Source organism: Lingula anatina, chromosome 6 (genome assembly GCF_051362555.1).
Source record: "Lingula anatina isolate TDL-2025a chromosome 6, LinAna3.0, whole genome shotgun sequence".
NCBI classification, from domain to species: Eukaryota; Metazoa; Brachiopoda; class Lingulata; order Lingulida; family Lingulidae; genus Lingula; species Lingula anatina.
In genome coordinates, this window is record NC_141772.1 from 21864829 (window position 1) to 22008392 (window position 143564).

Below are 143564 nucleotides of genomic sequence, written 5' to 3' on the forward strand. Positions count from 1 at the left end.
GGCGACATGCAGATATCGTAATAATTGTGAGACTGTTTTATGTAAAATTCAATAACTGTTGATTTGTTTAATTGCCGCATTGATAAGTAGTACTACTACTACGTAAGTTTTCGGCCTATATGTAACTAGAAAAGCACTCCGAGAGCGCAGACCTCCGCCAAGGCAGCAAAGTCTCCTCCCAATGCCGTTTCACCTCTACATTTTCATTCTATTATGATTTAGTTTTTTTTTATTTTTTATTATTGATTGATTGATTATTGATTGATTATTGATCCAGATCATCACCAAAAACTAATCATCTGTTCCTTGGCCCACTTCTGAGAGTTCCTGAAAATTTCATCAAAATCGGTCTATAACTTTGAGTTATGTTGATGACAAACAGACAGAAAGACAAACAAACAAACAAACAAACGGGGGTGAAAACGTAACCTCCTTGGCGGAGATAATTACAAAGCAGCCAAAATAAAGGGGCAAGTCAGGATTATGCAAACACAAAATCTTAATGTGAATAAAACGGTCATTATTATTGCGGAATAATTCACCCACACATCAATTGGCACCGACTATTACAACTGGGACTCTCTACTCATACAAGGCACCGGTTATATTGTGTTAGGTGTACGGAGGAGAGTTGTGCTTTTATGTTTATAGGAACTTAATCATAAGCAAAATTGGTCTACGGAGAGCACAGAATAAAGAAAAAAACGTCCTTTTGACACCCCCCCCCAACTCCGGCCAGTAGTAAGGAAGATGCAACAAACAGAAGTCTTCGCGCTCTCACGCTATGTTCTCCAATCAGGGATTCAAATTAATGAATTCGAGACATAAAAAAAATGCTGATTTCCTTTTAAAAAGTTGAACTAAAAATCTGTAATTCAGTATTCGTTTCCTTATCCGATTTTTGTATGCACTGTCCTTATTATCAATTGTAATAAAACCCTTAGAGGAAATTCGTCTATATGCTAGTAAAATCATTTGGAGTGAAAAATAAATCAAAACTTTAAATATTATGTAATATTATTTTACCCACTGTCATCATTTTTCACATATTGGGATTTTCATTATGTGAATTTTAACTCTTATAATCCTGAAACTGTGATATTATGGACCATGTTACCTGTTGTGAATGACTAAAATTGAGTGTTGATTGACAGTGCTGTTATAAGTATTATTTATTATTGCATCAAAATTGACAAAATGGACTATTTTCTGCATTTTTATTTTCTGCTTTTTGTCTGTACATTTGACAGGTTTGGTGCCTTGTTACATGTTGTGGTACAAACTGTTTGGACCAATCAAAATTAATCCAGTTAACTGACCATGTGGAATGAGGGTGAGGGGGGGGGGTAGGTGATCCACTTAATTACTTTAAGGCAGGATGGTCAGTCTCTCAAAATGGCGCAAAAACACAAAAGTGTACCACACAATGTGAAAAAGGTCTGTGTTCCCTCTTTTAGATTCACACTCATGAGTCACAAGACACGATATGAAAGACAGAGTGTGCAAAAACACCGGGCACTTGCATTGCGCATGTAACGTCAGTAAATAACAAAAGCTCGATGTCTTCTCGGTTGAACTACAAGTAAGAACTTTAGTTTTGCGGTTTTCTTCTGCGGTTTGATTTGAAATGACGATTTAAATGTATATTTTGTAGTTGAATGTCCTCTTATTTTTATCTAATTTTAATAAAAAAACTATATTTTGTCTTTAGTCAGTTTACTTTTAAACTTTATTTTTACTCGTCTCGTGAAAGCAACTAGACATACATTCGTGTTTTTGGTACGTACTGAAGTAGTAGTACACTGTGGTAGTATATGTGCTTCTCACAATAGTCACGGTGCTACGAATGTCCGTCTAATTAAACATTTTGACGAAGTACAATGTATATATATATATATATATATATATATATATATATATATATATATATATATATATATATATATATATATACGTGATTAGAATAAAAAAAGGTTAGAGGCAGGTTAATTGTTTATTTTCTCTCTTTAAAAAAACGCATTCATTTTAGACTCGCGTCTTGGAACTAACGTCAACCAGATTTCCGATGAGGTCGTTGCTATTTTTAGCAACGAATCACCTGAGGGAAATATATTGCGTTGTTTCCACATCACACATATTGTGCTTGGCTCATCTACGGCAATTTAATAAATTTCAAAGCTTGCGTTAGGACACACAATAGCTTAAAGTTCCGAGTATCCTAAATATTTTGACTTGAAAGTAAACGTTTTAACTTCGGATAGGACATGTAGTAAGGACCTTATGTCAAAATGAAAAAGCAAAGCGGAAAGTCTACATTATGAATAGCAATTCCGTAAATGACATTTTAAAATCGTATTTTCAGCCTATCAGGAGCCTACGATGTATGTCCACGAAAACGGTCTCAGGATTAGATCCTATTAGCCTAGTTATGACATGCACCAGGTATTCATGCATTGGAAAATTATCCATTTCCAAATTTAGTGCACATGAAGTAGCCTCTATTTTCTCTTTTGGTTCAAGTAATTTTAAAATTTGGTCTATTTTCATTCGTTTATGTATATGTTATTTATAATTTGATATTTTTATTTTTTATTTGAGTGTGTGTGTGTGTGTGTGTGTGACAGAGGTAAGATGATATCATTATCCATTATCTGGTTGTAATTATGGTTAAACGAAAGGCTAGCTCAGACTCCTAGCTAGTTTCAAAACGGATAAATGGCCTTATTCAATATCGAAAAAACAAAATCATCATATTCACCGCCCCCTTGTCCAGCCTCGGTAGTCAGTTATCTTGACACAGCTTGAATTGATCTTTCTGTTATAGTAGGATTATGGCCAGTATCAGAACAGAAAATTTCGTTGATAATTTTGGGGGGGGGGGGGGGGAGTGGGGGAATGCGGTTTACCCCGGGAAAATTCGATAAAAATGAGCTTTTGACGAGAAAATCCTAGCTTGGAAGGCCTTGAAGGTACAGGCCTTTGAAAATTTTCAGGCATACTTTGCATGTTTACATGTACTGGAAAGTATCTAATCTTTCCCAATTCAGGTGACTGGTCAGTCTTTTAGAACTTTAAATCAATGGAATGAAGCATCGAATCCAAGTGCGGGGACGGGTCAAGGAATGCTTCGTGAGTAGGAATAATAACTTTTTCCCCGCGGAAAAATCATTTGTGTGGATAAAAACCGGATAGAGTACCTTTAATAAAGTTTTATATGAGAGTCGCCTAAACGGAGCCCTCGCACTCAACACGGCAACTAAATTGTATAATTGTAATTCTAATTGGTCCAAAGAAACACAAATCAACCTGTGAAAGAGCCCGTTCAGAATAGAAGATCCGAGGATCTTCTGATCCACGGATCAAATATGGCGGACCCTACATGAAAGATAAAGAGCCAACTTATCAGCTGATGGTCACCCCGCCGCCACACGCGCCTCCCTTGCAGGGGTCCTGCAATTAAACCTTGGGGCCTTGATTTAATCCGGTTAATGGCGCGTGTGGAGGTGGAGAGACCATCAGCGGATAAGTCGGCTCTTCTTTCACGTAGAGTCCCCCATACTTTATCCGTGGATCAATAGATCCTCGGATCTTCTTTTCTGAATGGGCTTAAAGGGGGTTAAGAACCGTATCAACTTCATTACAAGTCAAGAACAGTTAACGCGTTTTAATGCCGATGCGTGTAACGCACGACGTGAAAGGGTGGAATTAGCATTTGCAATTGATCAAAGAGATGACGCTGGGTTATCATTTTTGGTCAGTGCTCCATCATTGAAAGAGATGGTTCTCCACTCTAAATATTGTTGTCATTTTTAAATCAGTAGTTATGAAATGAATCATTGTTTAGGTTTATTATATAGCACTGCCGTGATTTTTTAGTAACGTTATGTAATTTATTTTTATTACAACATCATTTAATTTCATGTTAACAATTTTATGTTAACACTGTAGCCCAAAAGATTGGGACAAGTAATGATGTTTTCCTTTTTTTAGTCATTGTTGGGGCAATTGCCGTCAAAATCGATGGCATTGTTTATTGCGTTCCATGCATTGTTCTTCTGACATGCGTTGGGGCAACTGTAAGTTTGAACATTTTTTCAGGTTTCTCGCTCCAACGGCTTTGATCGGACAAAAACGTCAACGCCTCTAGATACAGCAACTCCATTCCGCGCGTCTAGCGCCATTCCCTAGAGCATTATTTGTGTGATACATTTTTATCTGATAAGAAGAATTCAATGCAACTCCACATACAGCCTGTTAGTTTGTAACGTTCATATTACAAGGGATAGTATGTTGATAAAAATGTTTGCTCCAAAGAAGTACATAACAGTTTCTTTGTATCAATGAATCTCTGAAAAGTAGAAATAAGGAGACACAGGTGACCCCAATTGACGCACCAGCATTTAGAATCTGAAGCATAGGCGGCACAATGGTGGAAGAAGGTTTTTTTTATTTGCTTCAAAATTGTCACAAATGCGGTGATGGTCCTCAGACTCTTTGGCATTCCCAAAACCCGGCGTTCCGGGTATCCAAATAAAATAGGCCCATCATCTGTTAGCTTGCAGACCAAATGTATTTAACATATTCACCTATTTAAATGTTAGGTATATTCATATGATACCAGTAGGTGCGTAAAGAAAGCGGTTAGCATAACCAGCCACTGGAAACGTCTTAGCGAGACAGAAGACGCGTGACCTATAGTCTCTTTGCCAGACGGAGGCGTGTTCATTATGGGTTCAGCAAAGCTGCGGCTCTTCACAACGCTGGCTTCAAAGATTACTCCGCTGTAGTTAAGTGGAGGGAATATTTGATGAAGATAGGCATCCATTTCATCCAGAAACTTTTCGAACAACCTCCGGGCGTCACTGACACGTTCGACGCTCGTCCGCAGCCGAATTGGTAGCACAGAGGTGATGTAGTTTCTTCGGTATGATGGGAGGACGCAGTCAAATTGTCGGCTGTCCTTCGCCTTCACCCATGCCCCATAAGGCAAAAATCTCGTCAAGTCTGTCACTGCAAAACGCTGCCAAATGAAGGAACATACTTTATCAAACTCGCATGGCTCTTTTATCCGCTGTTTTGTCTCGAATTTGACATGGAACAGGAAGAGAAGGTTATACAAAAGATGAAAAGGAGGTGAGCAGAATCTTTGTCCCGCTGAACAGCCTTCATCCGGTCTACAAGTGTCCTACAAAAAAGCATAAATGAAATATGGTTTAAGATATTGTGCAGTTGTAGCCGTCCCATCGTGTGTCTAAGCTGAGTTTGAACAGCGCTAGCTGTTCTCTGTTTTAAGTCTTATACGGAAAAGTAACTGTTCGGTGCTTATTGTGGAATGCACAAAGATATAATTCAGGAATAAACAAAAACAAAAAAGACAAAATGAGCGCCATCTTGAGACTTTCATAGAAAGGTGAAAATTTTGACGACTTTTCCCTCGGCCACTCCATCCCAAGGTAAATGTGTCATACTAGTATTGTAGTTACACCTTGTAAGCTTAAGGCAGCTGTAATACAAGCGTTAAAGCTTTCTTGAAATGTTTCTTGAAAACAAGTTATTTGCACTTACATCATTTTCGGCTCCCTTGCAACGCATCTCCCTGTGAGGATCTAAAACTGCAAAAAATCCTGGCGGGTCGAATACTTTGAATTGAAATACAGGTACATCTAAGAAAAATAAATGAGAAAAAATTTGTGTAATTCTTTACCAGTACAAAGACTTCTTTAAGCCTTCAATTAAACGTGGCAGTGAAATGTTCACATTAACCGAGCAAAATATCTTGGTATCTACTGTGAGGTAGCGGGAACTGTTTAACAACGCGTAATGAACAAGAAATAATTGCAAAATTATTAACGTTTTCAGTTTCACCCCAAAAACTGTTTTGTCTAATATCGATGCAGCAGTATTTAAAAAGTGATGGATTTTAAACATGATGATTTTAAAACGAGTAAAGACACTAAAAGAACGCGGGAATGAACGGTCCAATTGCTACAATTAAACTACATGTATTAAACTGCACTGGTAGAACTCTTATATAATACCATTTTTGCATTTTTATATGTAAAACTAAAGTACTTTTTACCTTCATCGTTACAGTCTACAATTCTTACAGGAGAATCTGGCAGCAGACGACAAATCCAACAGAAAATGTTTCGTGCGAAACCGTAGCCATAGCGGCTTATAACGGTGGTCACTGAAACGGGCCCAGACTCACAACGGTTTTTAGGTTCGGCCTCTGTGTTTAATGGACAAAGCCCATCATCCGCGTTTATTAGGTGCTCGTGGCTTCCTCCAGAACCTAAACACGGTCGTCCCGGGTAATGGTCCGGCATATCAAAAAATATTAGGCAATCCTCCGTTGTCCAAATCAGATCCAAAATTTCATCAACTGTTGTGATGTTTTGAAAATGTTCGACGCCTGTCCATAGGCATGAAGTTTTGGGTGTCCATGCTTTGAGTGGCCATACCTTGTGACAGGTGGCACAAAAGGTGTTTCTGAACGTGACGTTTGCCTCCATTGACGAGACAGGCAACAATAAATCTATGTCGTTAGTCCAGCCTTTGGACTCGCATTTTCGGCGAACATCTTCATCATCCCAGTCCCTTGGACATGAAGAGACGACCCAAAAATGCCTTAAGGAAATCTCCGGCATAGCTCTAGTTCCCTGTAACCAGCATTCAATGTCTTCTGTTTGTATGTCGATTCCCGTGTATTTGGTTTCCCTGCAGTAGCGGTCGTAAGGCCAACAGCAGTCGCCAAAAACAACGCACAAGTCGTCGCAGAAGCAAGTTACTAGGACAACGTCAGTAGCGGGTACGACGTCAGTTGTGGACGAGAGAACACGACTTGCGCAGAATGGGACGTTGAATTTGACATTAAAAGGAATCAATTCGCTCAGCGCATCTGCCGCTGAAGCATTACTGCCTTCGGTTTTTATTCTCGGTGTATTTGGGAATGGATGGTGAAAGGAGCCAAGAACGTTTTGACGTGCACTTTCATTTCCACCAATTGTTTCGTGGTTGTCACCGCTGGTAAAGTTTCGTAAAAAATCTGGCGTTGAAAATGTGGCCGATGTTGCGTTACTCAAAGATTCGGAATTGCTTCTGTTGGCCAAAACCTCAGCATTGGTCGTAAGAATCCAACGGGAAAATAAGAAGCCACATAAGGCCAGCATTATCGACACTTTCATTTTTAGAAAAAGTGTTTTTTCTTATTGCATCGCTGAAGTATAACGTGAAGTATATCTACTTGAGGCTACAGTCGTATTGCAGGTAAATTATATCTTGATCCCCTGCCGAGTCCGTCTTCTGAAAGCGCCTTAAAAGCAGTAGCTCGGTAAAATGTCACACTGATAGAGGCGGAGCACCCGTCAACAAAAGAAGTTTGCAATCATCATTCTAGTTAAACATTGAGAGGGAGAATGCAACCACATGTTTAATGCTCAATTCGATATTATTTCTGATTGGCAGTTATTGCCAGCAGTTTGCTGCTGCTGCGACAGTTAGGACATTTCATATTTTGGAGTAAAACGACAGTCACATGGATATAGTTTCAGCCAATTGGAATGCGAACAACACCACTTACACCATAATGACAAGTAACTGACAGTTTGAATCCTCGGTTATCTTGTCTTTTGCAGAAAGGGATTTCAATCATTGTTGTGGTATAAGGCAGAGACAATTTGTTTGGTTTGAATTTTTTAACTAAGTATGAAAAAAATGAAATAAAATCATGATTATCTAGATAACTGAATAAAGTTTTAGGTTGGTTTCATAAACAAGTCCGAAATGACAAGTGCACTGACACACTGCCACTTTGGCAAACCCCTCCCGAGCATGGCATAAAACAGGGAGTTTGCTAGCAACACAACATACGTGTTGTTAGCAATATGTTCAGACTCATTATGCAGGGGACACAGTACTATAGCCAGCTATTTTGCATTACTCAAGAATTTAGGTCAACTTTCGTAACTTGAAAATTTGCTTTTTGGTCCGTACTACAACTAGCTGTATAAAAGTTTTGAGACCATTAATTATTACTGTGAATAATGAAATAATCATTATATCTCTAATTCACAAATTATCCAATCATTTTTTTGCAAGCATTTTTAAGTTAAAAAACATTTATCCAAAGATAAATGTTATTGGCTAAAATAGCTGTTATATCAAGGTCATTTTAACTTTTCATACCTCAGGCGTTTTTTCCTTATCAAAGATACTTCTTCAAAAGCTCCAGTTTAATCCTAAAAAGGCAAACATGGGTTTCGAGTCGAGCGCTTCCTATTACATCATGAACATAAATGGATAGCTCGTAGTGCTTAGGATAACCGTTTGTTTACGACGTCACATTTTTCTGCTTCATGTCCTTTGTAATGTAATTCCCTTTGAAAACATATCACGACGAGAATTAGGCGGTTCGACGGATATAAAAGCGGTTACACGAAAACTAAGTTGACTTGGCCCTCCTTCATTTTAGAAAAAAATAATGTGATAAAGAAAAAGCTTCATAGCCTTACAGGGTATGATAGTTTCACCATTTGAAACGATACAAATGATCGACACTATAATACAGTAAATTGTTCAGAAAGTCGTGTTTGAAGGCATTTAAAAATAGTTCGTTTTAACTGGTGAGGTCACAGGTCTATTAACACCACTGTGCAATAAAAGTGTAGTGAAAAACCATCAACAAATATATGGATATATATGTAAAACAGCACTTAATCGATTAATTATGATTTCAGTTCAGAATTTTGAGGAATATTTTAGTCAAGTGTTATTTGAGGAACAAAAAGGCAACGGAATTTCAACAAAGCAACGGAATTTAAAAAAACATCAGAATTCCATTTATGTCTACAGGTCGTTTAAATAACACGTCCGTTGCCAATTTTATGCATTAAAACTAAATTATACGCATCACTGCGATCCCGAAGTCAACGTTTTTGACTGCAGGCGACAAAACCACCAGAATACTTTTATTTAAACTTGTAATGAAGTTTCCCAAATTATTCTGATATCATGTGAGGTTTGTGGGATTTGGTCAAGAGGGGGGGTGAGGGGAGATAGTATTGCATAATAACTGGAAGTCAGTCCAATAATAGTCTTACACGTTTGTTAAGACCATGTTATTTAATTGAATTTACTGATATATCGATCACCTTTACCGAACAATTGGATTTTTGACATTTCCTGTCCTGAATTACAGTTTATGGCAATCACCACGGTTTTGAGGCAATATATTGCTGCCCGGTTATTACGCCAAAAATGTGAATAGCTCCGAGAACTACATGAAATCTCGTTCCGGTCAGAGGATCATACACAGATAAAAATTAAGAGTAAAGCTTGGTTCTTTTTGAAGAAATATAGCTCTCCACTGCATCTCGTTTCTGTTTACAATACATTGCAATGAACCCGTTATATTTTTTCTTCCCGATTCAACTCCCTGGTGAAAGATATAGCCAAGCTTTCCCTGAAAACTAGTACGAAAAAAAAAAAAACAAATCGCTGCCAATGAAAGTAGTTCCCTTTTGATTCACCCTAAAATATTGAATGCCTATTACATGATGATAGACTACAGCGTGCCAGCATGCAAATAATGGGTTAGCTCTATGGAACGTCTCGCATTGCAATTTTACTTCTATGCTATTTCCATGCTTCTTTACCCGTATGTGTAATTTTAATTAGAATGTGAAACTCGATATCTGATCACTTTTGACTTCATTTTTATTTTTGCTATTCGGGCATTTATCGCCGAATGATGAAATACAATATAACATTTATGAAGACAATGGGTGTTACTTCGACCACACGTGCTATATCAGGTTACCCGTCTTTAGTAATATATATCCTCCAAGGCTCTCTCAATAGTTTGGAATCACGACGATATCCTATTTCTACCGCAATTTAAATGTTTGCTGAACAATTTTGCCATGGCCACGTACAATGTAACAAAGCTTCCGTGCTGTGCGTGCCGTTAAATCCAAGCACCTTTTCAGATCAATCGTGAAAACTAGAGGCGCATAAAACACTAACAATGCAACGTAAATTGTTTACGAATGGTTATCTTCTAAATAAATAGGCAGGGTAGGTTTCTTTTTCTTTTTTTTTTTTTCTTTACAGTCCTCTTCGTAGGCAATATGCTGTGCAATAATACTTGAAAGTACAGTCCACGGTTTGAAAATCACCCAAATGCTCATTTTTGCCATCCACAACTTCTTATAAAACCTTACATATACCTTAAAACGGTCCAACCCCCTTTCTCTGAAGCGTATTTGATATTGATACTTCGGAGCTTAGGAAGATGGTCTCTGGTTATAATCACACAGTCATCAAAACTAGAAATCATCCTTTTGTTATAACGCGCACGATTATCCTTATCTATAGTCGGGGCTTAAATGTATTTGCACAAATACAATTGCAGAAATAGTGCCTCTCGATCTGAATTACGTCGGCGACATGCAGATATCGTAATAATTGTGAGACTGTTTTATATAAAATTCAATAACTGTTGATTTGTTTTAATTGCCGCATTGATAAGTAGTACTACTACTACGTAAGTTTTCGGCCTATATGTAACTAGAAAAGCACTCCGAGAGCGCAGACCTCCGCCAAGGCAGCAAAGTCTCCTCCCAATGCCGTTTCACCTCTACATTTTCATTCTATAATGATTTAGTTTTTTATTTTTTATTATTGATTGATTGATTATTGATTGATTATTGATCCGGATCATCACCAAAAACTAATCATCTGTTCCTTGGCCCACTTCTGAGAGTTCCTGAAAATTTCATCAAAATCGGTCCATAACTTTGAGTTATGTTGATGACAAACAGACAGAAAGACAAACAAACAAACAAACAAACAAACGGGGGTGAAAACGTAACCTCCTTGGCGGAGATAATTACAAAGCAGCCAAAATAAAGGGGCAAGTCAGGATTATGCAAACACAAAATGAATAAAACGGTCATTATTATTGCGGAATAATTCACCCACACATCAATTGGCACCGACTATTACAACTGGGACTCTCTACTCATACAAGGCACCGGTTATATTGTGTTAGGTGTACGGAGGAGAGTTGTGCTTTTATGTTTATAGGAACTTAATCATAAGCAAAATTGGTCTACGGAGAGCACAGAATAAAGAAAAAAACGTCCTTTTGACACCCCCCCCCCAACTCTGGCCAGTAGTAAGGAAGATGCAACAAACAGAAGTCTTCGCGCTCTCACGCTATGTTCTCCAATCAGGGATTCAAATTAATGAATTCGAGACATAAAAAAAATGCTGATTTCCTTTTAAAAAGTTGAACTAAAAAACTGTAATTCAGTATTCGTTTCCTTATCTGATTTTTGTATGCACTGTCCTTATTATCAATTGTAATAAAACCCTTAGAGGAAATTCGTCTATATGCTAGTAAAATCATTTGGAGTGAAAAATAAATCAAAACTTTAAATATTATGTAATATTATTTTACGCACTGTCATCATTTTTCACATATTGGGATTTTCATTATGTGAATTTTAACTCTTATAATCCTGAAACTGTAATATTATGGACCATGTTACCTGTTGTGAATGACTAAAATTGAGTGTTGATTGACAGTGCTGTTATAAGTATTATTTATTATTGCATCAAAATTGACAAAATGGACTATTTTCTGCATTTTTATTTTCTGCTTTTTGTCTGTACATTTGACAGGTTTGGTGCCTTGTTACATGTTGTGGTACAAACTGTTTGGACCAATCAAAATTAATCCAGTTAACTGACCATGAGGAATGAGGGGGAGGGGGGGGGGGGGTAGGTGATCCGCTTAATTACTTTAAGGCAGGATGGTCAGTCTCTCAAAATGGCGCAAAAACACAAAAGTGTACCACACAATGTGAAAAAGGTCTATGTTCCCTCTTTTAGATTCACACTCATGAGTCACAAGACACGATATGAAAGACAGAGTGTGCAAAAACACCGGGCACTTGCATTGCGCATGTAACGTCAATAACAAAAGCTCGATGTCTTCTCGGTTGAACTACAAGTAAGAACTTTAGTTTTGCGGTTTTCTTCTGCGGTTTGATTTGAAATGACGATTTAAATGTATATTTTGTAGTTGAATGTCCTCTTATTTTTATCTAATTTTAATAAAAAAAACTATGTTTTGTCTTTAGTCAGTTTACTTTTAAACTTTATTTTTACTCGTCTCGTGAAAGCAACTAGACATACATTCGTGTTTTTGGTACGTACTGAAGTAGTAGTACACTGTGGTAGTATATGTGCTTCTCACAATAGTCACGGTGCTACGAATGTCCGTCTAATTAAACATTTTGACGAAGTACAATATATATATATATATATATATATATATATATATATATATATATATATATATATATATATACGTGATTAGAATAAAAAAAGGTTAGAGGCAGGTTAATTGTTTATTTTCTCTCTTTAAAAAAACGCATTCATTTTAGACTCGCGTCTTGGAACTAACGTCAACCAGATTTCCGATGAGGTCGTTGCTATTTTTAGCAACGAATCACCTGAGGGAAATATATTGCGTTGTTTCCACATCACACATATTGTGCTTGGCTCATCTACGGCAATTTAATAAATTTCAAAACTTGCGTTAGGACACACTATAGCTTAAAGTTCCGAGTATCCTAAATATTTTGACTTGAAAGTAAACGTTTTAACTTCGGATAGGACATTTAGTAAGGACCTTATGTCAAAATGAAAAAGCAAAGCGGAAAGTCTACATTATGAATAGCAATTCCGTCAATGACATTTCAAAATCGTATTTTCAGCCTATCAGGAGCCTACAATGTATGTCCACGAAAACGGTCTCAGATTTAGATCCTATTAGCCTAGTTATGACATGCACCAGGTATTCATGCATTGGAAAATTATCCATTTCCAAATTTAGTGCACATGAAGTAGCCTCTATTTTCTCTTTTGGTTCAAATAATTTTAAAATTTGGTCTATTTTCATTCGTTTATGTATATGTTATTTATAATTTGGTATTTTTATTTTTTATTTGTGTGTGTGTGTGTGTGTGTGTGTGTGTGTGTGTGACAGAGGTAAGATGATATCATTATCCATTATCTGGTTGTAATTAGGGTTGAACGAAAGGGTAGCTCAGACTCCTAGCTACAGTAGTTTCAAAACGGATAAATGGCCTTATTCAATATCGAAAAAACAAAATCATCATATTCACCGCCCCCTTGTCCAGCCTCGGCAGTCAGTTATCTTGACACAGCTTGAATTGATCTTTCTGTTATAGTAGGATTATGGCCAGTATCAGAACAGAAAATTTCGTTGATAATTTGGGGGGGAGTGGGGGGAATGCGGTTTACCCCGGGAAAATTCGATAAAAATGAGCTTTTGACGAGAAAATCCTAGCTTGGAAGGCCTTAAAGGTACACGCCTTAGAAAATTTTCAGGCATACTTTGCATGTTTACATGTACTGGAAAGTATCTTATCTTTCCCAATTCAGGTGACTGGTCAGTCTTTTAGAACTTTAAATCATTTAATAGAAATGGAATGAAGCATCGAATCCAAGTGCGGGGACGGGTCAAGGAATGCTTCGTGAGTAGGAATAATAACTTTTTCCCCGCGGAAAAATCATTTGTGTGGATAAAAACCGGATAGAGTACCTTTAATAAAGTCTTATATGAGAGTCGCCTAAACGGAGCCCTCTCACTCAACACGGCAACTAAATTGTATAATTGTAATTCTAATTGGTCCAAAGAAACACAAATCAACCTGTGAAAGAGCCCGTTCAGAATAGAAGATCCGAGGATCTTCTGATCCACGGATCAAATATGGCGGACCCTACATGAAAGATTAAGAGCCAACTTATCAGCTGATGGTCACCCCGCCGCCACACTATTTGTCCTATCCGAGGATCATCTGATCCACGGATCAAATATGGCGGACCCTACATGAAAGATTAAGAGACAACTTATCAGCTGATGGTCACCCCGCCGCCACAATATTTGTCCTATCCGAGGATCTTCTGATCCACGGATCAAATATGGCGGACCCTACATGAAAGATTAAGAGCCAACTTATCAATAGATCCTCGGATCTTCTTTTCTGAATGGGCTTAAAGGGGGTTAAGAACCGCATCAACTTCATTACAAGTCAAGAACAGTTAACGCGTTTTAATGCTGATGCGTGTAACGTATACGATGTGAAAGGGCGGAATTAGTACTTGCAATTGATCAATGAGACGACGCTTGGTTATCATGTTTGGTCAGTGCTCCATCATCGAAAGAGATAGTTCTCCACTCTAAATATTGTTGTCATTTTTATTTCAGTAGTTATGAAATGAATCATTGTTTATGTTTATTATATAGCACTGCCGTGAATTTTTAGTAACGTTATGTAATTTATTTTTATTACAACATCATTTAATTTCATGGACTTTATGCTAACACTGATACCCATTTTGCCCAAAAGATTGGGATCCTTTCTTTTTTCATCATTGTTGGGGCAATTGCCGTCAAAATCGATGGCATTGTTTATTGCGTTCCACGCACTGTTCTTCTGACATGCGTTGGGGCAACTGTAAGTTTGAACATGTTTTCAGGTGTCTCGATCCAACGGCTTTGGCCGGACAAAAACGTCAACGCCTCTAGATACAGCAACTCCATTCAGCACGTCTAGCGCCATTCCCTAGAGATTTTTTTTGTGTGATACATTTATATCTGACAAGAAGAATTCAATGCAACTCCACATACAGCCTGTTAATTTGTAACGTTCATATATTACAAGGGACAGTACCGGTATGTTGCTTTGATAAAAACGTTTGCTCCAAAGAAGTGCATAACAGTTTCTTGGTATCAATGGATCTCTGAAAAGAGGAAATAAGGAGACAAAGGTGACCCCTATTGAAGCGCCCGCATTTAAAACCTGAAGCATATAGGGCACAATGGTGGAAGAAGGTCGGGCGAAAAGCTTTTTTTTTTATTTGCTTTAAAATGTTCACAAATGCGGTGATGGTCCTCAGACTCTTTAGCATTTCCTCGCTAATCGAAAAACTGTTGTTCGTCAATCCAAATAATGCGGTAATGGTCCTCAGACTCTTTGACATTCCCAAAACCTGGCGTTCGTCAATCCAAATAAAATAGGCCCATCATCTGTTAGATTGCAGACCAAATGTATTTAACATATGCACCTATTTAAATGTTAGGTATATTCATATGATATCGTAGGTGGGTAAAGAAAGCGGTTAGCATAACCAGCCACTGGAAATGTCCTGGCGAGACAGAAGACGCGTGGCCTATAGTCTCTTTGCCAGACGTAGGCGTGTTCATTATGGGTTCAGCAAAGCTGCGGCTCTTCACAACGCTGGTTTCAAAGATTACCCCGCTGTAGTTAAGTCGAGGGAAAATCTGATCAAGATAGGCATCCATTTCAACCAGAAACTTTTCGAACATCCTCCGGGCGTCACTGACACGTTTAACGCTCCTCCGCAGCCGAACTGGTATCACAACGGTGATATAGTTTCTGTTGTATGATGGAGGGACGCAGTCAAATAGTCGGCTTTCCTTCTCCTTCACCCATGCCCCATAAGGCGAAAATCTCGTCAAGTGTATCACTGCAAAACGCCGCCAAATGAAGGAACAAACTTGATCAAACTCAGAGCATGGCTCTTTTATCTGCTGTTTTGTCTCGAATTTGACATGTAACCGGAAGAGAAGGTTATACAAAAGATGAAAAGGAGGTGAGCAGAATCTTTGTCCCGCTAAACAGCCTTCATCCGGTTTACAAGTGTCCTACAAAAAAGCATAAATGATATGGTTTAAGATATTGTGCAGTTGTAGCCGTCCCATCGTCTGTCTAAGCTAAGTTTGAACAGCGCTAGCTGTTCTCTGTTTTAAGTCTTATACGGAAATTTAACTGTTCGGTGCTTATTGTGGAATGCACAAAGATATAATTCAGGAATGAAGAAAAACAAAAACGACAAAATGAGCGTAATCTTGACACTTTCACAGAAAGGTGAAAAATTTGACGACTTTTCCCCCGGCCACTCAAGCCCCAGGTAAATGTGTCATACTAGTATTCTGGTTACACCTTGTAAGCTTAAGGGAGCTGTAAGACAAGCGTTAAAGCTTTCTTGAAATCTTTCTTGAAAACAAGTTATTTGCACTTACATCATTTTCGGCTCCCTTGCAACGCATCTCCCTGTGAGGATCTAAAACTGCAAAAAATCCTGGCGGGTCGAATACTTTGAATTGAAATACAGGTACATCTAAGAAAAATAAATGAGAAAAATTTGTGTAATTCTTTACCAGTACAAAGACTACTTTAAGCCTTCAATTAAACGTGGCAGTGAAATGTTCACATTAACCGAGTAAAATATCTTGATGGTATACTATATCTACTGTGAGGTATCGGGAACTGTTTAACATCGCGTAATGAACAAGAAATAATTGCAAAATTATTAACGTTTTCAGTTTCACCCCAAAAACTGTTTTGTCACATATCGATGCAGCAGTATTTAAAAAGTAATGGATTTTAAACATGATGATTTTAAAACGAGTATGAATACTAAAAGAAAGCGGGAATGAACAATCCAATCGTCTACAATTAAACTACATGTATTAAACTGCACTGATAGAACACTTATATAATACCATTTTTGCATTTTTATATGTAAAACTAAAGTACTTTTACCTTCATCGTTACAGTCTATAATTCTTACTAGAGATTCTGGCTGCAGGCGACAAATCCAACAGAAAATGTTTCGTACGAAACCGTAGCCATAGCGGCTTACAATGGTGGTCACTGAAACGGGCCCAGACTCACAACGGTTTTTAGGTTCGGCCTCTGTGTTTAATGGACAAAGCCCATCATCCGCGAGTATAAGGTCCTCGTGGCTTCCTCCAGAACCTAAACACGGTCGTCCCGAGTAATGGTCCGGCATATCAAAAAATATTAGGCAATCCTCCGTTGTCCAAATCAGATCCAAAATTTCATCAACTGTTGTGATGTTTTGAAAATGTTCGACGCCTGTCCATCTGCATGAAGCTTTGGGTGTCCATGCTTTGAGTGGCCATACCTTGTGACAGGCGGCACAAAAGGTGTTTCTGAACGTGACGTTTGCCTCCACTGACGAGACAGGCAACAATAAATCTATGTCGTTAGTCCAGCCTTTGGACTCGCATTTTCGGCGAACATCTTCATCATCCCAGTCCCTTGGACATGAAGAGACGACCCAAAAATGTCTTAAGGAAATCTCCGGCATAGCTCCAGTTCCCTGTAACCAGCATTCAATGCCTTCTGTTTGTATGTCGATTCCCGTGTATTTGGTTTCCCTGCAGTAACGGTCGTAAGGCCAACAGCAGTCGCCAAAAACACCGCACAAGTCGTCGCAGAAACAAGTTACTAGGATGACATCAGTAGCGAGGACGACGTCAGTTGTGGACGGGAGAACGCGAACACAGAATGGGACGTTGACTGTGACATTAAAAGGAATCAATTCGCTCAGCACATCTGCCGCTGAAGCATTACCACCTTCGGTTTTCATTCTCGGTATATTTGGGAATGGGTGCTGAAAGGAGCCACTTTCATTTCCACCAACTGTTTCGTGGTGTTCCCCGCGGGTAAAATTTCGTAAGAAATCTGGCGTTGAAAATGTGGCCGATGTTGCGTTACTTAAAGATTCGGAATTGCTTCTGTTGGCTAAAACCTCAGCATTGGTCGTAAGGAACCAACGGGAAAATATGAAGCCACATAAGGCCAGCATTATCGACACCCTCATTTTTAGAAATAGTATTTTTTTCTTATTGCAACGCTGAAGTATAACGTGAAGTATATCTACTTGAGGCTACGGTCGTATTGCAAGTAAATTATCTCTTGATTCCCTGCCGAGTTCCTATTCTGAAAGCGCCTCAAAAGTAGTATCTCGGTACATATAAACTGTCACACTGATAGAGGCGGAGCATCCGTCACCAATAGAAGTTTGCAATCATCATTCTAGTTAAACATTGAGAGGGAGAACCTATGAATGCAACCACATGTTTAATGCTCAATTCCATTTCTTATCTGATTGGCAGTTATTGCCAGCAGTTTGGTGCTGCTGCGAGGTTAGGACATTTCATATTTTGGAGTAAAACGACAGTCACATGGATAGTTTCAGCCAATTAGAATGCGAACAAAACCACTTACACCATAATTTGACACTTTGAATCTTCGGTAATCTTGTCTTTTGCAGCAAGGGATTTCAATAATTGTTGTGGTATAAGACAAAGACAATTTGTTTGGGTTGAAATTTTAAACTAAGTATGAAAAAATGAAATAAAAGCAGTACACTGACACAAACTTTGGCAAACCCCTCCCGAGAATGGCACTATAAACAGGGAGTTTGCTAACAACACATTATACGTGTTAGTAGTAAGAGACGAGTTTTTTAAGCTGCAAATCTTTTAATGTTATTTTTAGTTACCCTTGAAGCGTAAATGAGGCGTTGCAAGCGAATTTTAATGACGAATGGACTAGATCCCCTTGGATACCTACGAGGTGATCTTTCAAATATGTGATAAGCAGAGGGAGGGGGTCTTATTTGTTAAGCGGAGTTGTCAACATACTAACAAGTCGCGAGCCAATGGCCTTGTATTCATCTGATTTGTCAACAATTTACCGCCTAATCATAGATTTGCCAAGCAAAAGGTGAGTGGTTACCGGGGTTTGACTGTTTTGTTGAAAATAAAGTAGAGTCATTTTATTTTACCAAAGATGGTGTTGTTGAAATGATGTATTATATAATTATTCTAATATTTGCTATTAAAATGAAGAAAAAACTGCAAAGTTATGTCATTCTGTTGCCTATAATTCCCCAATAAATATTTGCCAAGCAAAGGGTTGGAAGGTTAAGAATCTTTGTTTTGCTGAAAAATTGCAGAGTCATTTTTATTTGCCAACGACTGTAGAGTTGAAACGGTGTATTATATAATTATTTATTATTTTGTTATTAAAATAAAGAAAAAAACTGCAAAGTCATATCATTTTTGTTGCTCATAAATAGCCCATTTCTCGGCAAACTGTTTTATAGCCACACTGTTTGACCTTAGTGCATCTGCACTAAACCTGAGGGGTTTAAATGACCACGCGATGAACAATGGGTCGAGATAGACCAAAGATGGCCGCTGTCTTATCGTTGAGTCACGGATATTGTATAATTTTTCTTTATTCAAAGGCCAAGTTTGAAATGATTTATTATATAATTATTTGAAGAAAAACTTCAAAGTCATCATGTTTTGCTGAAAGAATTACAGAGCCAGTTAATTTTGCCAAAGATGGCCATTGTCTATGGTTGCTATAATTCACTTCAAAAATCAGTCCCCACTGCACCAGTGTCAAGTACTATGCTTGAAACATCCTGTAGGTAATTCACATGATGACAGCTCTGAGTTACGAGGTCTAAGGAATCTATTGCTCACTACTGTCTTTATCTTGTACCCTACTACGACTAGTCCTAGGCTGATCAAAGCTCCTACGGTGCTAGTTAAACCATCTGAAAAAAAATCAAAACGTACGCAAATTAAGCAGTGTCATTTATGGCTCAGCCACAGAATCATGTTTGATTTAATTTATTTTAAAGTCTCTAGGTTCCACATAAATAATTGTACTGATGCATTATATATCTGATTAGTTTGATCTACTCTTGAATTAAGTTTTACTGATCTTCACAACAAACAGTAAAGCACGCACTCGTCTCCACTGCACCATATTATGTACTGGTACTATGCTTAAATCGTCCTCGAAGTCTGCTAATGTAGGGAATTCTAATGATGACAGTTCTAAGTTACCTGGTCTAAGGGATCTATTGCTCATTATTGCTCGTTTTTATCTTGTACGCTACCACAACTAGTCCTAGGCTGATCAAGCTCCTACGGTGAAAGCTAAATCATCTGATTATAGGCCTATTAGTAAAAATCAAAACATTGTACGCAAATTAAAGAATGTCATTTATGGCTCACAAAAGTATCTGTACCGCTTGAATTACATATCTGATTATTGTAAAACACGCACATTGTACGAAAACGCCGAGTCACGAAACTGGAATATTCTTAAGACATAATATCTATTTAACTGTTCTGGAATCTTCTCTCTTTGTCTGTGGGAAAACGCAGAGTCACGTAGAATATTTTGGAATTATGAAAAAATCTCCGTCTTTGCACAGAAATAATCAGACACGTCTGGGTATCATATGTTTGTCAAGCGGATTTGCAAATGTACAGAATAAATTAGTGTCTGGTGTACACGCGTCTTTCAAGTGGATTTGCACATATCAAAAGTATTTAGTGTGGAGGTGAAATGAATACTGTATTTGAACGGACAAAGCAGTCAGCTGGTATACTGCTGTTTAACAATAATGAATGGCGAACGTTGTTTATTGACAAGGAAGTACTGTACCCTAAAAAGCTTTTGATCACTACCGTGACTTTCCTCATTTGCATCATCTTACATAAATCGTTTTACTATGACCGATAAGTTTAATTTAGTTGCAGTAGAATAGAAAATAAAATCATTAACAGCAAGAAGATGCAGAACTCGTTACAGAAAATAAAATAATAATAATAATATTTATTTATAGTCTAAAATTCTTATAAAATATTCAGTAGACTTTACATGGGTAAAATGAACAGAAATGAAAATATAATATTTGTTATGTTGGTAATTGATATTTATATGAATTTATATGAATAAAGAATGCAGAGACCTTTGTAGAATAGACTGGCAAGAAAAACGAAAATATATTGTGGTTTCTACTTCATGTAGCAACTAAAGTGGAAGATGACTGTACGATTATGAAGACACAAGCAGACGACCGTGTATTACCGAACTACTTTAATGACTGATATCCCTACGCAGGATGCTTAGGCATGAGTGATGGGGCTGGTGCTACTGCACTATGCATGTAGATAGTTCCATTTACATCTCCTCCTTTGTGAAAAGCTTTAATCACTGCTAAACTAAAATTATTAATGTAACTTGCATTAAAGTCTCAATTCTAAACTGTTACTTAGTGTTGCTAATAAAGTCTGCACAAAAGTCCTTCAAAAGTCAATCAATAAAGCAATAAATTGCAACATGAACTTATAACGTTAAAGTTATTTGTCTCATTATAGTTTTTCGAGTCTTTTAAATGAATCCATTTGAAACAGGGGTAAATTAAGAAAGTCTGCATTTTCCACTTTTTTTATAGTCTCCATTGTTCACAGTCTCTAATGTTCACATTCTTCTCCTTTACTCCTGAAAGGAACTGAAAATACTAAAAATATGCATATTGAAACAGTCCATGCTAGCCTGCATGTAGATCAAATAAAATGTCACTGCTTGTAATGTAAGCACAGAAAAAAAAACGCTAGCTTACATGCAGTATTTTATGCATAATTATTTCTCACAGAATCTCTTGGGTGTTTTTATTATTCTCCCACTCCTAGTCATTTTCCCAGAATCTGATTTTTCTTGTTTGATGGTCTCTGGATCTGCACATATATTACTTCTGTCAACCTCTGGTTGGAATTTTGTACTTGTTTCCAAACACTGGTTGTTTGGTACTTTGAGAATATGTCTCCTATTTCTGCGAAACTCACTACCGTGATCACACTCTACATGGTATGAATTTGGTGCATATTCTCTTATTACTGTTGCTGGTTTACTGAATCCTGTTTTTTTCCTGAAACATGACCCGATCTCCTGACTAGTGCAGGGAGTGGTCTTGCTGCTTTGTCATGAGAGTTTTTCTGTTGTAGTCATTTTTCTGACAGACGGTATGTGATCAATTCTTGGCCTGGCTATTTTTCTGTAGCAGTGTCTCACTCATAGGAATGTTAGTTTTGGTGCGCCTCAATAACATACGTTGTGCCGGGTACCGAGTACAGGATCCTTAACATTTCTGCTATTGAGCAAGCACAAATACGGGTCACCTACTTCCCGGGCTGTTTTCTCGAGTAATCCTTTCGCTGCCTGCACGGCTCTCTCTGCCAATCCGTTACTGGATGGGAAATGTTGACTACACGTCACTTGACTGAATTTCCAGGAATTGCTGAATTTCTTAAACTTTGTGGAACTGTACTGAGGTCCATTGTCTGAAATAACAATGTCTGGTATGCCGAATCTCGCAATATGAGATTTAAGCTTTCTTATTATTGTCATGCTTGCTGTACTGTTACCTAAAGTGTTAATCTCGTACCAGTTAGTGTAAGAGTCTACAGTTACCATGTAGTTTATGCCTCTCCACTCAAACAAATCTGTGGCTATTATAGACCACGGCCTTGTAGGTACAACATATGACATCAGCGGCCTCTTCTTCATGGAAAGACATATAGCACAGTTCTCCACTACGTTATCTATGTCTTTCAGCATACTTGGCCAATACATGTCTTTAGCCCTTGCTCTTGCTGCTTGACATCCTATGTGTCCTTCATGCACTTTCGATACATATTGCTGCTGTAGAGCCACTGGTACAATTATTTTGCTTCCTTTCAACACTATTCCATTATCGTAAATGATCTCATCACGGAACGGAAGGTATGGCCTCAGGTCTGCATTACAGCCTTTTTCATTCTTCGGCCATCCATTTCTCATCGTGTTGCACAACTTCTGTAGCACAGTATCACTGGCTGTTGCTGCTTTTAGCTCTTCCAGTCTGTAGTCAGTGGCTGGTATGATTGAGAGAACGTCCACATCAGTATCCTCAATCTCACTGCTGGTTTCATTAATGTAGGCTCTGGACAGTGTATCTGCTACGATTAAGTCCTTGTCTTTATTGTACGTCAAGTTAATTCTGTATGGTTGTAACTGTAAAAACATACGCTGCAATCTTGCTGGTGCAGTTGCCAATGGTTTCTTCCATATCGAGATAAGTGGCTGGTGATCAGTCTCGACCGTGATTTCTTTGCCATATATGTAGCCTCTAAACTTTGCGCATGCAAAGACGACTGCTATTAATTCTTTTTCTATCTGCGCAAAACGCTTTCCCGTATCTGTCATCGCTCTGGATGCATATGCCACTGGTTTCCCATTCTGTAGACATGTAGCTCTTATGCCTGCTTGTGAAGCGTCACAGTTCAACGTGACCTCTTTGGATACATCGTAGTATGCTAGGCATGCATCTTCGCTGATCACCTGCTTGATTGCTTCAAATGCTGTATTGTGGGTATTCTCCTAGACAAATGAATTATCCTTACGCAACATATCATTCAGCGGAGCGCACTTCTCACTGAGCTGTGGCATAAACTTTGACAAATATTTGATCATGCCAAGAAAACGTAACAAGTCCGACTTGTCATTGGGTTTAGGCATTTCTTTGATTGCCCTCACTTTCTCAGGATCAGGTTTAAGACCATCCGCTGTGAATGTGTGACCGACGTAGCTGACTCTTCTCATCTTGTACTTGCACTTGGATTTGTTCAGCTTTATGTTGATTTCTTTCAACTTCTGAAGCACTGACTTTAAGTTATCGTCGTGCTCCTCTTCTGTCGCACCGCATACCAAAATGTCATCCATTATTAGCTTGCATGGTAGACCTGTCATGAGATTCTGATACACCTCTGAAGCCGAGCTGATTCCAATTGGAAGTCTGAGGTATCTGTAGTGACCGAATGGTGTCCCAAACGTCGTTAAGTATGAGGATTCTTCCTCCAGGGGTATACAGTAGAATGCTTGCTTCGCATCTAACACAGTGAGGTATTGTGCATCGGGTATGTCTGTAATGACTTCTTCTACTGTTCTCATTGTACCTTGGACGCTTTATTGCCTTGTAAAGATCGCCTGGATCGATGCATATGTCACCTGATGCATATGTCACCTGTGGTTTTCTTCTTTGTTACCACCATCGCTGACATCCAGTCCGTTGGCTTTGTAACTTTAGCTATAATGCCTTGGCTTTCCATTCTCTGCATTTCTTGTCGTACCTCATCTTTGACAGCTACCAGTAGATTTCTCACACGTCTGACTACAGGAGGCACTTGGGGGTCAACTGTTATTATTTACTTCACAGGTAACTTGCCCAAACTGCCATCAAAAATCTCAGGGTACTCTGCGAACATATCTGGTGTTGTGTCTACACTGTATACACTCTGAGCGAACTGTAATATAACTTCAGCTCCATGCTGTCTTTCAGTCCCAACAGCGTTTGAACGTTGGCATCAATCACATTAAATTTAATGTGGTGTGTTCCCCCACTGTAAACACAAGGTAAAATTGCGCTTCCTAGAGGGGTCACAACATATCCCGTGAAGCCAATTAATCTGCTCTTGTCACTGCAGTGTTGGTATTTTCTGATTCTCTGAGCCTATTGAAATTTTCTAAACTCATAACATTGCGCCTGGCTCCAGTGTCGACTTTTACTTCCATGTCAGCATTATGCACCTGTAACTTTACATGTATGTCTTTCATTTGGGTGTGCGAATGCCTCGCTGTGTCAATAATGAATGAATCTTCGACATCATAGTTTGTGTTGACTTCTCTGGTTCTTTGCTGGGTTGTTTGCTTACTTTTCTTTGGTTGACTAGCTCTGCAGACAACTTGAAAATGGTTCGGTTTCCCGCATCTATGGCACGTTTTACAGTATGCTGGACATTTTGCCTTAGCCTGACTAGTTTTACACTTACTGCATTTTGTTGTTTCTAGCTGCTTATGGTGCGTCTTTTGCGGTTTTGACTTTCTAACAATCCTATCTCTTAACATGTCATCTAACTGGTCATAGTCACAAGTCCGCTAGAAAAGTTTGAAACCTCTCACCTTCGTGTTGGATCCTCATGTTGAATTTGTATCTTTCCAGTATAACATTTCTCCTAGGGTTGTATATCTCATTGAATTTAGCTTTCAATACTTCTGGATCTTCATTTCATTTTCATGAAATGTGAAAGACTCATACTTAGCGATAACTTCACTGCCAGCCAAATTTAGGAGAATGTAAGCTTTCTCCTTGTTTTCTCGTTGTAGCATGCATGGATGTAGATGTCATACTCTCGGACGAAAGTTATCCAATTTTGCTCAAGGTTCCCTTCAAATTTATGACAGCGGTACTGGCTTTCAGAGACCTTCTGCCATTTTCCTTTGTCCTTTATTTACTCGGAATTGTCCTACAAAGAAGTTTAAAATCTCGGTTCTGACACCTTGTACGATTGTGAAGACACAAACAGACGACCATGTGTTACCGAACTACTTTAATGACCGATTTCCCTACGCGGGATGCTTAGGCATGAGTGATGGGGCTAGTGCTACTGCACTATGCATGCAGATAGTTCCATTTACAATGACGCCATCGCCACACGCTTGTATACACCACAATGATAAAACTTTGCCTAACACTGAAACGGAAAGGACGGTAAGGGGAGATTGGGTCCCCCTTGGACATGTCATGACTCCTCTTTCTTCAATCGTCCTCGTCAGGGGGACCCAATCTCCCCTTACCATCCCTTTCCGTTTCATACTTTGGGGGTCCCCCTGACGAGGAAGATTGAAGCAAGGGGAGTCATGACATGTCCAGGCATGTCCCCTTTTTTCTCAAAAAATGCAAAAAGCTGGTCAGCAAACAAATACAACCGTCCATTCAGTGCTATTCAAAATGTCACCATTGTGGTGTATAGAAACGTGTGGCGATGGTGTCACCTTCCACTTTAGCTGCTACGTGAAGTAGAAACCACAATACATTTTTGTTCTTCGTGTCAGTCTATTCTACAAAGGTCTCCTCATTCTTTATTCATATAAATTCATATAAATATCAATTACCAACATTACAAATAATATATTTTCATTTCTGTTCATTTTACCCATGTTAAGTCTACTGAACATTTAATATGGATTTTAGACTATAAATAAATATTATTATTATTATTATTATTATTATTATTATTATATTTTCTGTAACGAGTTCTGCATCTACTTGCTGTTAATGATTTTATATTCTATTCTACTGCAACTAAATTAAACTTATCGGTCATAGTAAAATGATTTATGTGAGATGATGCAAATGAGGAAAGTCATGGTAGTGATCAAAGGTTTGTGGGGTACAGTACTTCGTTTGTTAAAAAATAAAATTCGTAAGAAATAATAAATTGTGCAATTCAAATTTGTGTTTTGTAAAAGGCAAAAGACAAAAATTCACTTTTTGTATGAATTCATATTTTAAACTTTATTTTTCTAAACATTTCAGTTTTCATAATTCATAAGATTTACAATTCAAAATTCACTTTTTTTTTGTAAAATGTATACTGATAATCAAAGAACAGGGGACATCACAATTATAGTCGAAGGTCGAGATTCAGTGTTTCTAATAATGAAATAAATGTTGATCAAAACTTCTACACATGGCGTGAGATATGAATCACCTGTCACCCCAATTTTGTTATAATGAAAATGTAGCGTTTTACCGCATTCATAGTCGGGAAAGAAGATGTGTAGGCCTAACAGAGTCATTCAAAGGAGCCACTGAGGGTAGACAGAGCAGGGGACACTGTGGTCGCATATCCTACTCGTTGTATTACGTGTGAGCAGAATAAAATTCCTTTGGCAGAAAAAAATAAATATTGTTGTTGTAAAGTATATTGTGACAAGTAGATGCTGTCCATAAAACCCAACCTATGGTGCAGTTGACAGTGACTGAATTGCACAGTTTTATAAGTATGTTCTTATTAAACATATACATATTGAAATAAATAACCATAAACTGATTTATTGATGCAAATGAACGATCAATTGATTAGTAAAAATAATGCATTGTGTCAGTGTCACTAAGATGTTATGAAATTGTAAAATTCCCGTGTTCTACCTTGTCAATAAACAACTTTCGCCATTCATTATTGTTAAACAGCAGTATACCAGTTGACTGCTTTGTCCGTTCAAATACAGTATTCATTTCACCTCCACACTAAATACTTTTGATATGTGCAAATCCACTTGTCAGACGCGTGTGTACCAGACACCCAGACGTGTCTGATTATTTCTATGCAAGGACGGGAATTTTTTAATAATTCCAAAATATTCTACTTGTTACATAGCGTTTTCCCACAGACAAAGAGAGAGTATTCCAGAACAGTAAAACAGATATTATGTCTTAAGAATATTCCAGCTTCGTGACTCAGCGTTTTCGTACAATGTGCGTGTTTTACGCTAATCAGATAATTATATAATACAAGCGGTACAAATACTTATGTGAGCCATAAATGATATTGTTTAATTTGCGTACAATGTTTTGAAATAATACGATAGTTAAAGATAAAGCTTCATAACCTAATGGTTGTGATAATTTCACCATTTGAAACGATACAAAGGATCGAAACTAATGCAGTTAATTGTTCAGAAAGTCGTGTTTGAAGACATTAAAAAACAATTCGTTTTAACTGATGAGGTGACAGGTCTATTAACACCACTGTGCAATAGAAATGTAGTGAAAAACTATCAACAAATATATGAAAATATATGTAAAACAGCAATCAATCGATTAATAATGATTTCAATTTTGAAGAATGTTTTTTAGTCATTTAATAATAATAGGTTTGAACTAAACAGTATTTGAATGAGGTACTGAATTTCAATCGTGAACGCCAAAGTGTTATTTGATGATCAAAAAGGCAACGGAATTTCAACAAAGCAACGGAATTTAAAAAAAAATCAGAATTGCAATTTTCCCTGCAGGTATTTTAAATAACACGTGTGTTGCCAATTTCATGCGTTAAAACTAAATTATGCGGTATCACTGCGATCCCGAATTCTACGTTTTTGGCTGCAGGCGGCAAAACCAACAGAATACTTAGTTTAAACTTGTAACGAAGTTTCCCAATTCATTCTGATATCCTGTGAGGTTTGTGGGATTTGGTCAAGAGGGGGGGTGAGGGCAGACAGTATTGCATAATAACTGGAGGTCAGTCCAATAATTACTCGTTTGTTAAGACCATGTTATTTCATTAAATTTATTGATTTATAGATCACCTTTACCGAACAATTGGATCTTTGTCATTTTCTGTCTTGAATTGCAGTTTATGGCAATTACCACGGCTTTAAGGCAATATATTGCTGTCCTGTTATTAAGCAGAAAATATGAACAGCTCCGATAACTACATTAAATCTCGTTCTGGTGAAGGGATCATACACAGATAAAAATTCAAAGTAAAGTTTGGTTCTTTTTGAAGAAATACAGCTCTCCACTGCATCTCGTTTCTGTTTACAATACATCGCAATCAGACCGTCATATTTTTTCGTCTCGATTCAGTATGAAAACGGTCTCAACTCCCTGGTGAAAGATACAGCCGAGCTGTCCCTGAAAACTAGTAAGAAAAAAACAAAAACAAAAACAAATCGCTGCCAATCAAAGTACAGACTTGACATTTAATATGGAATATTTCAGTTTCGAGGGTATGCCTAGGTAAAAATGCGTTCTTTTTACTCTGATCTCAAATAAGATATGTGAATGGAGAAGTGTGTAGTCAGGTGTGTCGCTACCAATTAACTGATACCAGGTTTGTTACAATTGTGCTGCTGAATTATGGAATAGGGGCCTATGCTGTGATTTCATTGGGTAGTGCTCTTTTGGGCAGGTCAAAGCTTGGCTTTCGCAAAGCATGGTTCTGTCAAAAAAGTATCCATATATCGGCAACTACTGCATAGAACATTTTGAAATTTTGAATGCAAGTGGTCGTTTTGCAGTGTGTAAAATGAGCTATGCAATGCTTTACAATTTTGTTAATCTGTGTCAGAATGGCGCGAAAAAAGACAGACATTGCCAGACAGATAATTGCGCCAAACGAAACGGTCCGCACAGTTTTATAAAGTAATGCCCAGACTGATGTACCTACACAGAGGACACACCCAATGTATTGAAATCTTACCACCAGTCCGTTCAAAATGAGGGGTAAATTGCCACCAAAACGCATTTTTCAAGGCCCTTAGTGAACACCAAACTGGTTTTAGCAAGTTAGAATGTCAGACGACCTCCGAGGAACCCACTGTAAATAGCAAAACATCGTTGTATGTTTCTCTAATGAATCGGAGACCTTGACCGTTTCTAAGTTGAACACTGAAACCTCGTGGCTTTTTTTATTGAGGTCATATTTCACCCGTACCGCTCAACTAGTCACAACAGAGTTTACAGACATCCAGAAGAGTCCACTATTTGGGGTGAATACAACATTGGTGCCAAAACACCAAAGGTAGTCATCGACAAAAACCTGAACCAAATTAAATAAAGGAATAATCTGGGAACCACTTGACTATCATTTGATAGGGGGCAACTTAGGAACAATTTTAGGTTTCATGGTGAGATTGCCGGTTCACAAAGAGCACTTTCAATAGCAGATTACTTACAGAACCAAGGGAATGAGCAGCTACCTTGGTCATCAAAATCGCCATATTTGAACCACATAGACAATATGTGGGTAAGCGATTACTCGCCAGATCAATGGCCTACATGTCCTACGACAAAACTAGACCAAATTGGACAGATTTTGACCGAAGCCTGGAATGATCTGTAAAAACCTATCCCAAGGAATGCCTTGCCACTTGCGAGCGCTGGTAGCAGCCAGAAGAGGTCAGGCGTAACAGCGACCGTTACTTGTGACTAGACACTGGCATGAGGGTCCTGTGGAGCGTGTAGCTCTTTTTACAGACAATAATTTGGAAAATATGGAGATCCAAAATATCTATTATAATGTCGTATGACATAGAATAGGCATTGTGTTTTTGTTTGCTTCTCTGGCGAATTCCATTAATGAACTGATGTCACAATGACATCAAAGAGATAATTAAAAGTTATTAAAACACGATTTTAATCCTTATTTTCATTTATCAGTCAGCAAAATAGGAAAAAAAACTGATGAAAATTTATTTGGAATTTTTTTTTTCCATATTAAATGTCAAGTCTGTAGTTCCCTTTTGCTTCACCCTAAGATGTTGACTGCTTATTACTTGATGATAGACTAATGCGTGCCAGCATGCAAAAATCGGGGTAGCTCTATGGAACGTCTCGCATTGCAGTTTCTTTCCTATGCTATTTCCAAGCTTCCTTACCCTTTGTGTAATTTTAATTGGAATGTGAAACGGTATATCTGATCACTTTCGACTTCACTTTTATTTTTGCTATTCGGGTATTTATCGCAGAATGATGAAATATAACATAGCATTTATGAAGACAATAGGTGTTACTTCGACCACATATACTATATAAGGTTACCCGTCTTAGTTTCATACCCTTCGAGGCTTTCCAATTAGTTTGGAATCACGACGTTATCCTATTTCTACCGCAATTTAAATGTCTGCTGAACAGTTAGCCATGGCCGCGTAACAAAGCCTCCATGAGATGCGTGCCGTCAAATCCAAGCACCTTTTCAGATAAATGGTGAAAACTAGCGGCACATTTAACACTTACAATGCAACGTAAACGGTATATGAAAGGCACTTGGTAATAAATTGGCAGGATGAGTTTCATTTTTTTACAGTCCTGTTCGTTGGCAATATGTTATGCGATAATACTTAAAGGTACACTCCATGGTTTGAACCCCCCCCCCCCCCCCAAATGTTCATTTTTGCCATCCACAACTTCTTATAAAACCTTACATACAACTTAAAACGGTTTAACACCCTTTCTCTGGAGCGTACTTGATGCTGAATACATCCATCGGAGCTTATGAAGATGGTAGCTGGTTATAATGACTGACCTTTTTAAATTCGATAAGAAAAGCACTCCGAGAGCGCAGACCTCCGCCAAGCCAGCAATTTTTTATTATTATTGATTATTGAACCGGATCACCACCTAAAACTAATCAACTTTTCCTAGGCCCACTTCTGATAGTTCCTGAAAACTTCATGAAAATCGGTCTATAATTTTTTTAGTTATGTTGATGATTGATTTTTGATTATTGATTGATTATTGATCCGGTTCACCACCAAAATTAATAATCTCTTCCTTGGCCCACTTCTAACAGTTCCTGAAAATTTCATCAAAATCGGTCTATAACTTTTTGAGTCATGTTGATGACAGACAGACAAACAAACAAACAGACAAACAGGGGTGAAAACATAACCTCCTTGGCGGAGGTAAAAATGAAAAAAAAAAAAAAAAGGTTATACCAGTATGTAATTAAAATCAAAATTTTGCTATTTCATACAAAAGTCTACTACTTGTCTTATTAAAGAAACCAAACAGCTCGGTCAGTGTGACAGGAATGGAAGCCTGAGATCCCATGTGATTAGTACAGGTTAGTGTTTGGCTGTAGTATTGGGTATGCAACCCAGATTGCCGTCCTGGGCTCCGTATCTCGAAAGGTTCGCTATGTTGCGCACGTACGTTAGTGTCTCGATTCCATAACCGATTCTATTTCGAGATACGGGGCCATGGAATCGAGACACTTGCGCACGTGCGCAACATAGCGAACCTTTCGAGATACGGAGCCCTGACCTTTTCCAACCGCGCCACGGATCACTTTTACCTGAACAGATACTACACGGCATGGGGCGAATGTCACCTGTACAAGATAACGGAACAGATTACGGTTTTTAGCGGACTACACTACCCGTCACACTGATGTCAATGGGGCCATTCTGAATAGAAGATCCTAGGTTCAACTGATCCAGGGATCAAATATGGCGGACCCTACTTGAAAGGAAGACCGTTTAATCCTGTAATGGTCTCTCCGTCTCTCATACGCCTATTATATTATTATATTATTATATTATCTATTATACTAGTGTAGACCTGATAAATCCAAATCTAGAATAGGGCCACTCCCGTTTATCAGAACGCCACACAATCATCAAACTAGAAAATCATCCTTTTGTCATAACGTGCAAGATTATAAATATCTATAGTCGGGCTTAAATGTACCTGCACAAATGCAATTGCAGAAATAGTGCCTCTCGATCTGAATCATGTCGGCGACACGCAGATATTGTAATAATTGTGAGACTGTTTTATACAGAATTCAATAACTGTTGATTTGTTTAATTGCCGCAGTGAAAAGTAGTACTACTACGCAAGTTTTCGGCCTATACGTACATGTAATTATAAAGCTGGGCAAATCAGGATTATGCAAACACAAAATTTTAGCTGGAATAAAAGGGTCACTTTTACTATGGAATAATTAACCCAGACACCAATGGGCACCGACTACCGGTATATCAGCGGGGTCTCTACACTCATACAAGGCACCGGTTATATTGTGTTGGGTGTACGAAGACTTGAACACTTGACAGTTCCAATTTTACAAGCACATTTGCAGGACTTTAAAAATACACCTGATGACATACAATTATTTTTATATTTATTTGTCCTCTTTTTTTTGTTACTTTTCAAAGCAGAAATATTTTTTTTTCTTTTAGAATATTAAAACTGTATCACTATATCACGATTATGATTTCTTAATCATTTTACGAAATTACTTTTAAGGGTCTCTTTCCAATATGTGATATGAATTAAAGCATCTAGGAAATGTTAAAATATGCGGTTATGTTTGAGGAAAATAAATATAAGCAAAATTCGTCTTTGGGGAGCACAGTACATAAACATTGCTTAAAAAAATAAGCCGTACGTTATTTTGAACTCCCCCCCCCCAATCCCGACCAGTAGTAAAGACGATGCCACAATCAGACGTTTCCACGTTCTCCCACTAAGTTCTCCAATCAGAAATTTAAATGAACAAATTCGAGACATGAAAAAATTCTGTCTTCTTAAAAAAGTTGAACTCGAAACCTATAATTCGATCAGTATTCGTTTCCTTATCTGATTTTTGTATTTTCAGGTTTTCAAGGGAAAACAGAGAAAGTTTTAAGACATAATTTGTCCTACTTTAAAATTTGCTACCAGTATATAAGCGTTCATACTGTTACACAAATATCTTCAACTGTATTTTCCTTTTAAATTATCAATTCTAAGAAAACCCGAAGAGGAAATTCATCTATGCTAATAAAACCATTTGGAGTGAAAAAATAAATCAAACAAAGCTGTCCTGAAACCATCATAATGATTTTATTTCTGTTATTTCTATTTCCAGATACAAAAATGAACATCCTCTGAATAATATTTTAAAGGAAATGCAGTTTAACTTCTTTAAAAACTTAATTTTTTTTGGGGAAAAAAGTCCAATCAATTTGGTTCACTTGCCAACTTAATGGGTAATAAGAAACAGTTAATATGAAAATATTTTCAAACACTAAGAACTTCGTCTGAAAGTTTCATAGGCCTGCCTTAGAGCTATAGGTCTATAGCTCTCGTGAAAAACAAGGCCTAGGATTAAACCATAGCCATTTTTAACTTGAGACATACATGTAAAAACACAACGGTGATGACATCAATGGTTATGCCCTTTTTACATGTGATGGTACAGACTGTTTGGACCAATCAAAATTAATCTGGTTAACTGGCCATGTGGAGGGGAGTATTTACTAGATGATCCACTTAATTACGTTAAGGCAGGTGTTGTCAGTCTCTCAAAATGACATAAAAATACAAAAGTGTACCACACAATGTGAAAAGTTCTATGATCCCTTATAATATTCACACCCTTAAGTCACAGGGCACAATATTAAAGACAGAGAGTGAACAAAACACCATCCCAACAGGTTTTAGGTTTATACCCTATATTACATTAATTGTTATATAATATGAAGGAAGGATACATATTTCTGTATTATACTTATAAGAAAAATGTGCATTTGGACTAGCCTAAGGACAGAAAAAAAAACATATTGTCTGTCCTAGGTTTGAAACAGTAAAAGATTGCCTTGAATGTTCACAGAATGTCATGATTATTATAATAATTTTGAAATTTGTCCCAATTAACAGATTTAGCATCAACTGTATAGGAAAAGCTATGGTGGACTGCCTTTGCTTTTTCTAAACCCCTCCCCCCACAAAAATAAAATAAAATAAAATAAAATAAAATAAAATAAAATAAAATAAAATAAAATAAAATAAAATAAAATACCAGGGCTGTCTACAATCAATCAGAGTAGCAGAAAATCAAAAAGGCACACATTTTAAGTCCTAATGCTGCTTCTGCCACAGTGCTCCCAACTAGGGCAATAGGTACTGCTTACTTGGAGAATGCCTCTTCCGTTTAGTGCATGGAACATTAAGTTTCAATTCACCTAGCTACATGTATCAGTACCAGTCATAAAATGGTGGTGATTATGTATACCAAGATATCCCACACCACTAGAGTACCAATTTTAAAATATCTTATATTGTACATGCACAACTGATGCTACAGGGGTAAATACTTGTTTAAAAATTGTGGCCCTGACCAGTGAAGTAAGTGTTCAATACTGTATATCACAGTAATATATAATCACATAAGTATCTGCTTAGATCATTCAATTTATATATCATATAGATATTTACTAATGTACTGGTATACTTATAGACACAACATATTGTCCAGTATGACATGATGCAAATTAGCTGGAACTTACTCAGAAACATTGTTCCTTGCTTTAACAGCAATGTAGAATGGATATTATAACAATACAGGCCTGTTGTCCCACAACTTTGGAAATTTGAGAAATTGAAAAAAAAAAAAAAACATTATAATTAAAAAGTGTTATTACCTATATGACTAAAATTTGGGAATACCCTGCATAACAAATATTTGTCAATAAGACAAGTAAATGCAATTCTTGATTACTGTTGGAAATGCTGTATTATAATAACAAGACAAATGTGGAGGAATGATGACATAGGCACCTGTATATTTATCACTTATAATTCATGTCAACCACAGTGCCTATGAAATTATCCATCTCAACAAAATCAGAAATGACAACATTGACGGTGGTCAGCCCACACCGCTTGGTGCACAGCCACTGATGGAGAGGTCCACACACTCTCTTGGCCACAGCATTTCTCAAATCCCCACACAGATTGGTGACCACTGTGGAGCTATCAGGTGTTAGGATGCCCTGCGTGACGTAAAAAGCACACGGGGAGCGTCCATGCCGGTAGTTCTGCTCTAAGAAGGTGATAAACTTGTTGATATCCATTGTGTCTGGCCATGGAGACGGTATGGTGCATCCTGGCCACAGGTTTAGATGGTTTGTGACTATGTCATGATGATAAAACACCAGCACCTGAAGTCCATTCTCCCACAACATGTCCAGTGTCACGCTGTCCGTGTCCAGAAGTGGACAGAGTTTAGGACCAAAGATGTGCTGTATGAGAGATATACACTGTATGTGGTTCTCCTCATCCATGCTATAAAAGTGATTGAAGTCTAGTAGGACAATTTCTTTAGAGTGGTTGTCCAGAAACTGTGAGATGTCTTGTAGTTCCATCTCCATTTTTCTCCCGTACAGACCATGAACTGCATGAAGTTCTTGTGTGTCTTTTTTTAAAGTGACTCTTATATCAAAATATCTGAAATAAAATTGATACCAAATTAAAAGTTACTGTGGATGAATGTGCACATTTCAATTATGAGTATGGATAATTGTGTACTAATAAATAGCTGGTCATTTTGCTTTTTAAATTCTCTTTTAATCTGCATGGATGAGGGAAAAAGTGTTTAAATAATAGTTCTGATACTTAAGTGCATGAGATAAACTGTTAAGCATTATATATATATATATATATCTTTAAAAATCCACATGGGAAAGAAAAATATTCCAAGATTCAATTAGAGGACAATCCCCCCCCCTTCCAAGGAAAGAAAATATACTCCTTTTGAATTAGCTATTTGAGGCATTTTATACATTTCTCGAATATTTTACCAAATATAAGCAAAGTGACAGATAATGAAAAAAAAATTAAGTATTGGCTGTTAATCATAAGATTTAGGAGAGATGGGGGGGGGGGGGGGGGGGGGGGGGGGGGCAATCCTGAGATTCACATACCAGTACACTAATAACATCCACTAGTATTTTCAAGGTAATTCAGGCAATGCCTTACACATTTCTGGGAGAAATTATAAGTTCATGACGTTTGATTATACAGAATAATTACCATACCTTATCCCAGCCTTGAGCTGTTCCACTGTGTTAAGGCTCTGTGTTTTACTCCACTTGGCTATGATGGCCTTGGCAGTCCCAGGAAATAACTGCACCAGGGTCTTGACAAAAGGTAGGTTATCTGGGCCAATATCTCCTGTAACATCAAGACCCCAGCTAAAAGAATCATGTGTTCCTGAAGAAATAAAGAATAATTTTTTTTTTAATTTTCCAATAATATTAGGGAGCACAGATGAAAGTTGGTGGCACAAGTTGTTCAGCTTCAAGAACAGCCATAAAAACTGTTGCCAAAGTATCAGATTTCAACCTGTTATTACATTGTTTGCTGTATCTCAACTAAGGCATCAGGAACAAGCATACATTGACACATTATTGAGAACAGGTGTAACTTCCTCTGTAGAATTGTTTTGTTGATCAAGGAAAGGTGGGAAGCGAATTTTTTTCTGAAAAAAATCAGCAAAATTTGGCAAATATGCCACATAGCAAAACAAGGACTAAGATTTTTAACCAGCATCTGCATGTACCAGTGTAATTTTTGGGGAAATTTGGGCAAATATTTTTTAGTAATCTTTTGTTACCCCTCCCCCCCTTCTTGTACCCGCTTTAGACAATTTTAAAAGGTCATGTTCTCCTGCAATAACACTGAAAGATACAATGTATCAATTTGTATTTCACCTCATAATGCACGCACTTGTGTCCCAAAATTTTATCACTTTGCCTAATTCACAAACATATCAGTTGCTTGGTAAAATCCTAGAATGAAAATTAAATTGGGTGTTCATGCGTAGCTCCTCTACTTCTTATGTGAGAAATTTCAAGTTTCTGTGATATTATTCAGGGAGTGAAAATCAAGTGGGGCAAGTTATGTTTTACTTTTGAAAGTGGCGCCTGAAAAAAAATTCAGACACGGTGTCACGAAAACTTAGATAACTTTTGACCTAAATGAGGTAGATTAAATTTTTAATGGTTGATTATTCATACTTAAATATGTGACTATTTCTAGAAACTGGCCAAATTACAAGAAAAAAAAATCATGTGACGTGTGAACCCAAATCATATAAAATGATTTTACAAAAATGACTTCAAATTACCATAATTTCTCAATCGTCGTGAATACATTATTTCACAACTTACCGGGGATGGCAATGCTATTTAAGGATGAGGAATGTAAAGACTCTGGCAACCCTCCCATCCAATTTGCCATGTCTTTTCCACTGGGATAAGACATTCTCAAATTTGCAGGTGCAGTCTACTAGCTGGTTGTGAATGAAGGCGGAAGCTGTATTTTTTTGGTCCTCCAAATACAGAAAACTTCCAGGAAGTAGTCATTTTCTGGAAGAGCAAATGGCCAAAAAAATCAACACCTCACTTTGATTTACTTCGTTGAGAAATAGTGTAAGTGCTTTAATTTTACTTAATGTATTTTGTTTATTTATGCTATTTGTTAGGTGTGGAGGGTGTAAACGTTTCAGGAAGCAAATAAATTCAGCATGAATCTGCGCGTTGCTTGGCGATATAGAAATGATTCCAAAAACAGATTCTGTCTCAATACGATTTTGTTATGTTAATTGCATTTATGAACAGCACTTATATGCAACTATACTGTTAGATATCTAAAGTGTGAAAATGACTGCTGAACAGCCTCTAGACAGAACAGAAATGTAGAATTTTAGATACCCTTAGGCTTAATTAAGTAGTGATACATGAACATGTGTTTGATATATTGCCCACACACAGGTAACAGGAGGGTATGACTATGACCCCATTCCCAAAGATTAGATCGATCCAACTAGATCGACCTATCTCCCTGGGGGTTCACGCTAAATAGCTGTCAGCCTAGCAGGCACGAAAGTTAATTACCCCCTTACAGCTTGTAGTAGGTGGGACAGACATTTAAGTCGGATTTTCTGAAAGTAATCTAGTGAGACTCCCCACGGGGATAGATCGATCTAAAATTTATGGGAATGCGCCCTATAATGCGCAATACAGCAACACAGGGCAAAATACTAGAATAAAACTAGTCCAGTCGCGAATGAACACAGGAAACGGCCATATATATATATATATATATATATATATATATATATATATATATATATATTTATATATATATATATATATAACAAGCGTGAGTGTGGAACACAGTCCGGAGCATTTGTACACAATTAAAATTAATAAATAAATAAATAAACAAGAGACATGCAATAACCCCAACTTTGAGTTTCACGGGCATACCCAGAATGTATGCCCGATCGTCAGGAGGTTTATTTGGAAAATGTTAAAATATTTAGAAGCTTACATTTTCATTAATTTAATGGATTAAGCCCAGTTTCTCTTAAATTTCCATTATTGACTCACTGTCTTGTTTTCCAGTAGTGGCAGAAAGACTGCTTTTAAAATAAGTTTCAAGTTGGCTAAAACAAGAAAAAATTCCTTGCTCTACCCCTGTAAAAATTAAGTATTTTCAGAACCCATTAGCAATATTTCTTGATGTATTAACAGCCCATAACACAAAAGTATTCAGACAGGTATTTTAATGTCACTGGTCAGTGCTTTCCCCAGTGGCCTCTTTATAGTGTCATTGTCTTAACTGAAGGCAAAATGTTTCAGATGAAAATGTTAATGTTCTTCTGTTAATGTCTGTGGTAATGTGTAGGGACATTTCATGTCTGCTATAAGGTTATAAATCCTGTTGTCTGTAACCGCAGTGTCTGTGGCAAAAATTGCTCACTTGCAAAAGTCAGAAGAAGATGTAGAAGACAGGAAAAGGTTCAATCTTTGACTTTTAGACCTTCTGTACGTACTTGGCTGATCAGGTAAAAGTCAGACTTTTACATGTGCCCTTGCTTCTAGTTATCAAACAGGCAAAATCAAAGGGCGCATTCAGATTCACATGTTGTACAAGCTGGGTCGGCCCAACTCTACAGAGAATATTTGATAGAATGCAGTCATTGGAATCAGATTAATCAGCAGTCGATAGTGACCCATGTTGAGGTTACTCATTCCAAACTGCCCCCAAGTTCAATAAAATAATTTTATATATTTTCAGAGCTAAAGAAGTGCATCACACATAATGTGATGTCCCAGCCTCTGACAGACATCCAGCATTCTGAGATTTTATCCTGGATCCAACGCAATCCTGATGCAGTGAAATGGAGTCTGCCATATTCCGTGACTTTGACCCCAGCAGAGGGAGCCCACAGAGGCTCACTGGGTATCAAGGTGGTCACCTTTAAGGTAAGAATATTATTGAATTTTTTTTTTTTTTGCATTTACTTGGACATATAAACCCCCCCCTTCCCCTTTTCTTGGCAATTTCAGGATTTTATGAAGGCCCATGTACTTTCATCTCTGAAATTTAGCTTTTTGTGATCATAACATACATAGTGACATTCATTTAATGTGTAGAATTAGACCAGAAGAATTTAAGTCATAATCTAGAAGTTAATTGTTGTTCACACATGAAGCTTGTTTCTTTATTTAGGCCTAATGGGGTCCTGAAACTCTTACAGTTTTAGCAAAGTTGCTCAAAGGGTTAGCTGGGACGACATATAAAAATACCCAAAATGACCACTGATTTTCGTAGAAGAATACATTTCACATTACATAAATAGCATTGATAAAAATCAATGAAATTGCTTAAAGTTATTTTCAGTAGGTTTTTTTTAAATTAAGTTTGATTAAAGCTGATAGCACTGTGTTCCAGGAGCTTTTGGCTATTGTCAGGGGCGGATTTAGGCCGTCTTCTGGGTCTTCTGGAAGACGGTCAGCTTTTTAAGTTTACACTGACGGGTATCTAATATTTTCTTTCGGAAGACGGTCAAAAATTGAAGACGAATTAACAAAGATAATTTGGAAGACTGTCAGAAAATATCTCTGGATCCGCCCCTGATTGTCCATATATTTGGTCACTCTTTTATGAAGGAAACTGGAGAATTTTTTCTTCCTGGATGTCTACTAGTACATAATGGATTACCCTAGGATTTATAAACATGTATTTGGTATCCCAGATGAAATCCTTTTTTTTTTTTCATACTATTGGAATTTTTGTTATTTCACTGTTAGTGTGTAAACACTTTATTCCAGAAGGTTGTTTTTTTTTTGTGTGTGTGTGTGTCATTTTGTAAAAGTGTTATTTATCGCTGCATACACCCAGTTTGACACAGGACTTCCTTGTTTTTTGTAAGCTGCAGTCGCAGTTGTCATGATTTCAATTGATATGCAAACACCTTGATGTGGCCTGATCAATGTGTCATTTTGTATAGATTTAGATCTGTTTTTGATGTCCATGTCATTCTGAAAGGTACTCTGTCCAGGGGCTATCTGCCAAAATGAATTTTCCTTTAAAAATTGTTCCTACTCTCAATCAGGCCATTGCTTGGCCAGTCCCTGCACTTGAATTCAATGATTCATTCCATTTTTTTAAAATAAATTTTATTTAGTTCTGAATGACTTGACAGTCTTTGACAGTCATTAGGATGACATATATATATATATATATATATATATATATATATATATATATATATATATATATATATATATATATATATATATGCATTCTTGACTTTTAACGGAAAAGGTTTCATTTTCACTCCATTATGCAAGAAAATGGTGTATTGTTTTGTATTGCGGCCTTGTGTTATGTATATAGATGTTGCAAGCTGTCATGGCTACCTGAGAAGGCTGAGAAGATAAAAATGACACTAGCAATGCTTCAGATAAAAATTGAAAGGGATTTTATCGTCTTAAAGTTCTGAATTGTGAAACATAAGAATTAAGATTTTCAGGATCTATATATAACTGTGGGGAATTTTTTAATGCATGCAGAATACCTTTAAGTGTTATTTTTTTATTAAAATCTATAAATAGAATCTATGTAATGCACATCTTCCATTGTATAAAAGGAAAGATCATAAATTCAAAAAATTGTATTTGCCAAAAAATATTACTGTATTTATTCCAGCTATTACTGCGCACTAGTATGTGACCCCCTCCTTAAATAAAGATATTTATAGTGGGATTTCCTCCACTGAATCATTATTCAGAAAGTCTTAACAATAATTATGACTCAGAACTATTTAAATGTTGTAGAGACCAATTAAATTCATTGTACAGGGTACATTGTGGTCTAACTCAGGTGGAAGGTTGGAAGCATCTTTTTATTTAAGAAGGACTTATAGCTGGAGTTATTTAAACTTAGAAAATCACCTAGCTTCATGAACTTAAAGGGTAAGTGGTAGATATTATTCAATACTAAAACAGAATATTATTATCATTGGACATCAATGTATTTTAAAGATATATATGTCAGTCAAGCGGTTTAATGATCTCCGTTTGCCAGCGGCTAGTAGTTATAATATTTTTGTAAATTACAAGTACTGTAAAGCCACTAGCTTGTTTTATTCACTGCTTCTACATGTGTGTAGCTTTAGTTTCTGTGATCATTAAAAACTGTTTTGCACATGGCAGATTTTATGGACAGTCTTATGTACGCTTTGAATATCTAAACACTGTAATCACACTCACTGAATTTTAATTATATAATCAGCCACTGTTGAAAATCTTCCTACCAGCCTGTAGAAGAAATGGAATTCATCAGACGTAGCCTATATTGCCATTGGGCTTTTGCCATTGTGTGATATCATCCACTGCTCTTGGACCCCATTCCCATAGAACTAGATTGGTCTAGCAGTATAGACCTTAGGCTCTATTCCCATAGATTTTAGATAGATCTATCCCCGCGGGGAGTCTCACTAGATTACTTTCAGATAATCCGACTTAAATGTCCGTCCCGCCTACTACAAGCTGTAAGGGGGTAATTAACTTTCGTGTCCGCCCGGCTGACAGCTATTTAGCGTGAACCCCCAGGGAGTTAGGTCGATCTAAAGTAGGTCGATCTAATCTATGGAAATGGGGTGTTAGAGTCGTGTATTACTGATTATTGGGTCAGTCGAGTGTAGACCTGGCTTAAAGTTGTCTAAGATTGTCAATCAAGAGCATGGAAATAATTGTTAGGTGGGATCTTAAAAACTGAGCACCTGCCACTTTAGTGCATACATGTCCTAACATTGTCAGTGGTCTTGAAAAATGGGAATTCATGCTTTAGAAATCCTCTAAATGTCGGTTGCAGTTATGAAAAAAAGATGAATCATTGCACAATTGTATTTGGGTCATTTCAACTGAGTTGTTAGGTGCAATCTACAGTACTTCCTGGTTTTTACACTTACATATGATCTTTATAATTGCAGCACATACCATACTATAAAACTTGAAATGGGCATTTCAGGTTGTATACAATTGAAAATTGCAAATGACAACAATTTACAGCCTCTCAAAAACTTTTCTTTTTTCTGCATTTGGTCAACAGCTACATTATTTAAAAACAAGTTGATTGAAAATAAATGTGCATAATTTTACACCTTCAAGCAATGTAACACACCTTCATATAATTTGCCCTGTATTTCTTGGTATTCTCTGCTAAAAGTGCCAAAATAAACAATTTCTTATCTTACCAAGCTGTTTAAAAATCTGCTTCTTCTTGGCACTCACGTGTCAGCTTCCAAGTACCTTCAGCTAAAAATGATCAGCAAGCTTAACTTCCTATACCACTTGATGTCACATTGACTTCAGGCATCCGGTTTTGGGGGAAGATATTCCTCATACTAACTTTCAGTACTCAGATGGCATGTATTCTTGTTAAATAATGCTGTCACCCTTGAAAAATCTGACAATAGCCCTGTGTGTGTACAACTTGTCCTGTCTGATCTGAATGTCATATGGTAAAAGAAGCATATTGTATACATGTAGGTGTGTGTGTGTGTGTGTGTGTGTGTGTGTGTGTGTGTGTGAGGGTGTGTATGTGTGTGTATGTGTGTGTGTGACACTGTGTGTGTGTGTTGGGAGGGGAGGGGGGGATAAGTGGAAATCTGCCAAAAAAAAACAAAAAACAAAAGTGATAGACCAATTATTTAAACACCCTAAAACTGCTCAGTTTTACATTTAAAACCACAAAAGATACTAAAAAACTGGTTTATTTATTTATTTATTTATTTATTTATTTATTTATTTACAATAAAAGTATTATAGTAGTAGGTACTAGTATAACAGAGACATGCCTCTCCATCAACCAACAGAAAGGTCAATAATTACTAACAGCAACACAATGCAAATGGAAAGAATCCATTATAACCAGATCAATGTGAAAGCCTTGATATAGTGATTAAGCTGCTCACACTGCACAGTGCACTGTATATTTGTATTGAGCTTTTTGATAGCCAGCGATGCTGTAATTACCATACAGCATTTAGTCGTAGGAGTGATGGATTGGGGATGGACAGGACAGAATCAGTGCTTGGAAAATTCAAGGTACCTTTTCTTATATTAATTACTGGTGGTTTAGTATTTTTTAGACAAAAATACAGTGGGACAAGTACACTGTATAATGCTTGCATGTATTTTATAGTTCAATGAGGGAAGTATAGATTCAAGGTATGATTTATACTGACAGAGGTGATTCTGAACCAAGTTAGGTCATAACAACTCTACCAGATGGCTGGCTAACTTAAAGATCTCTATGGACAGTTTCACAAAAGAGCTGTAGTCAAAAGTTGGCCTTAGGTTAATGACCAAATAATTTAAGCTTACATGCAGTGAATACAAGGTGTAATCTACATTGAAGTTGGATAGATACAGTAAGTGTTTGTCTACTACCGTAGAGAAGCAACTGTATGTTTCGTAGATTAATTGACCACTACTTGTTTTGGCCAAACAGATCCAGAACTCCCAATATAGGTGCATTATCTCTACTTTTAAGATTTATTCCTCTGTTGATGTGAAATCCAACGTAATTTTCAATCTTGGAGTTTTATTTTATGAAATCTCTCTCATCTCCCTCTCTTCGCTATGTCTCACTTTCTCTCTGTCTTTTCCCTCTCTCTGTTCTCTCTCTCTCTCTCTCACTTTCTCTCTCTCTCTCTCTCTCCCCCCTCCCAAGATGATATACTTCACTTGAGAATCCACCTGTCTAGACATTGTCTTGGAATATCATTAATTGTTAGCAGCTGGGTGGTAAACATTGCACATTATACAGATTAAAAAACAATTCTTACAAGTCATGTTAAAAATATACAAAAACAATGTAGATTTCTCCTAAGGCTAATCAATCACTTGAAGGTTTCAGCCTACAAATCAGTTCCACTGGAATCAATGGGTCATTTGGTGTAAGTATGAACTGGGCTCATTTTATCATGATCTGATTGACTCATCATTCCAACATATGAAAAGGCTATTGGAATATGCTCTGTGAATCATATGAAACTCATGGCCTCTCTGTGTATTTTCTAGAGCACTTTTCGCCCCAAGGAGACTTATACAGTCATTCGAAGGATTGACCCTTGGTGCGACATCAGAGGCACAATTTCGCTGGACGTTGGAGATCGGATTTTGATCGTCAACAAAGAACCAGTAACAAACATGTCTATACAGAGCGTTGTCACGACTATCAAGAATTCTGTCATGTCTGGATTCCGAAGGGTTTCTCTGAGTTTGAGTAAACCCGAAGGTTTCTTACCACTGGACTCAACGGAACCGGAGGATATGAGAGTAAGGCCGTCGAATTCCTACGGCTCATTGGCCTCGGACAAGGTACCCTGTGCTTCAGTTAATATGGACTCTAGAGACTATGGATTTCAGCAGAGGGTCAGTGATTTGGACAGTGATGCTAGTTTGTCACTGTCCAGTTTGTCCTTTGACAAGGGTCAGGTGAATACGCTGACCAGTGCTAGTACGAGTAGTAGTAGCAGCTCTAGTTATTGGAGTCCAGATAGCGCTTCTGGGTATGAGAAACTGAGGTCACAGTCACTTGATCAATTGGACACTGACTCCCCAGAAAAGAGCAAAGATGGTAAAGATCAAAACGGAGATGTGCAAAATGACAACAGGGTCATTAAAGATGGCACCAGTTCCACGTACAATAATGACACTCTCAGACCAGCAAACATACACTTGGCGCCATCTATTTCATCGTCCTTCTCTACCTCGACCTCCAGTCACTCAGCTACATACTTTGGCTACACCGAGAAGTCACGCCAGGACTCCACGTTATCTCTGGATACAAGCAGCGGTGTTGTCAGCCCCAACAGCCTCCAGGGACAAGACAGCTTATACAGCATTGAGACAGTATTCAATTCTGCTGACTCATCCACTTCCTCTGGGAGCGAGGAGAGCACTAAGACGACAGCTAATAAGGTAATGGTGTGTATTGCAACACATTATAATTTTTGACGTGAAAGTGGAATTGAAATCGTTTGCTCATTCATGTTTGTTGCTGTATGTTTTGCATTAACAGCAATCATTTTAAGTAACATCCAGTATTTCTGATCATGACATGCAAAAATCTTTATTTTAGGAGTGATCAATAAAATGCTGGCAGTGGCCTAGTCATCTGCTTATTTGGTTGATAAAATTTTATTTTTAGAAATTAGATATATATTCATACATATGTATCTTATAAAAATAAACATTTTGGCCCCACCTTTCATTATTAGTAGGTTGATTTTTCACAAAAGATATGATGTCGCCCTCCCTTTAGGATACTCCAACCAGGACATGAGAAGAATTAACTGCATTATCACCAAATTGGAGGCATTTCACAAGAAAATGTTTTTATATATTGCATATTTTCCTGTGACTTATCCCTAAAACTGGTTCGTCATGTTTTTCCTGTATAAGCCTCAGAGGTATATGTCTTACAGATTTATTCGGTAATTCAGATATATGTAAAAACTTAAAATTGGGACTCTAAAATAAAAAGCATGTTTGTGAATGTTTATGTTTTGATCACATTGTCTGTAGGTTTCATTGCCATAGCCAGTGCCATCCAAGACATCTATTCAGAAACACCCAAATTGTATTTTTTATTATAATATTATTATTTTATTTTAAATATTTGACTGGCTTTCTGTGGGAAAAATTAAGGCATGTTTCTTTCAAAAATTAACATGATCAGTTTTTCAAAATTATTTTATTTAATTATTTATTTTTCTTTTTTTTTTTTTTGTCTCTTTTTTTTTTTTTTTTTTTGTCAACTTTTGGCGATAAGTGACAAGCGATATTTTTGTTTTACTTCAATTTCAAATTAGTGATTTTTTATGGGGGACGGGGGGTTAGAAAGCAGGTTTTCTTTGGAAAATCAGTATGTCATTGATTGCATTATATTTCACAAAAAAAAAAAAAAAAAAAAAAAAATCATTACCTTTTTTTTTTTTCATATAGTTTGGTGATGTTCACCCCACAAGTGGCAAACTGTAATTATAGTTTTGCTTCAATTCTGCTGATTGGATTTGATTTACTTCTTAAAAAGGCAGATTTCCTGCTAAAACAAAGTTTTTTTTTTCTTTTTTGCCAAGACGTCTATTCCTGGTTGATGTCTATATAATATTTGCCATTACGTTGCATAACAACTGAGTTTCTGTAGTGCTAATTAACTGTGTTAATTGGTCTGTGTATAGTGTCCAGATGTTTGCCCTACCTGCGGCTCTGAGCTGAAACCAACAGAAGAAGACAAAGTGGACCTTGCTTCCCTCACTTTGGAAAATCCTTTGAAAATTGTGTGGGATGATAAGCCAAGGGTAGTGAACCTGAAGAAAACCTCGGGGCCCACCTCAGGCAAGTTGGGGTTCACTTTCAAGACCAAGCTAGTCAAGGTAAGAACAGTATTTTTTTAAGCAAATATATTTGGGTTGAAGGCTTCCACAATTTTGACTTCAATATAATAGGAATGGGATTCTAAGCTTTCAGTTGTTGATTTAAACAATTTACTTTTTTTTTGTAAAATACATTGAGTTTTCTTTTGTGTTTTGAGTAAATGACCCTACAAAGTTATTTCCCAGTTAGGATAAAAAAATGAAACAAAAAAAGGATCTGTAGTAAGATCAATATTCTTGCTCTCTTGATCCTTTTATGGTTTACATGATATATGTATATTATAAGCATCTTTTAACCAAATCTCCATATTGAATTTCACAGGACAAGAATAGCAACAGGACAATAGAAGTCTATGCCCTGGTGGAGACAGTACAAGAAGGTGGGGCCGCCGCGGGACTGCTCCAGCGCGGAGACTGCATACTCTCTGTGAATGGAGAGGCTATCAGCTGCTCCAGCCAAGAGGTAGTTTTTCTGTCTATGTGAGGATATATTTGTTAAGAATATTTTTAATGGTAAATGGAATATAAGTCAGTTGCCATGTTCATACTTGCAGAATATTAATCGGTGGGCTAGCTGTAATACAGTCAGGGTTTTTTTTTTTTTTTTTTTTTGTATAACATTTTCATTGTATGTTTATGAATGTCCTTGTTTTTCAAGCATTTTTCTGCCATTTTCTCTATACATTTGCAGCGCTGCCTTAATTTTGAATTTTTTTAATTATCATTTTTGAAATAATTAATAATTTCTTTATGAACGATCACACCTCATGAATGTGTTAAACTATGATATATATTCAAATGCACTTTTTTTAAAGTCATCAAATTTATATTATATTTTGCAAGGAATAGTAATACATATAAATTATTTCATGATATGTATTTTTAACTTCTAATGAATCAACTAATAGACTAAGTCTATATTTTATGTTTTAGGACATGAGTGGCATCCATCATGTTCAACGCATCAAAAAACTTACAGAATCGGGTGATGACGACAATGTCAAACTGGTAATACAAAGACCAGCAAGGGTCAAGGTCACCAAGAGAGGCCATGGGTCAAAGGAGAGGGGTCAAAGGTCAAAAGAGTCAACCCCTGAGAGGGACAGAGGTTGTACTTACACTGGTCAGTCTTCTAATCATTTAAACTGCAGGGCCAGTTCGCTGACCGCGAGAGGAGTAGGTGGGCCTGGGCAGTTAGAAAGTCCCACTGCTGTAAGTTCGGGAAGTTATGAACTGGAAAGTTTAGAGAGCAGTTTGCACAGTGAAGAAGGAAGGTGTAGTGAATTCTGGACTGATAATATGATGCCACAGTCAAGAAAAGGTTTAATGAATTCCCCTCGTCCCAGAAAGGAAGCAATTCTGACAAAGGGGAGGTTGGTAAAGATTCACAGAAGACAGAGATCAGACCCATTACGATTCTTCACTTCTTGCAGTTTTTACAGCAAAGGCAGACGACAAACAGTCTCAGAGACGAGCAGCATTTATTCAGTCAAACGTAAGGATAGTTCAACAAAAACAAAATTATTTATCAAGAAAGTGATCACCAAGGCGATCAGAGATGACATGGAGATATCTCCACACTTAAGATTAATCGTGTGTGGAAATCCTAGCGATTCCGTGGCCAGAATGGTGCTAGGGGTGAACAGAGATGTGGCACCCAGTGTGAGGCACCAGCTCTACAATCAGTACGATATCGCCATTCCACGGAGCGGGGCACCACTGCGCATGCATTGCATGTCAGAAGACACGACAAAAGAGTTTGACAATCAGTACCTTGCAGCGCACATGGCTGAAAAGTTAGAGCAGCGTCCAGCTATTGCTGACCACCTTGCTATAATTGGACAGAAGCTAACACACTTGAAGTGGGTAGAAAGGGGTATCCCTGTAAAAAATATCGGACAATGTCTTTTGGAGGAGAAGCCAAAGCTTGTGGCTCACGTGAAAGTGATGTCAATGAAACAAGACAGTAGGTTAGCCAGGCTGACTTCCCACATAGTATTCTGTAAGCATGCTCTGTATCTGCTGACATTCTGTGTTGAGAAGTATGTGAAAAATCCAGAGGATGTACTGTGCAGTTTGCAGAATGATCTCGTCAAAATAAGAACATATGCAGGATCAGTGGTGCCTGTATTTCTTGTAGCCACCGTCAGCAAAGATACCAGCATATCCAAGGACTTGCTCCTTAAAATGGGGAGTAACCTTGAACAGCATTTCAGAAGGGCGTTTTACAGTCACCTGGTCTACAACAAGGAAAGCGATCTACCATTGTTCACACTGTGCGACAATACAGAACAGAGCCCCTCCGCCATCTTGTCCGACATATCACAACTGCGAGATAGGATCTTCACCCTGTGTATCGCCCAGCCATTTATGAAAGTGAAATATCCTCTGGGTGCTGTTGTGGTCAGAAATAGCCTGTATTCCGAGGGTGGAGAACTTGTGCGGACTTTAAACCAGTTACAGTCTGCAGTGAAGGACGTGTGGCAGAAATGTACAGAAAAAGATTTCCAAATGGTACTGGAATATCTGCACAACTCAGGAGACATTATTGTGAAAAGTGAGTCATTATCATTATCTATGACCTTAGATCTAGATTTTTTTTTCTTTTTTTTTATTTTTTTGTACTCTCGCATGTACTGGCAGTAATGTACAGTAGAAACAAATGCCAATTTCATCATAATATGTTAACTGCAAGATTATCAATATCATAGCTATTTACAAAAAGTTGGCAATCTATCAGAATGGAAGAGTGCAGAAAATTGTAAAGCTTCTTGCCACGAGTGAATGTTTTGAGTCATCCAGTAGAATAAATTTATGGTAAAACTTACGTTGGCAAGTGACTGATGTTGCAGTCGCAATCTGAGACCGTTCACTATGTAAAGACCAGGATAGACATGAAACTTGCTGTCAAGCACATTTTTGCCATTTGTGCCTGCAGTTATGTATAATAAAATATAATTCTTACATACAAGTTCAGCAACTCAAAAACCCATGATGAACATTAATTTTATTTTCAGACTTCTATCCCACACCTCTTTGCCATAGTCCTATATTGGACATGTTTGTCCTCATCAATCAGCATCAACTCGTCCCCATTATCGACAAGCTGCTGACGATTCCACCCAAGAGCGAGCAGTCTCCCCAGCTGCGTAAAACGTGGCAGCAACTTGATAACACTGGGATTGTTCCAGGGGAATTTCTGCACAAGGCAATTTTCTGCAACTCAGCAGATTTTTCAGAGCATTTGGCATTTCTTGAACTGATGCATTTTATTTTTGGAACCACCGAGCTGTCAACTTCAGGTGCAAAGCAGAAGATGTATTGTATACCCGCACACCTAGCTCAGTTTGCAGAACCCCATCTTCCAGCCAGCCACGAATTCCAGGAAATATACCTGGATTTCAATGGCCATCTACCTCAACCGGTCTTCTTGGTACTTCTCCTGCACTTTAGGGAAGCTTGTTTGAAAGGTCAAGGCTACTGCAAAGGTCAAGTTCAAGGTCTTCCTCAAGGTCAAGGTTGCATCCAGAGCGTGGTGTCTGGGATGTTTATTGGAGGTGGCTTCCAGTACAGCATACATTTTGACAGGCTGTATAGTTTAGCCAGGATATTTGTCAGGTAAATGAATGTGTTAATTGTGTTACTGTTAAAAGGGCAGACGGAATTGATAACTTAATTTACTAAGCCAGTCCCTATTTTTTTTGTTCGTGCATTGGTCTAATGGAATATACATGTATAGAATTCAACTTTTTTATAGATGCTCTAAATACAATACATTTCAGTGAAGAAGAAATGCAGTAATCATGGTTTTGGTGTAATTGAATATAGTGGAATCCATAACACTTGGACTTAAATAGATGATACAGATGATGCCCAAATTATGCATTTCATAAGTGTGTTTGTGTATATATATATATATAAATGTAAATTATATTTTATTATTATTAATTCAAATTAGGCCAACAATGAAGACGGTACAGCTTCCAGACTTCCTTGATTATCTGAGGAAACTTCTGTGTGACTTCACCTCCTTGCACCCTGTGGTGGATCTCAGCTTCCAGTGTGGTCCTCTCTGCCCTGCAGCAGAGTGTAGCATGAAGACCCACAGTGATGCCCCTCATGTTCTGGACATTTTCCACCAGTCAGAAGTTCCTATTTTCTGTGGTGCGGAGCAGGTGGACTGCCATAAAGATGTGAAGATGTGGCTGCGCGGGAGTGAAGTTCTTGGCATGTCTTTGGCTGTAAGTGATAAGTTTTGTTAATTTGAGATTAATTGGAGGAGAGTTTTTAATGACTCAGAGTTTAAAAGCAGGCAATTTCAGCTCTTTTAAAACCATATGAAGTTGATCAGCTGTGCAGTTCTTATGTGGAGTGATTATGGTGTTATACACTGTAGGGCCCTTTGCTGAGAGGGTTAACTCCCATACCAGAAATACAAGTAAATTACTGACAAATAAATATGATATGATAATAAGTTTATTTTAATGTTTATTCCCAATAATATATTTACCTGACGTCAGTATTTCAGCACCCTGAGCTTCAGAGATAACTTGACACTAACCTCTTCACTATAGCCTATCTTCATCGTGTCAAGTTACCTCTGACCACATTCGATTGCCCCCGCAGCCCGCCAATCAAATTTAAAGCCTGCACTCAATGACTCATTGAACGATCTAGCCAATGAACGCTAACGAGTCAAAGCGCGCTTTGTTCAAATCCGGACCAATCAAAGATAAGGCTGAATATCAGGGACTTGCCGTAACCTGTGGGCAGCACGCAAAATACATCATCCCTCAGTAGATAATGATGCAGGGCCTCAAACTGCTCTGGTTTCAATTCCGATATACTCATATTTTGCAAAGAATCAAGAGATAACTTAACACATTATTTTACGTAGTCACTCGTAGGAGCACGACATGCTTTCTTTGTGTACGGTTATGCACTCGGAACTACTCGGATGTCTCCGCACTCGACAATAACTTTGTTGTTAGTATGAGCTTGCGGAATCAGCCGAGGATTACTGATTGACGGTCAACCAATCAGCGTTTTCACCAAACTTTGGTGAAAAATTTTGAAACTTGGATTCGATTGGCTTATATAAACTAGGTCAAACTATTTTCGTCAGAGGTAACTTGACACGATGAAGATAGGCTATTGTGAAGAGGTTAGTGTCAGGTTATCTCTGAAGCTCAGGGTGTATTTCAGTTGCTGTGATTTTAATACACTTCTTTTCTTTTTCTTCTTCTTTTCTTCTTCTTGTTCCTATTATTATTGTATTTATTGTTATTTTTAACAATTAGAATATATATAATTGTATATTCAGAGCCCAGCCAGCCTGGTCAGCACGACCCCCTTTGGAAAGAAGGTGGTCACCCTGGACACCAGGATCCGAGACATGCCTTATGACCTGTGGTCAGTGATATGTAATAGGTTAAGGGTCCCTGTCCTGGGTGATAGAGACTGGAAAGGAGTGGCAGGTAAGTATGGGGGGGGGAGGGGGGGGGCACAGCTACCATATCACAGGGCCCTAGATCTGTATTGCTATAAGGGAGACTTGTTATGAGTCCTTGTAATGGGAATAGTCCAAGATACCACCTTATAGGGCCCTAGATCTGTATTACTATAACTTTGACCTTGTTTGATAATGCTGGATATGGGAACAGTCCAAGATACCACCTTATAGGGCCCTAGATCTGTATTACTATAACTTAGACCTTGTTTGATAATGCTGGGTATGGGAACAGTCCAAGATACCACCTTATAGTGCCCTAGATCTGTATTACTATAACTTTGACCTTGTTTGATAATGCTGGGTAAGGGCACAGTCCAAGGTGCATTCAGAACAGATGATCCGAGGACTAAATATGGCTGACCACACTAAAAAGCAAGCTGTCCTAATTCCCTCCACACACACACCATGAAACGGATTAAATCTCATTTCCGAGTTTTTATTGCATACATTGTACATTAAAGCCTGCTTATCTCATTTATCTATCTATAAAACTGTTCCCTTTTTTATTAGTTTTTATGTAACCTCCTAATGAATAAATTTAAATATCAAATGACAGACATGAAGTTTTCTCCAGTCAGATAATTACAGAGTACATCAATATTCTCTTTTAGGTGAACTTGGCAAAACTCCAATGGAAGTCTCATTGTACGAGCAGCAGCGTGATCCGTGCCGCATGCTCCTCACCGACTGGGGCAATACTACCCATGACACTGTTCAGAATCTTATTGATATCCTTCAGCTGCCACAGATGGAGAGATATGATGTGGTGGAAGACATATTTGGAATTATTAATGGACAGGAAAAAGCAGGCATGAGTGTGAAGAAATGAGGTTTTTAAAAGATTGTTGAAACCAGTCGCTTTTTTTTTCTTTTTTTTTTTTTTGTCAGAATGACCTGACAAAGATCAAGTGATTTGATCAGGATTTTGGCAATTAACTAAAGACAGAAAAATGTTGAAGTTATCTGAAACTGCCAAAATACACCCATTGATATTACAGAATAAACTGATATTAAGACACCTGAAAGCACTTATCATGTCAAGCAATGCAGTATTCTGTACCACACAAGTTTGAGTGGTACTAACATGTAATTCTGCAATGAGAAGGGGGGGTGTACTCTGTTTTTACAAGACCCAATTTATCAATTAAACTGGTGTAGTTGAGTGCCAGGTGATTTTTATAATAATAGTCAGTATATTAAGTTGCCAAAGTCTCAAGCAGAAACAGTCCAGAAATTCATGTCTCTGGATGTGAAAAGGCCCTAATATTTGCAATATTATGTGACTGTGCAAAAAGTGTGCATGTTAATTGCATATTTGTGTACACAGCAGGTCTGTAGCCAGCGACGACCTTTTAATTAGCCAGAAAAGGTGGCCTTTGGGTAAAGTGTTATCTAAGTATATGAAGGTTTCATGGTAAAAGGTCCGCTTTTTCAGAAAAAGAACCCCCTTTTGAAATTGCTGGCTATGGGCCTGATATAGGAAAGATGTTACCCTGTCAGAATTACTGCTGAAAGAGGCATTTATGGAATGAAGGCAGATAGAGCTAATCTGACACTCTTTAGATTAGTGCAGTAACAGTTACATCAGCATTTTTTTTTTTTTTTTTTAGACCTAAATGGATGGATTGGTGCATTTAATATTTAGCATTGAAATATCTCATTGTGTAGCTTAATCTGTTTTGGTGTTAAATTAACCCAGCATGATGTTGGTAGATTGTGAAATGACTGTATGCACTGATTGTTTGGAGAAAATAAGGCTTTAGATGTGACAGTCAAAAGAATAAAAAAGCATTTTGCTATTGGATGAAACTGCCCTTTGATGTTTCAGCTGAAAAAAAAGATGAAATATATGGTGTAAGACTTTTAAGTGAGTTAAATGTTTTGGCTTACAATTTTGATTTGTTTGGAAAAGTCTTTATATGTAATATGTATATAATATATAGTACATACATTTTGGAGCTACGCATTAGTATTCAGTGTTAGCTTAGTACGTACATTGTGTTAAAAATGAATGTTTTGGTTCTTCTTATTGTGATATATGTTATAAATGCATTTAATGTGAGATTTAACTTACATGTAGTATGTGTATGATAAAAGACAGAAAAGTAATGAGATTTTGAAAGCAATCACAAATGGCAAGTCTGCAATAAGAACTGAGGGAGGATAAGTTCACTGTTGTTGTTGTTGTTGCATAAAAATCATGAAAGTTTACCATATCATGATTTCTTTCAGATATTTGCATGATGCTATATGTACATTTTGTATGTATGTTCTAATGATTAATGTAATTGTCTATTAAGTATTCTAGAATTATCCACGATCAAGATTTTGTATGATTTTTTTAAAAACTTGGACTGTTCCCATAATTGTACAAATTTTTTCAGCCATGTTTCAGTCCATCCTGCATTTTTTCTTTCAAAGTCAAATGTTCCTGGATGCTTTCATTTTCATGATTTTGTTTTTGTAGTAAGTCGAATAGAGGTTCTACTTCTCTGAGGCGGCTTTAAGTTTTAGCTGTTACTGTAATTGATTTTCTCATTTAAACTATAATGAGACTGCAATGCCCAATTTTTCTTTATTTTGGTATGTGTATATATATAAACATCCACAGTGCCATATGACTGTCCTTTTGAAAGAAGATAAATTTGTATTTTTGTTGACATATTTTTTGTTGTTCTCCCACCCCTTTCCCACTCAAGTAGGATTTTGTTTTCTGCATATGCCTGACTTTAAAAGCAGGGTTTTCTTTAAGTTTTTAAAAAATGTCTAACGAGGCAAACTTTTTCGGTTTATATCATTTTAAAAAAGTGATTTTTGTCATATTCAGGGTTTGTAGTTATGCTTTTCTTAAATTTTCTTGATTTCACAATAAATTGATTTCAGTTATAATAGTTTTTTATTTTATTATATGAAGCACCTTTGGGTTAATTTAATTGTGAATTTGATATTGAAATATTATTAAAGGTGATACTACTGACAGCAACTGTTGTTTAAAGAAAAAGTGAGTGTGGTTTCACAGTAAGGCATACAAACAACTTCCAATAGAAACTATATGAATTGACTCAAATGAAGTCGGCGTGCCAAGGGATGTACTGAATTTATCACTTGATCAGCCGTAAAAGAGCTTCAAAACTGAACCGTCTTGAAAATTTTGGTTGTAAATTGACCTACTTATCTGACCAACATGTACTTGTCTACCCCAGTTTTTTTTTTTTTCCAGCAAGGAAAGTAAGCAGACAATACCTGTTCAAATATCATTTTGCCTGATAATAAAATAATTAGTGATATCCTGATATTTGGGACAGAAAACAGTACAAAAATGTTTAAGTTTCAGTATAATTGTGATTCAGACATAATTTTCGTCTCACTGAATAGTGTAACCGATTTTAATTGTTTTTAACTACTAAATCACACTTTTGGAACTCGTCAGGGGAAAATAAGATTTATTAATTGTCCTTAAAACCCAAGAACTAAAAGAAATTATATTTACAACTGGAAATTAAAGATCTTGCCATTGGATTGTCTTGTAATATGCACCTCTATTAAAGAAACTTATAGGATTTAAAAATATAAATTTAAACAAATTTTAACAAATTAAAAAAAAATAGTTTTACTCTCCATACCTTATCTATGTAAGTCTAATATAATGAGAGCCATTTAAAATTTTAAAAGAAACAATTTCCACCAAATTCCACTTTCAATTAATGTTTTTCTCCTTATGCTAATCTGGTAATATTTATATTAAAACACATTAACGTACGTTGTTTGAATACAATAATAACAATAATAACCCATAGCACAGAATACGACTTTGGAACATAATCTGACTTCCACAAATAGAACATCTTTGGCATGAAAAGCTATTATAATATGATGTTTGTCCTATATTATTCCCACTGTGGTTAGAATGCAACATTTTATATCCAGCACAATTCATCCAAAGTTCTGTGATCCATTTATTACATATAACCCACATTTAAACATAAATAAATTAAATGATCTGTGAACAACTACGTAACAGTAGCTTTTAGTAGACACATATACTGAAGGACACAGTGTACTATGAAAGAAAATATCTTTTTGTTTACTGGACTGCATCCAGCCATTTTAAGGGAAAGTTGCACAAAAAATCCATCTTAACTGTAAGGTTATACCTATAAAAAAATGTACTTAGCTGTCTTGTTTTGTTGTAATGTAACTTTGGGCCATCAACTCGTACATTTTCAACAGTTTTGGTGCATAAGTTAGCATAAACAATGATTTAAAGCTTTTCTTGACAATGCCTTGAATAAACAAATATTGTTAGAAACACTGTCAACATGGTACAATGCAAACATTCATGCAACAGAACAACTTCCAACAACAAGACTTTGGATATTACATACTAATAAACAACATAATACATAAAAAATAATTAACAAAAACACTGTATGGGTCAAGATGAAATCCCACTTTCAAAAATGCCTTAGGTGTATAAACAGGTTTGAAATAATATCCGGGTTTCACGGACCTGCCTATAATTTATCCAAACTGGATCCTAGCTGCCATGCTGTCTGAGAATAGAACAGGGAACTAATTGATACGCGAATCAAATATGGTGCACCCACTTGAATGCTTGTTGTGTAATCTCTGTGGGGAATCTATTCAGTGTCTAAACAGGAATTTTAAAAGCAAAAGACTTTTTAGTGGGTGATCATATTTGAACCTCAGATCTGTTAGTTCACTGCTCCCAATGTACATGCTAAATGTACATCTTGGCCCAATGAGAACCAACTTCCTGATGTTTTTCATTTTATATTTCCTAAAATGTTAATATAATCTAATCCCTTTATTAATAAGTGAGTCAGGTTCTTATAAGTTACAATTGTACAATGTAGATAATGGTAATTACATGAAATTATTATAAACAGTTATAAGTGAAAGCAATGGCTGTGCACCACCCTCTGATTAAAATGAAATCCAAAACAATCAAAAACCAACTATTAGTAAGCAAACTTTAAGTTATAACTATATGTACATCTCCATGGATAATTAATATGACAGTCATGAAGGTGAAAATATCATATCTGAAGTAAAGCAAATTTCGAAACCATTTCTCTATCAATATAATGTAATGGGAAGTTAAGTTATCATTACAGTTTCAAATTTACTGGTGTCAATAATTTTTTTGTCTGTTAAGTATATCATACCACTAGAAACTTGTCGAGTAGAAAATTGGGCAGTATGAAGTACAAATAAAACCTGAAAATTATGTACAACTGTTTCCTTAAATTGAAAATCATGAAAATTCATAGTAATAAGCATATATTACCCATCAATATTTATACCTCAATTCCATGCATTTCTTCATGCAGAATATTATTCTTGAGCAAAAGTTTAATTAGAGACATATCAAACGCCCTTGATAGCAGTTTCAGTATAATTGGGACATACCTATATATGCAAGTAACCATAAGTCCTTATTCTGGGAACTTTTCATTTACTAATATATTTGCATTCGTCTAATACTCATAACAATCAAACTGATGTCAATTTTTATCTCACACAACACTGCCAATCTCACTGTAACTTTTTGTCCACCCTCAAAATTTTATAATAATTACATCTCACAAAGCAACCACTCCTTAGTAATGAAGTTTTGATTTCAAATGTCTCCTCCAACCTGTCTTTTATATCACACGACATTAAAAAATTATTCACTGTAGACTTCTGTAATGAAAACTTTTTACCCTAAATATCCTTTTTTCTCCTAATCACATTCTTAAGTCCAACACAATATAACTGCTAACACATTTGAATATGCTTCTTTGTTTCAGTTAAAGTTTCCCCCTCTGTTGAAATCTTTTCTGAGACAACTATGGTATTAGTGTAATGAAACTGAGAGTCTGCATGACATTAACAGGTCAAAATCTAGGACGGGACAAATCAATGGGTGACATACCCTGTATCACATAGGAATCTAATACATGACAACTGCTAGAACATTAAAAATGCAATGCAAACATCAACTGATTTTAAATTGCCACAACTGGCACAACCGACACACTGTCACACCTGACCGGTTGTCACAACTAACGCATTCCAAACGCACACCACCCCTACAGCCTTCTGTCTCTAGAATTTAGACTTGATACCCTGTATTTGGACAGGAGCACTGGAATCATAGCACAGGCCAGAATACTGAACCCAAACCAGGGTCGGTACCTTATCCAGCCCAGGGCAATCACTGTGATAGACAGGCTCATGGAAATCGTCATGTTTAAGGTGCACATGCCCAGTCCGACCAGTTCTCGTACAATGGGGATCCAGTCCACTAGAAATGGAAATGAGAAAATAATATCTCACTTATTAATTGGTGCCTGGGATCTATTTCACAAAAGAAATCTGGCCCAAAATTTCATACTTGTCTAAACTTTCAGACTCAAATTCTTTTACCCGAGTGAATCTAGTAATAGTTCAATTAAATTATATACATAATATATTCTTGAATACATAATTTTTTTGCCTGTTTATGACATGAAAGACATCAATGTCTTATTAAGATTATCATAAAAAATATCAATATTTAATATAAACTTTAAGACAAATTCTTTTATCCAAGTTAAATCAGAACAATTAAATTATGTCAATAATGTATTCTTGAATACATTATATTGCCCATTTATAACATGGAAGACATCAATTAACTATTACGATAATAAATATTAATTTATAAAATTTATTAAATCTTGAACTGAAGTGGAACAGATTTTTGATGTCAAAGTATAGACAACCAATATCTGTCCTGCAATTCTTTTGTGAAATCAGCCCCTGGGTGGGAAAACATTTAAGTCATCAGGACACCTTACTGTAAATAGTCTACAATGCAAACTGTGGCCAGTAATTGAATAAATATTTCATTCCAAAATTTTACTTCTTCAGCTCATACATGCACCAGGCAAGGGTCCAGTGTTATTCACAGATAGATTCATAGATTTACACAGTGTCAACTTAATTCACTATTTTAACATTTGACAAAGTGAACAACAAATTACTGATTCTTACCAAAATCACATTTTAAATTTTCTAACTCTTGTTCATTCATTACAGTAACTGTAATTAATATGAATTTTTTAAAACTTAATTATTATTAATGAAACAATAAAAATCATCAGTGGTCACAGAGACAGATGCATATCAGTTCATCTTACCTAATGTGTTTATAATACTGGTGGATAATCCAAATCCCACAAACATGACAAACCATCCTGCCAGCCTCAGTAGCCAGGTGAAGATGTTATTCTGGGCATGTTCTTTTTCAAATATTTCCTAGAAAAAAATTATTAAAATTCACTAAATCTTCATTGACAAGTAATACAGTAACTGTAAAGCTCATTTTGGTAATAATCAATCTAAAAACATAATTTTCCATTATCACAACAATTAAGTAAAGTTAAAATGAGAATTTGAGCAAGTCCCTTACTTTATATTTGCTAAAAATTGTTATCCTATGTTTAAAGTTTTTTAATCTAATTACAATTTTCTTGTGGTCTAATTGACAATGATGTACCTCCCTATCTTCAGTCAGTCTACTGAGAATACAGGTGGAACTTTTCTCAGTCTTGTTAAATAACCTGCACTTGAATAATCCAAATTAAAGTAATCTGCATGGAAGATTACATGACTGAGAACAGTTCTACTTGTTTCTTCAACAGACCGACTGAAGTCGCCAAGAGCTAGGGACATGCAATGTCATCAATTACAATAAGAAGTAAAAGATTTTAAGACTTAATTCAATATGCAAAATACAACAGTTGTACATGTAGATAACTTACCTACAAAGTATTATCTTTAGCCAAGATTATTTATATAATGTTACAATTCGGATAAATAATTTTTCTACCTGTATTACATTTCCAAATCACAAACATAATTAAGATCGAACATACCCCAAAAATTGAATCTCAAACCAAATCAAATGACTGCAATTTTTTACATTCAATTTGGTACTGCAATATAACCTTAAACCAAATCAAATGACTGCAATTTTTTACATTCTGATTCAATTTGGTACTGCAATATAACCTTTATGTGCCGAATTAAATTAAATTGCTATTATTATATATTTGTTACCATGCTGATATCAATATTCACAACACTTGTATAGAATGGGTGGTGGCCTATTTATATTCACCTGTGTGTAAGGATTATGTGATGATATCATTTCTTCACGTAAGGACTCATTAATATAATTATATGCAGCATATGTGTGTTCCCATGCACCCAGGCCCCATACATACATATATATTAAGTCTTACCTCTGCAGTGAGTTCTCCTAGATATAGAATCTCCAACACATCACCAGCCTCTGTCTGATATTTTGTCAATTGGCTGCCCTGTTGCCTAGCAACAATACTAACCTAGAAAATGAGACATCAGATTTTAGTACATCTTTGAGACTTGCGTATGTGATATCCTTAAAAATAAAGGCTTTGTGTAATTAATAAAATCACAATGCACACTAAGTATTATATACCACAATGTTACACCTACCATGTCAGGAGCTCTGGCACTGTCTCCACTGCTTACCCCAGCATACTCAAATGTCACCTTTATGTCACCAATCTGATAAATGGATATATATTTTAAAGTGTATAACAAGAAATGAAAAATCTGTGAAAATTGGCAAATTAGTTCACAAGCAGATTTCTCACTTGATTCATGGAGATTCCTGAACAAATTAAACAATTTGCACAACTGATAATTTTGAAGTGTAAACTAATTTTGATTTTTTATTTATTTATTTATCTATTTATTTATTATTATTTTTAAATTACACTAAGGTCTGAACACAGCTTGTCCAAGTCACAAACTTTTGAAAGGGACTACCAGTGGAAAAAACTGACCTGTGGATTGAAGGGGTCATGGGCATGATAAAATACTCCATCAACAAGCTTTACGCTCCCATCTGGTGGAGGATGTTGTGGTTTTAATTGCTTGTAATTGGTAATTTTACTCTTCAGATCTGAAAGATGAAAATACAGGTTAATTCTCAAGTTAAATGGGAAAGATCTTAATCAGCATTTTTTTTTCTTCAAATTGCTATGAATAAAACTGACATGATTTTTTCTTCCAACAAAAAATGGTGAAAATTAGGTAACATTTGCCCATGCAGTGCATAAGAAACAACATAGATCTTCGGGAGTGTTTCCATAAACCCATCATACTAGCTGGATCAATCTAACTGTAGGAATTCTAACTTACTTGCATTCAGTGTACTGGCACACCTACTCAAGCTGCAAGGGGGGTTATTAACGATATTCATCACTCCCTAGTTACTGAAAGGGGCGTGCAAGACAATTCAGCTGATTACACAAATCGATCTAGTTAGTAACTTAAAGACGGCGAACAAAGTCTTATTGGTTGCAAGCCTTTTAATGTCTGGCTCTGAGTGGTATCTATGCTTTGAAAATAAGTCTCAGTTCTGAATTTTTTTCACAGCTTTGAAAAAGCAAGGAAATGATTATATATATATATATATATATATATATATATATATATATATATATATATATACTTACTTTCTGACAAATAAAAATTCCCGACCTGTGCATCCTCTGCTATAAATACATTTGGTTTTACTGCCATGGAGCTGCAAGTGTTCAAAGTACGAAACATAAGTTTAAAAATACACCTTATTATATTTAAAGCAATATTGACAAGCAATAATTTTCATGATGTTTGTAATCATCATGTATTAAAACTTGTTGAAATTTGATAAAAAAAATCAGACTTAACAAAATAGTATTTTTTTCATTTTTTAGTGCATGATTATTGTGAAATTCACAACATAAAGAGACGATCTTACTTTGGGTTATGGTGTCTTGTTGGGTTATCAAAAGAGCTACTTTGAATGACTTCTGATTTCCACTCTTTAGCTGAATTCAAAGATTGTTCATCAATTAAAAGGAATAAAACCTTTAAGATAACTTAACTGACATCCAGGCAAATACATGATAATCATATCTTTAGTCTAGTATTTAAACACTAGACTACAAGAAGAAAAGGCTTTAAAGTTTTTGTCACATTTCTGGAGATTAAATGTTTCCTAATATTCAATTACAAGTTATTTGTATAAGTAAGGAGTATACCCCTATCCAGTACAGTGATTGTCAGATGAGTTTCAGAAATAAAGAAAACCAAAACTAAAATCAATAATCTCAAACATTAAACTTTTAAAAGTGGGACAAGTAAATTAATTATATAAAGACAGCCAGTCTTACAAATTATTTATTTTTCAAAAACTTACAGTAAGAATAAGTGACTTCTTCTCTGGTCTTATCTCCTTCATTCACTTCCCTGAAATTAAAATAACAAAACATTACAGACACTAATTCATGATATTTTTGTTCATTTGTTCATCCATACCAGGTCCTAGTGCTACTTGTATTGACAAGCTACCATTTCGCTACACAGGAACCTATGACAGGCACGTTTATAGGTTTAACCAATTGCACTTGGCTACAGTCAATGCCGAGTTGGATCAATCTACGTAGCAAGACCAATAGTTTCACTGAGAATAAGACTTTAGACTAAAATGTGTTCATCCAAACTGAAAATAATTTGTTATTAAAATAAAAAACCCAAACAGATATATAATAACTAATAAAATTGAAATTAAAAAGCGTACTAGGCAATATCTGTACGTATTTGACAAACATTGCATGTACAGTAACACCATAGTGAGAAAAGTGATCACATGTTCATTGCGCATGCACATGGATGTGCGTGCATGCAAGAGTGTGCTTACCTCCTGTGTTCATGTTCCACCCACTGATACATCTCTACGTGTCTTTTCAACTTTACTGCACGCACAGATACTCCATATGCAGAATCACTCAAAACCTAGTAGTACATAGGAATATGCATATGTTACAAGCCATGCATATACTGGTAGATTACCTTAATTAGTTTTAACAATGTATTTAATACACAGAGACTGTATACAATACATACCTGTAATTACTGTAACTGTGTGATTAAAATAAAGAGTTAGTGGATAAAAATCAAATTAAATATGATTCATGCCCATATATGCTGAAGTTTAAAATTTTGTATTGATTTAAAATTGAAATAAGACACCTATTTACAGAAAATAATAATAATAATATTTACAATGTGATTTCTGCAGAGGTGGACTTAACATTAAATGGCATAGTTTTCTGTACCCCTCTATTCTGACTGGTCTTAATAACATGTGATTATGCTACATGGGATATATCTCCCTTACACACGCCCCAACTTGCAAATCAAAATCAAGACAGCTAACTGTCAATGTTGTGTGTAGCCAGGACTCGAGGAGCTCTGTATATGTGGCTTTCTGATAGGACAAAAAAAAACAAAAAAAAAAAAACAAAAACAGGCAATTGTTAAAGTCTTCTTAAAAGTCATCAATCTCCCAAAATGGACCCTGGGGAAGATTTTCAAGTTTACATTAATGGGTTTCTATTTTCTTTCTGTTAGAAGACAGTCAAAAATGGAGTATGGATCAACAAACATAAGATAATTTGGAAGATTGTCAGAAAATATATCTCTGGATCCAAAAAGCTGTGCCACTCAATATAAAATGGGCTTTATCCTATGCGCATACCTTTCCTGTCTTAAGAGGCCCAGTTAGGTGCACCAGCTTTCCATTATTCTGATCAAATGCAACATGGATAGTACCCAGCGAAACCACTCGATCCAGTCCTTCCTCCAGAGATCTGGCCGTCGTGACTGCTCGCCCCTGAAAATTTGAATTTAAAAAAACAATTAAATAAAAACTAAATATTAACTTAATAAGAGGATTATATATTGAACATACATGACAGAAAATTGGGTAATAGTTTTTTTTTTTTTTATTATTATGGTGTGGAAACAAATATGCACTGATGTTCATGGGTTTATTTCTATACCTTCTTTACATGCATTTGTGATAATTACTAATTATTTTTATAACAGACTGGTACCACTCTTAGCTAGTATCTATTAACTTTATACATTTACACAGATCCTGTAAGTCCATCAAACATAATTTTATAGATTTTTAGCATTGACTAAATATATTATCTGCTTTTTAATGTAATTGATTTTCATTCAGATCCCTAATCAATTAGGAATTTTAAGCAACATCTGCTTGTAACATCATTATTAGAAGTCAAGTCACGATATATGGATAAAGTGACTTCATTAAAGATTTTCCCTACACCGTAAAGACACAACAAGGATATACTAGTAATTCAGGAGTTTCTATCCATTAGTTCCTCTTAATATGACAATCTTCATATTGATTCCACGATATCTCATTATAACATCATTTTCACTTCTAATAGCTAGCACTAGCTTCAGATTTCAACATGCTAATAGATCAATGCAGTAATATAAACCTGTTTGATTTAGTGACAAATGCATTCCTTATTTTTCGTTTTATTTTATTTAATTGTCAGCAGGCCAAATTCATCTGAGATCGAAATCCAAATGGCAGGTAGGGTCAATAATAAAAGCCATCAGAAAAAAACAATTCTCTGCACGTCTCTCAATGTAAAAAAAAATAAATAAATAAGAGACCTTGCACCATTCAGTATGCTCGCGTACATCTCCCTTACCTCATTCCACCAAAGCAGACAAACTGCAACAATTATCACAGCAATTCCAACTAATATTGCCACTAAACTTCGCCCTATCCTCTCACAGAAGTTAGGGTTGTTTCTATACGAAACCCTGGTGTGGCTGTCTCCGCCTAGATCCATATTGTGCATTCCTGGATGATGTGGGAACTGAAAATTAACAGAAAGTTGAAGATTATAAGACACAAAGACGCTACAATATTTACTGTACTTACATGTAATATGTTAGAATACAAATTATATTGTAATTATATATATACTTGTAGCTAGACCATGCCTGTTGCCAGCATATGAAAAGTTTCTTTCTCTGGAAAAGTGGACATATTACAGCTAAAATTGATCCAACTTGAAAGAAGACATAAAACCGAGATATAATTTTGACCGACAAGGAGAACCTTTTCAGGTTGAAAGCTAGGCAGTGTCATCAAATGAAAAAAAAAGTGTAGGCAGTATCTGTAAGTATTTGACAAACATTGTATGTTACATTGTATCATGTCTTCATAATGCATGAACATGCCCCCCCCCCCCCAACCCTCACTATCTTGAGTCCATTTTTGGCATGTACCTATTTTGGCATGACACATGGAAGTGGTGGAAACCCATATACATGTCATGTCAATATGATTCATGCATAAATAAAGACCCAAATTCCTGTAATATATGCCCTTGCTGACCTTTAAATTAAATTCTTAATTTCTTCCAATAAGTATATAATTTTATATATAATTTTACTGTCGACAGTGGTGGTTATTTTCTATCCTGGAAGTATATGTATAGATATTAGTCCTACAGGTAGTATATATATATATATTATAATGAAGTTAAACTGGTGATGTGTAGTATAAATTTAGATTAAGCTGCACTTACTGATCTCTACTATATGTGCATGTACTACACAAGTACTAGTACTTACAGTGCAGTAACACGTACAAACTGGAATTGCCAGATCGAGGAAAGAATTAAGTTTAAACTTAAGCTTATCCAGAGAAATGTTATATAATGCTGTTTAACAGAAATGTGCCACTTACAAGTACTACAGGGACCCTGACACTTGAAAAAAATTGCACTGCCTTCAGGTACAGTCACTATGCCCATGAACAAAACAGAGGAGGTATTTGTATAGGGTCGTGGGAGGGGGGCTGGGGGTAAGGGGCTGAAGAAACCCAAAATGATGCAGTACAGTATTTTTCGACTATTTTCATAAATATTATTAAGTAATACAAGTACAGGAACTACAGTGTACGTGGTGTGCCAAACAGTCTGTATATCCTATTGAAATACCTGTAGTTTGAAAAACCTACTTTGATGCCACCCCCTCCCCCCCCTCCCAAACACAATCTCCATTGTAGAGGACTACTGTACATGTAGTATACTTAAGTCGTTAAGTATACCCAAGCTTTTAGATACACATACCAATCAAGATGACGCGAGCTACAAGATTTGAAGTTAAAGTATGTACTTCCATTGGCTTGTAAACATGTACATGTATGTCAGCGGCTCACAAAATCCTAAGATTACATTTGATCTTTTCTGAACAATTTACACCCGTGTTAAGAAATAAGTTGAAAATAAATAAGCAAATCATGCTTGTGCTGCACACCAGTAAATAATAAATATGGCAGCAATATTGAAAGTGATCGAATCAGACCAATTTCGTTCACGTACTATACAGTACCTGTTTTTGTACAACTCTTACCGATAGACTGACCGATTTCTCTTCTTAGAGACTATGGCTGATGCGTAGCTTTTAAGTAAGACAGTAAGTACACGTGTGCCTACGCTAATGGGAATACTCACGTCACGTCTATACATGGTTTTAGATGAGGCCAGCCGTAAATCCTGATCTCGTTTGATATCACAAAGTGACCCAATTTCGTGCTGCAATCTGATTGGTTACTGAAAGGGGGGTTTCCCTGCGCGTAGTGTTTCACGAGATGCTCATGAGAGCTGGAGAGGCAGGACAGTTATTGTGCAGTTTTCAAACTTGTCAGGGGCGGATTAAGGCCGTCTTCTGGGTCTTCCGGAAAACGGTCAGATTTTCAAGTTTACATTGACGGGTATCTAATTTTTATCTGTCGAAAGACGGTCAAAATGGAGGATGGATCCACAAAGATAATTTGGAAGACTGTCAGAAAATAGCTAGATGTATCCGCCCCTGCTTGTCGTTCAGTTGCAACACACATGCGCGGGGAAAGGCAGGCTTAACCATAATTAAGTCAATATTGAAATAAACTGCAAATGAAAAAAATACAAAAATACGCGTTCTCTATATGCTTAATTCTGTTCCAATCTTTTTTAAACACTAAGTGATAGATACAATAGGGCCTACGAGTCGCCGAGCTGTACGTGAAATATTACGAGTGTATTGGCGAGCCGCAGGCGAGACAATACACGAGTAATTTTCACGTACAGCTCGGCGACGGGTGTTGTATCTGGCTTAAACCACGGCCTCTGATTGGCTAAGTACTACACTAGTAGTGCAAGAGACCGTGGAACGCACTCGTACATGACGTGCTTGTATGTCGAATACAGCACGGCCGAGTCTTTTGTTCTACGCGCTAGCCGTGGTTTAAATCATCTACGTTAGCTGTGACCTAGTGATAGCCTATAATTGGTTCTCTGAATACTTCTACGTTGACTCTCGTGACTACTAAGTACTTGCACATCCCTTGACAACTTATCTTCTATCACGTGACCTTTTACTATGAATCAGAATCAGAAGTTTATTGACTATCGCCCTACATCCGGGCATGATCAAATACAAATACAAGAAGTAATCCGCAGAGTGATTACCATATACAGTTTGATATACATTATATAATGTCTAGACTAAAGCAGGGAAAGTACATGTACTACTCAATAAAGATCAATATAGGGATAATTAAAAAAAAAAAAAAAAAAAAAAAAAAAAACTGATTCAACTAGAATAGGCTACACTAAACCTTATATTAAACTAACTATTATTTAGGGGGATATGAAAACTGCATCATCAGTTAATCTAGGTTTTATTCAGCATGGATGCAATTTTCATATCCCTAGCTTTAAAACAATCATAAAGAAAATTAGTTGTGCATTTTGCAATATCAAAATCATTACATTGCAGTACAGTAATAAAAAGGTCACTGATGGACTCAGGGGCTGCACTGCCCAGTATATCTTTAACCTGGTTAAGGAATATGGCTCTTAGTGGAGCATAAGAGGGGCATATCATCATAAAATGGAACTCATCTTCAACTGACCCCATGTTGCACACCGTGCATAGCCTTTTCTCTATGGGTATTTTAGGATTCATGTGTCTCCCCTTTTCAATTGCCAAATTGTGGGCACTTATCCTGAATTTGCAAAGGAATGTAGATTTGGGTTTGTGGATTAACTGTGTGTATATTTCTCTTTTAAAATCTTTTTTGAAGGTACTGTAGGTACGTAATTTTTTGCCCTCCGTGTTCAGGGATGCTAGGTGAGATTTAAAGGCCGAACTATAAGAGATTTGGATAAGCGGTTTTATTATGGAAGAGAGTGCGGTCATGGATATTTTAAAAGGGTCCTCCCAAATGTCAGGGCGTCCAATGAGCGCCAGTGTATTTTTAATGCCGGTTGACCAGGTTGAGGTGTTAAGTCTGTTTAAATTTTCATTTTCATGAAGTGCATGAGTAACTAAGGAGGTGGTGTCATGGTGCTTTTTATATTGGAGGCTGTGCCAGTATTTGAGGGCCAGTGTGTGGGCAGTGGTCAGTATTGGGAAGCTGCCCAGTTCTCCGCGGACAGCATGTGAGGGAGATTTTCGGTTAACGCCTAGGATAGTTTTGCAGGCCTTGAGATGTAAGGTTTCAATGGAAAGTTTGTCACAAATTAGGAAGTAGCTGTCTTTACTTGAGTTTTTGACAAAGTATGGTGCCCAAACTTCAGAGCCATAGGTAAGAATGGGAGCTATGAGTGAGTCAAAAAGTTTCATGGAAATGGGCACTGGGCTGGTGAATAATTTATTGCGGATTTTGAAAAATGCTTTCCCCCCTTTTGATTTGAGTATTTCAAGGGATTTGGTGAAACTTCCGGATGGAGTAAAGACAAGTCCTAAATAGCAGTATTCACTACAGATTTCTAGAGGTATATCGCCAAACTTGAAAATTTGTTTCTGGATTTTGTGGCCAGATTTATTGAATATCATGACTTTTGTTTTAGTGATGTTCACTAGTAGCTTCCATTTTTTGCAGTAGGCCTGAAGTTGATTTATTGCGGTTTGTAAACCTGCACTGCTTTCCGACATAATTACTAGATCGTCTGCATATAATAGGCAATTTAATTTTTGATTATTCAGAGACACTGGGTCACATCTGTCGTTAAAAATTGAGGGCAGGTCACTTATGAAGAGATTAAAGAGGAGTGGACTGAGATTACAGCCTTGCTTAACACCAACAGAGGACGAGAGACTATTTGTTATGCTATTTCTGCATTTGACGGCAAAACGCACAGATGAGTACATATTACGAAGGGTTCTTAGAAAGTTCCCATTGATGCCTGCCCTTGTCAGTTTGTAGAACAGGGCGTTTCGCCACACGGTATCGAAAGCAGAGGAAAAGTCAACAAAGCAAACAAAGAGGTTGGATTTAGAGGCCCTTTTAACATATTTGTCTATGAGGGTTTTTAATACTAAAATATGGTCACTGGTGCGGCTTCCTTTTTTAAAACCAATTTGATTTGGGGGTATGATATTGTGTTTTTCTACATATGTTGTGAGTCTGTTGTTCAGGATTAGACAGAATAGTTTACAGATATTGCTAGTGACAGCAATTCCTCTATAGTTATTTGGATCTGTTTTGTCACCCTTTTTGTGTATAACTGTTAGAAAGCTTGTTCTCCAAAGTGTAGGGAATGTTCCATTTGTGAGAATGTGGTTGAAGAGAATACACAGGGGGGCTGCCAGTCTGTGAATACCCTCTTTGATCATTTCATTAGGTATGCCATCTGGGCCAGAGGATTTATTATTCTTAAGTTTTGTAGAAGCCTTTTTTATTTCATTTACAGTAAGTCGGTAGTCAAGTTCATTGAAAGTACCGTTTTTAATACCATTAAAGAATTCATTAATTAGGGATTCAAATTTGGGGTCCTCATGTTGTAGACTTCTATTCATGAGATTATTAAAATGTTCCCACCATAAATGGGGTGGTATAGGGTTACAGTTACTTTTTTTTTCATTCTCACATAGCTGGTCATAGAGGTTCCAAAATGTTTTGGGGTCAGAATTCTCGAGGGTTTCAATTTTGTGGAAAATGTGGTTACGAAAGTCGTTTCTTTTTTTATTTAGTAGTTTTGAGTATTGTTTTTTTTGCCTATTGTATTCTTGTATGAGTTGTTGATTTTGGGGATTTTTTCGAATTTGTCTACTTAGAGATTTGAGTGATTTGGATACTTCCTTGCAGTTGGTGTCAAACCATTTTTTATTCATTTTACGTTTTTTAGCTTTCTTATTATTGTTCTTTTTAGTGAAACCTGCTTTAGAGGCCAGATTAGTAAGGAGTGTATAGAAGTTGTTGGTGAGTTGGTCAATGTCCATGTCCTTATTAAGTGAATATGAAGATATGAATTTATTTATTTCTGTCTGGCTATCTGGAGTTTCTAGTGAGGCTGACCAAATTTGTTTTATGATATTTGACCATTGATAGTTGCTGGGGAGGTCATGTGTTTGGTCTTGTGGCAGACTGTGGTCGGGGTAGTGGCACATACCAGTTTTTAGTGAGCAGGAAATCATGCAGTGGATGGACAGTGGAGTTAGAGAGTGTACCCTGAAATATTCCAGGTTACACAATATAGAACTATTACACAGTAGATAATCAATCACACTTGGGCTTCCCCTATGGCTGAAACAGGTAAAATTACCTTGAGAGTCACCTAGGACTCTTCCATTTGCAATTCTAAGACCACTGCTTTGACATAATTCTAATAGACTCTTACCATGAGCATCAATTTTGTGCTGATCGAGATTTTTTCTAGTTAAAGCTGAGTCTGAGATATAATCTGAGCCCACATTAATGTGCAAGTCACTGTTATCATGCACTATATAGTCCGGTTCAGTGCCAGTTTTCGCATTAAAATCTCCTAGTATAACACAACTACCTAAGGATGACAGTTTAACAATATCAGTTTCAATAAGTGAAAAAATATCCTCTCTAGTAGAGCTAAAGTTTGTACCTACAGGGCTAATATAAACATTACATATATACAGATCTTGTTCTAAACCAAAGAAATGTTTACAGAGTTTGAACCACATAAATTCAGAGCAGGTGATCTTGAGGAAGGTTACTCCTTGTAAAATCTGTTCGCACCAATTTCGAGCACTAGACGGTGGAACGACTGAGACTAGTGGCTTGTGTTGGTAAGTTAGTTGCTTTGGTATTTCCTTTCCTTCTGATTATACTTTCCACTACTCTTATTCATTTTTTTCTTTCAGCCTCAGATTACACAGTCATCTAGTTTATCCTCCGTCTTAGTCAATGGGGCTATCAGTTTTTTTCACCACTGGGTGGCGCGCGTGTTTTAGTTGGGGTACTTTTGCGCATGCGCGTACTTTCTCGTGTGTTTGCAGTTTCATTTTTAATCTGACGCTGTAAATATCGCTCTAAATAATGCCAGGATACTGTCGTGTTCCGGAATGTACATCGTCAACAGCAGGTCATTCTTTTCCGAAAGACACAAAGCTGAGTTACCAGTGGAGAGTTGCCATCAGGAGGGTTGATTCTTCATCAAAAACACTATGGAAACCAAAGGCACATGACAAAGTCTGTTTCCTCCACTTTCGTGAGGAAGATTACACTTCTACGTAAGTTGTAGGCCTACTTGCTGTTGTAGCTTTTAGTATTAATAATGAGTTTGTCAACTTATTCATTAGGTCTTTGTTATCGATGTTTAAATAATTGTGTCGTTTAACGTGCTTAGAATGTTAATTTTTAAGACATTCTTCACCTAACATTATGTAGCGATTTGGGGGAGAAAACACTCTACCGACTAAGCTACCGAGCCCGGGTCAACCCCGACCAGCCACTACAATTATTTCTTCGTTTTTATGTGATAATACATAAGGTTTTTTAAAGGCCACGTTTTCAAATTAGGACAACTTGATTTTTATTGTATTAATAATCGTTATGTGCACTCCTTTTGCAGATGAGAGAAAAAGACTGAAGCCAGGAACGATACCATCCATATTTCCATTTAATAATTCGCAAAGTATCAGATCCGATGAAGTGGAGGTAAATATAACGCATGATATAATAACAGATTTATAAATAAAATGTTTCTTTTTATTTGTATAATTATCTGTCTTAATACTAAAAATACTAGAGACGGACTAAAGGGGACAAGAGGCAGTCAGATCTGCGTCATTTCTGTCATCTACACAGATTTTATGTGTTAATTAACAATGTATTTTTCTTTGTGTAATTTATTAACTTATGTATTTATTTTTTGTTGTATCCTATATAGGATGAGTCTCAAGCAGATGAAGCAGTGGCAGAAAAACATGAAGACTGCACTGGTGAGAGCCAAAAAGAAAGTACAGCTTCCTAGTGTGATATCACTTCACCATCAGACACAAGAGAAAGCATCATGCTGCACCAGAAAAATGCAAAGGCTGTCCAGTATCAAACTGGATTTAGTCATATTGAACATTTCATGTTGTTTTTCAATGGCCTTGGGCCAGCAGCTCACCACTTGAATTTCAAATGTTTCTCACCAGGGCCAATGTTTTTTGATCATTATGAAACTGAGACAAGCCTTTGACGATTATTTAGCTCTCTGTTTCAAGCTATCGGTAACAACGGTGTCAGAAATAATAAGCACATGGATCAACTTTGTTTTTCCAACTCAGTGAAATGAACATTTGGCCAGAACGTGACATTGTTGACGACTATATGTCTGTAAATTTTAAGAAATATGGAGTATTGATTTCATGGGTAAACAACAGTGACTGGCATAATTTGTCCATGTCTTGTCTTTCGGTTGCATTCAAAATATCACCAAACCTAAAAATGATAAAATTAAATTAGTGAGATAGGTTTTTTTACTGTTCTTTTCAATTTGTATTCCAAATGCAAAATGAAATTGTACATTCATAGGATTAAATGTTGACCTTCAAACCATGATATATCATCTCACAACTTGTATTTCTGTATTATAATGCAACTACAGGTATATATAGTAGCTCAAGCTAGGACATGATATTGATACAAGACATTTGAACAAGAAAAAAAAAAGCAAACTTATTTTCGTTTGCACACCTACCTCGATGCTGTTATTCTCCATGATCTTTCTTCATGCCACACTCGACTTTTACTTTGGCCTCTAGTTCTGTTTTCAAGTTCTGACACTTCCTTCTCTGTGACCTACCAACATCAATGCAATTATGAGGGAGTGAAAAAAACAATGATGCTAACAAAACGATGCTAACATTCTTGGCAAACACTGTTTTGATTGTCTACCTCATCTACACTTAGTTATGTCAACTGTCATTGACATAAAACACGCATCAACCCTTGTTTCTCCTTTACAAATTTGTGTTGACACAAGTCATGTGTTAAATGTCGGACCTGGTACACGAAACTCGATTACCGAAACGAACGGTCCTTTATCGACTAGGAGTGCCTACAATAAACATATTTTAAACATAAATACCTTCATTATATTCTCGGAATATGGAAATACGCAATGACAATATCATTATCTTGAAATATAGTAATAAATTAGGCATGTTAGTAGTGCGGAACTAGCCGCCGCTTACACCTGGCTTTTGACAGGGAGCTCACACAGAAACCCATATTTACGGGAAGATTCGAGCGCGAAACCTTCAATATTAATGATACAATTGACACATTTATAAGTAAACACACTAACCTTTCTACCAAATCCTGTTTCTTTCCTCTAGTGGAGGCTCCTCTTTCAACTAGTGTAAGTTTTAACTTCGCCGCCGTTTGCTTCCCATACTCTAAAGCCATTTCTACACGGACGCGAAAACGAGGCTATCTTCAATAACCACTATTACCCCAGCGCCCTCTTTAGGACAAACGGCTCCGCGTATAGCCCCATTATAACCCCCTCTAGGAAATTGGGGTATATACAGTCATAAGATTATGTATGTGTGCATTTATTCCATCTAACGTAAGAAGATTAGATACAATTATAACGTCAGAAAATACAATAGAGGGAGTGTGATAATGATAGGGTCGCTAAACGATTTTGACGGAATATAGTGACTAGCCTTATCCTCTTGTCGCCTGGGTAGGCACGCCCCCTTAGAGTATTTATGTAAACAAAAGGTCTTCCATAGAGAACTATCCTTTTGTTCAACAGCTTCGCGCGTGCAGCGGATTATGTATATAGTGACGCTATACAGTTAAATGCAGTTAAATCTGTGAAAGCTGTTACTTAATTTATTCTGCTGTGTCGGACGTTGTGGGCCAGCCCAATGGTTCATTCACTCATTCTTTTCTGAAGATTGGTGATGCATATTTCGAATGCTTAATTATTTGCCCTCCTTCTTACAAGAGAAAGGAAAAGGGGAGAGAAACGGAGACAGTGTCAAATAAAAAGGGTAAAGAGTAATATAATACATTAATTAAAGGGACTCGCGGTGGAAGAAACGATAGACTGTTTTGCATCAAGGTATGCAATTATAATCCCACATGGCCATCGCATATACGGCCGTAGTTTAAATACATTACTCATAGTTGTATTTAATTACGTTATTTTGCTGACTAGACATACATTTTAAAGATGGTCTTTCAGGAAATCGTTTTGTTTGAAATAACACACACGACAGAGGTAAAATCACATATAAATTTATTTTGAAATAAAATGTTTCGCTAGATCTTGTTAACACTCAGCGAAATGCACCTAGTGATCATATTCAATGTGCCATCATTTAATTGCTTTCTCGGTTTCATTAATTGACGATAATAATTGCAGTAAGCAAGAAGGAGGAAATGCTGAAGACAAAACAATGCCGTGGGTATGTGTGACTTTCTCCCTTAACATTTTCTATGATGCTGTCAAAGAAAAAGGAACCGAGATAGCGATCATTTAAACCGCTGCTGTTTACAGGTAGACTTATTCGTTTACCATTTAAATGCCCCCCTCCCCCAACAGACCCAACTTGAGGAATGCCACTGTAGCTACAGTACACTGTATATCAAACTTTGGTCCAAATTATGAAATGTTTAAGAAACACAAAACGATAATTTGAGGGTATTTTTTCATTCAAGACAAAATTCAATAACTATGATGTGTGACAAAAGAGACTTTACAAAGCTTTACGTGTACTTAGATATATTCCAGTAACATATGGAGATAGGCTAGCGACGTAATTGTAACCTCAACAGGCAGTGGACTTCTTTGCGTTAAAAACAAATTCATTTCGAAATCAAAAGAGCATTTTTTTGGGGGGGCGCGTGGGTGGGGGGGGGGTAAATAGTAACTCATTCCGTAATCCTTCCTGCGCATTTATTTAATCGTATCAAAACGTTTGATACACAATGTTCACTAGTGTCATAATTTTGGCGATGTATTAAAACCATAATTGTACAAAGTAGGTTAGCATAAGTCAGGCAACAACCAGTGTGAAGAACAACTCCCTTTTTAAGTGAGGCAAGACAACCTATTCAAACTGATTATAACCTTGATAAAGACACAAGGTAAAGGAGTTATGTAAACTAGCGGGTGAAAACACATTCTTTGTCACTGTTACAAGACAATGGAGGCGACCAAGTGGGGTAATTACAATATACCCCTGTACAGTCAAAGAGAAATTAGTTATGAAAGCTTACATCGGGTCAGCCCTTAATTTGCTTGTCCGAAAGAAAGAGATAGATGTCGCAACGCGAATCCTTTTATTAACCCTTCATGAGTTTGTGTAAAGTGTGAAAGACAGGCAACGATCTCGAGTCGCTGTTGATATTGTTCGCAATTAATATTGGAGTATACCGCCTACATGTAAACATCAGACAAGGCGTTGAGATCGATAAAAGTGGAGGTTTATCTGAAAAATTAGATGCCATTTTTGTGAAATGACTTATTAAGTGATGTGCATGTACCGAACATGTTTAAATTCTTGATTTTTATTATTTGAAACATCTTCATACACGGCCTCATATTTATATTTCTCTCAGGCCATACTCATTTTATTGTATAACATGGGACTCTAAAGCACAGGACATTGTGAAAGTTAATTGGCTACAGAGACTTGTTATCCTTTATGCAGTTTTATAGCGTGGATGAACTAGAAACAGGCTTTTCTTAGCTTTACTTAATTTACAAAAATTTAAACAAAATCAATCTGCAAGGCTTGCTTTGACTTGATGTTAACCTAACACTGGTTTTAAAAGGAGTAATATAAATATGTTGGATGGATTAAATCACCGACACCGTTCTATTTTAACTTAACGTGGTCATATACACAGTAACACAGATAATTTTTATAAGTTGTCTGTCGTTCAGCAGGCATTATAGGCGAGTAGCCAAACAGTGACGATGATCAATCCAAGTAAAATCTAGGCAAGTATTGTTTACAAAATAGATCATGATGAATAAACCTACGCTTTAATAAATTACCACCACACGGTTCTGTTTTTGTCACTTAAAAGCTTTCGTTTAAAGACGCTCAATGATATCAAAAATGATTCGACGCTTTAAAAATGGACCGGTTCAAGGGGCATTTTTTGTTTCAGCTAGGGACTTCAGGTAGAGGATTCAGTGTAGGTGTTTCCTCGGATGATAACAGCATCACACCCTAGGTCTAAGCGAGTTGACTAGAAGCTTTTTGTCCAAGCTTCCTATTCCTACTACTAAACTAATAACTCTAAACCACAAAGTTTTGTGCGGTAAAAATATTTAAACTAAATGAGGTGCATTGACAGAGGCACAAGTACAATCCAACGCCAATGTGCAACAGGGGAAAGTCTGACAGTGTATTACATAATATATGAAAGTGCGGTCAACATTAACAGTGTAAGACATCAGTTAAAGAGGAGGGGGTCTTACTATCTTTTGTTAAACGCGACTGTTATTATCTCTCGAACAACTTGACGTTTCATGCACAATCATCATCGAAAGCCTTATATCAATATGCTGCATGCGCAGTCGATTTTTATCAAAATAAAAAGTGTGTTTCATACAAGCAAAATCTAACTTTCCTTTATAACTGTTACTGAACAGCGAAGAGTTACATAAACCCAGTTATAAAATTACAAATGTAATTATGAGGCTAATTTCTCTTATGTGGAATAAAATATTTTGTTGGCTTTCAAATGATAGGACACTCACTTTAATCTTAAAAGAAGTTAGTTAATGTGCTCGTTCCCCTAACGCGCGTGCCAAAAGTTCTCATCAAATAACCAGATACACACCTGTCTATACTGGTAACTAGTGAAAATCTATCTGTGGCCTTTGATAATGGGTAGACACTCACCGCCTTAGTTGCGACAATGATTATTTCTTCACAGCGATTTATTCATTTAATTATTAAATCATAATATATTTATTAAATTATTTGAAATAATTTACTCTTTTTTAATGATTTATACCATCTAATTTTTATCTTTTTTATTTGATTCTTAATGTCATCTAATTATTTACTTAATTCTTTAAATAATTTATTTATTTATTTATCAAGCCCGTAGCCAGCAATTTCAAAGGGGGGGGGGGTCTTTTTCTGAAAAAGTGGACATTTTACCGAAAAATCCCCATGTATTTATGTCAAATTTTACCCAGAGTGGACCTTTTTTCAGCAAAAGGGAGTTCTTTCGAACCTCTTGAACTCCCCCTGGCTGCGGGCCTGTTTATTTATTTATTTATTTATTTATTTATTTATTTATTTATTAAGATTTTCTATTATTATTCTTTTACGGATTCGCTCTATTATTTTATATAAAATGTAACTTAATGTAGTAATTGAGGCAACGCTTGTTTTAATAATGTTTCTTTCTTTGTTATTTCTAAACAGTAATCTATTTTTACACAGGTCGCGATGATGAAAATTTGTGTACGGAGCATCTTTAAACTTTTTGAGACGGGTGATTTGTTGATCATGCTGATGTACGACATGCATGTTTATCAAATTCAATTTTTGACCACAGAACACTTCATATTGAATTAAATAGCTGATACTAAATTAAACTAGCAGTTATCTTGCAACACTTAAAACATGATCAGCTGCGCGTGCCAAGCTAGTGAACATAAGGATAGGTGGCCACGGGAGTGGCACGCGTTAGCATGGGTTCTAGCATCTTAAAGCTATAATCCTATTGTCACAACAAACAATGGGCACCTTCTGGCTGATGCATCCTGCTGTTAATTACACCTAGTCACAGCGGATTGTCGCGCTCGCGCTGGACCACAGAAACAGGCGTCATGGGGTTCACTCGCCTAAGGTATTGTGTGTTATTACGCCTAAACTATTGTGTTTTTGCGTTCGAATTTTGAAGGGATTAGACGGCTTTCCATTGTTTGTCCGCCCCCTTCTATTCACAGGATAGGGATTAAAACATTCTGACGCTTTTAAAACGTCGTACAACGGAAACATAATTATTATTTCTACTGTACGAGTTAGCTCTGTGTAAATCTATATAGGCCTACATGTTATTTGTCATTAATGTGTAGTACGTAAGACTAGTGTTTCTTAATTTAACAAAAACATGTTAAATTGTCAGTATAATTGTCAGTATAATTATTTATTTATTTTTGACTGTATTGTAAATATCGCTGTACATCTCTTTTAGGGTTTTTATTTTATACTATTTTGGTTTGGAAGTCAGAATAAAGTAAACTTTGAAGCAGCCACCTGGGTTTAGTTAATTATTCCCGGTAACATATTTGAAGGGCTAAATCATTTTATTGCCGAATAGGTCTACACGTACAAATATAAATAGCGAGTGTTTTTTCCCTTTCGCTCACCTACATCTCGATTCTGTTACTGTATGGGTTTCATTCGTAAAAGATTTCAAAATGGTTGTTCAGAGTCTAGGCCCTACATACATGTATACTAATTAACTTAAAAATGCGTTTTAAAGTGCAACTCTAATGATATTGTCACCCTTCACCCAAAACTTCTCATTTACTGCCTTACATACATTCTTTTGGGTAACAGATAAATCTTCAGTGTTCAGTGACTAAATTAATTAAATTTTACACGTATGTCATCTTACGCGTGACTTAATAATTACGATTTTGGGGCAAATTTTAAAAAATCGGTCTCTCAGTTTTTTCTTTTACCTGAGCACCTACGATCACCGTTTCAACGCCCATTTGATGACACCTATTAGTACTCCAAAACCCTGCCAGTTATTTTTCTTTAAAGTCTTAATTAGTTCGGAATTATCGTTGATAAAGCATACTAATGTCTTTGTTTCATGAAAACCATTATTTAGGGGCTCATGACTCAATAACAGTAGTATTTAAAGCAAAATGACGGCACGGGATTGTAGCCTATGCACACCTGGTCAACTCTACCAATTTCCTTGATAAAATCTTGTTCAAGGATGAAGTATAAGCCTCCTACTGATTGCTATCTCACCTCAACGTAGAAAGGTGTTAAAGTTTTGAGTTGCCTATTTATGCTTTTACATTGCAAAGAAAAATATCTTCGCCGATATTTTATATTTTTGAGGGTTTTTCCAGTTTTAAACCAGAAAGATAGAGGCATTATTGAATAATAAGATGCAGGAAAACTCATTTTCGGTATCTGGATGAAAATAAAGGGTCACAATACCCTTAAATCTAACTATAACAGAACTTTACCGGAACGAGAGCGAATGCTTTCGCTGCGGTAATCGCAGAAAAGCGTTACAGAAAAATCGCTTTGCCAATTTCATTAAATTTTCATAATCCTTTCTATTGCATAGGAAACATGCCCATTTCCTCGGCAGTTGAAGGAAAATTGCTTTTCCCCTCTTTCATGTTCCTAATGGTCGCCACACGTATTCAGTAACAATGTGGTAAGCGCACGGCAGCTGCATTACTCTGAACTTAATTTCAACAAGTATTCTGTAAGCGACATCGTCACACAAGAGTCAGGATATACGTACAAATTGTAGCTAATTAATACCTGAGCTGTCACGCCTATATAAACCCAACCGAATTTTCTAACTCCAAGATGACTGGGAATTTGTGTCGGGTGGTAAGTTTAACCTGGCTTTGGTATCGGCGTTAACATATGTTGTGCTTAACAAGAGTGAAATCAATGGCAAGCATTCCGAATACAGTTATGTACGTTTTCTGCTGAATCCTTTCACCATCTTTGTTATTTTATTAAGAATTGTTTTCTATGTATGAAATTATCACACATGTAGTGGTCTCAGCCTATAAGTGTACGTTGATTCTTAACATTTCCATTCAACCTGGTACACAGTATAACTTAAAATATACAAACAATTCAGAGGCCATGGTGAATTTTTTTCGTATTTAAGCAACACATACATGTACATTGCGTCCATTTATTTCATTTTATTTTTAAGTAGCCTACATTGGTATTTTTTTCTTACAAGTGCTTGATTTTATGTAAAGTCTGTTGAACATTTTAAATGGCTTTGGATTCATATAAATAAATAAGTGAATAAATAAATAAATAAATATAAATAAATAAATAAGTAAATAGTATATTATTACTTTTTTCAAATTTTAATTTAATATTAAAATATTTCAATTTCATCTCTAGGCCAAACAGGTGTGAACCAGCTGGGCGGTGTTTTCGTCAACGGACGCCCCCTGCCGGACCAGGTGAGAATGAGGATTGTGGAACTCGCCATGCTGGGGGTACGGCCCTGCGATATTTCACGTTACTTGCTGGTGTCACATGGTTGTGTTAGCAAGATACTGACGAGAATCTTCGAGACTGGATCGACACGGCCCGGTTTTGCGGGAGGGAACAGACCAAAGGTAGGTCGAAAGATTGAGCTGATAGTTTTTAAGCCTACTAATTCCGTTGTTTACATCAACTTGAATGACTTCTTTGAGCTAATTTAACAGACATAAACTTCAGGTATTAAATGGAATTTACCGTTATCTATCCGTTCTAAGCTATCGCCTAATGAGAGAAGAATCTTATCAACTGTGTGATGTCATATAAGATAAAAGTGATTTTCTTCTTCTATTTCTTACCTCAATATTAGCTGTTGATTAAAGAAAATCACTTCACTCTTAATAAGCATTATGTTCACACACGCGCTTCTGTGTGTTCCAAATAGTGATACATGTACAAGTACAGGTTATACATGATTTGTTTCAGCTTCATTCACTTAATTCACACTGGGTCTCTGCTCGGCAAAAGGCACTACCCTTCAACTACAACATTAACGCCATACAAAAACGACGCACCTGTAATAAAACGTGCGTCGCTTGTAATTAATAAAGGAAATAACATTGCGTCGAATACAAGACAAGGAGGGGACTTGGGATCAAACCAAATGCACATATCACGAGAATTTAAGTCTGACATCACAACGGCGAATGCAGGTACTTCAGGCCCGCCTGCGTTCTTCAGAGTTTCCAATGTTATTGAACGGAAGCTTTTTCGAAATACATCATCTGCGCCTCTTCATAGGTCAACGCCATGCGAAGTAGCGTTTGTGTCGACAAAAATGCATCAAACTTACACGAATAATGACATGAGCGACGCCGTTCCATATCCACAAATTAGAAACGTTTATCAGGCCGCAAATACAACTTTCGAAAAACTTTCTGCTCAACATTGTAATGACACAGAAAGATTGAAAACGATTGTTTTGACAAAACTCCAGAAGCATGGTGACATTCACAATGAGAGAGAAGAAGACTCTGAAAACACTATAAATAAAATGAGTAGAGATAATGACGAGAAAAATGACGCCATTGTCGCAACGGATGTCAAAGGAACGATTGATTCTAAAAAGCATCACATTCCCACTACTTCAGTAGACTTAACGCTGGATCTGGTTCCACACGGACGCCCAATAAAACAGTGAATCAAGAACTTTGCCAGATCATATAAATGTAGAATTACAAAGCCCGTTTCTAGTTGGCACACAAGAACCTTGTTCCTCTCAAATATTAACAATTAATGCCAGCGATATCGGTGAGCGATTTTGCAAAAGTAAACAGAAAAGACGAAAGGGCCGCTGCCAGATTGTCTCATAGCATTGAAAGCATTTTCGGTAGAAACAGGCCAAATCGGCCTACTCGGGACGCTATAGTGATAGAAATGCTGACTTAGTCAAATTCTAATCGCTCTTTTTAAATAAGGCGGCATATCCTCTCGGTTTTTATAAAATTTGGAGTAGGAGCATTTTATTCTACATATACATGTAACCATGTTCCCTGTATATTATTTTTCTTATACATTGTAAATAATGAAAATGGCGGGAGATAAAGGAATAGAGACCGGTAAGATGTGGCCTTTCAAGTTTTATACTAATACTGATTCATTTCTCTCCCCCTTTCTCTCTCTCCCTCATTCCATACTTGTACATTAATTGCTCTTTCTCTCTCTCTCGCTCTCTCTCCCTTACACACACACGTCTGCAAATGCATGACCTTTAGGTTCGTGTCTTTGAAAAAAATTATCATTGTTCCATAAAGATAAAGAACATAAAGTAAACACTAAATCTTTTCGATGAGCAAAAATATCAAACATTTAGATACATAATTTTATAAGTACAATATTAATTCTTTGTAGCATTTGTGGTGCCTTTACTGCATAGAATATAACTATATGGTAGTATGTTTTTAATTTTGTTTGTACCATCCGATGGGAATTATTCTGATTTAATGACTTTGAAAATTCCGAATACATTTGTAACCTTGGTTGGTTACCAATTTTATGAGAACGGCAGATTGAACACTCGGAACAACTTCAGTTGTAGATCATGAAGATCTTTATTCTTCCCACTCGGGCTACAGGCTGGCACGCAGGCAGAGACAGTCGCTACGATCCGCCTGGGTCTCTCTCTCTGTATCTGAGAGGCCCAGAATTTATAGGGAATTGCACTGATTTCTGCGTGCCCAAAAACTATTAGTAAACGTATATGATTTAAAATGAAGACCAATAAAACTAAATACAGGGACTAAGTTATTTGTTATAGTAGCTCTGAACATGGATTTATTCTCCGGGTAGGAAGGTTACATATCGCTCGGACCTGGGATTGGCCTCAACTGAAATTTACCCAGGTGTAGTGACTGTTTTTGGTGGAAGAGATCAAAAGAGCGAAATGACTATAATGAGGCCAAAGTATTTCTACAATTTTAGAGTCGTCACCGGGTTTCCCTTTTTGTCATCTGAAAGGGGTGCATCTTCAATTACTTAAATTAATTACTCTACCGAGATTTTGGTTTCAAATTTTGGTTTCTCTTCCGAGATTGAAAATGTCATTTAAAGGCAGAGACAAATTGTATAACGCTACCGTATTATACAATATTTGTAAAAATCACAATTTAATTTAACGAAAAGATCGAATGCATGTAATAACTGTATAATGGGCAGATGCAGATCATCTGTAAAACTCATCTTTTTCAATTTACAATAATTGTTCATTAAATGAAACAGGACCTTCAATGATTAGGGCATGCATAGTGGGGAATACCACAGTTTATTTTGCCCTGAATTGCATGTGTTTACTTACGTTTTCAGACCTTAACCTTGATTCAAATTAGGTTTTTAATTGATGATGGGTCTGCATGATTGCCCAAAGTTCAACTCAGATGAACTTTGTTTAACAATGCTGTTATGAATTAAGTGTAAATAGTGCAGTTTAAGGTAGAGATTGATGGTAAAAAGTGCTTTATGATACAGAATGATTGTTACCTATTACAAAAATTGCAATTAATTATTATCAAATTCAATGTGTATGTGTGTGAGGGTGTGATAAATATATTTAGAAAAAATTTTAATGATATTCTGTTGAAAACTCTTTTAATTTTTTCTAGGCTTGAATAGGACCAGGATTAATCCTTTTGCCATTCTCGTAACAAAATTATCGTAACAAAAGCACCCATCATTTCCAAATGCTGTGTGGCAGTGAGCACCATCACAACCTCTGTGATACTTCTGTGGGATGAAAAATATATTCTTGAGTTGGGCTGTCCCTAATATTAATAGTCATTGGTTATCAGTTTATAGAAATGCAGTTTATGAAATCATTTTAGGTTTTAACCACATAAAATTAGTTAAAAGTGTAGGGTATGTGCCAAAATCTACTTATTAAAAATAAAACAAGATTATTCAAATGCAAATAGGGATTGGTACCAGGTATCAGTGAAAGAAAACCTGCCAACTCTGGAAATTTTTTTAAAATAATATTATTTGTAAAAGTTGAAGTGGTCCACTTTATGACAGGGAATTGTGTGTTAGTTGGTGAAGTATATAAATGTGTACCAGTCAAGTAAGGCAGCATTCAATTATCACCTACTGGGTAATCAATTTACAATGTAATGTAAAATAACGATTTTTGCACAGTTTTAAAGATTTTAATTAAAATGGATGTAAAAAATATTGACATTTTCTGTTGGTGATACCATGTTTCAGATGTTCTACAAGTATTTCAAATGTAAAAAGGAAATAATATAACAATGTGATTAAATAAAAATTGTCTTTCATTTGTTATTTTTTCATATTTCAGTGAAAGGAATACCCTCATCAATTGGTTTCATGAAATGAAAATGGTTTATTTACAACAAAAAAACGTCACAAGTTTTTATATAAGCATCCTGGTAAGTGCCATAAAAATCATTTTCATTGTCTCCACTTACTAGTTTCTCTTTATAAGAAACACTAAAATACGTAAAACTAAAACGAGGCTGAAGTGTTCGAGATAGCACAAAGTCAAAGCGAGGCTAATATACGGATACTGTTAGGGCGAGTTTTCAGGCTTACATGGCTGTGAATTGATCTGTGCCATTCCTAGGCTGAGGCAAAATTCTTTACATGCTTAAATTGACAGAAAGCTGAATAAATTTGCCACAACTTAACTGGTAATTCAAAGTTGGACGGAGGCCTCTATCGATGCAAAGTTCAGAGTTAAATATGAATTTCCGTATTTGCATTGGTAAATTTTCGATTTTAAACTCATTTCTAACACTAAATAGGCTCTCTCTCTCTCTCTCTCTCTCTCTCTCTCTCTCTCTCTCTCTAGCGGTGTTTAGTATCGGTAGTGTAACAAAGAGAGAGAGAGAGAGGCAGAGAGAGAGAGAGCACTAAATGATTTGAGGATACATTTGCAGGCTCACTTGACTACATTATGTACAAAATATATACAGATAAACATTCATATATGTTTACTTATTTTAGGCGTGTAACATGCTTAGGAGCTAAACGTGTTTAGCGTCTTACACATCCATAGAGATAAGTATTGTATCAACAATACAATGTAAAAACAGTGTTTAGCCTCTAAACATATTTCTAAGCGCCTGTTTTGTCTCATTTTTTTTTCAACTCGTTTAGCTCTGTTCAAAGCACTTTAGGCTCCTAAGCAAGTTACACGCTTTTAGCCTGAATATATATAATTCACGATCACCTTTGCTTGTTATATCTATCTATAACATGATACCGTAATCTATCAACATCAAAAAGGTTACTCAAATGCATTTATAGCTGGACTTATTCATTTTTTGTTAGCTAACCTTGCGAGGAGGTTTAAGCAAGTTGGGGAAATTCACTAATTTACTATAGACACCAAACAACTATCAATTTCACTTTAACGCACCTTTTTTCATATTTTGATAAAGTTCGTTATAGTGTTGATGTCTACTTAATCTTTCCGGAAGTAATGAACAATAGAACATTAGGATGGTGATGGGGCATTCAGCATAATAGTTTGAGCATTCATCTCATGCTAGTTATTTCGGTAACGATGGTCCGAAAATTCTACGAATCGCACCGCTCAACCGCTCGCCGACTAGCCCCAAGCCCAATTTGGAACTAACCTCTTAATGTAGTTAAAACAGCGAAAGAAGTGTTTTGGTTATTTATAAAAAGAACATTCAAAACATTATATAATGTTTTTACAGAATATTATAAAAACACTAATAAAACTCCACAAGATAACGTTATGATAAAGTTTTGTAGAAACGGCCTTCAAATCTTTTGACAATTATTTTTACGTTACTTTGCTTCTTGTTAGTTGGGACATTATTTTGCATGGAGTTAAAAACATGCATAACGTTACCATTACGTTACCATAACGTTATCATTATATTATTCATCTGCATATATTCATCTGATAACGTCATGAAAACGTTGTTTTCTCTGCTATTACTAATGGACATATTTCAAATAAGCATAAGTTAGTGCAAGGAAGGACACAGATTTCTGAAAGCAAAGAATTCCTTAGGGCCGTAGGCTTGCATGCAGCTTACATGTCTTTCGTGGCAACAGAAATAGTTGCCGCCAGATGAAGAGCGGTTGCTAGAGTACAAAAATCCCGATAGCAAATACGACGGTCATCACATTGTAATCTATCTGACGGATTAGTTTCAATTATCCGCTGACGATTTTGACTTCGTGGTTCCCAGTAAGCCTTTGCACAGAATAACAACACTGCCATCAAAATGCAACCTAATACAATCCCCACAGCGAAGGACATTAGCTTAAACTTTTTCTCATATTTCCATTTATTTATCCACTGAAGAGTTTGATACCGGCGTTCCCAGTGAGCCATATGCTCTTGCACAGCTTTTAATTCTCCCATAACCATGTGGTTCTGAGTCTGCGGCTCTGGTACAGTATCTCGTAGATCACTGCATGTTGGACTGGAGTGTTCCTCTGGAACTGAGAGGATAAACAACTCTACAACATTGGTCAAAAGGTTGTCCCACCCCCATTTACATTTACCTTTATTTACAAATGATCACTTAACAGTTGTACATTGTTATATATAGTGTTTTTTATTCCGTATACCATGTCTACCATGATTAATGGTTAAAAAACACAGAATAGTGGTAAAATTACACACATATATACCATTTAGTAAAAATTATAACAGGTAACCCCTCAAATCCAATGTTTCATTGTGATTTCTACAGATGTAAATAAAAGAATATTTAATTTGAAAAGACGCCATCAAATGTCACCAAATTTATACACAATTAGCATTAGAGTGTTCTCGTTAAAGGTCACATGCCTAATATCGTGTACGTCTACCGGATACTGCAATTATCTCCTGTAGATGGCGCGACTAGCCTTCAAAAAGGGTAACTGTTCTGTTTGTGGGGTATTGTCCAATTCTCCCTAAATAGCTAGGAGGAGTTGGTCCAGATTGTCAGAGGGTTTGTTCTCCTCTGCATTGCACACTCCAATTCACAGTTGATTAGTAAGGTTAATATTAGGGCTAAAAGATGGTGGCTCCATCCTTTGAGCATTGTGTTTCTACAACAAATCGCTTGTCAGGCGAGAGGTGTGAGCGAGTGTGCTGTTATGATGTTAACCCCAAAGTCAGTTCTTGAAGATGGAGTGAGGTATCAGCTGAGAGTGCTACGTTTAGTGATCCCACAGGCACCTGAACCTGGCCATCCATCCCTGGAAGGAAGTCGGTTTTGCTGCAGAATGAAATTATTAGTTGTATCTCATCGATGGTCAAATGATGGTCCGTAAACATGTTGAAAATGCCTCTTGGAAGGGTGTGTGCAGCATAATATCGCCTAAAGTGTTAGATCAGTCCGTATTTGAAGAACAATCCAAGCCCATGGTTTTAGTACATTGTTCCTTATGGAACAAAACGTAACGGGACATTTTACTGTAAATTCTCAACAGATAGCTCACTCCATTGTCGAGAGGTTACTTTAGGGATGTATCGGCTTCATTGTGACAACGCACTTGCTCACAGCTCTCGTCTGGCAAGAGATTTGTTGCAGAGACACAGAGCTCTGAGGATGAGAAAACCGTCTTTGAGCCCTGTTATTAATCCTACTGAGCACCTGGGGCATAAATTGGAATGTGCATTGCAGAGGCGAACCAATTACCAAATAACCTGGACCAATTTGGCAACGCCTTTTAGGATGAATGAGACATTATTTCACAAAACAGAAATTTTGCCCTCGTTGAAGGCTTTTCGCGCAATCTACAGGAGATAATTGCAGTACGCGATAGACGCACCCGCTATTAGGCACGTGACCTTAAACGTGCACATCCTAATGCTAAGTGTGGAAATTTGGTGACATTTGATGGCGACTATTTAACTAAATTTAATAGACATTTCTTGACATCTATGGAAATCACAGTGAAACATTGGATTTCAGGGGATGCCTGTTATATATTTACTAAATGGTATAAAATGTGCGCATTTCTGCCAATATATTTTGTATGTTTTAAACTATTAATCATGTTAGACACGGTATCTGGAATAAAAAGCACCGTATATAACAATTTACACTTGCGAGGCGATCATTTGTAAATATATAAGTATATGGGAATGGGGGTGGGACCACCTTTTTGACCAATGTTGTATATTTAAAAATGCACCATTTTAATTTTCACGTATGTGTTTTCAAATTTTGCAATGATCTACGGTAGACTTTATCAAGAGAGGGCCAGCAACATGTCCTAAGAAAGGGCACTGTGGGCCTTGCCCTCCCTCCGCAAGGTCACCCCCCCCCCCCCCCATACAACAGAGCACCCTCTGAAATGTATAGCAAGCAGACAAAAGAAATCCATGCCATCTTATAGTGAAATTAGCTTCGTCTACTTCTCCATATTGCAGAGTGAACGAATGCAAACTTTTTTATTCTTAAACCTCGACCCCCTTTAACATGGGCCTAAGTCCGCCAGTGGTATTTGGTATCGGTAGTGTAACAAAGGTAATACATCAGTGCTCTAATGTTATTTTTTTTATTTGATTATCTTTTGAACAATAAGTAGTTAAACCTGTGTATCTTTAAATAAAGGGACACTCACCTCTAAGCGTAGAAAACAACCTCTCCATAAATTCGGTATCATCGCCTCTGATGTGATTAAAGCGCCGAATACATAAGGATAAATTTTTCCAGTCGACGCCCAACAAGACAGGAATGACGATGCTTTTTCTCGTCTCGGAAGCCTTATACAGCGCCATATCTTCTCCAGAGTGGCACAAATGACTTTTAAGATAGTCCTTGGAAATAAAGCAGATGACGTGCTTGCATTTTCCAATGGCTTCGCCAATACAATCCAATATTGATTTACCTAGGGGGAAATCTCTTTCTGAATAGCAGCAGCTGACTCCTCTTTCCTCCAATTTGATCTGGACCGATTCAACAAATGCAGCATCCTCGGTACTGTGAACCAAAAACACGTCATAGAAGTCTTCGCGAAGAACACCCCTGGAAAGATAAATGTTACTCCTTAATAATGATGCCCGTAATGCAATGCCAATGTATAGTTTAATCACCTAAGCTTTAATAATAAAAATAAAATAAAATGTAATGAATTTAACAATAATAAAAGTAACCTTAACTGAGATTGTAAAAATAATGAAAATAAAAATAAATAAGTCAATACAATAACAAAGCAGCAAAGGTGTCAAATGTACAGCCAAAAAAGCAGAAACTATGTTGCATAAAATAGCCAGTGAATTATGATGCAATAATACATTATGCTAAACAAAAGAACCAGCACCTATTTAATGATTCACGTCAGGTAACATGGATATTAAACATTTATATAACTAGCGTGAGGCTGCAGGGACATTAGAGTTCAATACAAAAATTTGCAAAGCCAGAATGAGAAAAATGCAAATTTCACGAAATATATTCTATGTCAATCCTTATACAATCAATAATTTTGGTCTCAAATAATATGTAATACAGTTACATGGCAAGTGTGGTACGTGACAGTGCACAAAAAAACATTATTGTTATTTTTTGATGAAATACAACATAAAAAGTATCAGCAAAATAACCCCCTGTTTGTAATCATCTACTACACATAACATGGACTTTCGGAAAATATAACTGCTATAACGATTTTATTCACGCAGTTTACCTCACTATGTTCTGACGGGTCAAGGGTCAAGTGACAGTGACAGTGCACAAAAAAAACATTATTGTTATTTTTTGATGAAATACAACATAAAAAGTATCAGCAAAATAACCCCCTGTTTGTAATCATCTACTACACATAACATGGACTTTCGGAAAATATAACTGCTATAACGATTTTATTCACGCAGTTTATCTCACTATGTTCTGACGGGTCACAGGGTCAAGGACAGAAAACGATCAAACCGTCTGAGTGATCGGCTCCTGCACTTTTTTCGTATTTACATGTTTTTTGTATTCCGATCATCAAGTTCGAGTAGCAGTGATTGTATATGAACATATAGGGACTCCCAACGAAGGACAAAGAGGTGACATCATTCACAGAGATAAGTGCATTTTGAAGAGCAAAACTGTCTTGTCCTGTATCTCTATATACGGACGCCATAGTAGGGCCTATACAAAGTAGCTCAGGCCAATTACATAATTTACCACCATAAAGGACTCCCCGGAGGGGGTGCACAGCTTAGTAGGCGTAATTGCATTGCAATATTGCATAACAACTTTCCTACCTGATCTTTGCATTTTGCCGAAGGGCAAGTACCACTATGGGAAAAAGGAAAAGGAAAAGAAAGTCAACCAATCAATCCGACAAAAACGACCACAACTCAGGGAATACTAGTGGTGACGACACTAGCGAACTTATACTAAGTTCTATATTAGAAGAAACCCACAAAGTCCTGTACGATGAAGCAAATACAGCTGGAGAGTTAGGCACTCGTCTGAAACAATCGAACAGTATTTCGCCCGCCCGAGAAATTGTCCCAGAGTCCCACTCCAGAAACTGCTCATGTAGCAGACTTTTTCACGAAATCAACATGAAAATGGACTACATGTTAGAGGAAGTAATTAAAACGCAAAATGAAAAAATAAAAAAACTTGAAGAGACTACAATAAAACTTCAAAACGAGCTTGCCGAGAAGGATAGAGCAATAACTACCCTACAGAACAACGTAGCTTTTTGCATGAAAACCAACAACACTGGGGTAAAAAACAATGACAACACTGTCATCATTGCTAACTTATACGAGAATTCTGAAGAGAATCTGGAGGACAAAGTGGGTCAGATCTTACTTGATATAATGAGCGATGGCGAACGCGAGGATTCGTTCGAAATTCCAAATGTTCAGGAATGTATACGGCTTAAGGGTCGGAGTGGAAAGCCTGGGCTTGTGAAAGTGGCTTTTGGCTCCCTGGACGAAAAGGTGTGCGTACTGCGGAGGAAAAAAAACATAAGGAACAGTAAAGATCCAAGGCTTCGCAAAATATGGATAAGCAACAGTAAAAGTCATTGCGAGCGCGTTTTGGAAAAAAACATGGAGTTTATGCTCCACCAAATACCGGACGGTCATAGGTTCTTCATTACCAACCATGGCTTGATCCGAGAAAAAACTCCTGAAATGTACAGAAGAGGTCAGCAGAACACGGGGGATAACACAAACACAATGAATGTGTGGACTGGGAAGCATGTTAGCAATCATCCAGGGATTTTTAACGGCCAACCACACCCAAACCCAGGGTTAGTTACCGCTCAAATGGGCCAACCTGTATATACTGTAAATAGCGTTCCAATTTTTAGGCCCAGAGTTCCTTCACCGCAGCTTTCAAGTACTCCAAGATAGGATCTAGTGGAGGGGAAAGTAACTAGGAAAGAAAATGCTTCAACTTTAAAATTGTCTGTAACCATCTATACTCTTGACAGGCACAACCCTGTGGTTGAAATCTTTGTTGCTTATCTGTGGTTGCTTAAGATCAAACCGAGTATCACTGGTTTGAGAGATGGTATATTGATGTTCATAGTGTACATATATGTAACACATGAAGGTTCAAATTCTCGTAGGCATTATAATTGCGATCTTTATTGTGAGTTAGGAGGAAGTGTTTTGAATCATTTTCAACTGATCACAACTGACATAGTCGGCAATTTGCCTAGTAGACTTGTTAACTCGATTTATTCTTATAGTCAAATTTCTACTAGTATAGCAAAATGCAAAACGGAGCCAAATTACGTTATATCCTTATTTTCATTATCTTCTTTATCTCCAACACCCGTAACTTGCTGCTGGTTACCTCTGGTGACTATTATACTTCTACTGCTCTTAATTTCAGGGGAAGTCTACCCAAGCCCCGGTGACTCTCAGTCTTGGAAAGTGGAAACAATTTTAGTGTCTGCTACTTTTAATAACAGTACAAATTATCTCAATATATACAACCGAAATAATGTGCTAAACAATAGATTGGCCAAAAGTATGTCTTTTCTTACCGGTACCTTTTTTCCATCCTCTCTGTTTATCTTACCAATAACTCCTGGTCTGCCCTTTAAATTTATTTATGTCTATTGCTCTTAATTTCAGGTGATATCCACCCAAATCCAGGCCCACATAAACGTCTGCAAAATCGGGTTGAGGAAGTCAAATTTTTGTTTTCAAACATCAGAAGCATCAGTGCGGAAAATGGTGCAAGATTTGAGGCCTTAATGATCCGAGCCAAACTCCTAAAAGCGTCAATCATCGGCTTATGTGAGGTGGGAAAGTTATCTTCTTATCAGTTAAACACTGTCTACAACATCGAGGGTCACCATTCTCCCATCTACTACAACATTGGCCAAGGCTTATTAATCTATGTCAGCTCGAAAATAGTTTACAAAGAATGTCCTGAGTTAAAGAGTGACGATCTCAACTGCATTTGGATTGAATTTCAGTTACAGTTTAAGCGGTTTTTATATGGCATCTTCTATAGGTCGCCTAGTCAAACATCAACCGAAAGAGACAAGTTTGTGAACTTATGTAAAATGAGTCTCGAAAAAGCATGCCAACTAAATTCAAACGGTATTTTTATTAATGGAGACTTTAATGCTCACTCTCTTAGTTGGTTCAGAAAAGGTAAGGAAGACCTCACGGGTAAGCTTTTGAGCAGTTTGTTTCTAGAAAAAGGCTTCGATCAACTGATCCACGAGCCTACCAGGATACAAGGAAAATCCGCTTCTTGTATCGATTTGACTCTGACAAACAGACCCGACTTAATTAACAGTGCCTTCGTTGACCCGCCCATTGGCCAAACGGATCATAGTACCCTCGTTACTGAACTTTGTATTACTCAACCCAAACACGATCCTGTATATAGAACAATATGGAAGTACGATCAGGCTAATTTGGTGGCTTTAGACAAAGACATAAGCGAATATGACTGGGAAACTTTATTTTTAAAAAATAATTATGATATGAACGAAAAAACTGAAGTTTTTACTGATTCTTTACTCTCTTTTTACAAACGCCATATACCCCATAAAAGGAGGCTGATCAGGTCAAATGACAAGCCATGGTTTAATGACCAAATCAAGCATGAGTTAAATAAGAAAAAGAAACTATATAAAAAAATGAGGATTAAACCTTCAGAAAGGAATGAAAATAATTACAAAAATCAGGCGATAAAAGTTAAAGAATTAATAATTAAAACAAAAGAATCATTCCTTAATTCTAAAATAGAGAGCCTCGACAATAAAGGTGATGATAGTAAATCATACTGGACCGTAATGAAAAATATTCTTGGGAAACAGCGATCGTCTTCTATTCCTATTCTCAATAACCCGAGAAATGGATCTGTCGCTTCTACTGATCAAGAAAAGGCTGATGAATTTCTGTCCTATTTCTCATCAATGTACCACTCGGACTCTGTAGCAAATGTTGGCGAAATTCTCTTTCCTGTAAGAACTGATGCTTCCCTATCTCAGATACAATCCACTATTAGTGAAATTAAATCGATAATTGATGATTTAGACCCATCTAAAGCTAACGGCCCTGACCTGATTACCGTCAAGATGATAAAACTTACCAAAAACTCCGTGGTGAAGCCCCTAAATATTCTGTTCAACGCAATTATACAGTCTAATACCTTCCCCAACATCTGGAAAATTGCCGAAATTTGCCCAATCTTTAAAAAAGATGATAAAAAATCTATTTTAAACTATAGACCAATTTCGTTACTTAGTATTATATCTAAGATTTTAGAGCGAATAATATATAATAGAGTGACTAACTTTATTCTGAGCAACAAACTCCTATACCCTAAACAATCCGGCTTTTTGAAGGGTCATAGCACAGAGCACCAGCTCTTGGCGATTCATAATTTAATTACGAGTAATTCTATTAATGGTTATGACACCAGAGGAGTCTTTCTCGATATAGAGGCTGCATTCGACAGAGTTCCCCATTCACTCCTTCTCCTTAAACTCAAGTCTTACGGTCTAACCGGCAAACTTCATGCACTATTGTCCTCGTACTTGACTAATAGAAGAGTTAAAGTACGTGTTGGTGGGAAATCGTCTAATTTATCTAAGGGAGGTTACATAAAAACAAGTGTACCCCAAGGTAGCATACTTGGCCCGTTACTTTTTCTCATATACATAAATGACCTCCCTGACGGACTCTCTACTGATTGTTTCATCTATGCGGATGATACTTCCCTCTTTATGCCCTCGCGTCGGGGAGATGTTGATTCACATGCTATATTACAAGGTGACCTACGTACCATTGAAAATTGGTCCAATAAATGGAAACTCAATTTTAAACCGGCAAAGTGCCGCGAAATTATATTCGGCAAAGAAAATGATAATAGTGCATACCCTGAATTGTATATAAACAATACCATGATACCTAGGACAAAGAGCCACAAACACCTGGGACTAGTACTTGATTCAAAACTAAATTTTAATGATCATACTGATCATGTTTGCGAAAAGGTTCAACGGGCCGTAAATGCACTAAAACCTCTATACTGCAAAGTTAGGTCCAAACATTTAAATGTTATATATAATGCCTTTATCCAATCACAATTTGATTACTGTGACATCTTCTATCATAACTCACTCCAGAAGAAATTATCGAAACTATCGTCTCTTCAATACCAAGCCGGCAAAATAGTACTGGGAGCCTTACCTAGCTCTTGTACCTCCAAAATATTTGAACAACTAAATTGGATTTCTCTATTTGATAGAAGAAAAATGCATGCTCAAAAAATTATGTTTTCAGTCATGGCGAATTTGGTCCCCTCCTATGTTTCTGATATATTCCGCCCATTCAGAAACCCTTTTCCAATCATAACCCGAGAAAATAACAAAAGAGACTTTAAACTTCCTCCTAAATACCCCCGTACCTCAGTTAACTATTTTCTGATGTCTTCATGGGATCAACTCTCCTCCTCCACTAAATCTTTACCTTCAATCTCATCTTTCAAGAACTCGATAAAAAAACACCTCACTGCTGGGTCGCTTTCAACAACAACACTAAACTTGAACAGAAACCATGAAAAAATTCTTAACAGAGCGAGGGTCGGTTGTTTATTTAGAGCAGAATTGTTTAGGCATAACTGGACTACTATTGATACACCACACTGCACCTGTGGTGCCCTTGAAACCCCTCTTCACTTTTTCTTCAGATGCCCTCTACTCAATTCAAAGTACCCTCCCCTTTACCAAAAAATAAATGAAACTCTACATGCAAGCAAGACCTCTTTCAAAACACAAAAAGAAAAGCTGTCGTTATTTCTCTACGGTCATAAATCCTTATCACCCACCCAAAATGAAATTATCTTCGACACTGTTGCAAATTTTCTTCTCGTAAACTTTGTTATCACTTAATAGGTATTATCTCTTTTCCTCTTCTTTCTTTCTGTACTTAACTTGTGCTCCTGATATATATGAAGTTTTACATTTACTCTGTTGTATATATGTATATACTTATCCATTTGTTTTATTTATTTATTTACTTATTTAATTTAATTTTGTGGAGAGCATATAATGCTTCCAGCGCCTTGCCTCCACTTCATTCTTTTGAATAAACGTTGTTTAAAAAAAAATGTTCTGACGTATTTTTAGCTTTAATGTTATGGTTTAGAGCTACCATGTTCACCTCAGGTACCGGTAGCATGTTTACCTGAAATACTGCATTTAGCCAGACCGCACCAATTCCAAGCATCCCACTGCAGTATAAAGTATCAAACTATGTGATATATTATGTATATGTTACTATGAAAGCTGTATCTATAAATAAATATTAGTGTAAGCTTTTCATATGTGACTTTAAATGAAATCTATCTGAATTAACAGCACATGGCCCGTGGGTATATAAAGTCCACATCCGCCACTTAACAATAATAGCACTAACATCAATAAAGACACATCCTATTTCTCACAGCCATTCAAGAAGCACAGAAGAAAGGCTAAATCCTAAATCCAGATCCTTCCAGAATACAGAATACGTGTAAAGAAATAATTTTACAGGAAAGAGTAAAGCACCATATTTAACCGGACTGTGGACTCATGGTGATTGATTGTATACTGTATATTATTACCACAGCAAACAAGCACAAAACCGTGGTAATATAACTTTCATACGACTTCATCCCCAGAAATGCACTGCATGACGTCACGCTTAGCACACTGCGCATGCGTGCACTTTTAATGAGTTGCTAGATTGCCATAGGAAAATGAATGGGTTCACGATTTGTGGGTAATTCGTGAGAATTGACAAACTAACGGCCTGATGCCGATAGACAGCAAGGCTGTTCTATGCTTCAAGCAACTCCTGACCAAATATCGCTAGGGTTTTTAAAAAAATTCTGTTGTACACACGCACTAAGAAGTTTGCCGTGTATTGCCTAGCATACCCTCAGCAAAACGCACATATTTTCAGAAATAGTGATTTTAGACGGTAGATTCACTCAGAAACAAAGGCAAACTAATTCGTTGCCGATAGCTCCAGCAGATAGCAGCACCATAAAGAGTCTGATTAAAAACTTTCATGGCAATTGAAGAACTTTTACCACTGTACAAATGAGTCCAAAAAAGTACTTGGTACAAATGTGAAACTGCCCAGTGCAAGGCCAAGAATTCAATCAGTATTTTCAATCATATTATCAGATTCTACATAAATTGACTGACAATATCACTACTCAGTATTTAACTAATCTCTTTTAATTAAAATTCAAAATTCCTATTATCATTTAATAATAATGCAAAATTCTTCTTTCAGATTGCTATTTATTTTAAATTTTAATGCTGCAACTGTTCCAAAATAATCTTGTAGTAAAGGAAAAATGCAAATAAGAAGTGGAAGACCAATTTTACCCACATTATTCAATTATTTGAATATAAGAAGAATAAGATCACGATTTAACAAATTAAAATAATCTCTCATGAACTCTTTCATGAATAACATATTGTCAGCGACAGTTACTCAACTTCCCTACTTAATGAACTCTGCCAATAGTGAACGCATTCAACACCGTAACTGAGCAGTTTTTGCGTCCAGCTGCTATATAAGCTGGACGTTTTCTACAGCGGTATGCAGTGCGGCATCGACACACTCCGACGACCACAGCTTGTAGCAACGACAGGCAGCTCAACAGCAGCGGTTCTCTCCAGCGCCTCGCACCGGCCTACAACTCCGCGGTCACCCCGGCGGCTCGACAGCAGCGGTTCTCTCCAGCGCCTCGCACCGGCCTACGACTCCGCGGTCACCCCGGCGGCTCGATAGCAGCGGTTCTCTCCAACGCCTCGCACCGGCCTACGACTCCGCGGTCACCCCGGCGGCTCGACAGCAGCGGTTCTCTATAGCGCCTCGCACCGGCCTACGACTCCGCGGTCACCCCGGCGGCTCGACAGCAGCGGTTCTCTCCAGCGCCTCGCACCGGCCTACGACTCCGCGGTCACCCCGGCGGCTCGATAGCAGCGGTTCTCTCCAACGCCTCGCACCGGCCTACGACTCCGCGGTCACCCCGGCGGCTCGACAGCAGCGGTTCTCTATAGCGCCTCGCACCGGCCTACGACTCCGCGGTCACCCCGGCGGCTCGACAGCAGCGGTTCTCTATAGCGCCTCGCACCGGCCTACGACTCCGCGGTCACCCCGGCGGCTCGACAGCAGCGGTTCTCTCCAGCACCTCGCACCGGCCTGCGACTCCGCGGTCACCCCGGCGGCTCGACAGCAGCGGTTCTCTCCAGCACCTCGCACCGGCCCACGACTCCGCAGTCACCCCGGCGGCTCGACAGCGGTCTACTCCTGCGCCACTCATCTGCCCAAGACCCGACGGTCACCCCGGCGGCTCGATATCGGTCTACTCGACTCCTGCGCCACTCATCTGCCCACGACCCAGCAGTCATCCCGGCGGCTTACGACAGTGGTATCTCTCGATAGCAGTCCAACCGACAGCGATCCATTTCGATTTGGTTTAATTTTATTTTCATTCAATTTTTGTAACCATTTATTCGCTATTAAATTATTTATTTATTTATTTTCTTCGTTCTTGTTGCTTCTATCACCGTCTCGTCCGCAACACATATTAAACAAAATTAAAGTTATAAATTAGTGGTAATGGCCTATTCTGGAATATATGAGCTCTGCACATCATCAGTACCTGACTTGGTACAGTATACTTACTACTTGGATACAGAGTTAGATTTAATAATGTAACAATAAGCACAGCACAAAAACAAATCTTTCCGATTTTTCAGCCTCCGCGGAATGACGTCGGAACAGTGCAAGCTGGCCTTTACAACGCGCGACTGAATGACGTTTTTCCGCGCAGGAGTACCCCTTTCTCTTTTACACGGCCTTTCAACAGGCGTAATCTCGTTCGTCTTTCTTCGCGACTGAACAACGTTTTTCCGCAGGGGTCCTGCCTTGGTATTATGTGACGGTCGATCGTTATTATAATAATAATAATAATTTATTGAGCACATGAAATGAGTGTACATTTATAGGCTCTCTACACTACTAATTATAATATACTTAAGTTTAAATACATGTATATAGTAATAATAAAGTTAAAGTATAATACCAGGTGTTATCTCAATTTGGATAGCTTCCGTTTTCTCATAGCACTGTTTATAAACTTTACAAGTGCGGACACACCTCTCTCATTTGACACATTTAATAGGGCGGATAGTGTATCGTCTGCTAGACCCTGCACATTTACCTCTGGTAAGGCAGCAAATAATGTTTCTCTGTCTAGATTATAAGTAGTACACTCAAGAAAAAAGTGAGCTTCATCTTCCACTGCATTACAGTGAGGACACTTTCTGTCCTCAATTTTTGTTTTGGGGTGGGTATATCTGCCTCTTTCAATCTCTAACTCGTGGTCACTGACCCTCATTTTGGCTAGAATTTTTTTATGTGTAAAAGGGACTTTTAATTCCAAATATGGCTCAGCTTCATAGGATTTCTTAATTTTGCTGTAGGTGCGGAGTTTGTTGTTGGTATTTCTATGGATTTCTTCCCAAAATTTTCGTTTTATTTCATTGGTTATTTCTATTTCAAGATCTGGGTAGTTGTGGATTTCGCAATTATGTCTGTTTGTATTAAGTTCCCAACATAATTTAATATTTGACATTGTCTGATACCAGTTACTTCCATTTTCTATTTTTTCCCTGTTATATGCTTGTTTAACAATTCTGTTATCTGGGAGTTCTTGGAGTCTAGCACTGTATTTTGAGACTAATTTTACTATGTCCAAATATATTGGGAAGCGACCCATTTCTGCTCGGCAGGCATTATTGCTGGCAGATTTCCTTACACCTAATGCCCACTTACAAAATTTCAAGTGTACTTGCTCGAAAGGCGTTTTATTTAGTTTTTCCAAAGTCATCTTTTTTTGTGATAATATTTCTTGTCCCCAGACTTCGCACCCATAAAGTAGTATGGGCTTTATCATTTTGTCAAAGAGTGACATTGTAAGGAGTGGAGAGGAGATTTCATTTGATGCTAGTGCTCCTTTTAAGGCAAAGATTGCTTTGAGGGCTTTTTGTTTTAGATTTTCCAAAGTTTTCTTTAGTGATCCCGTGTTAGTAAATATTACCCCTAAGTATTGATATTGTTTTACTATTTCAATTGGTCTATCATTTATGACAAAATTAAGTGATTCAGTTCTACCAGATTTATGAAAAACTATAACTTTTGATTTCTCTTCGTTTACACGTAATTTCCATCTCTCACAATACCTCTCAAGTTTATTCAACAGTGTTTGCAAGCCATCTTTTGTTTTGGAAATCAAAACCAAGTCATCTGCATACAGTATATGACTTATTTCCTCAACTTTGGAGGTGTCATTAACACTGTAGAGTTCCGCTTTTATGTCATCAATAAAGATGTTAAACAATATGGGACTAAGGTTGTCCCCTTGTCTTATGCCAATTTTAGATAAAAAAGGTTGAGTATATCCTTTGTCTACTGATACACCTAATCTTGTGTTTTCATACATGTATTTAATAATGTTGTATACTCTGCCTCGAATTCCGGTTTTGAGAAGTTTCAGGAAAAGTCCTTTATGCCATACTGTGTCGAAAGCTTTGCGTAGATCAATGAAACAAGCATATAAGCGTTTATTTTGATTCATGTACTTGTTTATCAGTGATTTTAGTGTGAAAATATGATCGGCTGTCCGATATCCAGGTCTAAAACCTGCTTGTTCTTCACTCAATTTCCGATTAACTTCTAGGTAGATGGACAGTCTGTCCGTTATTATGGAATTAAAGAGCTTACCAAGGCAGCTGGTTATGCACAGGCCTCTATAATTTGATGGGTCTGTGCGCTCTCCGGATTTGTATAGTGGCAGTATTATGCCCAAGTTCCAAGCATCTGGTGTTTCCGCTGTGTTTAGTGCCAAATTAAAAACCTTTGTTAGTAGACCCACTAAGTATTTTGATCCAGATTTTAACATTTCATTTCTTATTAAGTCTTGGCCAGCAGTTTTACCGTTTTTCAGTTTTTTAATAGCTTTTTTCACTTCACCGATTGTTACTGGACCGTTGAGTGTAGAGTCTCCTTCTTGGTTTTCATAGGTTTTAATTTCATCATCTAATCTTTTATCTTCAACAGGGGGGATGCCACAGAGTTTTTGAAAATGTTGTTGCCAAATATCAGGGTTCACAGGATTGCTCTTATCATCTTTATCCTTTAGGTTTTTAAGGGTTTTCCAGAATTCTTTTGGATTGTTTCGTTCAGAATTGATCAGCTTTTTAAGTAATGAGTCTTTATATTCTCTTTTCTTTTGTTTTAAAAGCTGTTTATATTTTTTGGTTGCCGCATGATATGTTTGAGAGATGAAGTTATTGTGGGGATTCTTTTGTAAAAGTCTTCCGAGATTTTTGATATTTCTTCTAATTTCAGAGCATGAGCTGTCAAACCATGGCTGTTGTTTAATTTGTTTTATTTTCTTTTTTGTTTTATTACTTTTTGGTATATTTCTTTTTCGTAAGGACATAGTTGCAGCTTTTTCAATAATGTTTGTTAGTTCATCACAGGCAGTATTTATTCCGTGTTTTGAGGCTGGGTAGTTTGTATTTTGTGCATGACTTATTGCGCTCAGGATTTCTTCAGTTTCAAGGGCTTGTACAAATTTCTCAGTGGAGCCAGTTTCCCAAAAGTAGCTATCTTTAAAATTTTGAATAGGCAGTGATGTTTCTATTTCTTGAGTAGGCCTACCAGAGGTATAGATTGCAAGGACTAGCAGGCAATGGTCAGATAAATAATCAATAGGTAAAACTGTTAAATACATGATTTTGCTCAGCAGTCTATCACTTACAATTGCATAATCAACAGCACTGCACCCTTGCCTATTGTAACATGTATGATACCCAAGTGAATTTCCTTTGACTCTACCATTCAATATTCTTAAGTTGCTATTCATACATAGTTCAAGCAAGGCTTTTCCTTGGCGGTTGACTACTGTATCTACATTGTTTCTTTTTTGTAAAAAACTATTTGTGGTGTAACTATCAGCCACTGGTATACCAAATGTATTATCATTTTTAATGAAGTCTGGCAATGATCCAGTTCTAGCACTGAAGTCACCAACTAAGCAAATTAACCCATAGTTCTGGTAACTAGCGATTTCTTCTTCCAAAATTTCTAATGTTGCTTCGTCAGATGGACCGTTGTTGGGTTTTACGTATACTGCACATAAGTAAACATCTTGTTCTAGGCCTAGTTGTCTGCTTGATAGTTGGATCCACATGAGATTTTCACTTTTGCTACTGAGTATTTTAATACCATTTTTAAGTTCTTTTTTGTAATAAATTACTATTCCGCCTGAGGGTCTGCCTTTCGCTTTCTTTTTTGTTCTTAACTTTTCTATATGACTGTGGGTACCAGTGGGAAGGGCAATTTTTGATCTTACCGTACTGAATGTTTCTACACAAACAAAAATGTCAAAATTCTGGACTGTTGAGACAAAGTTATCATCAGCTAATTTCTTAGCTAGCCCTCTTATATTTCGCATGCCAATGCGCAACATTTTTAATTGGTTGGTATAACCTGCCTGAATATAGTTTGTATCTGTACAAAATGTTTGATATCAGAATGACTGGTATCACCTCAAATACTGGCACTTTATGCCTTGCCAAGAATTCTAGGTTACCTATAAGCAAAGGTTATTTTCGTTCTGCATATATGTTATTTAAAGTTCCAAAAAGGCTAGGGAATATATTTAAATTTATATACATTTTGGTCAGTAAGACAGTTCTATTTATATGAGGAAACATCTTATTAACATGACTAATAGCTGCATGATGTAAGTTTTTTTAGGATGGGGGAGGGAAGTGTATCTACTTACTTGTTTTTGAACACTCGTTCCCATCTCAGTAACATGATAAGAAGATACATATACTTACATAATTTCTTTGCAGTTTCACTGTACTTTCTTGCGATATATAAGTATGTAAAAAAAAAAAAAAAAAAGTTCATATTTATATGTATGTGTTCTTAAGAGTTCAACTTTTGGCAAAGTCCATTATTAGTTCAATTTTGGCATAACCCTTTTGTTGTCACAGTTTTCTTTCCAGCTTGCTTAAGCAATCTCGCAACATTCGAAGTTCATTTTCTAAGTGGAATTGGTGTTGCTGAGCACCACGTTGGTTGAAAGTCTTTCTATTATTCCATTGGTCCTGATATGTATGGAGCTGTCTACCAAGGGTAGGGGGTGGGGGTCCATTTGCTAGCTTGATGTTCCTTGCAAGGGCAATTACACCAGGTTGGGAGAGGTGGATTCCATCCCATACGAAGAAGTCCCTTCTGCACACTATATTGCTATTATGAATGTATCTAACACCATGTTGTGTCTGGCAAAAGGCGTGTACGAGGGCATTTGTTTCCTGTGCATTTGCATTGAATCTCCTATTACCCCATCGTGGAAGGATGTTACTGACTACGATTGTTGTATTTGGGTAGCGCTGTCTAGCACTGCGTATCAGGTCTTTCGTTTCATTCGCAACTTGGCTAGGGGGCTGGTTGGAGCTGATGTTGTTAGATCCAATGATGAAAGTGATGGATCTAGGCTGGCCAAATTGTTTTTCTAACAAGAGCCTTTTAGCATCTTCAATCTTCTTTCCACTCAGTACATAGCAGTGGCTCTTGGATTTTGGGAATAACTTATTAGCTTGAATTCCTTTCCCAATAGAGCTAGTTATTAAGACATGGTCCAATTCTATAGGAATATTCTCTCTTGAATCCGGTGGAGTCATTGTGTTTCCATTCCCAGTAAGTGAATTTGCTGGTGGGTGCAGATTGGTAGTTTCAGTAGAAGATGTTACTTCATGTATTTCTGGGGAAGAGGGTGCTATCGGTGATGCTGCTAATACAGATGGAACAATGGTAGGTGTAGCAGCAGTGATGAGGGGTGTTGTTTTGACAGCAGCCTGAGTATTATCAGGGGTGACATCAGTGATGTTGTCAGTTTCATTAACCATTTCCAGCCTTGAGTTTGTTTTCTCAGGTGTATGGGTATATGTGGCCAAGCTGTCTCTATCCTCCCATTGTGTTCCTTTGCTGACTGTATCTCTCTGGTTAGGTGTTAATGGCCCAGTCTGTGTCCCATTGTTGACTGTAGTCTTTTGTTTTGGGACTGTGATTAAGGTCTCACATTGTGTTCCAGATGTCACATTAGTTGTGTGCTTGGGGTTTTTGTTATCTATCTTCTCTGATAGATAATCTAACTGTTTGATGATCTTTGAGAGTATATTTGTAGTTTCTAGATGTCTAGAATCTGATAAGGCGGTGATACCAGTTAATGAAGCTTTTATGGACTCCAACTGGTCGCTAAGGAGGGTTTTGGACTTAGCTTCTTCCCTTTTAGCATCTGCCGTACTGAATACAATTTCTGAATATTGATTTTCTACTGCTTGTAGAGTTTCCTGTAGTCTGGATATGTCCCTCTCATTTTTCTTTTCTTTTGGATTTGGACGTGTTTTTGTTTTGAAACCCTTGCGTAGAGTTTGACTGTCTTCTTCAGTTGAGTTGGTCTTATTGACAGGTGAATCAGCAATCTGTGTGGTCTCTGGGTGTGATGGTTGTATTTTCCTTGGTGATGATAGTAGAAGTGATACATTTGGATAGTCATGAGCCAACCATAACATATAGGCTGCTCCCTGGATGTGTAGCTTTTTGGACTTTGCTGTGTGGTAGAAGGTTAGTGAGACTGTACCTAGTTTAGCACCGGAAGAGCTAGAATATGGAAACTTGAGTTGAGTCCCTATTCCACCATTTACTTCACATTCAGATTCTGGTTTGTGATATACCCTGCACTTCTCCAGCCATTGCTTAACTTGGCTCACTGTGTTCATTTTTATGACAACACAGTGGGTATTGTGGGTGGTTGTGTCGATAGTAGGGCCTTGGTACTCCTCAGAATAATCATAATTAGAAGATATGCCATTTTCCCTGTCATATATGATTCTAGTTTTCCTGTTCATCAAAGTAGAGAATGCAATACTGTATGATTCCAACAGTTTCTGATTATTGTCATTTAAGTCTGTTAGCTCACCTGCCTTTGTTGTGAAGGCTTCCTTTATTTCCTCTGTTGTGGCTTCAGGCTCCACGCATAGTGTACTGTAGTGATCCACCATCTTGGCTTGCTGTAGAGCTCTTTGTTTACAGTGTGCAGTTCAGATCAGATTTATATCACTTATTTCATCTAACTTGCACGGTTTTAATCCTTAATATTTTCAAATACTACTTCCTCATATGTTCATATTCCCTTTTCAACTTGTTTAGATGATTTAGAAATCTTGGTTCTGGCATAAAAGTGCAATTATTAGAGAGCCATGCACATGATCATCCTGCTGTCAGCCATCTTGATATGGTTATTGGATTGTAACTGACATTTAAGAACATGAGATTTCAATGGAACTGAAAGATTTATATTGTTAATTCCTTCAAAATTTAATTTTATTATCTTAAGTGCGCTACATGTATATACTGTCTAAAGGCGTGATCATCCCGATCATAAGAACATCTCTCCTGAGGAAGCTTCCCCCGAGGGCTTATCATATTTTGTTATTCATCATTTCATTTCTCTTTGCTGATTTATCCCTAAAAGTTGTATTTGATCTATCAAATCCAGTCCAATTACAGATTGCTTGGAAGCGATATCAAAGTTTATATTTAAAGCATGATCATTATTTCCATAAAATTGCAATGAATTATAATGAATAAGACTTGGTCAAAGGCCATGCTATTTGATTATTAAAAGTTTGGCCGCGGCCTTCAGGGCCGTAGCCTGAGCAAAATGCCGGGGGGGGGGGGGGGGGGGGCAGTAAGCGGACACGAGGGGGTGAAGCCCCCGAGGTGGGAGGGGGTGCCCCCCTCCCATGGTGTGGAAATTTTTTAAAAACTGTATTGCATTCTGGTGCATTTTAACAGTTATTTATTGCTCAATCAGAAGTCAGATATTGTGGGCGAAGCCTCCGAGGGGGGACACCCCCTCCCACGGTGTGGAAAATTTTTAAAAACTGTATGTATAATACTGCATTCTGGTGCATTTTCACAGAAAATGATACCAACTTTGCAATTTTTTTTTACCTTTGCGATTATTTTTTTTGCACCTCAAATCCCGGGGGGGGGGGGGGGGGGGGGGCATCTGCCCCCCTGCCCCCCCGGAGGCTACGGCCCTGGCCTTGAATGATGCAACTCTGGTTGCAGCAATGCAAGTTAATCAGCGGACATATAACTGACTAACATTTAACTTGTCGCTCGTACTATAGAAATTGTTAATCACACTTGCGCTTACAATCTGGATTTTATAGGATACGTTTTAAGGTGTCTACGGAGTAAAAATCATTTCACTGAAATCATGATACACAGTCAGTGTATTTTTAATTTTTATTTTTTCAGTTAATAAGGTGTATAAATAAAGATTCCTTAGACGATCGCTATTTAGACTGCGGCAGTTTAAATAGATCTTAAGTTTATTACACTGATGGACGTAGTGCTTATGCATTGAATCAGCGTGTGCAGTGGTGCAACCAATCTTTAATTAATAAGGGAGTTGGAAGAACCAGCGGGTGACCGTTAATCGTTCTAATATTTAATCAACACTGAGCGGAGAACAAACAAAAAAGGATAAAGCTGTGTCACTCTATGCGCTGGTGGCCGGGGAAATTTCAACAAAGCCCGACTAACAACAATGTACGTCACGGTCACCTTCAATATTTCATCCAGCTAAAAGACGAAAACAAAAATACTGTTGACTGGAGATGCATTAGAACATTTTTTTATTTGATGAATAAGTATTGCCCCACAACTGATCGTAGTACATCCCGCGATAAGATTTCGCTCGATAGACCATGTCTAGAACTATTAGTAAACCATTAGTTCTAAACTAGCTGTCATAAAAAACCTTGCTTGAAAAACTGAATAACTATAAGACCATTGTTATTTTGCAAGATTAAGCAGTGATAAATATGTTGATATATAGCAAACATTATCAGTATGATGTATCGTAATACGTATATAACAGGAGTACTTTTCTATCAGTGGGTGAGGAAGAAAAGGGGGTGGTTAAACCACGTAAGTGAAGAATCACTGCACATTAACGTGCATCGTGTGTCACTTTTACAGGGTTTCTGCTAATGAAAATGTATCATATCGCAATATACTGATTTCTTCATAGAAATTATTTTTTTACATGAAAATAAATAAATCGCCGCAAGTCAAAAACGGCTATTTTGTTTATAAGTTCTGGGCTTTGACAGAGAAGGACAGGCCTGCTTTAGATGACAGCCGGATTCGGTTGTTTTTGTATGGGGATTGCTACCAGTAATTAACACAGTTTTCACATGAAGTACCATTGAAACACGATGGTCGAGAGATGACTCATGAGTTGAGGTCAGTATAACAAGCAGCATGGTGGCCAATAAGCTATTTAACCTTTTATGTAACCTCTCTCCAACAGCGGTGATGAAGGCTTAAACCAAGGAGTTATAACAGAAGGAGATTACACGCGTGGAGGTGGAGCCCGTATTACGGTCTCTCATTGGTCGGAATGAATAGAACCCAGAGAACAATGGATGCCTATCTCTGTTACGCTTAATTGGTACTCTCGTTTAAATCTCGTTTGTCAGAATAGATGCCTTCGTCTGTCGTTTGGAGAGGACACAAACAGAAACGCAGTCAAAAGTTTCTTAAAATGAGAGAATTACAGAATTTATATGATATTACGTTGGGCAAGGTTTTCAAAAAACAGGTAAGTGCTTTTAAATGCATAACTACACGAAATATGAAGATAAATTGCAACTTTTATGTCGTAGGGTCTCATTGTGTAAGTGTCCAGCTACACGTTGATCTCGCGAGGTGGTGTGTGGAGAATAAATATTGCACGAAAAATATTTCCCACTCATAACAAGTGCCTATAAATATAGTATCAGATGAAGAAAGTTTGGTCTTTATACAGTTGCAATTGTTAAGTAATTTGTGGCAATAGCAAAGAATAAAACTTAGGTGCACTTTCAGTAGCCGAATAACAAGCAGATGCTTAAGCCGCCATCTTGTTAATATTTCGAAAAAAATTACTCCAAAAGACATTTTCCTCCTTCTTTTTGAAACTTTTGTCACATGACAGTCATAAAATTTAACTAACTGTTATGTATGCAACATACTTGCTTGAGCAGTATTGTTTTTTTTTGCGATTTTACATGTGGTCTAGCTTGGATACGACAATTGACAATTTTCATGAGTTCCGATCAAAAATTGTTACGCTTGTTACGGCCAAAAGCCTTACCACTTTTTGTACTTTTCAAATGCAAGATTATAAAAAAATTTGGTGTGTTTAGATTCTTGAACATCTTGGTCGTGGCGTGGTATATATTGCATGGATACTGCTCCAATATTTCTTGAAAAAAATAACCTGATTTGTTCAGAATACCAATTTTTTACTCTAGTGTTATGGGTAAATGTACCATTTTGGCCTTTACCTTTTTCATGTTTAAATCTAAAAAGACTTATCATGACAGTTGGTCATCATTTTTCTTCTCACCATGGTGGGTGGCTTTGGAGTGGTAACTTTGTTGTTAAAGTAAAGTGCTCAGTTTTTTTGACTGGAAAATGTTGCCTCCACCCAGCATTTTCCATCATGGCGGTCTAACAGGAAGTTTGACTTTATGGCATAGTTATTTTTAACTTATTTAGTCTTCTTTTTACATATATGTGTTTTAATTTATATTAAACCTTTGAAAAAAGAACACATATGAATCCTGGTGCTTTTAATTTAAAGTCTAAAGGTTTTAAGTTCACCTAGGCTATACCAATTACTTAACCTGTTATCTCACTACACATCTCCCTTTGAGTCAAGGTGTGTAAGACACACCTTACTGTGTAAGACACCTCTATAATTAAGGGGTACTTGCTTCTCTACATTAATTATACTTCACTACTTTGGCATGTTAGGTGGCAAGCTTGGATGTTTCTGTTCATTTTAAGAAAGAAGCTTTGCCTTGGTGGTTACAAAAGAATAGAACTCTATTAAGGTTTATTCATTACTTGAAAGTAAATATTTCATCTTGCAGTGTTGAAACAGAAATTCTCTCAAAATTGATAATGAATTTTACATGCTTATCTTAACACTACTCAAGTTTTTTTTTATTCTATTATAGATATGGGAGAAGGCTGCATTGAATACATGAATTATGGTCAGGCTGGAAAAAAATTAAAAAATGCAAATGAAAAAAGGAGGTCTGCGTGTCTGGGGTAAGTTACTTTTGTCATAATGCCTACGATGCATTAAACATTCACTAACGACAGTACCCTTTTTAAAATTTTTTTCAAAATACAACAACCTTGGGCATTTTCCTTTTAGCAACCAGCCTCTCTGAAATCCCCTTTTTGTCCTGTCAGAAGAGTAGGAACAAGGGCGGATTTAAATAATTTCTTGTAATAAGTACAATTTCTTTCAATTTCTTGGGGTTACTAGCTTGTGATCATGAATCTTGATATGCTATATAAATTTAGTTGTAAATTGTTCATTTATGTGGTGAACATTATTTCAGTCAAGTCAAAACAAGACACATTAAACTTCACTGCGTAATTCCATAATGTCTTCATGGATACTAGTAGTTCATAATGGTATTATTATGTTTTTTTTTCTAACCTACAGGTTTCTCTCTTTTCTGAGTGGCATGGCATTGGCAGGCAGAAGAAAAGGCCCTGAAGAAATTCTCACTTGAGTTGTCCTTTTTGGAGAAGAAACTGGATAAGACTGGCCAACAGAGATTGCATTAAATTAATAGTGCTCCTTCATGACATTTTAAAATATTTTCAGTCACCTAACTGACTCTATACCTTTCAAAAGTTGACATAAATTTTATGCTACTGTCACGTGGAAAAAAATTCAAAGCCTATATATAATTTGTTGAGTGCCATGGTATAACAGTCTACTTGATTGCCAGTAAAATTTGGACTTTCAGTGAAATTTCTTTAAAGCAGTCACTTACTGGCCCAGTTAATTTTTTCAGCTGTAACATGTACTCCAGTTCATTTTATAAATGTTCTTACTAAGTGTTGTCTTGATTTATAATAACCTTTTGAAAATCCCATGTTTTTATCCTATTTGTAAGAATTAGCCACTTTATCTTCTTTTTTCATTCAGCCCATTAGATTCTCAGACCTTGCTGGCCTGTGAGTGGAATAGTATCTGGCACAGACTGGTATCAGCAAGTCAGATAAAAAAGAATATAATTATTTCTATTTGCACGGTTGAAAAAAATGCCAACATAGACTGCATAAAACTGGAAAACCATAGCAACTTAGTCATTCTTATGACTTCATTAATTACTGCTTACGTGTAAAATTTTGTTTTTGTTCTTCTATTGATATAATAAAATGGTTTTACTCATGATGCTTGAGTATAGAGTTGACTTAAAAGATATTTTAAGTTAATATACTAAATAATAGTTTGAAATTCAAAATTCTCATCTTTATTTGTTTCACTTTAAAGAGCTCAGTTAATACTAAAATTTCTGATATATTTTGCACATAAATATATTTATGAATGAATAAAAATAATTCTTAATGTTTAGCACTGTGTACTTGTTTACCGACAAGTGTTAGTATGTGTCAAAATAATCCTGAAAAAAAGGGAGATTTCCAAGATAAAGAAATTTATAACGAGTATTTAGTAAACTGGCATGTCGTGGCATTGCCTCAACCTTTGATTAAAATTTCACTTTAATGCATTATGATATTAAAATTATACCGAGTGAGAGAAAAAAATACTGTAACAAAGGGGGTCACAGGAGCCACGAATCTGCTATTTAAAATCATTAGAAACAATGTAAACATGTGCTGCACGATCGTCTGCTATGACCGGAATCTACTTTTCTTCAATAACTTTACATTAAATCTTACCTAAGACTTCGTTTTTCCTTAGAGACATATGTCCTGGAGTTTATCCATAGGTTAATTCTTCATTTAAATCCCAAATAATGGAAATACGGCGCTAAATCTACAATACACAAGTTAGTGACACTTCCATGCAGAGCGGCCATGCTGTTAGGTCGCGACCTTCGACCTTTGACCGCAGCGCGAGCATGACGTAACGGAGTCTATAAATAGGGCTGCAGAGCCAAAGCGGGGGTTCTTCGAAAAGCTGACTCCCCTCTCGACAGAATCAACAGCCTATAGTACCAGTGAGTTAGATTTTATTTAGAGGGTGCCCCCGCGGGGGTAACCCGCCTGTCATTAGCCATTTTCTATGTAGTTTGGTACTGAATTTAATGAAACTTTATCTAATTTTAGTAAGTTCAACTTGTAGTAGTTGCTAGATCGAAGTTACGGTCTCTGTTTAGATATTTCGCGTAGCTTCCCCATGACCTCCCTTTTTTTACTATTAACCGTTTTTCACCACTAATTACCCGCTTCTGTTGTTTTGCACTCCCTGTGCAAGTAATTAAGTGATGTTCAGTTAATTTTTTTCTTCTCTTTTACCTGTTCGTCTATGTTACTGTAGTTATCTCTAGGAGATCAAATGCACTCTTAGGTTATCTCTATAGGTTATCTTAGGTTATCTTAATGGGTTATCTCTATAAGAGAACACGGTATCTTAGGTTATCTCTATAGGTTATCTTAAGTTATCTTAACAGGTTATCTCTATAAGAGAACATGTTATCTTAGGTTATCTCTACAGGTTATCCTAAGTTATCTTCATGGGTTATCTCTATAAGATCAAAGGTTATCTCAGGTTATCTCTATAGGTTATCTTAAGTTATCTTAACAGGTTATCTCTATAAGAGAACATGTTATCTTAGGTTATCTCTACAGGTTATCCTAGGTTATCTTAATGGGTTATCTCTATAAGATCAAAGGTTATCTCAGGTTATCTCTATAGGTTATCTTAAGTTATCTTAACAGGTTATCTCTATAAGAGAACATGTTATCTTAGGTTATCTCTACAGGTTATCCTAGGTTATCTTAATGGGTTATCTCTATAAGATCAAAGGTTATCTCAGGTTATCTCTATAGGTTATCTTAAGTTATCAAAGGTTATCTCAGGTTATCTCTATAGGTTATCTTAAGTTATCTTAACAGGTTATCTCTATAAGAGAACATGTTATCTTAGGTTATCTCTACAGGTGATCCTAGGTTATCTTAATGGGTTATCTCTATAAGATCAAGGGTTATCTCAGGTTATCTCTATAGGTTATCTTAAGTTATCTTAACAGGTTATCTCTATAAGAGAACATGTTATCTTAGGTTATCTCTACAGGTGATCCTAGGTTATCTTAATGGGTTATCTCTATAAGATCAAGGGTTATCTCAGGTTATCTCTATAGGTTATCTTAAGTTATCTTAACAGGTTATCTCTATAAGAGAACATGTTATCTTAGGTTATCTCTACAGGTGATCCTAGGTTATCTTAATGGGTTATCTCTATAAGATCAAAGGTTATCTCAGGTTATCTCTATAGGTTATCTTAAGTTATCTTAACAGGTTATCTCTATAAGAGAACATGTTATCTTAGGTTATCTCTATAGGTTATCCCAGGTTATCTTCATGGGTTATCTCTATAAGATCAAAGGTTATCTCAGGTTATCTCTATAGGTTATCTTAAGTTATCTTACCAGGTTATCTCTATAAGAGAACATGTTATCTTAGGTTATCTCTATAGGTTATCCCAGGTTATCTTAATGGGTTATCTCTATAAGATCAAAGGTTATCTCAGGTTATCTCTATAGGTTATCTTAAGTTATCTTAACAGGTTATCTCTATAAGAGAACATGTTATCTTAGGTTATCTTAATGGGTTATCTCTATAAGATCAAAGGTTATCTCAGGTTATCTCTATAGGTTATCTTAAGTTATCTTAACAGGTTATCTCTATAAGAGAACATGTTATCCTAGGTTATCTCTATAGGTTATCTCAGGTTATCTTAATGGGTTATCTCTATGAGATCAAAGCTTATCTTAGGTTATCTCTGTAGGTTATCTTAAGTTATCTTAAGGGGTTATCTCTATAAGAGGACAAGTTATCTCGAGTTACCTTAAGGGGTTATTACTATATGGAAACCGATTATCTTTAATGTTTGGGTCATTTAAAATTTACCGGCATGTGCTCGTTAGATTAATTACCACTAGTTTCTGAGTTTTAAACAAGTAAGGCGACTGGCAAGCTTATTTAACTATGGTCATACAAGGTTAGATTTGTGAGCTTTTCAGAGAGTGGCACCCTCTCTTTAATAAAGTGCTAAGGTCAGAGAATTCATTAAGTTACCTAATTAGAAGGGTGGACTTATACCGCCAAGTTTATGCCTTTATCAAGTAAGGCGACTGGCAAGCTTATGTAACTATGGTCATACAAGGTTAGATTTGTGAGCTTTTCAGAGAGTGGCACCCTCTCTTTAATAAAGTGCTAAGGTCAGAGAATTCGTTAAGTTACCTAAGTCAAGTGGTTTATGCTTTTAACAAATAAGGTGATTGGCAAGCTTATTTAGCTATGGTTTTACAAAGTTCGATCAGTGAGTTTTTTAGAGGGCAGCACCCTCTCTTTAATATAAGTGCTCCTAGCAATTATTAAGTTTTTAAGTGGACAGTTGGCTGACTGAATATGGAGGTGTTTTTCCTGGTGAGGAGGGGTTCCAGCATGTAGGAATTGGTCCCTTGGCTGCAGTTGACAAGTTCCTGGCCAAGACCTTGGGGTGCAGTTGACAGGTTCCTGGCCAAGGTTGCTGCTGGTTTTGATGGCGAAGAGAAGTGCACATCTCATCCTCGGGTGAAAGGCCGTACGGGTCCGGGGCGCCATCGGCGCAGACGTCAACTTGGTGCTGTTGATGATGTTCCAGTCCAAGTGCGCGGTGAAATCCTCCATGAGACTTGGGGGTAGTTTTTATTTTAGTTTCCTTAGTTATCCCATTGGGAACACCAGATACCTTATTCAGCCAGCTGATACCAAGAAGAAACAAAGTGAGGGTCAACGACGTCCATCAACGATGCCATCCAACGCGGTGCCGTCAACGAGGCCGTCCTTCGCGTAGTTACCACCAGAGATACCAGATGTCGTCGCACGCTTCCCAATTCCATCAACGGCGCCATCTAACGCGAACCGCCAACGAGGTCGTCCTTCGCGTAGTTACCACTAGAGATGCCAGATGTCGTCGCACGCTACCCAATTCCATCAACGATGTCATCTAACGCGAACCGTCAACGAGGCCGTCCTACGCATGGTTACCACTACAGATGCCAGATGTCATCGCACGCTACCCAATTCCATCAACGATGTCATCTAACGCGAACCGTCAACGAGGCCGTCCTACGCATGGTTACCACTACAGATGCCAGATGTCATCGCACGCTACCCAATTCCATCAACGATGTCATCTAACGCGAACCGTCAAAGAGGCCGTCCTACGCATGGTTACCACTAGAGATGCCTGATGTCATCGCACGCTACCCGATTCCATTAACGATGCCATCCAACGCAGTGCCGTCAACGAGGTCGACTCCATCTCAGATGTCATCTCACACTACGCGCAACGCCAACTTCTCAATTTTATAGACATTTATGACAATAAGTCATGTGATAGTCACCACTGACTTGAGAATTTTATGGTCGATTTATCCGTTTAATAAAGTTTATTAAAACATAAATCTGCCTCTTTATTTCTGAAGGACAGGGATATACTTTCCCTAAGAAACATCCAAGTTCCCACGCCGCGCATGGGTGTCGCGGTCGCTCGGGCCCGACCCCTCGCGTTACAATACTTAAAGAAATTTAAAACCAGTCACAAAGCTTAGGCACTGTCTCAATGTATATGTTTATGGGACCCAAGGGCAGGAGGGTCCAAACGTTTATGTATTAATATTATGTTCTTTGGCAGTGAGGACAGACGTTCACTTGAATGTCATTTTCACAAACCACAGTTGGGACGTTTTCTTTTGACTTATCCTTGGTGATTTTTCACTGTGTTGTGCAAAAGAAAAGCCATCTATCACCGACTCAAAAAAAAAAAAAAACTCATGGCGACCATCCTCAGTCACCACCTTATAATCGCTTTCTATGATATCGTTCCCTCCCAGCACATCGTCCAAATAACTACCTGTGAAAAAAATCGTCAGCATACAGCGCCGCTTTGACACTACTGATCTCGAACTCTAACGCGAAATAACGCATATAAAATCAATCTCCAAGCGGAGGAGAGCGACCCAGACGAAACCTTGAGACAGGAGGCCCCCCGTAGCTAGCTCCGCCCACCGTAACAGACATCGGACAATAGAGAGGCTTGCGTGTAATCTCCTTCTGTTATAACTCCTTGCTTAAACCAAGTGTTTTGGTTTCTCCCTTCTTTATTTAAGCACAGTCCCCCCCCCCCCTCTTTTTTTCAGGACTCTGCAGCTGATGAAGGTCACTTGTTGACCGAAAAGCGCTTTCTGCAACCAGTCTGTTGCGAATACAAAAACATAATTTTCCGGTGGAGGTATAAACATTTATTTACACACGTCTTGACACAAACTGTTGACGGTGAACTGAAATAATTAAAACAAATGAAACAAATGAAAGTAACTGAATAAACAAATATAAATTTCAACTTAATACAAATATCACAATAAAGAAATTACAATAAAACACAAATATAAAATAACTAAATGCTGCCTCCACTCATTCGCGTACAGTACTAGGCGTGTTCCAACCATGACAGTACATGGTGACGTTTTATTACCACTCAACAGAACACCAATCATCCAACATATGAGGGCGCCACTCACACCAAGACGAGACAACACAAAGTAAACATGACAAACAACACAAACAAACGAAACAAAAAATTGCCGACGACACTGTCGGCAACACTCAGCCCACAAAAAAAAAAAAAAATAATAATAATAATAATTACTGTCTTCCAGTTCTTAATAGAATTATCATACTCAATACTTAATTTAAAAGACAGAATCTAGAAAGTGTCCACTTGTTTATCTTAGACAAATCCTTAAAAATCCTTAAACATCTAAACATCTCCTTCTAACAACACCAGTTTAGAGATCGGTCTCACAAAAGTTGACGAATTGGTACGCACAGAAGCGCTTCTTACCAAGCCATCTCTGCCGATCTTAACAGATTCAACAATCGCCAAAGGCCACATTCCTCTGGGCATAGATGCATCTACAATAAGTACGAGATCACCTACTTTCAAATTTTCCTTTGCATACTGCCATTTAGAACGGGATTGCAACAACGGCAGGTACTCATTTGTCCATCTTTTCCAAAACTGAGAAACTATGTATTGCGCATGTCTCCATAATTTCCTGTACGTGTCAGCAGTATGAAAATCACCCCAGGGAAGAGAATGGATGCCACGGATAGCCAATAAGTGATTTGGAGTCAGTGCATTTCAATCAAATGCATCGTCACTGCTACGTGTTATTGGCCGACCATTTATGATACATTCGCATTCACACATCACTGTTTGCAACACATAATCGGACAACGATCTGCTTGAGGGGGATGCAAGGAGAGCCATGAGAATTTTCCTGATAATCCTTATCATTCGTTCCCACACGCCTCCAAAGTGTGATGCATGAGGGGGGTTAAATACCCAATCAATACCTTTACGTCTAGCTTCAGATATGACCTAAGCCTTATCCATTTGACGCAAACAGCGCGCCATTTCGGCGTCCGCTCCAACCAGGTTTGTAGCGTTATCACTGTATACCTTGCTAGGATATCCTCTCCTAGCAACAAAACGGATGAAACCGTTAATAAATGAATCAGTCTCTAAACTGTCCAGAACTTCAATATGCACAGCCCTTGTTTTAAAACAAGTAAAGACACAGCCGTACCGTTTTGCCACCGCGCGACCAACTTTAACCTTAAGGGGGCCAAACAAATCAACACCAACTACGTTAAAGGGGGGACCTCCACTTTGACATCTCACGTCTGGTAAATCTGCCATTTTCTGTATCATAGGTGATGAATACAATCGTTTGCAAACTACACACCTTTTCCCAACCTTTTTAACAATACTCCTGCAACCAACAATCCAGAATTTTCTGCGGATGTTTCTAAGAGTCCACTCGGTGCCCAAATGAGCGTCACCGTGAAATTCACGGACGATAAGATCAGAAACAACATGATCTTTCGGCAAAATCGGAGGTTGCTTGCATTCCATAAAAGAATGCACTAATCGACCGCCTACGACCAAAACGCCGTCACGCATGATTGGAGACAATTTGTAAATCGCGCTCGACTTAGAAACGCGGCCGGTCTTTAGCAAGTCTCTAATTTCGCCGGAGTATGCAGTCTTCTGGACCACTTTAATTATGCAAAGCTCCGCTTCCTTCAATTCAGTTGCTCTGATTTGACCCCTTTTCACGACTTTCGTATGCAAAAAATCACGGAATCGAAGCAGCCACGCTACTGCCTTGCACAATCTGTAGTAGCTTGAAAATTGTTGAAAAAGTCTATCCAAAATAGACTCCCGTATCGCGCCAGCATCAGCCGCGTCATCGACTTCAGACAAGTCAGTAAATTCACATGTTGCGATTAACGCGTCATCAGAGATATCAACCATCTCAAACGCCGGCCAGTTAGACTTGTGGTCTTTCAAAAATTCAGGGCCTTCACGCCAGGTTTTTGGTATATCACATGAGTTACAACCGCGTGACAACACATCGGCCGGGTTGACGTTTCCTGGGACATGACGCCATTGACTAGGGTCAGAATTTTCTCTAATCAGAGATACCCTATTTGCTACAAACGTCTTAAAACGCCTAGATTCATTTGAAATATAACCCAGGGCAACTTTACTGTCGCTCCAGTAAGTTGTATGCATTAGGTCTAAGTCGAGCTCGCGACGCACTAATGAATCAAGTTGAACTGCTGTGACACACGCCGACAGTTCCAGTCTGGGAATTGTAACTTGTTTCAATGGAGCGAGACGACCTTTAGAAGCTAATAATGCAACATGGATTTTTCCGTCAGGATTGACTGATCGCACATATGCACAAGCTCCAAAAGCGTGCTGACTTGCATCACAGAATACGTGTAGTTCTGATACTCCAGCTGAACATTCCTCTGGAATGACACATCTCATAAACTTGAGATCTTTCAATTCCTCTAAAGATTGGATCCAGTCAATCCAGGCGACTGACAATTCATGAGGAATGGAATCGTCCCAATCTAATTTCAGCCTTGTCGCCTCCTGGAAAAGCAATTTCCCATGTAAAACGACGGGAACAATCAAACCCAGTGGGTCATACATACTGGCCACTACGCCCAGCATATTGCGTCTAGTAATCTCCTGACTTTTGTCAATTTTGAAAGTATAGTGAAAAACATCCAAATCAACTTCCCACATCATACCCAACGCTTTTGCATGCACCCCATGAGTCAGCTCTTTCACCTCAACTGCCCGATCTTCATGGGCAATAACATCTAACAGCTCAGAATCATTGACTACAAATTTGGTAAGTTTGAAACCCCCATCACGAAGAGCCCTTTTCACATCGACAATTACCTCAAGGGCATCTTCTTTTGTCTTCACAGACTTCAACATGTCGTCAATGTAAAAATTCCGCTGAACCGTCCCACGCACCAAATCAGTGACGTCATGATCCTGCACAGTGCGCCTAAGCGCAAAACAACTAGCACTACCTGCCCACTTACCTCCAAACAGGTGGACGCGCATACGATAATGCACGAGTGAGTCATTCTCCCACCATAAGAAGCGTAAAGCATTTCTGTCCTTTTCTGGGACTATGACTTGGTAGTACATACATTCAATATCCGCCATTGTGGCATATTTAAATTGACGGAAACGCACAAGTATGCCAATCAGCGTATTTGTCAAGTCGGGGCCCTGCAAACACTGGTCATTGAGACTGATTCCTTGACACTTACAGGCACAATCAAACACAATGCGCAGTTTGTCAGGCTTAGATGGGCTCGTGACACAATGGTGAGGGATATACCAAACAGATTCGTTGCGCCAATCAATTTCTTTTTCAGGGACCTTCTCAGCGTAACCCTCGCTGAGCAATTTCCTCATGTTCTCATCATACCTGTTGAACATGTCATCCCTTCTAAGTCTACGCTCCAACCCCTTTAGGCGATGGAGAGCAACCAAGTAATTGTCAGGGAAATTAGGCACACCTTCCGTCCAGGGAATAGGGAGGACGTAGTGGTCGTTTTCCTTGGAAACTGTGTTTTCCCACAATGAAAGAACCTTACGGTCATCCTGTGAAATTGAAAAATCATCATTTCCCGCTTCCATTTTCCATAGATTTTCAACCTTTTCTTCAATAGACACAAAGTTGGCTGAAACGTCAGCGGTATCTGACATAAGGAGAGAAGGACCGTTAAGACTCCATCCTAAAACACAACGCACCGCGTATATGTTTGATTTGCCAGTTTCGTCATGACGCACCTCCAACGGCATTATCAAGTGGGCATTATCCATGCCAATGACCAAATCCGCGCTACTCATATCTGAATAATCGCTAAAAGACAAATCCGCCAAATGAGGATAACGCTCTGTCTCAACAAACCGATTTGCCCGGACGCGTATGCTAGGCACAACTATCGCGTTGTAAATTGGATACGCAACAGAATTGTCATCTTGAGGTGACACATAGAACGAAACTACGGCTGAGTTGATTCCCTTCACATCGTCAATAGTACTTAATTGACATTTCACCTGCCCTGTGCTTCTCAAAGAAAGTTCTGATACCAGTTTCTCAGAAATGAAAGTGGATGTAGAGCCACTATCGAGCAGTGCTAAAGCCGATCTATCGCCATTTATCTTTACAGCCACAATTGGTAAATTCACGCTTCGCGACTCTGTCTGAGTACAGGTATGTGACGCAATGGGGGGAGTGAGATCTGTTTTCACAAAAACGTGTACAAATTTAGAATGTTTCATTCCACAACCCGGCACGCTGCATACAGACTTTTTTCTACACTGACTGGCAAAATGTCCCGCCCTCAAACAATTATAACACAACTTGGTGCGTCTAACAATATCCAAGCGCATCTGAGGCTCTTTACTTTTGAACATGTCACACTGAAACAACCCATGTGATTGTTTACACACTACACACGGAGGGACATCCATATCATCACTCGCACTCAGCCCAGTCATGCTTGCTAATGATACAGAAGGGTTGACTTTCACTCGCCCATACAATGAACATTCACCATACACAGGGTCACATGCATCAGCAGCATACTTCATCATGAAAACAGTAAATTCTTTAAAAGTTGGATATCTGTTATCATCGTTTTTGATTTTAAGAGCATGCTTTCGCCACCTATCACCTACGTGTCCTTTACACCTCTTAACTATGCGTAATATAGAATTCTGGTTGTCAATTTCATTACTCATTTTCAACCTTTCTAATGTTAACTGAGTCATCTGAAGTTCATCAGCTAGACTTTGGAGCTCCGTAGGCGAAGAAATGCTTCCACCACTTGTGAGATTCTCGATTAAATGTCTCGCCACCAAATGGTCATTTCCGAACCTATCTTTCAAAATGGCACGCGCTGCTTGGTATCCAGATTCACCGCCGATGATGATACAGTTTTTGATAGCTTTCTTAGCAGCTCCGCTGGTAAATTGTATCAATCTAGTTAATTTTACCTGACCGCTTTCAATTTTATTCCCAACTAGCTCATCAAAGAGCGCGCAAAAGTTATGATATTCCTTTGGATCACCGTTAAATGGCTCTAAGTCAGCCTTTGGGATAGATAAGTAATTAAACAGTTTTGTTTCAGTGTCAGTTGATAGTTTGTCTTCCTTAGGAACATTAGAAGTATTGTTTAAGAATGATTTCCCAAGTTTCATACCTTCGATATATCGTACCTCTACAGCTCGGAACCATTCTTCACTTTCATCTAACTGGTTATATTCCAATTCAGCATGGTATGCATCATTTGACGCTTCGAATTGTTGAAACGTGTCCGTAAGTCTGTCCAATGCAATTTCTACTGCCCTAGCGTCCTCACACGCGACTGCTCGTTCGATGTGTCCAATAGCCTTTGTGACCGCGCCCCTACGGGCACGACGCACATGTACTAACTCTTCTGATGCCATTGTTATTTCACTGTTGCGAATACAAAAACATAATTTTCCGGTGGAGGTATAAACATTTATTTACACACGTCTTGACACAAACTGTTGACGGTGAACTGAAATAATTAAAACAAATGAAACAAATGAAAGTAACTGAATAAACAAATATAAATTTCAACTTAATACAAATATCACAATAAAGAAATTACAATAAAACACAAATATAAAATAACTAAATACATACATAACAATGCTGCCTCCACTCATTCGCGTACAGTACTAGGCGTGTTCCAACCATGACAATACATCGTGACGTTTTATTACCACTCAACAGAACACCAATCATCCAACATATGAGGGCGCCACTCACACCAAGACGAGACAACACAAAGTAAACATGACAAACAACACAAACAAACGAAACAAAAAATTGCCGACGACACTGTCGGCAACACAGTCCAACCCGCCTTTTTTCGTTTCCCCCGCCGCACTGTGTGTATCTCGTACAGTCGGCCCTTCAGGTCAAACACATACAGAGGCGAGACACCTCTCTCACATCATACCGAAGTGAAACAACAGCCAATAATATTGAATACGGCAATAAACAGTTATCTAACATAATTCGAATCAGATATATAAGACGGACACGATCTATCACCGTTGTCATCTCTTCACAAACACGTGATAACGCATCTAAGGGACTTTTATACTTCAATCTAAACTCTAACGTCTCAAAAGCAATCTCAAAGCTTTTAACCAGGGGCGCTGTCAAAACACACGTCCCCAGAAGCCCAGTCCTGGATCGTGTTATTTTGATAAGAGTTAGTTTAACTAAGACATGAGCCGACCACCCCTAAACAACAAATATTAAATCGCAACTACAAAGGAGAGGATGTGGTGTGGTGTGAAGATAGCCACAGAGACAAGAGTTCAAAGTAAATGTACAGGAAAAACGAGAGGATGAAGACAGTAAGTGGTTTTATTCCTTTTGTTATTTTCATAATATTCATTTATTTTCATTTTTAATAATTGATTATCAGTGTGTGTTGATAAATTACCAAGTCTTTGATTTTATTACATTCTCAATGTCTATTGTAGTGGTACATGCATTCTTGTAATTCTCAATCCTGATACTTTATCTGGATTTTTTTTAGTCAGACATGCTGTTCCCTTTACCCAGTTATGTTTAATACGTTATTATACATTATATTTTGATATCATTTCGTTATATCTTCACAGAAACCGTTCAGAAGGACACCGCACTGGAAAAAAGGAAAGGGCGATAGCAGCACTGAACAAGGGGAAGGTGTTGAAAGGGGCAACGGCAGAAATATCTGACGCGGGGGTCTGCCAGGCTAAAGAAGTGCTCAAATTGATGTGTGGAAAATAATTTACACGCAAGGACGATTTGAGTCCACAGTTGTAGATTAGATAATATCACGGTATTCAACATGAAAAATGTTAATATATCTCCTTTACGGTGATTGATTTTTACTTACTGTTTTTATATATATTGTTATTTCATTTGAACATATATTTGTATATATTTTTGCTGTGATCCCAAGTAAACTGATATGTTTTAATTCAGGCCCAGTCTTGAAAGTCTAATTGGGGAGGGGAATGACCACGGTACGCCGGAAGCTAAATCATCAATACACAAATCACGGTGTATTATTATCTCACTGATTTTAAAAATATCCTGAAAATCACGTATCACCGGGTATAATGTCTTCGTTTCACGAAGGGCGGAGAATAAACAATTTGCATTCACAAGTCACGTGAATGGGGTGCTTCACGAATCACGCTAAATAAGATGAACGTTTCACACACCTCAAGAAATAAATAGTGTATTTTCTACAGATTTATTCTGAAAGTACATTTTTCTCTTGGAATTTGAGCAGCATTTATTTGATTTTGGTTAAATACTTTAAGTTTGTCGGATATTTCAGGTACATAATGTGTTGCGTTTCTCTTGTTTTTAATTTTCCCATATTTTTAATGTTATTTTATTTCTTTAGCCTACACATTTTGTAGGGGTTTTGGTGACAATATTTCCTCTTTCCTTGGAAGCTAGGCTTCATCGCCTTACTCAATGTACACAAAAATACCTAATGAGTGTAATTTTTAAAACGGGGTCGGGCAATTAGGGCACACATAATTGGCATGTTATTTAACGAGCGGCCACTCTCTGCAAATACATTAAGTCGATGGATAAGTAGTAGTCGTTTTCGTTTTCATCATATGTTTACCAGATGTCAGATAAATGATGGAAAAAAGCCTGACTACTTATGAATCTGTGACATTCCTATAATTGTACTTTTGCTTAGATTTTGTTCTGGAAAGTCGTATTTAAATGTGGTTCGTATTTATTTGCGTAATTATTTTACTAGGTAAATTTTTTAATGGTATTCGCTATTGTTTAGGGTGTGTGTATAATGAGTGTACAAAATAATACATTAGTGTAAGATTACTTTCCACTTGTGAAATATAGTAGCTGTATTGCGCTTTATAAACATAATTCCTACTGCATTGTAATGGTTATTGTTGTTTTTTGCAATAAATTACTATAATTGAAAATCCACAAGCCTTCCTCTCATTAAATGAAACGCTACATGAATTTGAAACATTATCAGTGCTATAAGTAATTGAAATAACTATAATCGTCCATATTTGATTAGATAAGGGTAGTAAAGACTTACCTAAAAATCGCCATTATTTGATCGGAAAAGGGTTATAATGACGTACCTCATATCGCATTTACTTCATCGGAAAAGGGTTATAAAGACGTGTCAAAAATCGCCTATATTTGATCGGAAAGGAGTTGTAAAGAGGTTGTTTTTAGACTCCTATACTTGATCGGAAAGACGTAGTAATAGTGCAACTACAATTTTAAGCTTAGGCATAAAAGGGTAGTAAACCCGTAGACCCTGACCTTTCCGGTAGAGCTTTACACCGTTGAAAAGGCTTGTAAAGAGAATATTCAGACCCATTTCCTGAAGAGTAAAAGAGCTGAAAATTGACTTTTTGTGCTGTGAAGAACAATATATATTACAATAAACTTCTCTGCACATCAGACGCTTGTTGCCATGAACTAACATTACTTGACAATGGGCTGAGCACTTATTACAGAGTCCGATGCCATTGTTGTGCTGTGATTGGCTAGTTGAGTCACGTGAAGCCCTACTGTAGCGCCCTCGCGTATCACGTGAATGCTGCGCATTTCTGGCCATGCATGCCTGTGGGGTTCCAATTCTCACCATGAAAATGCCAATTTCTCAAAATGATAAATAAATAAATAAATAAATAAATAAATAAATAATAAAAACTTCTAGAAGAGAATGCAATCAGACTGGTTTTCAAACCCGAGCTGTATCTTAGTCCTATGAATCTTTTAATCTTTTGTGTGAGTTAGAGATTGGTATGTCCGTGTCACAGATCTGAGCGCCGTTTGAGTGTCATTTTCGGCTAAGAATATAAAAGTTTTAAATACACAGCAATGTTTGGAAACGCAAAATTCTTACACTTAGACAAATCTATTCCCTTTCACTTGAAAGCACAACCATTGCAATCCAACACATAGAAATATTTTGACAGACTTTCAAAGATTATGACCAATTTTTGTTACCCAGGGGCCGGTTTCACAAAGCAGTAGTTAGTTAGCGATCGGTAGTTAGCCTCTCGCTAGTTAGAGTGCCGTTTCACGAAGCAGTCGCTTAGTTCTCTCGCTCGTTATTGTCTCGTTGTTGCCTTGGAAATTTAACGACTGGTCAGACCAGTCGCTAACTCTAGAGTTTCATCGTACGCATGCGTAATGAGTGAAATAAAAAGGTTGCTTAGTTACCGTTGTCTGTCGTTTGTCTTTGTATCCAATATGGCGGCTACCTTTAACCGTACCGCCAGACGGCAACGTAGACTACGACGTTTTCATGAAAGGCAGAATCTATTAGAATATACACACGATGATGCAATTTACGAGAGGTTGCGCCTAGCTGTGACAAAAAGAGCGGCAAAAGGGTGGTGGAGATCCTTTACGACGACCTCAAAGCAGACGTTCTTATGCATTTCCAGCCACCAAAAACTGGAGAGTTAGTGCTTTCGTGACACTTTTACGCAAGAGTTCCACTTCCGGCAGCCGGTTTCGAGACTACGGTGAGTAACGAGAGAACTAGCGACCGAACTTTACGACTGAACTTAGCGATAAGTTAACTACTGCTTCGTGAAACACCCCTCGAAAATCGCTAAGTTTGCTCGTTAGCGAGGTAGTTCAGTAGTTAGTTGTTCTAACTAACTACTGCTTTGTGAAACCGGCCCCAGTATCGTCGACATGCAATTGATAAATAATGTAGCAAGTAATATAATTAGCTCACAGCTCACACCCAGTAAATATCCATAAAAGACAGATACAGATACATATATCACCTGACAGAAAGTTGGGTTCACACACACACACACACACACACACACACACACGGTCCAACCATGCTGTTTATTCGAACCTGGGCAGAATTTTATGAATATTCATCATTCCTGCAAGCATAAAGAAAATCGGCCAAATGGTTTCCACATGATTTGTTATCTGTATTGCATATATGCTGGAAAAAGTGAAATAAAAATAGTTTTGGAAAAAAATGCTCTGATCATGCCGATTTACGAATTGGACCTGTATTGTAGCAATGATCACACTTTTAAAATGAACACAATAGGTCTATCGGTTTTCTGTGAAAAGGTTTTTCCTTTATTTCATAACTTGTAATGTATGCTGAAAGAAAAAAAAAAAAAAAAAAGCGACAGCATCACTTCTAGAAAAATAGTCCGATTTCGAACTTGAACTGTAACTCAGCTGTAGTCTGTAGCTCAGTTGAAGCAAAGACCCTTGGCTTTTCTGACGTTACAGTACGACGTGTCCAACAAATGTCGCTTTTTTCATATTGAGATGGGGGTTTTCTTAAAGGCTTTTTTCTACTAACAGATTGTTCTTATACTATTTATATGGCGGTAATCGATTCAAGCATCTCTAGGGGATCATCTCTAGTGTACAGATTGAGTACTGAATGTACAAAATTTGAGAAATGGACTTAAATTACGTGACGCAAACCCTATAAGTAACATTGAATACTTCTATAAGTTTGAAAACAATAGGCCTGTCGGTTTTCCCTTGATAAGTGTGGTTTGTATCGCATATACATGTATGCCGAAAAAGGGAAAGAACAGTATAACTTTTGAAAATAAGTTTGGATCAAGCCGATTTTACACTCGATCTGTACTTAATGAATATTCATTAATTCTGCAAGCTTGATGACGGTAGCTAGAACGGTTTTCCAATTATTGTGTTGTGATTGAAAGTGCTCTGGGACGTCACGACGACCACGACAACAGTAATAACAGAGGCAGGTGAAGGCTATATGTACAGACACAATATGACTGTACATAAAAATGAACAACAGCAACAACAACACTATAATAATAATAATAATAATAATAATAATAATAATAATGTGTTCAATTAAATTGACTTTTAATAAATATTTGAGAAAATAACAGGTAATTAAAAAGGAAAAAAAAAACAACCTATTTTTGAACAATGCCGTGACTTATAGGCCTACATGAAGCTTGACTGGATTTCAATATAACTATACAGGGATCATAAATATGAACTTTCATGAATTTTGATAAATATGAATAACTCTGATACTAAAACTTACATTTTGTGACTGACCGACGTTGCGAGCCCACCTTGATACCTTTTCTTTGGGGATCTCCAATCTGTAATTAAATAGTCAAGGATTATTTTACGCAGTGTCTGTATATTTTTTCATAAATACATACAGTACATGTACTACTACATTGTAAGTGATTATCCTTTTTTTTTCTTTTTTAATGCACTTGAATGCATTCAAGCAAGAAAACTGACCTCCCAAGGCAGAACACCCAAAGCCAACATAGAGGTGCATTTCACATGATGAAGTATCAAAAGATAAGATTGAATGAATTCGGAGTTGTACTCGGAATTATGTGATTTTTTCTTCAGTCAACAGCTAATATTGAGATAGGTTTTACCTCCAATATTTCGATGTCTATTAGGACATCCTCTTCAGGGAATGAGGCTAGTAGTAAGTAATGTACGCCAGGTTTACCATCGGCGTGTGGATTGACGTGTGGATTGTTTGTTTGTCTGACTGTTTGTTTGTCTGTCTGTCTATCTGTTTGTTTGTCTGTCTGTCTGTTTATTTGTCTGTCTGTCTCTTTGTTTGCTTTTTTATTTGTCTGTTTGTCTGTCTGTCTGTCTGTTTGTTTGTTTTTGAGGGATGGGTAACTAAGGCTACCAATGTTTTTTTTTATTGTTTTCTTTTTTTAAGTCTTATTTATTTTTTCTTTGTTTTGAAAATCTTGTCTGCTTTGGTTTTCAGTCTCGTCTCATCTTATAGGTAAAAGTGTTGTTCCAGTGCATTATTGGGTTGTTGCAGTATACAAACAGTGGACACAGTCCGTATATGATCGTGCCCTTGTACTCAATCAGGCGTAACAAATAGTTTACACTCCAAACAGTAACTTTTGGGCAACTACAACTTACAATAGAGATTGTCAACAGTGATGCTTACTCGCTTTCTGACTACTTTATAGCTTACAATAGATTGTGTCAACCATGATGTACCTTATAACTTACAATAGCTCGCGTCAACAGTGAAGCTTACTTGAGTTGTCTTCCTTATAGCTTACAATAGAGTGTGTCAATAATGGAGACATAATTTCTTTTGTTTTTTGGGCAACTTTGACTTACAAAAGAGTGTGTCAATAGTGAAGCTTACTCATATTTTTGATTTCTGACTACCTTATAACTTACAATGAGTGTGTCAACAATGAAGTAGCTGTAACAAAAAATTGTGAGTTTAAGCTCACATATTGGGCAACGACGACTTACAATAGTGTGTGTAAAAAGTGACGCTTACTCGCAGTTTGGAATTCTGACTAACTTATAGCTTACAATAGCCTTTGATCGAACAAAGAGCGGTCGGCTAACAAACTGCTTACTTAACAATAATGAATGGCGATATGTGTTTATTGACAAGGTAGTTTTATTTACGGAAGGGTTTACATCCTTGTCCATCATCAGAATATATGCTACGCATTTAGACTCTGGGTTATATTTTATGAATAGCAATATTCAGGAAGTGGAAGAAAAATAAAACAACTTATACAACAGATTATTTACTATTTTTTCTGAACTGGTATCTTGATAGGAATAGCATATCGGCGAAAGAAACATAACGGCGGGTGTTGCTCTCCCTTTTGATAGTAATGTAAAAGCGTCTTGCATATTAGATCATTCTCAATAAGGTTATTATTGTAAATAAATGTTTCAAGGGATTTGTTCCCATATTTGCAATTTTCCGATTCACTATCGTCCCTCTCTGTAGCCGCCTCGTTGGAAGTTGCACCGCTTTCCAACTCGCTGTCCTCTGACTCTGTGTTTGACATTTCGGTTTGCTCCGATTCCCCAGTATTAGCCAATTCTATGCTGTCAGACACATCGGAATCGGTAGAGTATTCACTGTCAGGATTCGCTCTATGGCTGCCAGGCATATATCGACCTTTATAAGTTAACGGGGACTCTTCATATTCTGAATCCGACACATACCGTTGTAAAAAGGGAGTTCCCTTTCCTGTCTGTTTAGTTTTCGGTCTAAAATTATATCTCTTTGATGGAACAGCGTAGGGTTTAAAACGCGTTCGCTTATGCACGGGTTCTCTTGGTGTTTTATCAAACAGCTTTCTTTTAGGCCCCGCCATGGGACGGTCGACTCCACTGGTAATGGTGGGCGGTCGTTGCGGTGAACCTACAGTCCTATATGGCGGAGGGAGTGCTGAGTGTTGTGTAGGAGTGGTCTTAATATACACTGTTTCAGTCACCATAGGGTTATGGTACTGCCCTTCTTGTGTTTTTTGTCGTTTCCAGTATGACTGTTTCTCGAGGGACAGTTCGTCATTCAAATCAACCTTTTCGTCCAAGGTAAGGTCATCTCTTTTCCACAACTTGCGTTGGTCTGCTTCCATTTTATCAGTTATTTTGCTAAACGGTTGCGCCTTATATTTCTCCTCTTGTATATACTTTACACTCTCTGATTGGTACTCATCGTCTTGTTTTCCTCAGGAAATATACCAACGCGTAGACGACAGTCATCTGGAGTGTCTTGCTTTAGATCAATGAAGAGGTAGCCATGAGGAGGAGATGTTGCTTGTTTAAAAACTCGAAGGAAATCTTTTACCTCACCGGGATACATCTGCTGGGCTAGTGTTTTGACCTGCATTGTGTCCCTTGGGTTTTTAAAGAGGACGAGATAATGGCAGTTCAAGGAGATGGTTCTCGCTTCCTTCTCTCTGGGAAAAAGGTTTTGGGTAATAAGGATGACGCTAACATTGCGATGATGTGACACTTTGGTAAATAAGTCACGTATTCTGCTATCAACCGCTGCTTCGGCAAACTGGTCGTCAAATACTATGAGATTGTTCACATTAGGATCAAAGAAATCGTCATCTTGGATATTGGAAGGAATGCCTTGGTGAAATTTAATAAAACCCTTCATATAAATGACTTCATATAAATGTTGCCACACATCGTAACACCAAATTATTCTTTGTGGGCGTGGTGAAATCATTGATTGGGCGTGTGCAATCAATCGTTTCACGAAAACCGATTTCCCACTGCCCGTCGGACCAGTCACCATGGCAGTAAATGGGGACATGAGTGGCCCACACTCACTTCCAGCCTGCAGATTAAGCTGAGTTTTCGCCTGGTGTACACTCATTACGTGTCTATCTAAGTTGTCCTTTCTGGAGAAGGTTTTGGCGCACTATGTACACTTGAGCATCTTTTCAAAGAATGAGAAGGGAGGGTGAGGAGTAAGCTATTTATATACACCCCTCCTCCTCCTACTCATTTTCTACTTCTCTACACCTCCTGACTTAATCTTCCTCCTCCTCCTCCTCATCTTCTTGGAAGGAAGGAAAGTGGAGGTAGGACGGATGAGGAGGAGGAGGGGAAAATAAGTAGAGAGGAGCAAGAACACCCTCCTCCTCCTCCTCATTTTCTTCTTCTCTACACCTCCTGACTTATTATTCCTCCTCCTCCTCCTCATCTTCTTGGAAGGAAGGAAAGTGGAGGTAGGAGGGATAAGGAAGAGGAAGGGGAAATATGTAGGGAGGAGCAAGAACACCCTGCTTCTCATCCTCTTCCCTACACCTCTAAATGAACAACCCAATAATGCACTGGAACAAACTTCAGTGCAAGCGCACTTTTACCTACATGTATAAGATGAGACGAGACTGAAAACCAAAGCAGACAAGATTTTCAAGACAAAGAAAAAATAAATAAGACTTAAACAAAGAAAACAATAAAGAAGCGTTCGTAGCCATAGTTACACCTCCCTCAAAAACAAACAAACAAACAGACAGACAGATAAACAGACAGACGGACGGACAGACAGACGAACAAACAAACAAACAAACAAACAAACAAACAAACAGTCAGACAAACAAACAATCCCCACGTCAATCCACACGCCGATGGTAAACCTGGCGTCCATTTCTTACTACTGAGGCTATCCATTTATCCAACCGGTCGTAATAAGTGAGGCGTAGCAGTTGCGATGGCGTAAACCGGGCGCAAAACACTACGCCCGAGTAAAGCCAGTTGCACCAAACTAGAATAGTGTTTACGTCTGTAAAGCCTCTCTTCTGGTCCTCAAATCAAGTTCGGTCCCTTGGTTCTAAACTGTTTACAAGAAGCTCTATACTGGATCTACACCTGTAAATGTCCATCATTACGAGTTCAAACGTGTTCACTAAACGTGTCCTTGGCTGCCTCTATTATGGTCTCCAATATTTGAGGTTTAAAACTTTGAGAGGCTACCAAAAAACGTACGTAAACTGAATGTTAGAAAGAAATGCATTTCAATTATTTAAAATTCTATTATATTTGCTATAATATATTCTCAGATTTTTTAAAGAACACAAATGTTTTGCTGCGTGATTACCTTTAGGATGCTTAAGAATAATACTACAATATTTATGGCGTTCTCTGCCTCATGTTTTCAAGGCAGTTACATTCGTGGGTGATTGTGTGCATGTGGTGGTGTTGGGGGGGGGGGGTGCTCACTCACTGCCATGATTGTGCGCTTTTTATTCCGTTTCAAGTTAGTATAAGCTCTTATTTTCATATGGACGCGTTTATTCCCGTGAATTTCTTAAATGTCCACTGGACTGGTATGGTCACGCGTTTTGTGCAAGTAGTAGAAATGGATTATATATATTTTTTTTTCAAACACACATTATGGTCAGTTGCGTCTTAGTTTAAATGCAGTCAAACAGGCAAATAGGCTTTAATTACGAAAATATTGCGCGTTTATTAATAAACTTTGTTTATTTTAGATCTGCTGATTCGAAAAAATATTAACACGGGGCTGTTTTAGAGATGTACGTGCTGCATACCTTGTTGGTATTTATACCTAGGCTTTCACAAGCTGTATATCCCATATCATTCAGATAATGTTCAAGTGTTGTTTTGCTACATGATGACAACTTAGCATCCCAATTGTATTGCTTTAGGAGCGTACAGTGAAGGGAATATCATGAAAACCCAGTGATCTGACCAAAGACATTGTAGAGATCCAGTATAACTACGTAGTAGGCCTATAAGTAAGCCTATGCATACCAGTGCAGTTTACTGTTACACAACGCCGTTCTACCTTGGGCAAAATTAAAGGCTAAAATCCCCGTTTCAATTTACCACTTCAAGGGAAAGATTCAGAACAGCGCCCTGGCCTGAATTTTGATCTTACAAACTGACCTCGGAAACCACAAAATTTTCTTTCATGCCCGAAATATGTGATTTTACATACTCGATCCCCACCATTAAAGGTGCCACCGACCCTCACATTGACTGCCTCTCTTGTTATAGAGCACAATTCAAATTAATTTAAAAGAGACAAACCTAGCTGTTATTACAGAATCGGGATTCTTTATCATAGATTTTGTCTCGACTCCAGGGACGTCTCAATTTCTTTTTCGCCCTATATATATATCTTATTAAGTTGAATGGCCTTTATCGCAGCATCTTAATTTAAGTTCATTAAAAACCACAAATCAAAGGAATTGTGTGTACGCGCCGTAATGTACATGATCTTTGGATGGTTATTTTAAGTAATCCGATGTTGATAATTTCGAATCCTATACATTCTAGTACATATGCGTACATGGAAAGCATCAAAACAGATTAAAGGCATTTTCGCGTCGATCATTATACCGTTTTATTTGCATCTCATCTGTAGCGAACATTTGTTGCCAGATTAACGAAGCACCGCGCAATTATGTAAGAGAACCACGAAAATAGAGCACCCGCGCCAGACACGGGCATTTAATTTTGGTTGGTCCGTAAAGGGCTTGTATTCGATCGGAGGCAGAGTTGTGAATCAATCTACAGTATATTATTTTCTGTTTATATAAAAGTTACCTAAGTCTCGCATAACGCTATCTCAAAATTGGTCCATTTATGACCCTTTAAAACACCGCTGCAGATGTAGACACTCCAACCCAAATAATTGAGTTCGATGTGAGAAAACTTTCAACAAAAAGTGAAAATGTGAGCCACATATATTTAGATTAATATCGGAATAAATATATGACACGTTCCATTACTTTCACTGGTTTATGCCATTGTACCCTCTAACTGGGAAAGCAGTCAGCAGTTATTAAAAGTAATATGAAACATTAATAAAAACGTTATGCAAAACGTGAGCGGTTATGATAAGTTAATTTACGCTCTAATCTTTCATATGAAAAGAAAAATGATTATTTATTACAAGAGTTCAGGGTGGGAAGAGGAGCATAAGGGCATAACAACTATTATGTTATGAAATAAGTCAAGTTGAGCCTTTCTACTGATATACTTTATCGTGTTTCGTGCCTATCTAGCTTAGTCGGTTAAGAAGATATATACCCCCCCCCCCCCCCCCCCCCCCCCCGCCCGCCCGCCCACACTTATTTCAACCTGTAAGATTGGAAAGTCGGTAGTCTGGCTCGGGCAATAAAATCTCACTATCTCCACATCTGGTTTCTATCAAGCGCGTTCAGAGCTTCAGAGCTTAGGACAAACATATTGCTCCTTGGGCCAGGAAATCTGGAGAAGGGAAGTAGAGGAACATGTCTTCTCAATAATGAAAGCTATATATTTTTGGTAATTTCCTTTGTAACATTTACAAACACTAAAAATATCCTTTCTCGAATTAATATCATGTTCACACATTTCTGTAAATATCCTGAATTAAAATACTAATGTTAAATGTCAGAGACTTTGATTTATGACGAGAGAGAGAGAGAGAGAGAGGTAAAGACAATCTGTAAATGTCCCGAACTAGAGGAGAGTGTTATAAACTGAACACATCTTGGCTACAACCCGTAGACAGTTAGCCCGCAGAGTGGTTTAGTTATTATGATCAACATACTTGTTTATATTTTTATTAATATCAAACAATTTTACTGTTTGCAGCTATACCTGTTTGGAACATGTACTCTGCGCCATATAATAGCATTGGTGCAAAGTGGTGATATTGTAAAATCCTGCAATAAAATTTTCTTCAAATATCAAATTTTATTAGATGGTTGAATGATAATGATACTGAATTGTTGTAAAGACATGAAGGAAGCAGGGTGACCATATATGCTCGGAAAATTGTCGGAGAGGGAAATTTCTCCAGTTTGTTCACTGCCCTGTGAAGCCATATTTTGTGGCCTGAGATGCCGTATCCGTTACTTCGTGACCTGACCTGTCAAAAGCACGTCCGCGCACTCTTTTCATCTTTTGATTCTTCCACATTAATCAAGATACGGAGTATCAATTACAAGTGACCCCCGGGGGGGGGGGGGGGGCATGAAGGGAATAAATAATTATATGTAGTATCCTTGTGACAGAAGGTTACTCTGCAATGTATATCTTTCAATTTATGCTGTGAAATAATAGCCAGCTAGTCCGTTGATCTGGCAAATCAACCAAATGACCGTTAGTTGAGTTGCTTAACTGCAAGTAATTAATCCCCTCCCCTCCCCCCGAACGTCAAACTGGCAGGTTTCCAAATGAAGACTATACCGCAGAAAAAGTTTGGGGCCCAAAAGAGAGTCAGCCAAGTACACGTTTGGGGAACACGTTTGAACACGTCATGATAGACATTTACAGGTGTAGGACCAGAACAGAGCCTCTGGTAAACAGTTTAGAACCAAGGGACCGAACTTGATTTGAGGACCAGAAGAGAGGCTTTACATACGTCGGTCTTAACTTAGTCGTAAATTTACGCCTGCCAGCTAGGTGGTGTAAGTCGGTCGTAGCTCGTTTTCCACTATGGCTAGGCTGGCACAGAGAGTTTGATGACAATTATCGTAGTTAACGTAGAAAATGTGGGTTGTTGTTTGTTTGTTTCTTACACAAAACTTCCGTCTGTATAGCTTGGTATTTTAAGAAACGAATTATATATACGTGTATGTGTTTGTGTGTGTGTGTAGCTATGTACATGTATATGCATGTGTTCATTTAAATCTTACCACTCATGTAGGTACGTCTTGGCTCTCAGCAGTACGGTTTCTTTAATTCTTTTCACAATTTTTGACAAACCATAACCAACCATAGTCATTTTTTTCTTTACATTTTATATCATTCATATTTTACTATAATATATAAACATAGAGACTAAGGCTTAAAATATCAACATTTTAAGGCTCATATAATATGTATTTGGTCTCTTGTATTTCTCAATCTCCAAGATGTAAGCTCTATGTTAAGGGCTCTCTGAAAACTTTTAATTTAATGCCTAAACCAGAAGAATAACTTCATATAAACTAACATAAGAAGGAATCTCAAGATCCCAGGATCTGTAAGTGGACTAAATTAAGGAAGGTAACAGGACAGAAAAACAGTTCTTTGAAGTTTTTTGAATACACAAAGAAACCCTCATTGGAGCACACATCAAAGATGGAGGACACAACAAAGATGGAGGATCACTACACATTACTTGGGATCACACCTGAAGCTACACCGGAGGTGATAACACAAGCTTTCTCTACTAAGGCAAGTACAGTGAAAGATCTCAACACACCTGAAAATCAAAAACTTTTACAATCATATAGTATAGCCTATTCAACTCTAGTAAACCAAACATCCAGGATTACCTATGACAGGGAGAATGGAATTGTCACAAACTATGATTACACTGATGAGTACTTTGGTCCAATGATTGAATCTACCATCCACAACAGTCGCTGTGCCACTATCAAAATCAGCTCTGTAAGTCTAGTGAAAAGATGGCTAGAAGTTTGTAGGCAGTACCACAAACCCGACACAGAGGTAGAGGTTAACAATGGCACTGGAACTCAACTGAAATTCATCTATAATAGCACATCAGGTGCCAAACTTGGGACAGTATCTTTAACCCTGTACCACACTGCAAAGTCAAAAAAAAATACATATTCAAGGGGATGCTTATATGCTTTGGTTGGCAAATGACTATCCCAAAATGGCGATGATCGTCTCATCACCAAAGAAATTACAGCCTCCCAGTATCCTTGAACCCAGCAAACAAACGGCCAAAAATGACCACATAGAGGAAAGGTACCCTCTACCAGGGCGACTGATAGATTTTTACGGATATTCACAGATATGTGATCTGTGAATATCCGTAAAAATCTATCAGTCGCCCTGGTAGAGGGTAGAGGAAAGGGTGGAGATAGAAAACAGCCAGACTGAAGTAAAACAGAGAAGTGCACATCAAACTCCAAAGGGTTTCAAGACAAAGGGGAATTCTAATATGAAAGAGAAGAAAACAGATCGTGATATGAGTAAAATTCAAGAAACACTACAAGCAGAGGAAAACCAGTACTCTGAAATTATATTCAGGACAGCAGATGCAAAAAGACAGGAAGCTAAGACTAACAGCACAATAACAGAGGAAGTGGAGCAAATTAAAGGATCATTAACAGAGCAAATGGAAACATTGTCTGCACTCTCAACACAAATTCTCAAACTAACAGAGACAGTGAACAAGATACATTCTAAGCTCCTACCCACAAAACAAACAATGCATGTAGGAACTCAATATGAAGAGCTGAATACGTGTGAAATAGGAACACAATGGGAGCATCCTCATATCACCCCCACAGAACTTGAGAACAATGACAATAGAAACATGACTGAAACCATCTCTGATAACCCCATACTTGCTATGCAATTATCTCCAGACAATAACCTGGACACTGCACCACCCCCACAGGTCGCTATCCTGACACCATCAACAATTGCTGTGGAGACTATACAACCCACATCAAACCCAACATCTGAAGAAAGGAGAAATGCTAAACAACCTACTTCAAGGGAAAAGCCATCAGTAAAAATTACAAGGGAAAATACATGCCCACCTGTTACAAACACTGAACATGAAACTGGATTAATGACACTCGCGGAATCATCCCAGAACCCACCTGTGCTACCTGAGGAGAAAGAGTTGACACAAGAGAGAGTAACCTTGAACACAGCAAGTTATGAAAATGTAGTCATAACAAGCTCCATTGGGAAAGGTTTGTCTGCCAATAGACTCTTTCCACACTCTAAAAGTAAATGCTTCGTACTGAGTGGCAGAAAAATTAATGATGCAGCGGAATTAATCGGAGAAAAAGATTTTGGCACACCTAAGTCAATCACACTTATTATTGGATCAAATAACATTAGCGAGGGACAACATCCGCAAACTGTTGTAGACGAAACAATGGCGCTCATAAACAACATTGAGAAGAAGTATCAAGAGACTCAAATTATCATCAGCAAAATCCTACCAAGATGGGGAAATCGCGGCTTCAATAGGTCTGCGGTACATATCAACCGTCAGGTACAATATCTTTGTCATTCACATGCCAATGTCCACTACATGGACAATGACAACATAACTGATAGGAGAGACCTATTTGCATGGGATGGCATTCACCTCACCCCGCATGGGACCAGTACACTGGCAAGAAATATTAAGGATGCAACAGGACAGCTAAACCCCCGCACCACACCTAGACATGGCCACAGCCCCAGTGCTACCCACAGTCACCAGCATCGCCAGCACCATAGGAACCACCGCAAATGGAATTAAACACCTAATCAGTGGAATTCCCCCAAGGAAAAGGGTAACTCTATCGAGAACGAATTGAAACTACTACATGAGTGTTTAAGCAAACTGGAAGCTAAAATCTGCTAAACGTCAAACTTATGAACACTAGTGTAATATGGAACTGATTAAACTAATAACAACCAAGTAAGTGTCACTTATACAGAAAGAAAAGCTGAAATGTAAGTACCTATGCTCCCTCTTACAGTAACAATCAGTTTCTTAATGATGAAAATGTCAGATCATTAAAGGAAAAAGCATTGTAAATTATAAAGTATAAAATTAGTCTTGGAAATACATATCGGACAGAGATATATTAATGAATGAGTGTGTAGAAGCACAGACATGTCACATGGAACAAAATCAAGAAAAACTATTAAGAATATTATACTTAGTTTGGAAGAGTAACGGTTTAATAGTTATATATTGCATTGTTAGAAGTTAAAAGTTATAGTTTATATGTATATGTATAGCATTATGGTTAGGCATTAAATTTACTTTTCTTGAGTCAATATACCAATTACAATATGTTACGTATAGGCATGCGGAATGTTAGGGGACTTGCTAAAAAATTAAGTGATGATAATTTCATTTCAACAGTTCAAAGCTTTGACATATTTGTTTGCGTAGAAACCTTCAGCACTGTAAGATCTAAAATAGCTTTACCTGGTGGCACCCATGGCCACACTGAGCAACTCAGAAAGAAAAAGAGAGTTAAAGGCAGACCCTCTGGGGGTATAGTAGTATATTACAGAAAAGAATTCATAAAGGGAATCAAAGTGCTTAGAAGCAAGAGTGAAAATCTGTTGTAGATTAAACTAGCAGGTGAACACTTTGGTTTAGAGGATGATTTATTCCTATGTGCAGTTTATATTAAACCGGGCAATGGCCCCTCAGATGAAGAAACCCTAGAAATACTTGAAGATGAAATTGCAACTCACCAATCATATGGGTCAATTTGCTTAATTGGAGATTTCAATGCAAGAACGGGGACACTACCTGATTTCATCAAAGATGATACCATGTTTGGAATTCAAATGACTGATAGTTATCCTAAAAACAGATTTTCACAAAAGAGAAATAACGTTGATACAATAGTTAACTCGCAAGGAAAGGCCTTACTTGAATTATGTAGAAGTAGTAACTTAAGGATACTCAATGGTAGAACTAAAGGCAACTCTCTCGGATATCCAACTTGCTATAATATACATGGGTGCAGTACAGTTGATTATGCAATCACAAACGATGGACTGATTAGCAAAATTATGTATCTTACAGTATTACCTATTGACTATTTATCAGATCACTGTCTGTTAGACCTTGCAATCCACACCACCGGTATGAAAGAATCATCTCCAACCCAATCATTACAAAATTTCAAAGATCTTTACATCTGGGAAACAGATTCAACTGAGAAATTTTTAAAAGCTCTTGAAAGTGAGGACAGCTTAAAACAAATCAGTCTAGCACAAAACAAATACTTCCCCTCATCTAAAGAAGGATTAAAAAGTGCCTGTGATAAATTAACAAATATAATTGAAAATGCTGCAAACTTGTCTTTGCGTAAAAAAGTCAATAACATAAGCATGAGATCAAATAAACAAACAAAAAGAATAAAAAAAAACAACCATGGTTTGACAGCATGTGTTCTGAAGTCAGAAGAAATATAAAACACCTTGGTAAACTACTACAAAAAAATCCACACAATAACTACATCTCGCAAACCTACCACCTAGCTACAAAGAAATATAAACAACTAGTAAAGCAAAGAAAGAATGAGTACAAAAATGCCATCCTAGACAGACTACTAGTATCTGAAAAAAAAAAAAAAAACAATCCTAAAGAGTTCTGGCAGACACTTAAAAAACTAAAGGATAGAGAAGAAAATAACAACATAATTAGTCCTGAGACTTGGCAACTACACTTCCAACAACTTTGTGGAACCCCCCCTACTGATGATCACCGAATAGATAAGGAAATAAGTGAATATGAGAAAAAAGAAGGAGACCCTGTCCTTAATAACTCCATAAGCATTAGAGAGGTAAAAACAGCTATAAAAAAAATTGAAAAATGGAAAAGCGGCTGGTGAGGACTCTATCAGAAATGAAATGTTGAAAAGTGGTTCAATATATTTAGTGGGACTAATAACAAAAATATTCAATTTAGCAATGAACACATCTGAAACTCCTGATGTGTGGAATCTGGGTATAATACTGCCGCTATATAAATCTGGAGAACGAACCGACCCATCAAATTACAGAGGTCTTTGCATCACCAGCTGTCTTGGAAAGCTTTTTAACTGCATATTGACTAACAGACTCACGCTATTTTTAGAGTCCAATCAGAAATTAAGCGAGGAACAAGCTGGGTTTAGACCTGGTTACCGCACGACTGACCATATATTTACCTTAAAGTCAATTATAAACAAACATATGAATCAAAACAAACGTGTATTTGCCTGTTTCGTCGACCTGCGAAAAGCTTTTGACACAGTCTGGCATAAGGGTCTTATGCTGAAATTACTGAAAGTAGGTGTCAGAGGCAAAATTTACGAGTTGATAAAGTATATGTACAGCAACACAAGACTAGGCGTGTCAGTTAATTGTGGCTACACCCAAACATTCATATCTAAAATAGGTATAAGACAAGGTGATAACCTTAGCCCAGTCCTATTCAACATCTTCATTGATGACTTAAAAAGTGAACTCTACACAAACAATAGTGCAAAGGAAGTTGAAGGGTTAAAACACATTTTATATGCAGATGACCTAGTCTTGCTATCACAGTCGAAAGAAGGACTTCAAATTCTTCTTAACAACCTTGAAAATTACTGTAAGCAGTGGAAACTAAAAGTTAATGAAAACAAATAAAAAATAATAGTGTTCAACAAGTCTGGTAGAATTGAACCACACACCTTCTCTATAAATAGCAGACCAATAGAAATAGTCAAACAATACTCATACCTCGGGATAGTCTTTACTAACACAGGATCATTAAAACATTCAATTGAAAACCTCAAGCAAAAAGCCCTGAAAGCCATGTTTACTCTAAAGGGAATACTAGCATCGCAAGAAATTTCATCACCCATGCTTATCATGAATCTTTTCGACAAGATGATTAAACCCATTCTCTTATATGGATGTGAAATCTGGGCCCAAGAAATCTTCACAGAGAAAAAAATATCATTAAATAAAATAAACAAAATGCCCTTTGAACAAATACATTTAAAGATGTGTAAATGGGCACTTGGTGTGAGAAGGTCAGCTAGCAATAATGCCTGCCGTGCAGAACTTGGGCGCCTCCCATTATACTTGGACATTGTCAAATTGGTATCAAGATACAGTCAAAGGCTGAATAACCTTCCAGAGCAAAGAATTGTCAAGCAAGCATACAATAGAGAACAAGCAAAAAGGGAAAAAAACTGGTTTTGGGCAATGTCAAACTTGGCTACTTTTTGGGGATTAAATCACTCAAATTCAACCCTAACTGTCAATAAAATTCACAATAACCAAAATCTAGAAAGTGACATAACCCTCAAAATAAAATCAGATTTTTGGGAAGAGTTACACAGAGAGGAAAATAATAAGCTGAGGACATACAGGAAAATTAAACATCAATATGAACCCGAACCATACTTAAAAATGAATATTTCACGCACCCACAAAAAACTTTTGGCAAAAATGCGAATTAGTGACCATGACCTGGAAATTGAAAAAGGGCGGCATACAAACCTAAAAACACAACTTTCAGACCGAAAATGCCCCCATTGTAATGAGATAGAAGATGAAATACATTTTTTCCTAAAATGCGCCCATCACAAAATTGAAAGGAAATTGCTGTTTGAATGCATACCAGAGGTAAACTTGCAAGGTCTAACAGACGAGGTCAAACAGCTTGACATCATTCTAAACCCACCCACTGAACAGAGTGCAATTGCAGTAGGGAATTTTGTAAGTAAAATTATGAAAAAACGTAATTAACTAGAAGTGCACAAATGATTTCATGCATCTCACCTGGATATTAAGAGAATGTATATTGTGTAACATTATATAAGTATAATTTTTTTCTCTTTCATTTACTTACTATCCTTACTATCTTTCCATATGTATAATGTATTGTAGCTAGAGAGCCTCTAAATGTAAAAACATTTCAGTGCTCAATAAATTATTATTATTATTATTGAACTAAATGATACCTCATGGTGTAATCATAGATAAAAAGGTCATGAAATTGTCGGCACTGTTGTAAAATTATAAAAAGAAAGCAATGCTGGCGTTTTTGCGTTATTTTCAGACTCAAAAGTTTCAATAACAAATGTGAAGGTGTTCAAACCCATTAAACGAATGGAATTTTATAGAATGATGACATAAATAAACACAAAAGGAGCATTTCAGAGACGGAGAAATTCATAAGTTACATTATTCCATTTTGATTTAGTAATAAGAACGTTAAAATACGTTAACTTTGCTGTTGCCTTGGATATATAGCAATAAAATCGTAAACATATTCTGAATCAAAATATTATTATAGTATGCTGTTGTAAATGAGAAAAACGCATTGGAGGCAGTACGTATTTCTATTAATGGATCTGAACACCTTCACATTTGTTATTGAAACTTTTGAGTCTGAAAATAATGCAAAAATGTGAAAAAAATAATACATCAGTGCTCTAATGTTACTTATATTTTCATTTGTTTGTACTTATTTAAATTCTAATCTTTTGAACAATAAAGTGAAAACATGTGTATCTTTAAATTACGCCATACTCACCTCCAAGGGAAAAAAACAACCTCTTCCCCAATTTGGTATCATCACCTCTGACATGAGTCAAGCGCCGAATATTTATGGGTAAATCTTCGAAGGACGCGTCCAACAATATAGGAATGAAGGTGTCTTCGCTCGTCTCTGCAGCCTTATGCAGCGCCATATCTTTTTCATGCTGGCACCAAGAACTCGTAAGAAAGTCTTTTGAAAGAAAACAGATAACGTAGGTACACTTTTCAAGGGCTTCTTCGATACAAGACACCGTTGTTGTACCTGGGCGGAAATCTTTTTTTGAGTAGCAGCAGCTGACTCCCCTTTTCTCCAATGTGTCCCTGACACTTTCCACAAATTCAGCATCAACATTACTGTGGGCCAAAAATGCATCATACATGTCTTTATAAAGAACGGATCTGGAATGATAAATGTCATTTCTTTATAATGGTGCTCGTAATGTAATTCGATAGTGTATAGCCTGATCATATAAGCTTTAGGTAAAGTAAGGTAAAAATTTAAAAAAAAATCGATAATAAGAATTTTAATACAAATATTTATATAATAAAACAAAGAAAATTAAAAAATACCGTTCAACAACAAAATACATATTAATATACAAATGAGAAATAATTAAATAAATGAATGAAAAATGATTAAATGAATGAAATAAATTGAAATTTGTCAATTCAGTTATAGAACATTAATAAAAATATCAATATTATTACATATTAATAAATAAGGTTAATTCATACAATACAATCTAAATAATTATAAGAATAACTAGAGGATCAGAGTGGTGATACCGCCTCCGGGTATTGTACCACCAGCTGGAGTAAGCGCATTCATATGGAAAACAAAAAAAGGGACACCACCTCCAGTGTTGTGCTTGACAAGCTCTACAAAATGCAGTAAACAAGAGTTCTCAATTTCTTTGTAGAACATTATAATTTATAACAAATTCGTGGAGAAAAGTAAAAGGTCAAATACACCAGCGCCTCACTGGTGGTACAATAAATATTTAATTGATTTTCACTGATTTTCAATGTGTGAAATATTGCTTTTCCTTTTATATTAATCAATGGGTTTGTTTTTTATATTTGTTTTCATGCCAGTTCAAAACTACGAACAAAAGAGGCAGTCAAACATTGAAATAAACAACCTACCTATCAATCGCATCTTTTCTCTATTGTTATTGTACATGTACTTATTGAAAAAGAGGGGAAGATCAATTGCCATTCAAGCGGACAAAGACCGGGTTACATACAAAATTTGCTCTATTGTCCTGAATAGAATTCCAATCATATGGGCCGAATATAGCAAGGAATCGCTATTTTCATAGGATTTAGCTTACTCCCGTTTTGTTGTATTGCACTCCTCCAAAGAACTGTCAGCATTGCTGGAATATTTTGTTGGTGTGGTGTCATAAGATGAAGACATGACTATCTTTGGTGTGGTGTCATCAGATGAAGATGTAACTATCTCACTCAGGAAGGGAGTGCCCTCATTCGTGGTAATACCGTCGTCCTCCATTCTGAAAAAAATAAACCTACGCTTAAATATATTGTGTCAACAGTGAAGTGGGCATTTTTGGCTTACTCGATTTTTGGATTTTTGAGTACCTTATAGCTTACAATAGAGTGTGTCAACAAAGAAGACCACATTTCTTTTTCTTTATTGGGCAACTCCTTCCAAAGAATGAGAAGTGTGGGTGAGGAGTAAGGCATTTATATATTAAATAAGAACTTATATTCACCCTCCCGGCTCCTCCTTACCTCCTCCTCCTCCTCCCTACCTCCCCCTTCCTTCTCCCGGAGCAAACCGAATGTCAAACACAGAGTCAGAGGACAGTGTGTCGGAAAGCGGTTAAACTAACAAAGAGTCGGTTACAGAGACGGGGGATAATAGATCGGAAATGTACAAATATGGGAACAAACTCCTTGACCGTATTTAAAATAATAACCGTATCGAAAATGGTCTAGAATACAAGGCGCTTTTAC

General features: G+C 37.3%; 6 protein-coding genes and 3 long non-coding RNA genes across 12 annotated transcripts; 4 read left to right on the forward strand and 5 right to left on the reverse strand.

Annotated features, from left to right (window-relative positions):
* Window positions 1-14457: 14457 nt before the first annotated feature.
* On the reverse strand, window positions 14458-17860 carry LOC147761354 (uncharacterized). The gene is made up of 3 exons (XM_087015730.1): window positions 16668-17860; window positions 16145-16242; window positions 14458-15766 (listed from the first exon to the last, which is right to left on the reverse strand). The coding sequence occupies exons 1-3, from the start codon at window positions 17752-17754 to the stop codon at window positions 15170-15172; spliced, it is 1782 nt and encodes a 593-aa protein (XP_086871856.1). The 5' UTR covers window positions 17755-17860; the 3' UTR covers window positions 14458-15169.
* Window positions 17861-32939: 15079 nt separating this feature from the next.
* On the reverse strand, window positions 32940-37222 carry LOC106163464 (PI-PLC X domain-containing protein 3). Its single transcript, XM_013541061.2, has 3 exons — window positions 37071-37222; window positions 35937-36111; window positions 32940-35346 (listed from the first exon to the last, which is right to left on the reverse strand). The coding sequence occupies exons 1-3, from the start codon at window positions 37162-37164 to the stop codon at window positions 34689-34691; spliced, it is 927 nt and encodes a 308-aa protein (XP_013396515.1). The 5' UTR covers window positions 37165-37222; the 3' UTR covers window positions 32940-34688.
* LOC106163420 (uncharacterized) lies at window positions 37177-55058 on the forward strand. 2 transcript variants are annotated; one of them, XM_087014880.1, is made up of 10 exons: window positions 37177-37331; window positions 38986-39173; window positions 44283-45185; window positions 46448-46642; window positions 46965-47105; window positions 47576-49199; window positions 49660-50260; window positions 50601-50883; window positions 51966-52119; window positions 52766-55058. In XM_087014880.1, the coding sequence occupies exons 2-10, from the start codon at window positions 39015-39017 to the stop codon at window positions 52981-52983; spliced, it is 4278 nt and encodes a 1425-aa protein (XP_086871006.1). In that variant the 5' UTR covers window positions 37177-37331; window positions 38986-39014; the 3' UTR covers window positions 52984-55058. The 2 variants fall into 2 exon arrangements, with proteins under 2 accessions (XP_086871006.1, XP_086871007.1); XM_087014881.1 differs by lacking the exons at window positions 37177-37331; window positions 38986-39173 and adding an exon at window positions 40525-41168.
* Window positions 55059-55580: 522 nt separating this feature from the next.
* LOC106163390 (transmembrane protein 43) lies at window positions 55581-66723 on the reverse strand. Of its 2 annotated transcripts, none has more exons than XM_013540953.2 (12): window positions 66596-66723; window positions 64778-64948; window positions 63784-63918; window positions 62944-63038; window positions 62443-62492; window positions 62002-62071; window positions 61715-61785; window positions 61040-61158; window positions 60687-60758; window positions 60452-60553; window positions 59345-59462; window positions 55581-58467 (listed from the first exon to the last, which is right to left on the reverse strand). In XM_013540953.2, the coding sequence occupies exons 1-12, from the start codon at window positions 66608-66610 to the stop codon at window positions 58253-58255; spliced, it is 1233 nt and encodes a 410-aa protein (XP_013396407.2). In that variant the 5' UTR covers window positions 66611-66723; the 3' UTR covers window positions 55581-58252. The 2 variants fall into 2 exon arrangements, with proteins under 2 accessions (XP_013396407.2, XP_013396415.2); XM_013540961.2 differs by having other exon boundaries at window positions 66495-66628.
* Window positions 66724-71283: 4560 nt separating this feature from the next.
* LOC147761355 (uncharacterized) lies at window positions 71284-72503 on the forward strand. Of its 2 annotated transcripts, XR_015335297.1 has the most exons (3): window positions 71284-71612; window positions 71954-72039; window positions 72272-72491. It is a non-coding gene; the product is annotated as an uncharacterized LOC147761355 (long non-coding RNA). The 2 variants fall into 2 exon arrangements; XR_015335296.1 differs by lacking the exon at window positions 71284-71612 and having other exon boundaries at window positions 71653-72039; window positions 72272-72503.
* A 150-nt stretch (window positions 72504-72653) lies between these two features.
* On the reverse strand, window positions 72654-73868 carry LOC106171249 (uncharacterized). Its single transcript, XR_015335298.1, has 3 exons — window positions 73679-73868; window positions 73070-73170; window positions 72654-72810 (listed from the first exon to the last, which is right to left on the reverse strand). It is a non-coding gene; the product is annotated as an uncharacterized LOC106171249 (long non-coding RNA).
* Window positions 73869-107044: 33176 nt separating this feature from the next.
* On the forward strand, window positions 107045-109963 carry LOC147761356 (uncharacterized). Its single transcript, XR_015335220.1, has 3 exons — window positions 107045-107317; window positions 108723-108816; window positions 109223-109963. It is a non-coding gene; the product is annotated as an uncharacterized LOC147761356 (long non-coding RNA).
* Window positions 109964-116185: 6222 nt separating this feature from the next.
* On the reverse strand, window positions 116186-120643 carry LOC106152206 (uncharacterized). Its single transcript, XM_013525717.2, has one exon. It carries the CDS (start codon window positions 120641-120643, stop codon window positions 116186-116188), a length of 4458 nt encoding a protein of 1485 aa, XP_013381171.2.
* Window positions 120644-134445: 13802 nt separating this feature from the next.
* LOC147761357 (uncharacterized) lies at window positions 134446-140989 on the forward strand. The gene is made up of 2 exons (XM_087015666.1): window positions 134446-135272; window positions 135381-140989. Exons 1-2 carry the CDS (start codon window positions 135148-135150, stop codon window positions 136792-136794), a joined length of 1539 nt encoding a protein of 512 aa, XP_086871792.1. The 5' UTR covers window positions 134446-135147; the 3' UTR covers window positions 136795-140989.
* The last annotated feature ends 2575 nt before the right edge of the window (window positions 140990-143564 follow it).

What these genes read in the sequence shown, in the direction of transcription:
- LOC147761354 (XM_087015730.1), bottom strand. Translation starts at nt 17,754, where the DNA reads ATGAGGGTGTCGATAATGCTGGCCTTATGTGGCTTCATATTTTCCCGT. An exon ending in TATAGACTGTAACGATGAAG is followed by an intron (nt 16,243 to 16,667) that starts GTAAAAGTACTT and finishes TATTTTTCTTAG; the next exon opens with ATGTACCTGTATTTCAATTC. An exon ending in GCAAGGGAGCCGAAAATGAT is followed by an intron (nt 15,767 to 16,144) that starts GTAAGTGCAAAT and finishes GCTTTTTTGTAG; the next exon opens with GACACTTGTAAACCGGATGA.
- LOC106163464 (XM_013541061.2), bottom strand. Translation starts at nt 37,164, where the DNA reads ATGTCTTATCCCAGTGGAAAAGACATGGCAAATTGGATGGGAGGGTTG. An exon ending in AAATAGCATTGCCATCCCCG is followed by an intron (nt 36,112 to 37,070) that starts GTAAGTTGTGAA and finishes TTATTTCTTCAG; the next exon opens with GAACACATGATTCTTTTAGC. An exon ending in CAGCTCAAGGCTGGGATAAG is followed by an intron (nt 35,347 to 35,936) that starts GTATGGTAATTA and finishes ATTTTATTTCAG; the next exon opens with ATATTTTGATATAAGAGTCA.
- LOC106163420 (XM_087014880.1), top strand. Translation starts at nt 39,015, where the DNA reads ATGTCCCAGCCTCTGACAGACATCCAGCATTCTGAGATTTTATCCTGG. An exon ending in CTAAGACGACAGCTAATAAG is followed by an intron (nt 45,186 to 46,447) that starts GTAATGGTGTGT and finishes GTCTGTGTATAG; the next exon opens with TGTCCAGATGTTTGCCCTAC. An exon ending in TTAGCCAGGATATTTGTCAG is followed by an intron (nt 50,261 to 50,600) that starts GTAAATGAATGT and finishes AATTCAAATTAG; the next exon opens with GCCAACAATGAAGACGGTAC.
- LOC106163390 (XM_013540953.2), bottom strand. An exon ending in GTGGAACATGAACACAGGAG is followed by an intron (nt 62,493 to 62,943) that starts GTAAGCACACTC and finishes TTTTAATTTCAG; the next exon opens with GGAAGTGAATGAAGGAGATA. An exon ending in GAATTTTTATTTGTCAGAAA is followed by an intron (nt 61,159 to 61,714) that starts GTAAGTATATAT and finishes TTCATCTTTCAG; the next exon opens with ATCTGAAGAGTAAAATTACC.
- LOC106152206 (XM_013525717.2), bottom strand. Translation starts at nt 120,643, where the DNA reads ATGGCATCAGAAGAGTTAGTACATGTGCGTCGTGCCCGTAGGGGCGCG.
- LOC147761357 (XM_087015666.1), top strand. Translation starts at nt 135,148, where the DNA reads ATGCTTTGGTTGGCAAATGACTATCCCAAAATGGCGATGATCGTCTCA. An exon ending in AATGACCACATAGAGGAAAG is followed by an intron (nt 135,273 to 135,380) that starts GTACCCTCTACC and finishes GGTAGAGGAAAG; the next exon opens with GGTGGAGATAGAAAACAGCC.